This window comes from Ictalurus punctatus, chromosome 16 (assembly GCF_001660625.3).
Source record: "Ictalurus punctatus breed USDA103 chromosome 16, Coco_2.0, whole genome shotgun sequence".
NCBI classification, from domain to species: domain Eukaryota; kingdom Metazoa; phylum Chordata; class Actinopteri; order Siluriformes; family Ictaluridae; genus Ictalurus; species Ictalurus punctatus.
The window spans coordinates 1,616,346-1,755,935 of record NC_030431.2 but is presented as its reverse complement, the minus strand read 5'-3'; the positions used below and the strand labels follow the sequence as shown (position 1 = coordinate 1,755,935).

The 139,590-nt window shown below is 42.7% G+C and overlaps 12 protein-coding genes across 22 annotated transcripts in view; 7 read left to right on the top strand and 5 right to left on the bottom strand.

Moving 5' to 3' along the window:
* Positions 1-18,938, top strand: part of sez6a (seizure related 6 homolog a) — a 109,409-nt gene extending 90,471 nt beyond the window's left edge. The window contains exons 6-18 of one of the 2 annotated variants that reach the window (XM_053687096.1): positions 1,368-1,536; positions 2,099-2,265; positions 2,723-2,917; positions 3,068-3,206; positions 10,162-10,358; positions 11,399-11,593; positions 13,113-13,304; positions 14,236-14,430; positions 15,013-15,048; positions 15,447-15,555; positions 15,641-15,740; positions 18,216-18,295; positions 18,446-18,938. In XM_053687096.1, the coding sequence (XP_053543071.1) occupies positions 1,368-1,536; positions 2,099-2,265; positions 2,723-2,917; positions 3,068-3,206; positions 10,162-10,358; positions 11,399-11,593; positions 13,113-13,304; positions 14,236-14,430; positions 15,013-15,048; positions 15,447-15,555; positions 15,641-15,740; positions 18,216-18,242 (1,721 nt within the window). In that variant the 3' untranslated portion in view covers positions 18,243-18,295; positions 18,446-18,938. Of the gene's footprint in view, positions 1-1,367; positions 1,537-2,098; positions 2,266-2,722; positions 2,918-3,067; positions 3,207-10,161; positions 10,359-11,398; positions 11,594-13,112; positions 13,305-14,235; positions 14,431-15,012; positions 15,049-15,446; positions 15,556-15,640; positions 17,126-18,215; positions 18,296-18,445 lie in introns of those variants that run through there. The other variant, XM_017488961.3, reaches the window with a different exon arrangement.
* Positions 18,939-21,315: 2,377 nt separating this feature from the next.
* phf12a (PHD finger protein 12a) lies at positions 21,316-32,331 on the top strand. Of its 2 annotated transcripts, none has more exons than XM_017488809.3 (15): positions 21,316-22,271; positions 22,887-23,068; positions 26,413-26,485; positions 26,835-27,243; positions 27,537-27,657; positions 28,079-28,211; positions 28,436-28,600; positions 28,708-28,851; positions 28,989-29,538; positions 29,627-29,731; positions 29,804-29,977; positions 30,451-30,549; positions 30,632-30,714; positions 30,833-30,971; positions 31,071-32,331. In XM_017488809.3, the coding sequence occupies exons 1-15, from the start codon at positions 22,206-22,208 to the stop codon at positions 31,436-31,438; spliced, it is 2,811 nt and encodes a 936-aa protein (XP_017344298.1). In that variant the 5' UTR covers positions 21,316-22,205; the 3' UTR covers positions 31,439-32,331. The 2 variants fall into 2 exon arrangements, with proteins under 2 accessions (XP_017344298.1, XP_017344299.1); XM_017488810.3 differs by having other exon boundaries at positions 21,318-22,271; positions 29,825-29,977.
* Positions 32,332-37,483: 5,152 nt separating this feature from the next.
* LOC108276818 (dehydrogenase/reductase SDR family member 13) lies at positions 37,484-40,179 on the top strand. The gene is made up of 5 exons (XM_017488812.2): positions 37,484-37,949; positions 38,516-38,634; positions 38,717-38,840; positions 39,004-39,330; positions 39,623-40,179. The coding sequence occupies exons 1-5, from the start codon at positions 37,823-37,825 to the stop codon at positions 39,880-39,882; spliced, it is 957 nt and encodes a 318-aa protein (XP_017344301.1). The 5' UTR covers positions 37,484-37,822; the 3' UTR covers positions 39,883-40,179.
* Positions 40,180-41,197: 1,018 nt separating this feature from the next.
* Positions 41,198-61,231, bottom strand: si:ch211-176g13.8 (F-BAR and double SH3 domains protein 2). The gene is made up of 20 exons (XM_017488811.3): positions 60,958-61,231; positions 58,299-58,396; positions 56,757-56,802; positions 52,187-52,263; positions 51,943-52,087; positions 51,684-51,817; positions 50,961-51,015; positions 50,683-50,811; positions 49,505-49,627; positions 48,713-48,808; positions 45,960-46,076; positions 45,775-45,873; positions 45,384-45,536; positions 45,146-45,277; positions 44,936-45,019; positions 44,332-44,527; positions 43,413-43,633; positions 43,088-43,307; positions 42,846-42,913; positions 41,198-42,733 (listed from the first exon to the last, which is right to left on the bottom strand). Exons 1-20 carry the CDS (start codon positions 60,976-60,978, stop codon positions 42,644-42,646), a joined length of 2,304 nt encoding a protein of 767 aa, XP_017344300.1. The 5' UTR covers positions 60,979-61,231; the 3' UTR covers positions 41,198-42,643.
* A 1,845-nt stretch (positions 61,232-63,076) lies between these two features.
* LOC108277059 (protein FAM168A) lies at positions 63,077-80,786 on the bottom strand. Of its 4 annotated transcripts, none has more exons than XM_017489363.3 (9): positions 80,629-80,786; positions 75,402-75,518; positions 72,507-72,598; positions 72,010-72,153; positions 71,064-71,144; positions 70,816-70,958; positions 70,327-70,498; positions 69,932-70,057; positions 63,077-68,856 (listed from the first exon to the last, which is right to left on the bottom strand). In XM_017489363.3, the coding sequence occupies exons 2-8, from the start codon at positions 75,470-75,472 to the stop codon at positions 69,951-69,953; spliced, it is 810 nt and encodes a 269-aa protein (XP_017344852.1). In that variant the 5' UTR covers positions 75,473-75,518; positions 80,629-80,786; the 3' UTR covers positions 63,077-68,856; positions 69,932-69,950. The 4 variants fall into 4 exon arrangements, with proteins under 4 accessions (XP_017344852.1, XP_017344853.1, XP_017344855.1 ...); XM_017489364.3 differs by having other exon boundaries at positions 72,073-72,153; XM_017489366.3 differs by lacking the exon at positions 72,010-72,153.
* Positions 80,787-80,996: 210 nt separating this feature from the next.
* Positions 80,997-88,407, top strand: plekhb1 (pleckstrin homology domain containing B1). Of its 2 annotated transcripts, none has more exons than XM_017489373.3 (6): positions 80,997-82,908; positions 85,237-85,389; positions 86,285-86,387; positions 86,480-86,519; positions 86,808-86,901; positions 87,407-88,407. In XM_017489373.3, exons 1-6 carry the CDS (start codon positions 82,848-82,850, stop codon positions 87,541-87,543), a joined length of 588 nt encoding a protein of 195 aa, XP_017344862.1. In that variant the 5' UTR covers positions 80,997-82,847; the 3' UTR covers positions 87,544-88,407. The 2 variants fall into 2 exon arrangements, with proteins under 2 accessions (XP_017344862.1, XP_017344863.1); XM_017489374.3 differs by lacking the exon at positions 80,997-82,908 and adding an exon at positions 83,547-83,999.
* Positions 88,408-89,926: 1,519 nt separating this feature from the next.
* On the bottom strand, positions 89,927-101,137 carry rab6a (RAB6A, member RAS oncogene family). Of its 2 annotated transcripts, none has more exons than XM_017489370.2 (8): positions 100,820-101,137; positions 97,506-97,564; positions 97,353-97,406; positions 96,154-96,259; positions 94,119-94,230; positions 93,814-93,907; positions 92,614-92,680; positions 89,927-91,317 (listed from the first exon to the last, which is right to left on the bottom strand). In XM_017489370.2, the coding sequence occupies exons 1-8, from the start codon at positions 101,112-101,114 to the stop codon at positions 91,253-91,255; spliced, it is 852 nt and encodes a 283-aa protein (XP_017344859.1). In that variant the 5' UTR covers positions 101,115-101,137; the 3' UTR covers positions 89,927-91,252. The 2 variants fall into 2 exon arrangements, with proteins under 2 accessions (XP_017344859.1, XP_017344857.1); XM_017489368.2 differs by lacking the exon at positions 96,154-96,259 and adding an exon at positions 96,418-96,523 and having other exon boundaries at positions 100,820-101,132.
* Positions 101,138-102,379: 1,242 nt separating this feature from the next.
* On the top strand, positions 102,380-105,128 carry mrpl48 (mitochondrial ribosomal protein L48). Its single transcript, XM_017489372.3, has 8 exons — positions 102,380-102,536; positions 102,986-103,038; positions 103,134-103,165; positions 103,267-103,349; positions 103,546-103,715; positions 103,874-103,976; positions 104,651-104,740; positions 104,987-105,128. Exons 1-8 carry the CDS (start codon positions 102,516-102,518, stop codon positions 105,059-105,061), a joined length of 627 nt encoding a protein of 208 aa, XP_017344861.1. The 5' UTR covers positions 102,380-102,515; the 3' UTR covers positions 105,062-105,128.
* A 699-nt stretch (positions 105,129-105,827) lies between these two features.
* On the top strand, positions 105,828-109,407 carry dnajb13 (DnaJ heat shock protein family (Hsp40) member B13). Its single transcript, NM_001200942.1, is given in 8 exon segments — positions 105,828-105,946; positions 106,256-106,359; positions 106,786-106,947; positions 107,783-107,931; positions 108,050-108,163; positions 108,303-108,416; positions 108,501-108,577; positions 109,130-109,407. Coding segments are annotated over 8 exon segments (942 nt in total). The 5' UTR covers positions 105,828-105,878; the 3' UTR covers positions 109,284-109,407.
* On the bottom strand, positions 109,404-112,681 carry LOC108277060 (mitochondrial uncoupling protein 2). Its single transcript, XM_017489367.3, has 8 exons — positions 112,588-112,681; positions 112,286-112,436; positions 111,211-111,429; positions 110,586-110,802; positions 110,264-110,461; positions 110,077-110,178; positions 109,816-109,996; positions 109,404-109,714 (listed from the first exon to the last, which is right to left on the bottom strand). The coding sequence occupies exons 3-8, from the start codon at positions 111,334-111,336 to the stop codon at positions 109,600-109,602; spliced, it is 939 nt and encodes a 312-aa protein (XP_017344856.1). The 5' UTR covers positions 111,337-111,429; positions 112,286-112,436; positions 112,588-112,681; the 3' UTR covers positions 109,404-109,599.
* A 3,205-nt stretch (positions 112,682-115,886) lies between these two features.
* ucp3 (uncoupling protein 3) lies at positions 115,887-119,439 on the bottom strand. Its single transcript, XM_017490067.2, has 8 exons — positions 119,278-119,439; positions 118,996-119,114; positions 118,594-118,798; positions 118,247-118,454; positions 117,600-117,797; positions 117,384-117,485; positions 117,108-117,288; positions 115,887-116,622 (listed from the first exon to the last, which is right to left on the bottom strand). Exons 3-8 carry the CDS (start codon positions 118,717-118,719, stop codon positions 116,508-116,510), a joined length of 930 nt encoding a protein of 309 aa, XP_017345556.1. The 5' UTR covers positions 118,720-118,798; positions 118,996-119,114; positions 119,278-119,439; the 3' UTR covers positions 115,887-116,507.
* Positions 119,440-126,164: 6,725 nt separating this feature from the next.
* Positions 126,165-137,335, top strand: rsf1b.1 (remodeling and spacing factor 1b, tandem duplicate 1). Of its 4 annotated transcripts, none has more exons than XM_017489779.3 (16): positions 126,165-126,420; positions 128,593-128,684; positions 129,442-129,534; positions 129,638-129,843; positions 130,378-130,523; positions 130,664-133,014; positions 133,270-133,551; positions 134,067-134,171; positions 134,302-134,381; positions 134,490-134,544; positions 134,643-134,755; positions 134,830-134,897; positions 135,017-135,227; positions 135,351-135,589; positions 135,829-136,008; positions 136,123-137,335. In XM_017489779.3, exons 1-16 carry the CDS (start codon positions 126,267-126,269, stop codon positions 136,677-136,679), a joined length of 4,932 nt encoding a protein of 1,643 aa, XP_017345268.2. In that variant the 5' UTR covers positions 126,165-126,266; the 3' UTR covers positions 136,680-137,335. The 4 variants fall into 4 exon arrangements, with proteins under 4 accessions (XP_017345268.2, XP_017345267.2, XP_047016701.1 ...); XM_017489778.3 differs by having other exon boundaries at positions 134,640-134,755; XM_047160745.2 differs by lacking the exon at positions 126,165-126,420 and adding an exon at positions 127,264-127,587.
* The last annotated feature ends 2,255 nt before the right edge of the window (positions 137,336-139,590 follow it).

The following is a 139,590-nucleotide window of genomic DNA, read 5'->3' as shown; positions in this document are numbered from 1 at the left end:
TAATCTACCTGGGCGAGTCTTAACCTACCTGGGCGGGTCTTAATGTACCTGGGCGGGTCTTAATGTACCTGGGCGGGTCTTAATCTACCTGACGGTTTCTTAATCTACCTGACGGGTCTTAATCTACCTGGGCGGGTCTTAATCTACCTGACGGGTCTTAATCTACCTGACGGGTCTTAATCTACCTGGGCCGGTCTTAATCTACCTGGGCGGGTCTTAATCTATCTGACGGGTTTTAATATACCTGACGGGTCTTAATCTACCTGGGCGGGTCTTAATCTACCTGACGGGTCTTAATCTACCTGGGCGGGTCTTAATCTACCTGGGCAGGTCTTAATCTACCTCTAAGTAGAGCCTACCTATGGGAACCACTGTTAATAATCTTCAATGCTAACTTATTCTAAGCTATGGGGGAAACTTTAGTTGGCTTGACGCTGAGAGGATTCTGAGAGTAATTTTAATGCATATTCAGAATATCACCACAGAGTCCTGATAGCTTGCCAATAACGGATCAATTGTCAAGAAGTTATATTTACACATGCTCACTGCTGGAGCGCATAAGCTAACAACAAGGTTTCTGAGAGGAATTTGAAGTCATATTCCTACATTTACAGCCCTCCACTAATATTGGCACCCTTGGTCAATTTTTGTATTTTCAAAGGTTAAACAATAAAGACAATTTTCTCGCACAGCCTTCTTTTGCTCATATTTACCGAGGGTGCCAATATTCTAATATATTAGCGGGCACTGTACATAACTTTCATTGTTAAAGCCAAGCGAACATAACCTAATTTGACTGGATTATGGAGTATAATTAAGTCATACTCATAACTGTCCACTGAAAATGCAATGAATAAAGGGATTCTGATTGAACTGAGCCGTAGTATTGCATCACTGTTGCTTAACACCGGCACTTCTATAAAGCCATAACTCATGATTGATTAGCTTTTGTCTGGATAAATGACCCTTCATAAATCTCTGTTCTTCGGGCCATCTGTTAAGGTGTTCATTCATCGTCATGGTGTCAGCGTCCGTAATAAAGATTAATTGTCGCCGTAATGTATTTGTAACAAACGTTTGAAAGCAGTAGCTGGATTTGTTAGGTTTTTAAAAAAAAAATGTAAAAAACATATATAGGGGTCCATGCACTTTCAGATACTCAGACAAATGTTGAAGCGAATACAGAGACCGCAGTCATCGTTAGTTCTCTTTTTCTCACTCCCACACACTAAAAACCCAGTCCTCTGTTTTTTTCTTTGGACATTTTTTTAGTAATAATGACTTCTTGTCACTTTCGCCACTTTCTTCTCCCACTCACACTCACACGCTTTGTCTGTTTTTGTGTGTGTGTGTGACTCTGATAACAGCCTCTTGTGGAGGAATGCTTAAAAATGCCACTATGGGCCGCATCATTTCTCCTGGGTTTCCGGGCAACTACAGCAACAACCTCACGTGTCACTGGGTGCTGGAGGCCCCTGAGGGCCACAGGCTGCACGTGCACTTTGAGAAAGTCGCTCTGGCTGAGGATGACGACAGGTAACCTCTCTTTTTCTCTCTCTCTCTCTCTCTCGTGAGTGTGTGTGTGTGTGTACATTATGTCTGATTGTGTCATCCTAGAACGCCTTAATCTCTTTTGAATAATTACGAGTCGGATCCCCACGGAGCCCCGCACTCAGACACGGGGTGCGTCGATTCTACAGACGCAAGGGTACAGGCCTAAATCTCGATCCCATGCCTCAAACCTTCCCCGTGTTCCCATCTGCGGAATCCACAGCGTTCCGCATCCGGCGTAATTAAGAGCATCCCTCGCGTGCAAATTAATCATGCGACCACGGCGGCCGTAGCAGAAAGTACGTGAGGGAGGAAAATTAATTACATTTTCAGACTGTCTCGAGGCAGAGCTAACAAATGGCTCTTTAATGAATCGGAGCCCGGCGAGACGCTACCTCCGTAGATGAGACCGAAGAAGAAGAAGAAGAAGAAGGGAAAAAAAAAACAGACTTAAAAGCCTTGACGCTCTTTTGATCTTTCCTTTTCGTTGTCACTAACAATTGCGACAATGCCTAACAGCAGTCTCTGGGGTTTTTTCTTTGCACAGGCTGCTGATCAAGAACGGGAACAACATCGACTCGCCTCCTGTGTACGACTCTTACGAGGTGGAGTATCTTCCCAACGAGGGGGTAGTGAGCACGGGGAGGCATCTGTTTATCGAGTTCACCACGGACGAGACGGGCACCTGCACCGGTGCCGCCATACGATACGAAGGTACTGACCGTACTTTACCATCTCACTGACGCGGTCATGATGACCAACCAGTTACATTTATTCATTTTCCACATGCTTTTCACAATCCGAGCCCAACAGTCGCAACCTTGGGATTTTAACCTCGCGGCTATCGGTTGAGCGGAACCTTTTTTCCACCGCCCCGATTCCAAAAAATTTGGGACGCTGTGTAAACTGTCGATGAAAACACGACGATTTGAAATGAACTCTCATGAACCCGTACGTTCGACCCGACAGGACGTAGGAAACATATCGATTGTTGAAAGTGGGGAAAAGTAGCGTTTTAAGGGGAAAATTTTGAATTCGATGGCCGCGACAGGTCTCAAAAAAGTTGGGACGGGGACAACGAAAGGCTGGAAAAGTAAGTGTTACTAAAAAAAAAAAAATATTTTTTTTAAAGAAACAGTGCAGGGTCACTGGTGAAGTGTGTGTCTGTCAGCTTTTGCCCAGGGCATGTGCTACAAGCCGTTCGTGAAGTACGGAAACTTCTCCAGCAGCGACGTGTCGTTCGGAGTGGGCGCGGTGGTGGAGTTCTCCTGCGAGCCGGGCTACACGCTGGAGCAGGGCTCCGTCACCATCGAGTGTGTGGACCCCGAGAACCCACAGTGGAATGAGACGGAACCGGCCTGCCGTGGTGAGTGTTCACTGACACAGCTCTGTCGTTGGTGTGTGTGTGTGTGTGTGTGTGTGTGTGTGTTCAGCCTTTCAGTAACAGACTCCTTTAAATAAAACCTAATACAATGTGTATATAGTAGTAATGTGTGTGTGTGTGTGTGTGTGGTAGCTGTGTGCAGCGGGGAGATCACAGATTCGGCAGGCGTGGTACTCTCACCGAACTGGCCTGAAGCCTACGACAAAGGGCAGGACTGCATCTGGGGCATCCACGTGGAGGAGGACAAGAGGATCCTGCTGGACATCCAAGTGTGAGTCGATCAGTGGCTCAGAAACACACCGAACTTCACATCGTCTCAATTTTGCACTCGTGTTGTGTAAGCTGTGGGCTTTCCTTTGGTTTACAGAGGCTGTAACACACCTCACAGGATAGTCTGGAGTGTGTGTGTTTGTGTGTGTGAGAATGGGAAAGAATTTGCTGTGGCACCGAGGACACTCTTCTACTTTCGCCCTACTGTCTCATTAATTCCACGCTAATTGTTGTATTAGATGTTTTTTTTTTATTATCAAACTCTGTGTGTGTGTGTGTGTGTGCGTGTGTGTGTTAATAATATTAGTGTGTTCACTGATATTATCATGTCTGAATTACACTAATTACACGAAGATGACTCGGCGTTTCTACTCGGGCATTAGTTGTTTCTATGGCAACACACCCGACACCGAAATGGATAGCGGTATGAGCGGTACGAGTGCGAGTCTTCCACTGGTTTATTCAAGACAGAATGCTAAAGATACATGTGGAAAACTGTCACCACGTCAGGAATAAAACACTCCGGGGCATGCCGTTATAGGAAACTAAGTGACAACGGGTTGACGGGAGTAACTCTCACCGTCGCGAAGTTTTTATAAGACGGGGAAAAAAAAAACGGCAGCTTGTCATGTTACAGAACGCTGACGCTGGAGACTCCTTCCATAAAATATGACGGAAAACTCCGGCATGTCAATGATTAGATTTTCCTTTGATCAAAAAAAACAAAAAACAAATCCGTTTATTATTAACCTTCGTCTATGTAGATCGTCCGTTCAAGTCCCCGTGAGCGAGTCGTTACTATGGAAACGACCACGCACGAGAACGAGCGTACGCCTGTTCGTTTTAAATGACAACTGGCACTTCTGTCGGAGCTGCTGTTGTAGAAAATAAAATCAACACCTTCTGACCTTTCAGAAGATATCGTACAGGAGCGAACACCCTCATCTTTACATGTTTAGCGTGTTCAGCAGTCCTGAACTCGCCGTTGGTTTTCTCCGCTCGGGAGCGGCGTGGGACTCCACGAGGAGCGATCAGACGCTGGAACGAGATGTGCGACGCTTTAGGGAACCACCTACGCTCGCGGCCGCGCGCTGGTGAGATCATTAAAGTGGCTGAACGTTGACCGGCATCCGAGCTCTATTTTTGAGGCTAATGATCGAGAGGCGCGGAAATCACGAAAGGAACACGATGACGCGTTTTTACGTGTGCACGCCGGGGACGTATTGGACACCACGCTCAGGCTGTGATTATTTTGGATAGGTGAGCGTGATGACTGGTTGATTGGGGTTTGGAAATAGCATGTGGAAAGGGGCGGAGAAACGAAACGTGGATTAAACACAAGTTGTCGGTATCGAAACGACTGGGCTCGGTTTTGTCCCGTAGTGCCGAACTACACGATGCGTTTTCGGGTCTCGAAGCTTATTGGTGGCCCTCGAGGGAAATTTTTATTTTTTTTTAAATGGTCGGAATTGGGGTGTGTCTCCATCAGCTCGCCTATAGGTGGTGAATCTGTATATCCCGTACATGAGTTCGGGCACTGGTAAGGACCCCGGCCACTGGTAAGGACCACCGATGACGCGATTTCCGCCGACATGACTTCGTGCTCGCGTCGTAAATCGTTGCCGAAAAAGTCAAAACGTGCAAATGTTTCCGTTTTGTATGTCGTATAAATTTCTCGGCTTAAGCGCACCCATTTCTGTCACGGTACTTCAAGCAGGATCGTAGATTAGCCCGGGCTAGAAAGAAATCAGCCGAAGCCTTGTTCGTTATGTGCGTGTGCTTTCTGGTTCGGTCGGTTAGTGCCACTGTTGCATTCGGTCACACAAAAAATATTTTGCTCACAGCAAATAATCTGGGAAACATGAAACGTCATATTGATTTTTTTAGTGTTTTTATCTTTAAAAGACATCGAGCTCATTTATTCCGGCTGTCTCTGGTTGTGCATAATGTTTCTGCAAATCCAGAACAACAACTAGCTTCCCTACAGAGTGGCATTTTGTCAGAGGATGGAGCTTAAAGGAGGTGGAAATGTGTGTGTGTGTGTGTGTGTGTGTGTTTTGTTGTTTTCATTACAGGGGTGGCCGCCCGCTTTTCCCCTCTAATGAGAACGTTCGCGCTCTGCCATTATCGTTCGACAGTGTTCGCCAGCTCGCAATTACTCACAACCCGTGTGCATAATGACGGCTGATTAATTGATTTAGCATAAACAGGAGGGCTGGCCCTGCACTAATTACAACGCGGCTCTGTTAAAGCAAGCACGCAGGTGCCGGGATACACACCTGGCTGGATTTGAAGGTGGGCCACACGGAGGCCGGTGTAGGAATTCAGTGGCTCTGGATGCAGATCTAAATGCAGAGCTAAAAGCTGGATGATGGAAAGCTGTGGAACAGAAACTCGGCTTAACGGCTTCATTATGAGAATGGAACCCACTTGTGGACGCTTTGGAGATGTCTCTTTTTTTGCGGGGGCATCTAATTAAGGACAGAAAATTTCACACACGGGCTACTGTATGAATTGGAGATACTTGGTGTGTGGTGTCGCTACAGCATCCGTTTATAGTTACTTGCTAAATGGGGGGGGGGGGGGGGGGGGATGTAGCTCTAGGTTCCAAATTATAAAAATGAGGGTGTGTCTTGCAACAGTACAATGATACAGAGAAAAAGGGTAGTTCAACAAGTCCAACAAAAAAACAAAAGAGAGAGAGAGAGAGAGAGAGAGAGAGAGAGTCGTAATCTGAAAAAGAGACGTCAGGAGGATTGTGCCGGAATGTATGTCATGGAGAGCTGAAACTGCAAGATTCAGTATTTATTCGAGAATACGTTATTAGAGATTAGTTATGTCGCATTCATTAAAAGAGGTCGGGAGGGGGCACAAATTTTTGAACTCCCTTTTTTACTCATTTTTTTACTATTAATATTTGAACATGATCTTTAGATCTAAACGGAACGGGTGCTGACTGTATTTATACCGCGTATTTACGGCACACATCCGCTCTAATGATGATTAAACCGTAAGGCAGAAAGAGACAGACACACAGAGGTTCTTCTGCTTCTGCGAAACAAACCTAAGAGCTCGTTCAGCTCCTTTAAGCCTGTCTTTAGTCTTGGACGCTGCTCGTGGTTGGCACGGAGCCCGCACGCTGCTCGGAGTTATGCCCCTGAGGGCAACAGATTTTTGTCAGCACGGTGATTGCTAAGCGCTTTTTAAAGCCCTTCCCTAGCCGCCAACACTTTGGCATTTCAAAACCCCGTGCTTAACTGTTCTAATTAAAAAGCAAGAGAGTTATATCAGCAGAAAAAGCTCATTTTTTATTGTTCGCGACCTCATTCAATCTCTTTAAAAGCCTGTTCGAGCAGGGCAGAGCTGGCGAGAACGGGCCTTTCGGGAGACGGCTGGGTGTTGAGTTCGGTCTCGAGTCTTATGGAAAGTGTTTAGCTAGTGATCATTCAGCTCCTCTCAAGCAAGAACACTCGAAAAGGATATGTACACCCATCAGCCATATTATTAAAACCACAGACGGGTGAAGTGAATAACATCGACTGTCTCCTTACAGTGGAAACTGACAGGGATATATCGGGCAACAAACAGTAAACGGTCAGTTCTCGAAGCTGACGTGTTGGAAGCGGGATAAACGGGCGAGCGTAACGATCTGAGAGACTTTGACGAGGGCCGGATTGTGATGGTCAGACGACCGGGACAGAGCATCTCCAAAACGGCAGGTCTTGTGGGGTGTTCCCAGTGTGCATTAATTAGTACGTACCAAAAGTGGTCCAAGGAAGGACAACTGGTGAACCGGTGACGGGGTCATGGGCGCCCAAAGCGCTTGATTTTTAACAAATTGCTGAAAACCATGGACCATGGAGCAACGGAGGCGCGTAGCCTGGTCTGATGAATCCCATTCTCTTGATTCATCACGTGGACAGCCGTGTGTGTGTGCGTGTCACTTCCCTGGGGACAAGATGGCACCAGGATGCACTATGGGAAAAAGGCAGTGTGTTTAGATTCTCACTTATCCTCTTATTTTCAGCTCCTGGAACGTTCAGATCAGCTGCATCGATCTAATTGTGTCTGGAAAAGTCCGGTCTTCTTAGCAGAGACATTTTACTTCTATCGTCAACAAATTCGTCCCAGTCCCTTCTTCTCCGTTGCCTTCGCCACAGGGCCTCGATCTTTTTTTTTTTTTGGCTCCTTCTTTCCTCTGTGTATCATTTGTATTCTGGAGGGAGCTGGGAGAGTTAGTTAAACCCAAATGTACCCTCCGATGTGCAGGTGGCAGACCCAGACGTGCAGCTCCACCCCGGGGCCTGCTGCCTGTTCTCACACGTACAAGGGGCATTCTCGTGTTTAATTAGACCTGATTTTGTCTAGCTGTTTAATCCAAATAATCACTCAGAAATACTTGCATGTGTGTGTATATGTATATATATATATATATATATATATTATAAGTGGACTTGCTGTTATTAGAAGTAGTGGAAAACGCTGTCGCTTTAGTTTCAGTCTTCGAGTTGATGGCGTCCAAAAAGCGACTTCAAGGACTTGTAATGGAAGGCGCCGTGTGAGTGTGAGCGTCCTGCCCCGGTGCTGGGAGAAGGATTAGGAATATGATTTGCCGGCAAGGCAATCGAGTAAGCTGCGTGAAATCCTAATGATCATTTAAAGACTCGGTCCTGTGGACACCCATGTGCACCGAGTCATGTAAACACAGCCTGGGCTCTGCATGAGCGGTGGCAGGGATTTGGGAGACAGGAGATTGATAGGTACAAGAGGACCGCGCTTTCCTCTCGCTATCGAGAGAGCAGAGCCTGCCTCCAAAGTGCTCTCCAGTTCACTGGTGGTGAATATTAACAGCGGCCGTCCTGAGGAGCTTGTGAAGACAGCCATGATGTGTCTCGCGAAACAGCCAAGTTCTAGAACTTCAGCTAAGAACGTTTCGATGCTTATTTTGCCATTTAGTTTAGGCTGAAGTGTGTGTGTGTGTGTGTGTGTGTGTGTGTGTGTGTGTGTGTGTGTGTGTGTGTGTGTGTGTTCTATCTAGTACAACTGCAAACACATCGATCAAATATGAGACAACTTAAGACGTGTGAAATTACACAAGTCATGACTATAATGTGAATATGTAGGTGTATGAGTGATGGTTCTTCTGCATAATGAGACTGATTCACAGATTTATGCATACACACGTACACACACACACACACACACACACACGCACAAACACACTACAGCTAAGAAGATAGCAAACCATGCAATTACACAAATTGTTGGAAGATTGTCTTATGAACCACCTGAACCACCACATACTCATTAGAAAAACAGTGTACACACACACACACACATACACACACACCTTGTAAAGGTTAACTCCATTGCACTCCAGACTTGAGTGTGTGAACACCTCCAGCGGTTTTTCATATTACAAATAAACAGAATGGCCACTGCAGAATTGAAAACATGATTGATTCTTCCAGCCGACACTGCTCGCTGCTCAGCCAGGCGCGAATCTTTCCACCCTGTGTACTGTCTGCTTTTTCAGTGCTTGTGGGGTTTTTTTTTATTTTTTTTTTATTATTGGTCCAAAATCTGAGAGGAAAACTCCGAATGACAATTATTCCAAGTGTCCCAAATGCAGGCGCTCTATTGCTCTTTCTTTGCAATATCGGATTGTCACATCTGTTTACCGGTGTGAACGCCGCACCGCTCTTAAAGTAAATAATTCAGCCCGTGAAGCAGCTCATCAAAATGCAAATGATCTTGAAGCCCAGCGGTGTGGACACGTCGGCTCCGGCCCGTGTTTGCCTAGGAGCTTAAACAAAGCTCACAATGCAGAGGTCTATCGACGTAGGCTGTTTGATGGCCAGGGGAGTTTACTTGCTTGAAGCTCTGGCTGTACTCTGGTAAGCTGGGCATTATCATAAATGGATCATTTTATTCCCATTACGCAGAAACATACACGGACCTCTACATATTCATGAGCTAGAAGATCTCTGAATTATTCAGTGTTTATTTCCAGTCGGCTCCTGTCAATATCACTCTGGATTTAGATCCCACAAAAAGCCTTCTGGATGTCTCCGTGGGACACGAGAGCGAGTATTTCCCCAGGTACGCAACAAAGCCGACAAGACAAAAGCGCGAAAAATGCGGTTTCGGGGCATGAAAGTATGCCGCATCCGTTCATTTGTCTTCGGTAAGCGCTTTATTCAAGGTCAAGGTCACAATGCATTTGAAATCCTACCCGGATAGGATGCCAGTCCTTGCAAGGCACCATACACACATGTATCGTTCACACCCAGTGGACAATTTAGTCATCTGTCTAAATCCACCAGCATGGACATGGTTAGAACCAGAGATCCTTGAGATTCATCAATGCTACATATGTGACATCCATTTGCAGTATATTATGCTTAGATGCCACTTTCTGAGGTTCACGAACCACACAGGTTCCCAACCCTAGTCCTGGAGAACCTTAGTGTTTCTCTGCTCTGGCAGTGGTAGATGGTTCTCCATGACCAGAGTTGGGAACCTGAGACCTACCATTTATTTGTCAGCCATCAATGCAAAGGGACCACCCTAGGACCGGATATTATTTGTGGTGAACCATTCTCGGCACAGCAGTGACACAGTGTTGGTACGAGCGGATTAGGTGCAGCAGCCGGGTTAAGAAACTGTCCGTCACTCAAATCTAACCAGCCAACCGTGGTCACTGTATAGAACCTGACACGGTGTGTGTTAATCGTCCTTTTTCCTCGATGATGTGCGTAATCACAAAGCCATCAACTACAGTGAATGATTACACAAGTGTTCACACAGCTACATGTGGAGAGTCTGCTGTACGGGTTACTATAGAAATGCTTACAAGCACTTCGTTAATATGAACCGGTGACTTCTAACCGAACCGAATTCGACAGAGCTGAGGTATGATATAATTATAACGGGTATAATGTGCTCTCTTACAGCCTTCATCTTGGTAAGAACGACATACTGACGTTTTACGATGGCGACGACCTCACGGCCAACATCCTGGGCCAGTACAGTGGCACTCTACCCAGATTCAAACTTTACACCTCCATGGCGGACGTGACCATCCAGTTCCAGTCCGATCCTGCCACCAACATCTACGGCTACAACAATGGCTTTGTGGTGCATTTCTTTGGTAGGCGGCACTTCCCGGATGTTTTGCCTTTTAAGCATCTGTGGGTTGTGGTCATAGGTTTTCGTTAGATGGGACGATATTAATGATGGCATAGCCTCAAACAAAACTAACTCAACAGACTATCACACTTACGCTACAGGCGACTATCCAGTCAATTTTTAAAGTACCCCTTCAATATACAGTCGGCAACATACAGTCATCCAGCGTACAGTCTAGCAGATCGTTTTTAGCAGTATGACACAAAACTTTGTTCAAATGTGTTTGTTCATAGAGCAAGGCTGGTGAAGTATGCTTCCTGCCCCAATGGGCCACTCTTAGTGCTTGTTGCAGTTCCAATTTTTGACCACTAGGTGAAATAATGGTGCGAAATGGGCAGTGAGCTCGCGCATGATTGCACAACATCTAGAAAGTCAAACAAATCAGTGGAACATCAGATTGTCAAATACCAGCTTTGTTTGTTTTTAAAAAATTTTTTTTTTTTTTAAAACACCACTGATCATTCCAAATAAGTTATTATTATTTCAGCTGAGTTTAAAATGTATGGAGTTGTGAATGAGGATTTAATGAAGATTAATATTTGTTGAACGGCTGTTTTCAGTTCAAGGTCAGAGAAGAGATACTGTGCCTGAACAACATTTAATAATAGTTTAAAAAAAAAAAAAAAATCTTGGCAATGTTCCATCTGAGCCCAAAGCCACTGGTGTCACAGTAAGCATTAGTGGTGCCAGCTTGCTTGGCAGAGCTGTACGTTGGCTTGTAGCACTGTGGACAATCGTTGTGAAAGGATTTCATACTGCTCTCTGGCTGCAATCTCATTTACATGCAAAATGATGCACGATGTGTCACCTCAGCAGCATTCTCCTTTTCCAAGCCCGCCTACTTGGCTGCAAGCATTTTGGCGCTCGGCACCGCATGGTCAATGGGCGATTGTGAAACCGTTACGTCCATTCGGCCTTATACCAAACGATCTAGGTGAAATCCATCCGACGGTCCGATAAGCCAATCCGTTAATAATTCTCTTTTGTTCACTCTGTCCTTAGAGGTGGCCCGCAATGACACGTGCTCAGAATTACCAGAGATCACGAACGGCTGGAAGAGCACGTCCCATCCGGATCTGATTCACGGAACAGTGGTGACCTACCAGTGCTACCCAGGCTTTCAGGTGGTCGGATCTGAGATCCTCATGTGCCAATGGGATCTGACGTGGAGCGGAGACGTGCCCAGCTGTGAGAAGGGTTAGTGGTCATGATAGCATCGGGATATACGTTAATAAGCATACACATACACACCTGGATTTAGTCGAGTCCATTTTTTACTTTTTTTTTTTTTTTTTAAATCATCATCACATCCGCTGTCACTTTAAACTTTTTCTTCTTCTTTTTTTTTTTTTTAAAACAGTCTTTATGACTAAAATCATTTCATCGCAATGTACAGACTGGTCCAAACGTTAAAACATATTTAACTGCGGTGCATTTTGAGGTGTAGAGTTATTGCATCATAAGTTATAGGAGCCAATCATGTTCAAGTATGCAAATGCAGGTCATGGCAGGTAGAGAAAACGTTTCATTGTTGGCTGTGGTATAAGATCAATAAAACACTTCAAACAATTCTGAATAATATCTTAATCAAAGCCAAGCCACTGTGTGGGATTTCCATTTTTCTTCTGCGTTCGCTTCCTCACACTCCGGGCTTTTCTATATTGCGATAATTATAAGATTGTCGGCTAGCGCGCTCATCTTTAACGCTGCGAGGATTTTGCGGCCTGACTTTGGCTCTCTACATCCTAAAATTTGAGCTCGCAACTTTTCCTTTATCACTGGTGTAAAACCTTAACGATGAGCGAACACAGCGGTGATTAAATCATCATTCTCAGGGCTTTGGGGAAACACAATAGCACCAGTACAGTATTTCTCTCAAACACCCTCGCTGATAAATAGAAAGACCGCTTCATCTCAAATACGCCGTTCCCAAAGCATTTCAAAAGGCATTCAGAGTTATCAGTACACAGTGATAAAATCCCATCCTCATAGGCTCTGTGGAAGCGCATCATCCTCCGAGTTTGGCTGTAAGTGGATCTACTGAATTACTCTCATAAAAACCTTTTTACAAGAGAAAACGTTCGCTAAAGCCCAGCACTTATCTGTGTTCCGTTCACGTCGAAATTACAGCTAATCGGAATCGATGTCCTGAATCGTGTCACGTTCGGTCTGTCTTTTGATGTGATGAAAGTGCGCGAGCAAACCCGATACCGTAATAAAACATCAGACGAGTGAAAGCCAAGCCGTGATTATACAGACAAGTGACTCAGATGTTTTGGAGAGTTGAGGGGAAGAACTGCCACCTACAGGCATACCTACTGTACACACCTGGAACTTTTCAGATCCGGAATGTCTCGCTGTTTTATTTCCTGTTCAGATTGTTACCTTCATATGAAGGTGTTCCTCAGATAAATCTTTTTTCCAATCAAATCCCCTACCCCCCAACCCCCACCCTTACACTTTATAAAGCTGATCCATCACCCAGAAGGGCTCAATATCCACGCTGTTCATTATTAATGTGCGGCATATTGTGTCCTGTGGTCCGCTCTGGAACGGTCAGCGGTGATCTTTGCACTTTTTTTTTTTTTTTTTTAAATTACAAAGAGTTCACCACAGTTCACGGAAAGTTTACTGAAAGCGTTCACACCATACTTAAAGCCTCTCTGATCTAGGGAGGTTAATTGAATGACTTCTGCGTGTGTGTGTGTGTGTGTAGTGATGTTGTGTCAGGACCCAGGCTCTGTAGAACATGGACGCAGGCTGATGACGGGTTCACGCTTCACCGTGGGCTCCACTGTGCAGTACACGTGTAATAAAGGCTACACACTCTCAGGCCCGGGCCTGCTCACCTGCTACAGCCGCGACACGGCCGAGCCCAAGTGGAGCGAGAGGATGCCCAAGTGTGTCCGTAAGTCTGTGCTCTGATTTCTAGCTGTATATTAAACGTAGCAACGTGGACAAGAACGTCTGGTATAAAACCTAATGAACCGTAACTATCATGCAGTACATGTACACTATATAGATGCGTTCAATCGTGATCTTAACGGCTGGAAATTGGTCTCTAAAGTGATATTCAGACGGGGAAATACTGTATATCTGTTAAGTAATATTGCCCGTGGACTACCATCTGCAGTAATTATGATCGATTCACATGGGATAAGTAATAAGAGATGACATGGTCATCACACCAAAAGGCCTATACATACACCCGTTCAGGGTGTCCCCCGCCTTGTGCCCCGAGTTCCCTGGGACAGGGGAGTTCCAGGCTTCCCAGCGACCCTGTGTAGGAGAAGTGGTACAGGAAAAGGATGGAAGAATGGATGGATTTTATTTCCAAAACCAAACTTTTCGAAAAAAGCATCCCAGGTTTTAGTCAAAACTCCTTCATCAGCTGGTTGGAAAATTGCACCGTTGTCCTTAGGCATTGAGAAAAATATACCGAATATCAGCGGGTTTCACCTCCAACAGCTGATGACGAAGGGATTTTATTTGAAGTATAAGATGAGTCTAAAAGTTGGATGTTATTAGGATGTAAAACGGTTGTTTGTTTTTTTTTTAAACAAAGGAAATTTCTGTGAGTGTAAAAAAGATGAAACTTTCTCATTAATATATCTTTCCATATATCTTTTCATTGATAATGTAGTAATCACTTGCACAGCAGTGAGTGTTTTAGAAGAAATGCACCTTGTAGTTTGCAGACGTCTGCGCTCTTAGACTCTATCGCCCCCTAGTGGACTGACTCATGTCACTCATCAGGAAAAGGGTCGTTTTTGTGAATTCTTCTTACAGGGTTCTTATTAACCAGGTCTATTTTTTTTTTACACCATGTTGTTCCCCAGCTGAAAGGTACGAACCTTGTGGTAACCCCGGAGCTCCTTCCACTGCCATCCAGAGCTCAGAGAAAGCCTTCTTCCAGGCTGGAGAGACTCTGAGCTTCACGTGCCGCCCGGGATACCAGCTGCACGGCGAAGCCACCATCCGCTGCCTCCCGGGACAGCCGTCTGAGTGGAGCGCAGCGCCGCCTGCATGCCGGGGTAGGAACTGCGACGCTGTGGAATCCAATCGGATATCGGAAGATCTGAAAGTAATGAGAAAGAATAAAAGGAGAGGAGAGGGTGTATACTCCAGCTGAAAACGATCTGAATTCTGGTTGGACTGGTTTACTGAGAAAACGCCATCCCATTACGGTGGTTTAAGCCTTAAGCACCATTCCGGATCTTGGATCTGGATCTTGTGGGAAACTTTACCTGCTGTTTCTCTCTATCTACATCCAGTCCGGATTTATTTTACTTTAAGAATGGAAGTCATTAGTTTAAACGAAAGCCGATCTCGCCGATGTTTTCTGTATAAAGCTGTCGCAAAAGCACCATTTAGACTTTTAGCTGCTGAAATGCCGTTTGGAGAAAATGAGGCCACTCGATCACAAAGCGTTTCTTAATAGCCTCCATTCTTTTCAAGCGCCTTCAGCCTTGTCAGTGTCCTAAATCACTTTTATGCAAGAGGTGGGGTTTTTTAACGTCGTAATTTATGTTTTCCTACAGGTTTTTGCTTCAGGTGTTTCAATTACACTCATAATTGCCTTTCTTTTTTTTTCTACTTCTTTTTTTTTTTTGCAGCCTCCTCACGAGATGTTAATGAGCGCAGATTGAACGGTAAGGTTATCTCTCACGTCTGGAGACTTAAACTAATTACTCAGGATTTCATACGTGTTTTGCCAGATGGCTGTTCGTCTAGCATTAGGAGTCTGTAACTGCAATGTCTAGTACTTTAGCTTACAGTATATGACTGCACCTAGTGCTATCAAAGCCGATTCAACATCTAGTCAGGGAGACTATCTGGGACATCAACGCATTTATCAAACGGGGATATTTCATTCTGAGAACGTTTTTAACCTTAAACACATACTGCTTTTGGAAAAAACATCAAAACGGCGCGCCGTTGCACGATCATTTAAGGAACGGGATAAACACTGCACTAACAGATCGTTTGTTTTTTTTAGGAAAGTTCTGACCATCTGCTCAAATCTTTCACGCTTCTTCTCTCCATTTAGTAATCAGCACTGATTTTGGTACCGAGGCTACAGACACTGCCATCGCAGTCATGCTTCCTGCTGCAGTGGTGCTGCTGGTCATCCTGGGCATTTTCCTTTACTTCTCCAAGTGAGTGGCGACGCTTTACCCTCAATGCGGTGTGTCTACACGTTATTATCGACATTAAAAGCGTCAACCAACGTGTCTTTTACAGAGTCCAGGGAAAGACCGTGCGCCTGTCCAGCTCGTGCTCACTTCCCTACGACAACATGGCAGAGGAATCTGCATTCGACAACCCCGTCTACGAGACTGGAGTAAGTATGGACGCCCTGAACCTGAGAGACGTGGACTCCCAGAACACCGTCGTCCTGTCCTGACCGCTCGGCCCCGTCCGTCCTGTCATCGCATCACCGGCAGACGGCAGCGTTCGCGCCATTTCCATTTTCACCCGAGATTAAAATCGCTAACTCTGACCTTCTGCTTCTGAAATGCGGTATTGAGCAACATGCTCCAGCGTTAATTAGAGAGCGGCTTTCTGATGGAAAGAACATCTGAAATGCCTGTGTCACTTTGTGTCCATCGTCTGGTGGCAGAAACCAACGGACTTACCGAGGGCGTCTAACTGACTAAACGTGACGCCGTACGTTAAGGTCTTTCAACTAACATTATTTACTGAACAAACCACAAACTTCTGCACTAATAAGTAAATAAATACGTATTAGCTGATGTTTGTTTCAATCATAATGAAACACAGCTTCACTGATGAATGTTTATTCCAACCACGACTAATTATAAGTCGAGATAAAAGAATTACAAATGTTGCTAAATTGATGAATCAGAACATAACACTAATTTGATCAATCATAACTTCTGAACTTGTTCTCATTGTTACTCATTAGAGACGTTATTTTACTCATCGATGATATTAATACTGGTTTGTTTGGTTTGTTATTTTTCATTTTAATTACTTAATAGTAATGTCAATGTCACTTGTGGTGTATTAACGAAGGTCCTGGTTTGTTCGTGTCACGCGATGTGTTGAATAATGTCAGTCAAGGGAACCTTAACCTTAATCTAAGGCGTGACCATTACGCCATCAGATAGCTTTATTGTATATCAGAGTCCAAATGTCTAGAGTTCTTGTTTGAAGTTCTCGATCGAGCCGGTTATATGGAACATATTGTACATCCCTGTACGAAAGTCTGCGAGGACTGATTGGCGTGTACAGGATTAGACCAGGGGTGTCCGATCTTATCCGGAAAGAGCCGGTGTGGGGTGCAGGTCTTCAAAGCCAAGCTCAACTGATTAATCAGGTGGAATCAGGTGGGGCCCCTTATTGATTGGAATGAAAACCCACCTGCACCGGCCCTCTTTTGGATAAGATCGGACACTCCTGGATTAGACGGATCCTGCTGTCATTACCGTGTGTGGCGTAATTAAGACAGCAGGACTCACTGCAGTAAGGATTTCTCATCAGACCTGAGAAGCAAATCGCAAAGAAGCAAAGTGTGATGTACGACCTTAAAAGACACACATTTTTTTTTCAAATCCAGACACTCGTTGAACACTTGCACCGAACTACATGGAGATGATGTCGAAACATGACCGCGCTCCGGACATGTGCATTTCCAACAAAACAATGGCAGGTTAAAAAATTAGGTTTAAAAAAAAAAAGAGTTTTATTTGACTCACCCTCGAGCCGTACGCACAGTGTACAGGTACGTGTTCAGTGTTTATCCGCATCCATTTCATTCCCTACATCCTGACCGTCACTGTCATGTATCCATTTCACACCACTGGGAACGCGTTTGCTTCAGTCGCCGCCTTCATCACTGGAACTGGAACGATGTGATCTGTATATTAAAAAAAAAAAACGGTGAGCCCTCGTTTGTTTCAGAGACGAACGCAGACGCAGAACTGGTTCATAAAGTTCTGAGACGGTATTACTTATTAATGCTGCTACCTGACGTATTTTATTCCTCTTTATACCACAGCGAACTATCAAAAAATGTTGTTTAAAAAAAAAAAAAAATGTATCAATGATCGACGTATTGTACTTTGTATCCGTTTATAGTTACGTTTGGCGTTGAGTAAACATATGCGGAACAATTTACGTAACTTTGCGAAGTTATAGTAGCTGTAAACACTCGTTCCCTCGTGAGCCTCTCTCTTTTTGTTCTCACTCCTGATTTAAATTACACACACAAAAAAAAAAACGTTTCGAGAAAAAAGCAGAAAGCCGGCCGTAAAGAAGACGTTCCCGTGTCTCCTCACAGAGATCAACGATAAAACGTTTTTAATCGGCGGCTGTCCTGTGCAAATCGTTACGATAGAAACGAGATTTACGTATTAGAACGAGCGCGTTAATGTAAATCCGTGGGTTGAACTATAGCCAGGATTCAGCTACGGTCTGAAAATGAATCAGCACCTTCTGACCAATCAGAATTGAGAATTCTCAAAAACAGCGCTGTGGTATGAATGTAAATGAGTTTGTTCCTTGTATAAATTTGGCTTTCTTTTTTTTTTTTTTCTTTTTCCCCCTGGTGCAACGATGTACAAATGAGTCAGAATCTAAGCTCATGTAGAGAAAGTGGGAGTTAATAACCCAATAAACTTAAAAGAACAATAAACGAAGAGATATACTGTGCAGAAAGGTTGGTGTCTGATCTTCATTGCTGTGTGCATGAGAACTGCTGAGGAGTTCTCATGATGTCTTTTACTCTCTGCGTCTACATGCTCCTCTCATTGGCCGTACGCGCATCCTGCTCCTACACCGCCCTTCCCATCAGCCCCGGCTGGCCTTCCATGATAACTAACGGCTGTGTGTGTGTGTGTGTGACTGTGGCCGCACCATCAGAAGAGCGACAAGGTGAGGCGTCCCGATGGAAGAACTTTCCAGCAAGACACGTGGTGCCATTGTTTTATAAATATAACGGTATTATCACTTATCTGTATGTGACACGCACAGTCGCTCTAAAAAAGCGCTTGATGACGACAGTGTGCGTGTGTGTGTTCGCAGGAGACCAGGCAATATGAGGTGGCTGTTTAGAGACTGTTCGGCAACATTCTCCACATCTCTGAAAGCTCGTCCACGTTTCCCCCCCCCCGTTCCTCCTCACACTTCTCCGCTCCTTCCTCCCGCTGAGCTCTTGTACAGTCTATTTTTCTCCAGATGACGCTGGAAAAGATGGTGGACGATACGACGTTATTTTTGTAGCGCTTCAGCAAAATTGACCCATCTTTTTTTTCTTTTCTTTTTCTTCTCTTCAGTGAGCTGTGAATACTGTATGTGCGTATTAAGACGATGACGAACAATATCAGGGTGCTTTTGGGAAGTATCCGACGTCCACGAGACGGGACGCGCTTTAGACTCGAGGACGAATGAGTGTTACTCAGTGTTATTTATGTTGATATGCCTGTTTTAATAATGCCATCACATGGTCTATTTACTACATCAGCGCTGTTGAACATCTGCATGGGGGTTTTCTTTCCTAAACACTTTGTAAATAAAGTGAATATTCAAAAACCAAGACAATTTGGTGTCCTCTTTGGAATGCACTGAGAGTTGAAGTCTTAATAGATAAATAAAAATACCACATGCATTTAAAAAAAAATGTGATCCTTACTGATACATCTCTCAGGAGGATTGAACTTTTTGGGTTAAAAAAAAAAAAAAAACATCACTATGTTTACATTACAAATACATTTGTCAGTTTATTAACTGTAGATACGCTCCACCATAACATAGCACCATGTACAGTCCCCTCCGAAACTATCGGAACAGCAAGGCCAATCCATTTGTTTGTGTTACACATGAACGACAGTTGAGATCAAAGGTGTTTCATTGGGATTTCAGCTTTTATTTACTGGTATTTACATCTAGAACATAGAACCTTTTGTATCAGGCCACCCAATTTTTACACAAGCAAAAGTCTCCTCTTCAGGAGGTGAATTTCTGTTCAATTGGGTGAAGGTCTGGTGAATGATTGTCCAGTCTAAATTTTCCCCCGTGATGAAGTCCTGAGTTGAGGTGGAAGTGTGTTTTGGCTCGTTGTCTTGCTGCATGATGAAGTTTCTCCTGATTCATTTGGATGCATTTCTCTGTAAATTGGCTGACAAAATGTTCCTGTAAACTTCTGAATTCATTCTGTTGCTACCATCATGAGTTCCGTCATCAGTAAACATTAGTGAGAATGTTCCAGAAGCAGCCGTGCAAGCCCAAGCCATGACGCTACCTCCACCACGTTTCACAGATCAGCTTTTATGTTTTGGATCATGAGCAGATCTCCACACTTTGGCCTTTACATCACTTTGGTAGAGGTTCATCTTGGTTCCAGAACTTTTCTGGCTCATCTCTGTATTTCTTTGCGAATACCAATGATGAGTTTTTGTACTGAGTTTAAAAGAAACAAAACAAACAAACAAACAAAAAAACTTACCAGGGCCAGACTGGGACAAAACATTCAGGGAATCTTACAACTACCCAGGCCACCTCATACACCCAAAACAAAATTTGACATCACTGACCACCTACTGTAATGCATACTCAACAACAAATTTATTACGAAGTCATGCACATCTGCTCATTACCGCACATGAGCGTACACCCAGTGAACAACAGTTCTGTGAGTGGAAACACCTCGTCGATGAGAGGAGAATGGCTAGACTGGCTGGAGCAGACAGGAAGCCTATGGTAACTCAGATAACCACTCTTTACAACAGTTGTGAGCAGAAAAGCCTAATTAGGTTGGCAAGTCTATCTATGTCAAGAAAATCATGAGTTTCCATTACTTTAAACAATAATAAATCAAATGATATGAAAGTGCTTCCTTCAGTCTTAAAAATGGGTGGGCATATTAAAAATGATTTTCTAAATGACCCACATACATGTAGCAACAATACTAAATTAAATCATGCCATTTCTTTAGAGCATGATCACTATCCTAATATTGAAATATTTACTTTTTTAATTTTATTGCCACAGTACATGTAATTTCTCTCCCTGCTCTTGGCTGTCCAGGATGTCCAGGCCTCCCTTTGGTCACACAGCTAGCTAAATTCTAACCAGCCAACTAGTCACTAACTATTAACATAGGCTACTAGTTTTAGTTTATGTTTAGTTATAACTACTAGCTAGCTCTGGACTATATGGGAATTTAAAAGAGCTTGCTGCTTATATTCCCTTATAAGCACACACACACATACACACACAAACATACATACATACATATGTATATGTGTGTTGTATAGTTAGAAATGTCAAATGTATCATATATAACATATATAATTGTCCATAAAGGACAAATTAAGAATATACCAAAGTCTATTATCCATATCTATACTTTTTTTAATCAATAAAATATACTATCTCTTTCAATTCCACCTTTCTGCCCGTACTTATTAAGGGGAAACACGTGGGATTCTCTCTGGGGTAACGACAGTAAACTATGATTGATTTTATTCCACGATCCTCATTGGTTCATGCTTGCTGCTGCATCAGCCAATCAGAGAGCAGGAAAATATTACGGCATAACGGAGCAAGAGCACAAAGACACAACGGCGTCGTAAACGCGCAACAAGCGTAGACATATCAAATTCATAACGCGATAAACAAACTTCCAAGTACAGCGAATAATCCTCAGAATAGCGATACTAGTTACAGATTTACAGTCAGGAGTAAAACGGAGATGAAAACAAAACTAAAAAAAAAATGCCACCACAGAGCCTTCTCAAAGATGGCTCCGAGAAGGAAAGCACGGCGCATGCCCAGAAGTCGTTCCGCGCATGCGCACAAGCCGTCCTCCGCCAATTTGCGCCAACTCTGTGCAGAGGATGTGGCGATCAGGCATTATTTATATTCCACCCGCATTCAAAGAGATCCCGCCTTCTGTTACACGATTGGCTGGTGTTTCTCGCAGACCGATAGGTCTACTGGCTGTATGAATTAAACTTGAACCAGTTACAGCGCAGAAAACCGGATCGTATTATCCAATCAAAGCGAAGGAAGGCGGTGGTTTAGTCGAAATACGGGTGCGGGAAAAAAAATAACCCGCGAGCATCACTGTTGTCGAGTTTGGATGCAGCAGCGTTTATTCATGACAACAATGATCTCCGCCGTTATCCGGGACGCTTTCACTGAGTAAACGGGCGTTTTTAAAGCTCCGGTCTGCAGCTAAAGCTTGGTTCTTTCCACCGGAGCTGATGTTTTGTTTGTCGCATCATGGACGGGGGCGATTTGGCGTCTTTATCCCGCATCTGTGCTCGCTACGATCGGAGAAGGAGGAACAGGCGATACCCAGGCTAGGCCTCAGCTAGGCCAAACACTGCGGCTTGCGGATTTATTTATACAGACTGGCTTCTACCGCATGACACCGAGACAGCTGTTTCTGGAGCTGTCCGAGAGCAGACACATCTGTTTACTTGGAAAATCACTGCATTCTGGAAACCAACGGGTGTTCCGTTTCACCGGGACGTTAGAGAACTGTTAGCCCCGCTGCTATTTAACACGGCTAAATACTCAGCTAGCATAACATTGGCATTGGAACGAACTGAGGAATATTTTTAAACTCGACTCGCTGAGGATTGTTTACATGCCTCGTGTGTTTCTCTGAAAGGAAACTCGGGTGTTTTTTTTTTCTGGAGATATATCTGTAAAGATCCCAGACGTTATTTGTTTTTGCAAAGGTTACAGGACTCCCTCTTTATAGGAACCTTTTCTAATCGGCTAGCTGGAGTAGCTTAGCCTTAGCCCGATCTGACGGCTAAACTCAGCTGGGTGAATGTGGGATAAAATGGAGACCCCGACTATAGTGTACGACCTGGACACCTCGGGCGGCCTCATGGAGGTAAATACAGCTTCAGATCGCGTTTGGGGAAAGAGATGTGCACGGCGTTTGCTTGAGGAGCTTCGTGTTTACCGGGTGCAGATGCTGTTTCAGTCGTTAGCCAGCGGAAACACACTAGCTTATCCTGTAGCCGGCTAAGCAAAAGCGATGCAAATGGAATAGCGTTTCTAGGTAGATATGGGTAGTAGAGTAGATGCAGATGTGTGTGTGTGTGTTTCTTCTTATTATTCTCTTACATAAGTTAAATGCTATGAGCTTTACACACATAACGACCGCTTAAGGACGTGTAAAGAGTTCATACTATGCTAGGCGGCGGCGGGCGGGGGGGGATTCGGGCCCAACAATGGCTGACACGTCCCGACTCAAACCAAGGAGGTGGACGCCATTATATATATATATATAAAATATAGTGTGTGTGTGTGTGTAGCATGGGACGCGTTTTAGCAAGTTAGCATGACGCTATGTTAGTTAAAAATCTCTAGTGTTTCACTTTAAATAAATAAATAAATAAATAAATAGGCATACAACGGAAAGAAAAGTAAAGGCGCCGGCCCGGAAATTCTGTCTTTATACCCTCACGAAGGCTTTAATAAATGACTGTGCTCCGTTTTGTAGCAAATCCAGACCTTGCTCGCGCCGCCGAAGTCGGAAGAAGGTGAGAAGCGCAGCCGGAAGTTGGAGAGGAGCAGCAGGAGAGCAGGGCGCGCGACCAACCACGACACCTGCGACAGCTGCCGAGAAGGAGGCGACCTGCTCTGCTGCGACCACTGTCCCGCCGCCTTCCACCTGCAGTGCTGGTACATCATCCTACATTCCTCTCCAGTTCCACAAAAAAAACTGCTAAAATGGCTGCCAGAACTGTTTAAAAAAAAAAAAACATATCTGCACTCACTCAGCTGCACACAATGACATTATGCGAGCTAATACAGGTTCCCAGTCCTGGAGTACCCCTGTGACTGTCTTATCACATGTTCACACATTAGTCCATTCTGGAGCGCATGTTGATACTTCAGGTTCATTTGCTCCCTGCTTCGGTTTAGTATCTCACCCATGTAATTAAACAAAACCCAAAAAAGTGTTTAAAAAAAGGGGGGGCGTGTAGTGTAATCTGCTCGTTTAAACGTTTTCTCATGTTCTTAACGTAAACAGACTTTCACCGGTCACTGCGAAAGCGCCGCTGCTTTAACGGAATAAAAAGTCGTGGATCTCAAGCGGCTGTTTGATTAACAAGCGGAGAAGAAAAATTTCACTTTGCTCTACTCGGAGCAAAAAAAAAACAAACAAGAAAAACATCCTACAAACAACTGGAAAAAGAGATATAGTGCATCTTCTTTTCTTTCTTTTTTTAAAAAAAAAATCAAAATAAAGTTTGTCGCTTAAAAAAAAAAAAAAAAAGAACACAGCCTTAGGACATTCTTAGTAATTACGTCGTTGTCAGTAAAGCTTGTGGAGTTTTCAGCCGGTAACGAGTGAATTGTCGATGCGGGAACGTTATTGCGTAAGGTTAAGATGCGTGACGACGTGAACGTACGTCATGAATAGGGTCTTGTGGTTTAGCACAGTCTCGCACACCAACACGGCCTTCCTGTGGCATCGAAGTGAGCTGCTGGCCTAAAAGTTGCACCTGCACATCCTTGCAACCTGGAGACAAATTTTATACCCGAGTTTATACAGGATTTAGCAGAGGTTTTTTTTTTTATGATCGCTGCAGCCAGAAATGCCTGATTTGTCTTTGAATTGGCGTAATTGCACTTGTCTATCACGGCGATGTTTGTTGGTAAACGAAACCTTTTTTTAGCTGTACCCGAAGAGGGCTTTGGATGAATGCGTGTTGTGGTGACGTCACATGACTCACCTTGGCCCAAATCCGTTGTCATTTTGAAAAAATTGCGAGCTCCTCCGAACGTTGCGGACTTTGCGTAATTTTGCATTCGTTTCTGAGAATCCTAGAGGGACTGGTTTATCGCCCTTATATCAGCATGCGGGGTGTTTCAGAGGTCTGAAGAAACTTTTTTTTTTTTTATACATTTTTTAATCGTCATTTCTAACCTTTTGATGCTCACTGATCAGGCCGTAGAGTCTCTCTGACGTACACCGTAGAGTACATCTGTCACTTTGTTCCTTTTTTAAAAAAAAAATGTTTAAAAAGTGGCGAACGGGAAACGGCTGACGTTAGTGCGAGAATTTAAAATCGCAACTTAGCAAGTGGGACACGGGAGTCTCCGAGGTGCACGTGAATGAATATAATGTAATCAGATCTGGACACGCAGAACCAAAAACCGTGGGGCCCCTGATCTAAACCGTGTTCGGCCGTACGTCAACCTTTTTATTTCCTTCCCTGCGTATTCATTCAGAGCGCTCGCTCTCTCTCTCTCTCTCTCTCTCTCTCTCTCTCTCACACACTCTGGATATAAACTGTTTAACATCACTGCAGACAGACAAATGCAGATCAGAGCGAGGCTGATTTGTTTGTTCTGAGGAGAAGGGTGGTTCTGTGTTTACTGGCCACTAAGGGTCCTACAGCGGTTGAGCAGGCAGTAAAGACCTTTCCCTCTGCTGGTTTGTAGCACAGATAAAATCATAACGTTGGTTGATCTTGCTCCGTCGACCTGCAGAAGTGAGACGAGCGACTCGCTTGTACTGTATTCAAAATTAAACAAGCTGATGTTCACAAACGGAGTGAATTTGTTTATATATCCATGAGCTCACACCTTGTCTAGCTGCACTCCGTAAATAATCGTTGACCATGCCGTCTGCATGACGGCCCGCCGAACGTTCTGGCTTTAGCGCGCGTTATAGCATTACCAGACCGGGAGGACCAAGAGAAAAAGACTTTCTTTATTTGGGGACGATTTGTGGTTTTTCCCGCCATGACTACCTTATTAGAAATGCAGCCAGATGCTCTCCAAAGAGAGAGAGAGAGAGAGAGCATTAAACCGACTTTAGATGTGTTACAGCTGTGTGAGCAGTTCTGCTTGGTTACATGACCGCCGAATCGTTTGCAGAAAGCATTCCAAGGGGAATTGGAATCGAATTCATTACCTTGTATTTTCATGCTCGCTTTTAAACTAGTTAAATGACTTCATGTGGATGGGATCAGTATGGAATCTATGCAGCATGCTTACATTGTGCACGCTTGGCCCCGTGCCCACGCTGGCTACAATCCGCCGCCCACGGCCTCGCCTCGCCGTCATCAAGTTCGGCTCTAAGCCGTCCCACGTTCAAATCTCCAGCGTGGATGGAGCAGGTTTCCTGCTGATTTGTATTACAGCGAACCGATCTGTGCGTGACGCACGGCTTTCCTTTTCTTTTTTTCTTTCTTTTTTTTTTTCTTTCAACGTTTCGATGTGCCGTGCATGTTAAAGAAGGTGCTTAGAAGCAGACTGTAAAAGAAAAGAGATCAAACATCTCTGATGGGGAACTTGATCTTGGCAGCTCGTCCCGTCGAGTTGATCTCCAGAGGTGGTGAGGTTCAGTCTTTTTGTTGTCCCGTTCATTGCCATTTCCAATGTCCTGTACCACTAAAAAAAAAAAAAACATTCGGCGTTAGATGAGTATTGGAAACCTGTGCGGTTGGTATTCCAGATATGGCCTGAGGATTAGAAAACAGAGGGCCTCTTTCTTGGAGAGCAACCTGGTCTTCCTGTGCACACAAAGCTGAGTATTGAGATATCCTTGGAAGGATGGGGAAGTGAGAGATCGTTTTGTCTAAACACGCGCTCCGCAAAATCACTGTGTGTGTGTGTGCGCGCTTGCCGCTTCAAAACTTTAGCCGGCCAACGTAAACCAGGCGGATTTACTATGGCAGGGGTGTTGGGTTCATGCTGAAACGAGTGACCGTGTATGCCAAAAAAAGGTTTTGTTTGGCTTGGTTGCCAGTTTTGTTTTGGCTCTTTGGAATCGCTTATAAAATATCACATTCGCCGTGGCCGATTCAGGCTCGTTTTATTCGCTCACTAATTATTTTCTGTGCATTTTTTTTCTAAAATGTCAAATACCCTATTATTACTGTCGCCCTATTTCCTGCCCCGGTTACTTTGTGTATGTGGGGTGGGGGTTTGTTTGTTTGTTTATTTATTTATTTATTTATTTAAAAATACCCCTAAATAAATTTCATCGGCGTGTTCAATCTTTTCCACAGTAACCCACCACTGAGCAGGGAAATGCTCCCCCCTGGAGACTGGATGTGCCATCGCTGCACGGTTCGTAAGAAGGTGAGGCTCAAGTCCGGCGGATTTTCAGCTTAATGCTGAATTTGACGAAGACTATCTCAAGCTACCATGTTTATACGGATACAAAATGTCTGTGTTTTCAATTATTAGCAGTGTAAATACTTATAGGAAAGACCCACAAATCCTTGAGTGTCAAGGATGAAGAAAACCACAAGATGAGAATGGTACAGGAAGCAAACATCTAAAAACTTTTTGTTTGTCAGTGTCGGGTCAAAATAGGCAGAACGTGCTCTCTGTGATGTAAATCTGGTTTATCAGAATGATCTTTTCGAAGTAGACGTTTTAAGTTGCGTGCAGACCCACCGCCACTTTTCGCTTTACGTCTTCGCAGAAGCGAGAGCAGAAGAAGGAGCAAATCAACGGCCTCATGCAGGCCAAGCAGACTCCGTCCCCCGCCGCCGAGCTGGACCTGGGCACCCTCCGTCTGGATCCCACCGCCGTTGCTGGCACGGGCCTGCGTGCCGCCGTGGCCCAGGTGCGACTCTTGGAGAGGAGACCGAGCAGCCGTCCGGCCACGCCCACCTCCAACGCCTCTTCTACGGACACGCCCACACCCTCGGAGCACAACGATGTTGAGGAGGACCTGTTGGACGTGGAGGACGAGGCGCAGGGCTCGGAGCCCGAGAGCGGGCCGGCCACGCTCAAGAGGCCCTTTGACTTGCTGATTGCCGCCGCCATGCAGAGGAACCCCACGCAGTTCCAGCTACCCAATGACCTCACCTGCACTACCGCACTTCCAGGTAGGGTGCATGAGCATGAGGGTCACGCACAACTGGGGTGATTAACGCCACACTCTTTATTTACACTCGTATGCTGCTGTTCGGGTTTATAATCTCAGTAAACGGAACAAACTATACTACGCCATATTTAACTTATCGATCTGTCCTGAAAATAACATCGCTTGCGCTTATCCTACACGTGCTGCGCTACTTGCACCTCGTGTATTTCTCAGTACGTCTTATTGTTGTGCCGTCCGTATTGGCTATGCAGTGTGCTCCTTTAAATACGATGCCGTATTTCACCTTCCTTTCAGGAACCAGTAAAAAGAGGAGGAAAGAGGAGACGACGGGGAAGAACGTGAAGCGGCCGCAACACGAGCTGGACCACTACGGGCTCGTCCCACTGCCAGTCAAAGTGTGCTACACCTGCACCAGGTACCGGTCCCCCTCTACCGTAACGTCCGGAAAGAACCGGCCGTGATTTTATTTTTTTTTTTTTTTAAATAAACACCCCTCCTCCCTGGTATTTCTGAGCTACTTTTCAGAGCGATCGTCAGAAAGCATAAAATGACCTCAAATTGCTTTGTGGCGAGCGTAACCATAATGGCACGGAAAACTGTACAGCGCCCAATAGGAGGGAGAAAAAGCACACTCTAGACTCCTGCTCCTGCTTTAAACCCAGATTAAACAACTTTCTCTCTCCGTGGACGTTTAAATCAGATGGGATTTGAAACCGAACGAAGCTTGCGAACGCAGAAAGCGGAGTCGTGCGCTTTAAAGCCGAGCCTTGAACCGCGAACTGCAAAGTTTTATTAAAACGAATACCGGGTTTATCTGAGACGATATTGTGTTGCAGGAGCTGTAGGCTGGCTCCGTTGATCCAGTGCGATTATTGCCCCCTCCTGTTCCACATGGACTGCCTGGACCCTCCGCTCACAGCCATGCCCACGGGCAGATGGATGTGTCCCAATCATATTGAGCACTTGGTGGTAAGTTTACTTTAAAAATCACAATTAGGAACAAAATATGTTTTACACGTGAAGTAAATGTTGTACAAGTTTCTTTAAATGTATACAGTTTTGAATCAACATAAGACTGTTGATTATAATCATCTAAATGATGATTATTTAAAAATAAAATAGACCCCACAGTCTCAAAAAGTATGAATCCACACAGTATGCTCCAATTAGATCCTGATCCTGCTTAATTTCAGCTGAACCAGCGCAACCTGACTCTGAGCAACCGCTGCCAGCTGTTTGACCAGTTTCAAGACCGCATATCCCAGCATGCCGTAAAAGTGGACTTCCTGCAGCGAATACACCGTCAGCACCCTCCGACGCGAAGAGCGCCCCATAGTCACGCCAAGAGAACAGTCAAGGTCGGGCCTCGCTCAGTCAATCTGAGCGTACAGCAGGACAGTTTTAAATCGTGTTAACTGTTTTCAGTGTCCGTCGTAACTAAAAGCAGACTCGACTTTTCCTGAAGGTCCCAGATGCTATCAAGTCACAGTACCAGAATCCACCCGTGATGATGCTGCCCGCTGGAATCCGGGACGGTGAGCTGATCTGCTCGGGTGCTTCTGAAGCCTCGCCGTCCAACCACTTGAGCAGCGACGAAGAGCAACAACAGGTACTCGTGAAAACAAGTACAAGGGTTAAGGGTTTTTTGGAATTACCTTTTGGCAAATCTAGCTATCCCAGCGCGATTCGGCCAAAAATGAATCCAAACAAACGAGGTTAACTCTTGACCTTGTCTTCTCTTTGCAGTGGCTTAGGGACGTCATCTCGCTTCAGTGTAGCATCATGCGGCATTTGTCTGCCAAGCAGACGTCATCCTCGCCATGTGAAAAGACCGACGTTAAGGACCCCGGCTCCCTGAATCTGCATTGTTCCCGTAGCACGGACACGACGGCCTCGGGGAAAATGCCGGAATCCCTCAGCCTTAACTCGGAGGAGCACAGAGTGTGCAGCTCCTGCACTGAAAAACCCTGTCAGAATTGTGGCACCAGTAATGGTCCTGTAGAGCGGCCGGCCCACACCAACGGCAAACTCGGGCAGGCGTGTTCCACCGCCTCTGAGGCCTCAAACGCACCACGCTCACACACTCCGTCTATCGTGGCCCTACCTAATCACGCCGGCCCTGCGCTGATAAAGACTGAAGAATTAAAGTCCTGTGCTGCTACAGAATCCCTTCCTTCGGCTTGTGTTAAATCGGAGCCCAGCCCCCCCCACGCTCAAAGGGCTTCCCCAAGGTTGCCATCCTCTCATGTGCCAGATACCAGTACAAGCTGCCAGGTGTCTTCAGTGCCCTCTTCTGGTAAGTCCCAGAACTGCGTTCATTAAACAAATGGACTTTCTGGGCAAATGGCAGGAACCTTTGTAATAACCTCTCCTATTTTCCACAGACGGAAAATTCAGAGATGATGCTGCGGCACAAGGCAAAGGGTCCGACCTGTTAAATTTGGGAGACTTGTCCAGCTGCTTAAAGAGCATGATGAAGGGAACTGGAGGTGAGTGTGGTGCCAAGCAGCAGTTTGAAGCAGAAATGTGGCTTTTGTTTCAAGACACTTTTTTTTTTTCAGTTAAACATGTTTTTCTTACAGAGATCGAGCTGAACACGTTAGACGAGCGGTTCATCAAACTCCTGGCGTGGCAGCGGATCCAGCAGCTCTTAGAGCCGAAACCACTTCCTGTGCAGAGTGATGCCAAGTTACCTGCGATCCCCTCCGTCACGCAGCGAAGCCGGCACACTGAAGGTACTGTACTCGATCTGCTCTTATTTCACGACTCCAGTAGAGCTGGGACAACTAATCGATAATAATCGATTCTGAAAAAGGTTGCCTATGAATCTCATCGTCGATTAGTTGAACTGAGCGCAGTACGGGGTACGTTTACTCGTTACGTTACTTCTGTTCCGAAAACGCGCCTCGGAGAGTAAATACTAAAGTTGCGTCCCAAATGACTTACTATACACTTACACCGTGTACTCTACCGTCTAGTGTATGAATTTTAGAAGGGTAGTATCGTCTGAAATCGAACACTAGCGGTTTTGGTTTTTGGGAGAACTGTAACGAAAGTAAATGTTAAGCATATATTCATTCTTAAGCAATTACGACATGGATCACTGAAGCCTGGGTTAATTTGAAATGAAAAACGCGCAGGAATCCTAGAAGTCCGCTGTAATTAGATATTCGTGAATTAGGGATTCACTGCATCTCTCTTCTCTCAGCGCAAAATAAGGATGTACAGGCCCGAGCGACGTTTTATCCTCTATCCGGGAAGGGAGCGGCAGTCAGCATGTGCTACAGAAGCCTTTACATTGGAACTGGTGAGTCTCACTCCTAGCACGCACTAATGTTTAAGATGTATGCAGCACAACCAGGCCATTGTCGTCGTCGTCTCCTCCTCAGGTGCGGACATGGACGTGTGCCTTATGAATTACGGCCATTGCAATTACGTGTCGGGAAAACACGCCTGCATCTTTTACGATGAGGTAACGGACGCGAATGCTTCATTTTGACATTCTTTTGTTCCAGTTATGACCAAGTAAGGTACCGCTGTGCTGTTTAGTGAGCTTTACGTTGTACGATATGCGACTCTGTACTTTTTAGAATACGAAGCAGTACGAGTTGCTGAACTACAGCGAGCACGGGACAACGGTGGACAACGTACTGTACTCCTGTGACTTCTCAGAGAAAACAGGGCCAAGTCCATCCAGTGGCCTGGTGTCCAAAGTGCAGAGCATCATCCGTACGTCCTCCTTGCTCGTTACCCATCCGGATTATGATTTACGTTTTAGGTCCAGGCCTTCGTTACTGTACTGCTTTTGCTTTGATTTTTCCCATCCAGGTCGCTGTAAAAAGAGGAAGCAGGAAGAGGAGAAGGACGGGGAGCGCGGCGACGTTAGCGGAGTGATGAGCAGCCAAGCCGAGGACTCGCACCTCCGGCCGTGCAGCTGCAAGGCGAGCGGCTCCAGTCTGATAGGGGGCAGTGGTGCGGGCTGGGAAGGCACAGCGCTCCTCCATCATGGCAGCCACGTCAAGCTCGGCTGCCTGCAGTTCGTCTTCAGCATCACCGAATTCGCTAGCAAGCAGCCGAAAGAAGAAGGAGGAGCGAGTAGCATCGTGTGCAGCCCACTCCAGCAGGGGGAGCCGCTGACTAAACCCACTGCCCAGATCCACCAAGTGCCAGTGCTGCACCACAACCCCGTTCCTTAGCCCTGCCCACAGCCGGTGCCACCCGCGCCTCTTAACCAGCCTCGGAGCTCGGACTTGTACAAAACTACACGCTCTCTTTCATAGTTATTTAATTGTTCACACATTTGCATGAGGTGAAGCCCCCCCCCCCCCCTTTTCGGAAGCTCCGATTTTGTGGGAGAGTTACACATAGAAACTTTTGTGTATGTGTAAATGCAACCATGTTTTTAAAAGGGATCGCGTTCTTGAAATGCCACGAACCAACGATCAAGCAAGAAGTTTCCACTTGTAAAGAAATCAGAGCACGTTCTATTTTGTGCCAGTAACAATAGTTTTTATATAAACACTTTTTTTTTTTTCCTTCCATAAGAAAGAACCTTTTTATTTACTCATTTTTATTTAAAATGTTCTGTATTTGGAAGTATAGTAACGTTCTGGTGTTCCCCTTTTCACTACCTTCGCTGTAGCCTCTTCGCGATTCGGACGTGTGCTCGTACACATGCGAATACGCTTACACGTTGTATATATGTCTGTGTATCCGTGTAATTCACGTGTGAACAGCGGGGCATACGTATACACACACACACACACACACACCCACACACACACACCACCAATATGAAAGGAATACATTGTGTACAGATCATAATGAGGGAAGCAGTGGGTTCTATGTACATAGAACTATTCTGGCTTTTTATATTTGTACAGTGCTTCATTTGGTTGATGTTCTGTAGCTATCAAAGTGTTAAGTCCTTTTTTTTTTTTTTTCCCGTTCAATACTGTAGTCATTATGTACATGTCTGTTTCCAAGAGATTTCATCAGAACAGTTTCACGTACTCTGTTCTTACAATTTTGACCAGTCTGTTAAACAATGTAAATATCTAAAGATTTTAAATAACATGCTTTAGAAACACCTTGGCTTGTGGTTTGTTCTTTTCATAGCTACAAAACATGCTGGGATATAAAATATTCATTTTTATTCTACATAATCCCATTGAACTATACTGTACATCATATCAGTTTGATTGGTAGCGGTGTCGCAAGAGTTGGGGTTTTCTTGCTAAAATGGGCTTATTTTAAAATTACACCGCACCGTAAAATGTAAAACCAAGTCGACTGGTAGAAAGGATTCATTAGAAAAAGGACCTCTGAGTCAATAAAACACTCCCACCGAGTCAATAAAAAACCAACCAATGATATCGCAGCAACAAGTAGCGGACTGATTGTTGACTTTAGCATGCAGTTGTCTTTTGTCATTGAGATATATATATATATATATATATATATATATATATATATATATATATATATATATATATATATATATATATATAATTATTAGTGTTAGACTTTTTAAACCTTTTTAATAATAAGACAACGTTTTGAAATAGACCTGTGAGCTTTCACACATTTGTACAAAGGTGTTGGAAGCCTTTTGTTTGTGTTAGGATTTGTCTTCGTCATAGAAATATCAAATTCAGTGTAAAGGTGCAGTTTCGCCCCAAAACACACCAAGGCACTCACATAGGCTTGATGGTGAGAAGGTGTGGCAATGTAATGACGTCGACGCCTACCCCAGATCCTAACCATAACCCCTAACTCTTATGGGCGGAGCGACATATGTAGCCCCACCTAGAAGTGCAGCCCCGCCCCGTTCTTGACTAGTCTTTGCAACCTGTGTGTTGTTTGGTTCGCCACCAGAGGGCGCGCTGTACAATACATAAATATGTTATAAAATGTGTTCATTAATATATAACACACTGTCCCCTTCCTCCTGACCAATAATTACCCTATATATATATATATATATATATATATATATATATATATATATATATATATATATATATATATATACATACATACACACACACGCACACACACACACACACACACACTGTAGTTTCTCCTGAGAAAAAACACCCCAGAGATTTCATCTTCTTGAGTTTCAGTAGAGATTTCAGCAGTCACACAGTCACTCTGTCTGACTCTTTATACTCTGAAAAGAAGTATAAAGTATGTAACAGTTTACGTTTAATATATTATCTTGTCCAAGTATATTTCATGATAAGTACATAAGTGTAGTTTTTATATGCTAGTTTAAATACTTGGGGAAACTGCACTAATGTACTTTTTTTTTTTTTTTAATGCGAGCATTTGTAAGTATAATTGAGAAGTACACTAGGTGCCAGGTGTTCTATATTCCAAGGATTTATTATTTATTACATTATTATTTTCCTTGTAGATGTAGCAATGCAGGTTTAAAAAGTATTTGAATATGAAAAATACTCCGGTCTACTTCTTTATTGTTCATATCATCTGACATTTAAAAAAAAAATAAAAAATTTTATGTGAGCAAGTTTGAATGCAGGAACGTTAGACTAATATGTTAAGAGCACTTTAAATTGTACTGGTATTTAACTAGCTGCTGCGGTAGTACCGTTAAGGGTATTAATACTGCACTTTTAATTTGCTCTTTTAGATCTTTTATCACTCGTGTTTACAGCCACATAGTAATTCAACTAATCAGCTAGTTAACAGCAAAGAAAACACTAAAATGTGCAGGACAGGCCTTGGAACCCTGGACTAACACAGGCACTGGGAAGGCCACAGCACTAGAGCTTGCTTTAAGAGGAGCACGAGTGATACTGGTCTGCAGGGAACAAGCGGCGAGCTGAGACTGCTCTAAACACTATCAAAAAGATAGAACTTGAATCCCAAATTCCACCCTCTGACATTTTTAGGAGACCAGCTGGGATTCGCTTCAGTGCTTTAGATCTGAAATTAGCTACGATAATGACAGAATGGGTGTTTGACACTGTTTGGACTAACTAAATCTTCATTGGTCTTCTTTTTAGCCTCGGGCTTGCCGAGATCTAGAACCGGTTCTGCACGATTTTTGCATCTCTTACATCATCAGAGCATCAGGCACCATTATTACTTAGGGAATTTTCACACGGTGTTTCCATTACTGTCTCTGGGGTCATCGTATCAAGCTTGTTTCCACACAGAACCACAAGTTAAATGTCCGCAGCGTGTCCAGTTTTTGCATAATAGGACATACACTCAGGTCAGAGAAAGGCTATGGTAACTCAAATAACCATGCTTTATACAACCATGCCGAGCAGAAACGCATCTCACAATGAACAACACTTGAGGCGTGAGGTGTATGGGCTACAACAATAGAAACCGAGTTCTACTCCACGTCTTAACTCGGGCACAGGCTTACCGAAACTGGACAGGTGAAGTTTGGAAAAAGACTACGCTAAGCGGTCCATGAACTGTCATTTTTTTTTTCGCTCTGTCTGTAAATTACTTAACGTATCATCTGCTTAATTACGGTTACTTTACTTTTGATTGACACTGTTCGACTGGCGTTACTCACTTATACATGCAAAAAGAATTTTGTGCATGAGTAACTACTTCCGTTTAACGACACGCAGGACCCCAAGGCTAGAGACGACGCCATAGCTAAGAAGCTTTGGAAAGTCAGTGAAAGACTCTGTGGCATAGCTTGACCTGCTACACGTTAGGGATGTATTGATGTTTAGATGTTTTGCATCACATTCTAATCAGGTACCAAGATATCATATCTAATAATTGAAGTAATCTGCATGCAGTACGGTAATAAGTGTGATGTGTTGAAGAGGGTGACAGGAAACTATTTCTGTCCTTTGCATACGCGTGTTTTCACAATGTGAGAAGGTAAACGCCTTAGAGCAAAAAAACACCCGACTCCACCCATGGGTGTGAATGCAAATACAAAGGCAAACCGAGAGCATTTGAGCATTAAGAGCCCCGGGGGGGGGGGGCTTTGAACAGGATGATCGGTGTAAAATGTTAGTATTTTGTCTTCTGGGAGACTCTCTTATTTAGCGTCTGAAGGGCAGTAATAAATGGGGGAAAAAAAGATCTTTACACAAAATAATAACAATTTACATTGATCATCTGCCAGATTTAACAGATTCTGCAAGGGGTAGGAAAACTTTTGGGCACAACTCCATTATGCAATTTAACTTCATATCATGATTCGACTTCTATTTTATTTACATCTAGCTTACGTCTGGAACAAGAAAGAAAAAAAAGATCAACTCCAAGATGTACGTAAATAAACACTACGTTGTTTTGAAAAAATAAATAAATAAGAATGACGCAATACATCAGTTCAACATAGCCTTCGGACAATCTTGACAATGGTGTCACTGATGCCATTCGGCATTTCCGTCATGAATACATCAAGCATGAAGTCACCAGTCTTAACATTCAATCCGAACTAAGTCAAGACAAAATTCCTGTGATTCCTAAATAGGGTAGATAAGCCAATCGCACACATTCACATAGCGTACTTGAGGTAAACCCTGAGTCATCAGAGTCATCACCTACTTTTAATGTTTTCACAGATAGGCCTTGGGTGGATTCATTTCTTTTTAGGGTTAATTTGATATGCAAAGAGGCAGTTATTATGGCAAAAAAAAGAGCAAAAAAAAAGATTCGTAACACCATGCTTGACAATTTTTGTTACCAGACATCTTTTCTGTGTCAAATACCTTACTGTGTCTTCGTCAATATGTCATCTTTTATAGTGAACTGTATATTTTCTTCATAATTTTTTAGGCTATATAGGAAAGTGGCACTGTAAAAGGCTTTCTGATAATTGGGAATCTTTCTGAGGGCAGGTGTGTGTGCGCACACACAGTTGGACTAAATTTTACCTTTTACTTATGTTTTCATACTTAGCAACGCGTGTTTTCATTCCATGTTTATGTACAATATGTCCACACAGTCAGGAACCAACAGGAGTTAAACTATGTATTATGTGATTTTCCATCCATCCATCCATCTTCTATACCGCTTTATCCTTTTCAGGGTCACGGGGGAACCTGGAGCTTATCCCAGGGAGCATCGGGCACAAGGCGGGGTACACCCTGGACAGGGTGCCGATCCATCACAGGGCACAATCACATACACACTCACACACCCATTCATACACTACGGACACTTTAGACACGCAAATCAGACTACCATGCACGTCTTTGGACTGGGGGAGGAAACCGGAGTGCCCGGAGGAAACCCCCGCAGCACGGGGAGAACGCCGCACACACAGGGCCACGGTGGTAATCGAACCCCTGACCCTGGAGGTGTCAGGCCACCGTGCTCATTATGTGATTTTGTATTTATTATTTATTTACACTTATGATTGTATGTATTTCATCCTTACAGTTAAAAAACATTACCATTGAATCAAAAGGTAGAGATAGTGCTTATTGGTACACTCACTAGTTTCTGACTTTTCAGTCACCCAAACACATACAGTGTAATGTTACGTTATAATGTTATTTTTTTAAAATGTTATACAGTGCAATGTGAATTATTTATTTTTAATATGTAAAGATTAAGCAGCCTGTCAGCATCTTTAATCAAGTATGATGTACGACTGAGGTTCAAGTATCCGCGTGATTAGCTAGCTACATGACTGGGGTGCAATTACATTTGTAAATCATTTTACACAACTGAATAAGAGAAAACATACATTAAATAAAATATATAAAATGTGATAACCCATCTCAAGGTCTCTTAAGTGGCCGTTTTGCTTCGAATGAGTGACAGGGTTGAGGTTTTTCAGCAAACAATCTGGTTAACTAGCATCCATGCTAACGGCATGAGGACATCAAGGGCATTGTATATGATTTACTTAAATATATTTTAATTGCTATTAATAACAATGAAAAAAATTAAATTAATCTATACTTTAAATTGAATAATAAATCTATCATTTGACTTTATCAGTCAATGTCTCAAACTAATAAATATTTATTTATTTTTTAAAACACCTTGCTGGAATATTCCACAGCATGGAATGTGCATTTTCCATAAAGTCATGGAAATGGAGGCTTCGAGAATGTAATAAAGATGTAAAAATGAGATATTTACACATTAAAATATATTTATACGATATTATATTTTGAAATATTAGGCACTGTTACAAGGTAAAGTGCAGTGCCCTGGGAACGTTGTTGTGAAGGATACGTGTAAAGTGTCACGTACGTGTATGTAAATGATTTATCAGTGCAAAACAAAATGGCGCCTCAATCGTGGAATGACGATTGCTTCCACTAGCCAGCTTGCTAACTATCTAAATGTAAAATTTCTGGTTATTTATGAAGAAAGTGTGAAGCCTCTCAAACAGGAAGACGCCAAAACTCGCACTTTGTTCATCACGTTGGACTAATTAACCGGTTTGGTTACTATATAGGGCACCACACACACACACATCGAAAGAGAACAAACCTGTCAGTCAGGCCTCGGTGCGTCACGTTGAACCGGTACAAAAGCACTCGGTGTTTCTCAAATCACAGCACAAACTCGTTCCTCTGCAGGGAGAATCAGCTCCGTCCGCTTCCGACATGTTTTCTCTGGTCACTTGCGGCGTGCTAGTTGGAATAGTGTACCTGACTTTAGTGAACACCTTATTTAAGAAGTCGAAATGTACAGGCGCGAGACAAATGATTGGGAAAACGGTCCTAATTACCGGTAAGTCTTCATTTATTTCCCATTTCTTGAGACGGGTTTGACGAGTTCTCATTCAGAGTTCACCAGGGGTTAGAACAAAACACGTTAAATTCTTAGCAATTGTCCTTGCTGCGAAAAAAAAAGGTTTGTAATGGTTTTAATGGTTATTGTATTGGTTTTAATGGTTATTGTATTGGTTTTAATGGAAACGTTAACAGTCCCTGTGGGTCTCGACTGGTAATTTGGTTGCTTTCTATTGGTGGTGTGTTATATCTTGTGACCTGTAATGGTTAGCAGATGGTTTGTAATGGTATTTGTAGTGGAAACCATTAGAATTTCTGTGACGGTTTCGTTCCTTTCAAGCATGGATGTTGATGAAAGATTCGCATCAAGATGGATTTAATAATAAAGTGTGTTTCTAGTCTTTCTACCAGGTCACCACACCACACCACATGGCCTTGGTACCGTAAACTTCCATAAGGTCCATAATGGACTCTCGTAATTGGTACTCCTGCTTTGTTCAGCATGTATAAAGACACATTTATGGCTAGACGGTCAGAATGACTAAGTGTTTATACCTTCCTCAGGTGGTAATACTGGTATTGGCAAAGCCACAGCGATGGAACTTGCAGGTCGGGGCGCAAGAGTGATCCTGGCTTGCAGGAACCAAAAGAAAGCCGAAGCCGCCATCAGCGATATTAAAAAGGTAAAGGCGCTTCTCGATGTTCACTTTGAATGGTCCATTTAGAAGAAGACAAAGCAGCGGATGAGCCTGTTTTTATTTCCAGGTGACTAGGAGTACTGATGTAGTGTACATGCAGCTCGATCTGAGCAGTCTGAAATCGGTGCGTTCCTTCGCCGAGACCTTCCTGAAGATGGAATCCAAGCTGGATGTACTTATTAACAATGCAGGTAAACTGTGGTTTTGCTGACGCTAAATATCAGAACGCTCCAAGGCTAGTGATGAGAGGGTTGTGAGTTCGAACTGCTAGACTTGACACTGGGTCTTGAGTCAGGCTAAGTTGCGACAAGATTTCAACAATTGTTAAATGAAAGGACGCTATTTCGTCTCCAGGTCTTGTAGCGGACGGTCGAACTGAAGATGGGTTTGGTATCGAGTTTGGTGTCAACCATCTTGGCCATTTCCTGCTGACGTGCCTCTTGCTGGACAGGCTTAAGGAGAGCCCCGGAGGCCGTGTGATCACCCTGTCCTCGATGGCTCATCAATGGGGCAAGATCGACTTCGATGCACTGGTCACCAGCAAAGACCTGGGTAGTGGGAGATACAGCTGGCAGTTCTTTCAGGCCTACTGCAACAGCAAGCTTTGCAATGTTCTCTTCACGCATGAGCTGGCTAAGAGGCTGAAAGGTACTAATGTCACCTGCTACAGTGTTCACCCTGGTAAGTCCCTGGAAAATGAATCAATGTTTGATGACTACGTCAATTTGCACAGTGTTTTGATAGACATGTTCCATGAGATTGGATTCTCTCAGCATGAATCTTAAGACATACAGCCAATTAAACCAGTTCACATTTCTTCAGTTCCTAACATACCTAAGCCAGGCTATCAACATTGTACGGGCTTTTTTTTTTTTAAACTTGTCTTCAGTGTGTTTTGTATTATAACCTTGACGTTCAAACATGATGGACAAACCTAAAACATCAAGGATGAACTCTCATTCAACCCTAACAGGTATTGTGAAAACCGAGCTCTCCCGTCACGTCAGTCTCTGGCAGAAGGTGTTCATTGAACCGGTATCCTGGCTGCTGTTCCTGGACCCGACGACTGGCGCCCAGACGACCCTCCACTGTGCTGTACAGGAAGGCATCGAGCCTCTCAGCGGGCGCTACTTTTCTTGCTGCGCCGTGCAGGAAGTGAGCGCCAAAGCCAGAGACAGTTCCGTAGCCAAGAAGTTGTGGGACGTGAGTGAGAAGTTATGCGGGCTCTCCTAAACCCGACAGAAGAGAACTGTGAAAACTTGCAGCCTATGAGACTTGAACCAGTTTCCAGTCATTTAAATGTTCTGAAAGTATGAAAAGTTTTAAGACTGTGATTTTGATTTAGTTTATGGTCGCATTAAATACATTCTAGAGGATGTTGAAACGCACAATTCGTTGCATTTTGGGCACTTTTTGCTCTTCCATATCCGATTCAGCAAGAGCACGGTGTTAACTTTGATACGTTGTGCATTTTATAAACTGTTGCTTTTGACTTATTGTAATAAAATCTGTTTAAAGTGTGCTTTAAAACCCATCGGTGTTCCTGTAAGAACCGCCGTCAAACCATCAATGCCGTGTATTGATATTTTATTTAAGTGGCAGATTACTAGCTATCTTTTAAATTCGGTGAAATAGATTTCTCTTTTACGTTGGGTTTTTAAAAAAAAATTATTTGAACTCTTATCTATAATATGTACACTGTAGACGGCACTTGTTTAACTTACTGGACTGAGTTGGGAACCGAAATCGCACACGATGCGAAACACTCGGTGATCTTTGTGTAGGTTACTTCGGTTAGACACCCTTGTTTTCTGTCAGAAATCTAGGTGTGAGCTTTTTAAACACCACTAACATACCTAGTAGCAAGCTTACAAGCCTTTCTGGTTCTCGTGATTGATATCATTGGCTTCGAGCAACATTCTGCACGTGTGCGTATTCCGTGTGCGTCTGGGGCGAGACACAAAATCGCAGGTCTCTGTGTCGGAGATTTACAAGCCTCAAAATTCTACACAGAACCACTCCTGAGGTTCAACTCAGGTATGTTACTGGGGGCTAGAGCTCCATGCATGGGGGGGTCTTTGACTTCAACCTGAACCAATCAGAAGACTAACGTTGGTGGTCCCACCCACATAGCTGTTATGCTAGCAAGCGCATGTTAACCTGGTGAAATGAGTTAGATCTGAAACGAGTTAGGTCTTGCTTATGCTGTTTTGTTGAGTTCTGTTTGAGTCTTCTAGCTGGCTTAAATTCTTAATCAGATAGATGTCCATCAATGTGCTCATTAGAATATTAGGCCACACCTTCGGTTGGATCACTCAAACCTTTTCATCTTTATCCTGGTCAGGGTCCTGGTGGTCGAGGAAAACTGGATGTGAGGGGGGAATACACACTGGATGGGGCACCAGGCCATCGCAGGGCTCAGCTTACACTATATAAGTAAAACAATAAGACATTAAAAGCAGCAAACCGCAAAAGTAACATAGCAGGATCTTTTTGTACTGCATATCATCCAGATACTTGACAAATCTTTCCATGAGGGTGGCTTAGATCACTTTGGAAAGCGTATTTTACACTTTTATTATCCATCATTTTTACATGATAAATACGTACATGACTTTTATCTTTTGATGCTGTAGCTAAGGCAACAGAGTTCGTTTGGGTGCTCGGCCGCTTTTAAGCGGCGTCGAGAAATAAACGTCCGCTCAAACACCTGATACTGAAAACGGGAAAATTAAACTGTAAACGCGTGAAGAAGAAAAAAAAAAATTGCATGCAAACAGGTTTCAAGAGATGCAAAAATATACGTTTTAATGTTGCTCTAGCGTACTACGTTTCAGCACGACCATCACCTTTCTAAACCTGCGATTAATAAAACAAACGCAGAACCTCAGAACATGACCGTTACAGGTATAGTAGTGTTCTATGCCTCAGGCCGCCTGTAAACTACCTGGTTTAAAGAAAACTGTGTTAGAGAAGAAGACTGTTACATATTAATAATTTCATGGAAATAAATTACATTAAACCAAAAATGGTGGAATCTAAACTATCAGGACTAGCAGCATGGACTAAATAATATATTGACGACAGCAGACTCCACAAGCAATAATACTGAAATGCTCTAACGCTGAACACTAAAGTGCTTTTTGAGCTTTGCCAGGGGAAATTCTATCTCGATAAGTCACCCTCTGGCTCCGGGAGCTATGAATTCGCCTTTCTAGCTCTTTTCATGAAACCTCCCACAGCCTTCGAGAGTCAGCAGACAGTTCTGATATGATACCATAAAGGACATTTCGTGGAAAAAAAAAAAATACTGTTTGACCACAGAAAAAGCATGTTAGATTCAAGATGGTCAAGATGTTAGTCGTGAGCCCAAAACCTATTTTAAATCTGCATTCAAATAGTGTTTTACAAAGAGAGCGATTCAACAACAACAACAACAACCAAAAAAAAAATAATCATCCATACACACGTACATAATAACAAATTCGTACTCATTTGAAATGCACGGAAATGAAATTGCCACTTTTCCCTTGAAGAAGTCTGTTTTACTTCCAGTCGTGTTCCCGGCTGGGCGGGCCAGCTCCTGCCACACTGTGAATCTGGTCCACAGGAAGTAAATGGAAGAGTCGGAACACCGGCTGTAATAAAATCGTCTGAGATGTGAAACTTGAAATGAAAACCACTGGGTTTTTCCACTGACTGCTGATCCACTGGATGTCACTGATCCCGCAGCGTGCTCGGCGCTCAGTGAACGACGTCGATGCAGAAGACGAAACGGAGAAGGGAAGATGGACGCGGATCACGTGAAGAGATCTCTGGTATGGTTCGACTCGGCTGTTTGCTAAATGCATTCCAGATGCATCCGGCTGTTCCTTGCTGATACCATTTGGATTTCGATACTATCCAAACCCCAAGCGTTCCTCCGCCCGGAGTGGGCTGAGAGACTGCCGCGGCAGTCAAGTGAAATAAGGGAGCGGCCACCAGGGCGGCGCCTTTACACCAGCGTGATCTCGACTTCTTCTTTCTTCTGCACTTGACCCTGGGCCTGCTGTTTGGGAGGAGGAGGTGGAGGTGCAGCACGCACCTATATATAAAAAAAAATTTTTTTTAAAAGGCCATAAATATATAAATATCAAGTTTTACGAATACAGTTTATAGAATATTTTGAGAATACAGCTTCATTCTGTGGAACTTACAGGCCTCAGTGTTCCTGCTCTACTGTCTGAAGGGTACCTGGGTGGAGGTGTGGAGTTGTGGGCGTGGTCTGTGTGAGACAGAATATAAGCACAACGACTGACCATTTTGAATAATATCTGTAAAAGTTTTAGATTACTTGGCAAACCCCTAATCTTTTGAACTGTTGCTATTTTTTGAAAATGGATGCTTCGCTGTTTTTCTCAGTGATAAGCATACTAGTTTATATTAGTTTATTCCTTACTGTTGCTGGGTGCTTTGGGGGGTGCCGGGGCCGGTCTATGGTACCCGTTAAGGGAGCGCGGGCTGGCCAGAGGGGAGGCCGATGAGCTGGCCGGGCTGGAGATCGGAGAGAGCAGAGTGGGTGTGGCAAGAGGACTGGAAACAGGGCTACTGCAGGATGAGGGCTGGTTCTGAGTCGTAGACAGGGGACGAGGAGGACGACTCTGATTACACAGAGACTCCTGCAAATATACAGTTTGTAATTTACTCAGTGCTGTTTACAGAACACATTTTTAGCATTGTGTATTGATACATAGACTTTAGTATATGAGCCTGTCTGTCCACACCGGTGTCTCCGCGCCTGTGTGTGTGTCCTCGCCGTTTGGTGCAGCCAGATCTTCCACCAGCACGGCAGGAAAGACCCCCACGCTGCCGTTGAACTCGCCCTCCCAAAAGCCGTCGTCCTCCTGGTTGTCTTTGTTCAGAATGCGGATGATGGCTCCTTCGGGAAAGGAGAGTTCGTCCTCGGTCTGAGCTTCGTAATCATACAATGCCTTCGCAAAGCGCACTGTGTCAGAGAGAGAGTGAGAGAGATAGAGCGAGAGAGAGACAGAGACGAGGCGCAATGATGTGTCATTTTGAGAACGACGTCTTTAATTGAATACAACACTGTGACTTGCATTACTGTGGTAAACCAGCAGAGGGAGGAATTTTTCAACCGATGACTTTTTTTCCCCCTTTCTTTTTTTTTTTCTTCTCCTGAGTGGCGCAACATGTACAGACCAATCTTCCCATCATTTTATCTGTTTGCTTTGTGTTGGGTGTGTTCAGTAGGAACATAAAAGTATGTGTAATTCGAGAGTTTTTGCAGCTGTAATATCTAGAACGATAATCCACTTTATTTTCACACCGTCTACAATAACCAGCTTGTTTGTAAACTTTTTGAAAAGGACACCACCTGATATAATATGAGTAGAAGATTGAGCGTGGATCCATCCGGAACACCGCATGTACATTTTCAGAGCTCCAGATCTCGCACGGTGATGAGTAGAAATGTAATTCAGTATTGATGCAAAATGACAAGAAAGGTGTTAGAATTAATCCAAGTAATATTTTAGATTGGAGACATACCCAAAAGAAACTTCCTAGGATTACATATTTTGTTTGAATTTGTAATTAGGTTACATAACTCAGACCACGTATATGTCATCATTACCCATGACGGTGTCTGCGTGGTATGTTATGTAGTGTTTACTGGCTGCTCACCGCTGTTGTCTCCGTTGGGGCTGGTCTGGACATGCTCAGTGGCGGACTCGGGCTCTTGCTCGGTGGAGTTATTGGAGGAGTACGAGCGTGTGTCCAGGGCTGCCAGGGACTGAAGCATGCTCAGTAGGCTGTTAGACGAGGGCAACTGCAGGTACTTCTCAGGCACATATCCCACCTGCCCTGCTCTGTTCCTGGCCTAAAAACAAAACAAAACAAAACCGAGTCTGAAGTAGCTGAAGAGTTTCTTATCAACCGAGTAACAGTACTGTACAGTGTTGTTAGAGGTGCATTTATGGACCAAAATAAAATATCGCACTGGAACACAATAAAACAAACAGGAGAACCCGTGTCATATTTTGAGATTGGTCTGCATCAATGTAGCCAAAATTATTTGATTCTCTTTAGATCGTGTCGACGCTGATTGATCAGAACAGGGATTTGCGCTCAGATGGCGACTGACTCATCAATAAAACAGAGGGATTAGTTGTATACTGCAGGCTTGGACAATATTGGTATTCGAACGTCCTCGATATTTCAATAACAAAGAACAAAGCGTATCGTTCGCAGTTATCATGTCAGTATGTCTTATGTGCACCTGATGTACCTTAACCCAGTCTTCCATATCACCATCATCTATGACTTCCAGCACTTCCTGCTCCTCAATAGTTAGCTCATCTGGTTGTGATGCCTATTGAATGCAAAATAATAATAATAATAATAATAATAATACGCAAGATCACTCCTAGAAGAAGAAATAAATAAATAAACAGAATTAAGATATTCCATGATTCTATTCAGACTCATAGAAACAGACCTGGTATGAGTAAAGCACTTTGCAGGTGAGAGGGTAGTTCCTCAAGGTGCTAGAAGGACTGGAGCTGCTGTCATCTAGCGTTTCCGTGTCCTCTGTCTCCTCGTCCTCCTCTCTGTCAAAATCTGCTGTGCTCTAGAAGCAAATGAAAAGTCGGCTTAAACCTAACGAGACTTTTTTTTTTTTTTTTTACCCGTTTATTAATTACTATTAAAGTATGACTAGTAATGTTCTCACTTACAGACAGGGAAGCATCGTGAGTTGTCATTGTGGCCCATCTTTCGTTTTCCAGCTCCTCCATCACTTGGTTCATGGCGCTCTTTATCCAGGTGTCCACGGCCACGCCCACGTCTCTGAGCAGGTTCAGGCGAGCCTCGGCCTTCAGCTTCACTGTCTGCAGAGAGTTGGACCACAGTGGCAAATGCCGATCGTGTGTGTTTTTTTTTCTGATACTGTCTGATTGCACTACAGTACAGCGGAGAGGTTGTGTTTAAAATGATAGGTGAAATTCTGGACCCCTGACCAGAAGGACGTGCCCATGGCCTAGTGGCGTAGCAATTTATCTAACGTCAGATTACCAGCAGGTAACGGATGACGCATGATTAACCTAAGCACATGCACACACTCCTTACCTCTGCTTTTCGGATGCTCTCTTTCGCCTCTTCCATCTTCAGCTCTAATTCGCTCGAGTTCTGCTCTTGCTGAGGCGTCCCTTCACACTCCGATAGACTCTACAAACGCAAAAATCACACTCAACGCTCTCCTCTACATCCCGAGACCACTTCCCATCACCATATTATATATATATATATCTTACCCGTTGACTGTGAATGATGTTCTTGTGTTCCCTTGCTACACGGGTGGCCCACTTCCGCGCCTCTTTATTCAGACTGTGCTCCTCCGCCGTGCCGCTCTCCTTCTCTATCTGTGTTACCTGCCCCAGGAGAGAAATGTTACAGTCCCAAGCTCATCTCCTGTGACAGTTTCAACACATTGCAAAGAATACCTCAAATAACAGATTTGTATGTAGTTACATGCCCGTGTGAATTGAAATAATGTTCCAGGTATCACGCAGTATCACAGAAAGAGAAAGCTTTGTGTATTAGTACCTATTACGGTGTATCGTTTTTGGGTTTTTTTTACACACTATTTAGTGTGGTAATACAGGTTTGGGATGTAGCCAAACAAACTAGACTGACTCCCAGAGTATGAGACAAGGATTAAACCCAGCCTTGCGCACCTTATTCACAAATGCTGCAGGTTTTCATATCAGCCCTATTAGGAGAGAAACCTACCAGTCGTTTAAAGAGCAAGATCGAACTGGGTAAAACTGAGGACCCCTGTATTAAACCCGGGGATACTAGGAAGCGTATTATTACGCCATATGGTATTGTACTGGAGTGTGGATTACGCGGATATTCGTAGTGTCAGAAGGACTCAAACATCCGTGCAGCCATTTTCTGTACGTCCATTTTCTGCGGGTGAGCCTGGAGCCTATCCCAGGGATTCACACGCTACGGACAATTTGGAAACGCCGATCCGCCTACAACGTATGTCTCTGGACTGGGGGGGGGGAGGGAACTGGAGTGGATCCCTGAAGCATGGCGGGATTCGAACCCCCAAGCCTGGAGGTGCGAGGCAACCGTGCTAACCACTAAACTATGATCTTGTCATAACTTAACATGTTATCACTGACTCGCGTCGGAACAGCATTTAAACGGCAATTTTAACTGCGGAGTGCAAAATGCATTCCAGAACAAACTTTTTCATGTTTCTAAATGATCCGGGTATTAAACCACCAAGCTGCCCAGAATAAACACAGTTCACGACATTTCAGATACACAGTGTTGTCCTTCTCCATGATGAATCTCGATAAATAAACGTACTCTTTCACCGGTAATCTTCAATAACTACTTTATTCTGCTCAGGATCGTGGTGGATCTGGAACACTAGGCGCGAGCCAAGAATGCACCCTGGATTCGATTCCAGACACACACACACACACACACACATTCACATACTCATTCGCACCTAGAGGCAATTTATCATAGCCAATCCGACTACTGACGTGCTCTTGGGAGAAGGCAGGAATCCGGAGAAACCCGCTGGCACGGAGAAAAACGTGCAAATGGGTCGTTTTTTTTTTTTTTTTTAATATATCGAAAAAGCGAACTAAAAACCCAATGACGGTTTAAATGAGGCAGATTTTAGAAATAAGACCACGCTATGTAGTTCCTAGTAACGTTCCGGTCGGGGATTAAAAAAAAAAAAAAAAACATCAATACCTTCAAAACGTGCTATTAAAAGCGTCACGTTTTCTCAGTTTATTACCCGAATACTCAATCATTTCAACAATAACAAATAGAAGCCTGCGACAACTTGGACAAACACAGTTCAAAACCCCAGAAAGGAGGGGACCCATACTGGAGCGTGCCTGTGGACAGACGTCTAAATATTGACCGACTGAATAGTCTTTAGTGATGCAATCGGCTAAAGAATGGGACCATTGACACGCGCTCGCAAATTTTGGGTGTGTGGCACAGAACAGACAGGCTGCTGTTGAATCGAAGCTGAATGTACCAGCTGTGTGTCCCCCGGAACTGTAATATACGTATATCGCACATCATCTATAGAGATTTAAAACATGCTTCATGATTTAGAATAACTCTCGTTAACACAGCTCCCCGAGCTGCGAAACGATCCTCACTAATGCTTAAACCTAGCTCGTGAGCTAATTCCATTTGTAACACGCACAAGTCTGATCATTTCTGGGATCGACGGCGTACAGTGGTGACGGGTTTAGATTCGGGACGAGAGTCGGGGAGGAGTGTGGAGCCAGACGGAAGGTGGCGTGTGGTTCCTGCTTTCAGATGTTATGTGGCGAGAGGGGCGGAGGAGAGCCGGCTAGACTACACGCGCTCTGCGCCCTCACAAAGCTCCCTTTTACAGGCCTCCCTGCAGCTCCGCTCCTCTTCACCCTGGCCACGCGTTTCTGGACTCTTCCGTCTCGGTGAGGGAAGTGCCGCGTCACTAATATTTTCACTGGGAACAGGGTGGCGCTTGTTTGATTTTTAAGAGGGAAAGAAAAGAGAGAAGAAAAAAAAAAAAAAAAACAAAACAAAAAAGAGGCTTGATGCTCGAACAAATTACCCAGTGTGAGGCTGTCCCGGGGCCCGAGTGGAGAACTGGGTCCAAAGAGAGAGAGAGAGAGAGAGAGAGAGAGAGAGAGAGAGAGAGAGAGAGAGAAAGCTTAAAGGTAGGAGAACAGGGGAGAGAAGGCTAACTGAGAGGCGAGGCAATGGACACCAGTGTGCAGAATATTACTGGTATCATCATCCTAAACCTGCTTTTAAAAAGGACTACATCAAGTACACAAAGTATGTCACCTAATCGTGACGTTACCTATAAGTGAAGCTCACTACAGAGGTTCTGCAGTGCCCTTACTTTACACCCCGTGTAGTGAACCAACAGAATGAACAGGAAGTCTTTTAGGGTTCAGTACATCAACTGGGCCTAATATTTACTCCACACAAGCCTTGTTTGATATGTCCCCGGAAGAGAAGAACTTACAGAATCATTGTCACAGGGTTGAAAGTTGAAGAGGGAGGCTTTCTGAAACGCAGGGTTCTCCTGGATAAAGAGCTCCTGGTGAAAGTCCTGCATAACCTACACAAAAAAAAACCCACAATGTTATGTCGCGCTAGTTTTGAAACATAGTTATCAATGACCGGTTAATATATAACCATGCAGTTTAGCAACACCTGTGGATCCTCTCTGACCACAGCACGCGGCTCAGTGTGAAAGAGGACCTGTGCGTGCGTGCGTGCGCGTTTTGAAACTTAACTCTGTGTGAGCACACACCACACGGAAGACACCCTAGACCAAGGATAAGGTCACGCTCAGACGGATGGAAACAAACTCTAAAGATCATCGTGTTACTAAGACGTGAGACTGGCTCCGAACCAGAACGACTCTAAAATGACTCGGTGCAACATTCTAGATGAATAACAGCACCGACATCTGGGATAACGGCGAGGGAGATCTGATCAAATATCCCAGCTGGTACTTGCGCGAGATATCTTCTGCACTCTGACTCGGATTTATTTGAGCCTTGTGGATGATGTTTCTGCATATTGTTGGCCACGGCTCCAATTCCCGTGTCGTCTAACCGTGCAGAGGGGTCCAGTGAAGACCCAGACCGTGCCGAAACGCGACGTGACGTGCGTCTTTACAGACGTCGTCGTGTACGCCGTGGGATTTGATCCGGCTGCTTTTTACTGACGGATCAAATTCCCACGAGGCCACTGTGCCGTCTGAGTGTTTTTTTTTCCGAAGGCACGTGTGCGTGCGTGTTCCACTCACCCCACTGGACTTCTCCAGCAGGAAGCTGAAGGTGTCCTGAACGACGTGGGATGCCTCCAGCTCGGCCTGACACAGTGAAACCAGGTAGCCTTTCACGTGATCATACACGCTGCCGTCCAGGATCTGGGGACGAACAAAACAACAAAGCTGTACCGCTGAACGAAAAATTTCATTTGGTTTTACTGGTGAAATATTCATTTAGGATCGTTCGCACTTTTTGCTTTACTTGTCATGTACATTTACATGTATGCGTGTGTGGAGTTTGCCTCCGAGTACTCCGGTTTCCTCCCCCAGTCCATAGACATGCACCGTAGGCTGATTGGCGCGTCCAAAAAAGTGTCCATAGTGTACGTGAATGTGAATGAATTGTGCCCTGCGATGGATTGGCACCCCATCCAGGGTGTTCCCCGCCAAGTCCCCCATGCCCCCTGGGATAGGCTCCAGGTTCCCCGTGACCCAGTAAGGATAATTGGTACAGACAATGGATGGATGTATGGATTTATATATATATGTTATGCATGTGTTTACACATTAGGGTGCTATAAATGACATGATAAGGGATGGCTTCTCTTTCGTGAGAAATCGTGATTACATCTCCGCTGAAGTCTAATTTGAAACATCCCCGTTTAGTAAGAGTTATCTTCGAGTGGTTCGTGGGTGCGTCGGAGTGCATTCTCCCAAAAATGATCCCTGCTTAAGACACGCCTTATTAGACTTTCAGACGAAATAGTGAAGCACTTGGATTTGGACGTCGGAAAATAATAGCGTTTATTTGTCGGGAGGCTGTGGCTAGTACCCTGCTGCAAACGGTTTACACCGGCGTGAATCCCATGATGGTTCCAGCTGGCTCACGCTGGTCGACTAGCGAATAAAAATAAAATAAAAATCGTGAGAAATTTCTGCGAAAAAAAAAAAAAGAACCGAAAATAGATCAATGGTATTTTGCTGATCGCTAAAGTTAAGTTAATCACATTTTTAAAATGAAGAGAATACCTCTTTTTTTTTTTTTTTTTTACTTGATTGAAAACATGTTCCAGTGCTTCCTTTCTACGAGCGTCTTATTTCTACTGGTACGCCACCCACCATGACTGCACATGTTGGCCGGCTGCTCTGTTTGTTGTGACTCCTCTTCCCTAACAGACCTGAGGTGAAAAACCGGGTGAGAAATGGAGTGTCACCTTAATGCAGCCGATCAGTTCCGTCTCGTAGTAACGGCGCTGGTGGGCGTTGGCCGCGGCCAGACTGAGCAGATATTCGTTCCTGGCGTGGGTGGCTTTGGAGTTACACTCATTTCTCTTGGCTTTCAACTGGGGAAAGAGCAAAATGTGTATGTTCTTGAACGTTCCTTCAAGTGAATAAAAGGAAGCCAACTCGGGCATCGGTTCAAGCGGTAAACTAACACAGACTGGAAGTAGGAATGCACGATCTGGCAGAGTGTTGTAACGGCTCCACTCACCTTCACGCTCGCTCTTTTTAAACTGGATCTGGACTGAAACAGACTGAGTTTGGACCTTGGGACACGTCAAGATGGAGAGAACAGAAAAAGGGGTATATTTAGACCGGGAAAATGGACAACACAATGGTCGCGTAAACGACGGCGAATCTGTCTTTCATCACGACTCCAGAATGTCCACGCAAAAGCACTGCTTCCTCCTTAGGTGTGACTTCCTCTGGTTTTTTGACCGAACAATGAAAGGCCACTGCCGACCTCTCTCCTTCCATCTCTGCCCTGTGTGGAAATGTGTGTGTGTGTGTGTGCTGGGGAGGGGTAACACTTGTGTAACACATTCTGCACTCATGCTATAAATCCTCGAACTGCAAGTGGACCGCGATTATTATTCGTGCCAATGCCAAAAGGAAATCTCCTCAGACGGCAAGTGCAAGGTGAAATCATAAAGCGCTACCCAAATCCTAAATATGAGCGCGCGTCACCTTAGGAGATCTCGGCCTGTGTGCAAGAGCATGTATTTTGGTGTTTTGACTCCACTGAGATGGGTTATTCGGAGAAGCACACATTATAAGGAAACTAATAATGGAAACGGTCTTCGTTTAACTAACACATCGGTCTACGTTAATCTTTTATCGTCGGTATCGCTCTGTTCCGGGAGATTGTCTCGTCTTGTTCGTTAATGTTTGAAGATGAAAACCTATTCAGATTTGTAGTGCTCAGTAAACACACTTTGCCTCCATATCTGCTTTCTCCCTCACAGCCTGGGCCATCTGCTCTGTCTCCTGGTACTTCTTTCTGGACTTGGTCAGGTCCTTCACCGTGTCCTGGAGCTCGGCCTGAACCCGCGTGAGCTGCTCGATACACTAAGGCACAAAAAAAAAAACGTCGATCAAAAGGAGACGTGGCATTCGATACCGTATAAGGTTCATATCCCGAATGACGACAGCAATCGCGCTCATCTCCCGGAGTGTGTCCGTAAGCGGCGTACCTTTTTTAGCTGCTGCTCTTTGTGCCCCCGGAAAGTCTTGATAGGCTCTGAAACCTGGCTCCTGTAGCCGTCACAGCCAGCGATCCGAGACTGGGTCACTTTCACGACACCCTCCAGATACGCCCTCCATACCGTGCACACGTTCCTGCGAACACGCACGAGAGAAAACGGAAGGGGGAAAAAACGCCGAGCGTCGGATACGTCGAATGCTTTTGCAGCCGCACATTAACGCTCGCTAACGTACCTGTAGTCTTTCTGCTCTTCCGACTGGACCCCGGGCCATTCCTTCTTCAGATACTGAGAAGCCAACTTCTGCAGTGCCTGTGAAGGAGGAGGAGTAGGAAGAGGGGGGGGGGAGATACTTTTAAGCAATGAAACGTAAATCGAGTGTGGTTACACTGTGTAATTCGACTGCAAATGTCATTTCTACTAGAAACAACGCCGGATCGTTCATAACGCCGGTTACGGAACTGAAAAATAAAATAATAAAAAAGACTTCTGACGTCAATCCAAAAAGCGGTCATGGCGCGGAAGTAGATTTTTCTAAACGGCGACTAGTTTGACCGCCTTCCCAATCCCCAGACTACATTAAAAGCTCAAACATGACCGAAAATAGCACAGCAGGGCAAGGGGCTAAACAGTAAAAACAACATTTGGCGGCGATGTGAAAGCGGTGATATTTCAGATTTATTCTTCGTGGTCGGTGAACCGCGTCTCAAGGCTCTCGGCAAACGCATTCAAAAGGACATTCAGTGTATGCATATAGAAATGTGGCGCACGTAAGATTCCGAGACTGTAAAAAAAAAACAAGCAAGAGTCGTGGGTTTGGCTGGCTAAAGAACTCACGATTGTCCTGGCGACGCAAACGTTCACATACACGTTCGGTATTTAACATAATGTATATGAAATTAAGTGGCTGGGGAAATGTAATTTATATAAACGACTCTGTTTCGGAGACGTGGAAGCTCAAATAACACACTCGGAACACCACAGCTGGAATTCTGGCCTCGCTGCTAATCGGAATAGAGTGTTTCAAAATGTCAGAAGGATGTCATAGCGGAACGGAGCCTATATATTATATAACCTACAGCTGTGATTGCTTAGGAATGACGCTCTCACCCGAACGTATCTGCGATCATTTCTAAGGTGGTTTTCACCCTGTGAACGTTTGCTGCCGTGCGAATCCGAGAGCGACTGACCAGGCGAACAGACCACTAGGCTGGGTTTGAAAAAATAAAAAAAACAAACAACCGCCACTGGTTTCCTTCGTACACTATCACGGTTCTGCCCGACCGATACACCGATACCTGAAATCGGCTCTTTCGGACGGCTGAGGTGCTGGTCTAGCACCGAAACAGCCTAGAATGTTCCCACCGCGCTTTACAAGCGAGGAGACGCATTCCTTTCCTGAATACGGTAGAATAAAGAGAATGGCGTGCCCTGATCAGCTTCCAGGCCCTGATTGAGCTCCTGAGTGCCTGCCAGGGCCGGACACCACAATCTGGCTTTGTGAGAGCGTGCCAGCCCACCGGCCTCGTCTCAATAGGCTTTAGCGGGAGAGAGGATGAGGATGAGAGAGGCTCCTCTACTCACGAGCCATTCAGGACATCCAGGTGGTGCATCTGGACGAGCCTCATTCAAACGCACAGACACTGGAGTCTCTTGTGTGCCTCGGGGGGTTAAGCGGCACACCACACCTGGATGCTGAATCAGAAAATTCAGCTCGGGACACGTGCTACACATTAATCACCCGAGACTTTTATTAAGTGCGTTCACAATGGCTAGCGTCGATATCCAGTAGAAACTAGGCGGATATCGGCGGGAGAAAAAGCCGACAGGACAAACGGATCCAGGTTGAAATTGTAGTGTGTGATATAACCGTTGACTCTGTGTATCGTTTGAAATCCCTCTTAAGGTCATGAACGTTTCTAGTTTTAATTAACGCACCCAGGATAAAGTTATTAGCATTCAAACAAATCGCGTTACTATATTAAGGAACGTTCGATTTTCTTACACGCAAATATGCAAGGAGAAAAAAAAAAAAGAAGAAAAAAAAAAAAAAAGAAGAAGATAATAATCTCCAGCGGTATTGGGAACGCTATTCCAGAGTACAATCGCATCGCGTGCCACATCTTATCGCCGTTATCTGCGTGTCGCTCCGAGGACAGACGCCGACAATAAAACATCTCACTGCTTGTCATGGCTCAAAGAGCAAGGTCGAAGCGGAGAGGCAAACGAACCTGGAAGAGGAAATACGCTCAGTGCGTGAATACGTACGCACGTACACGGTGATTTCACTTGACCGGAAAACGTCACAAGTGTAGCCTCACGCTCTTCAGGTACCCCGTGTTCTTTTTGGCTCCTGTCTGGGATGCTTCTTATTTTCGACGAGGCAGCATAAACCCCCCCCCACCCCCCCCGACGGTTTGTAGTAACGACGCTAAAAGTATCGTCATTCAGCGTGTCGCTACGTCAGATCGTCGTTAGGTCTACTGCAGGCACGTCCTGAACTCTTATTCGCATGAACAAAGTGTGAAGTAAACAGTGAATAACGACACGTGCTTGAATACAGTACACCAAAACAACCAATCAGCAAAGCGTAAGAGAAGAATCTGTCAGACAAACTGAGCTCGATAACCAAATGACTTAATACATCTTAATTTGTTTAATCCCAATCAGACATCCATCTTCTGTACCGCTTATCCGTCAGGGTCACGGGGAACCTGGAGTCTATCGCAGGGAGCATGGGGTACAAGGCTGGGTACACCCTGGACAGGGTGCCGACCCATCGCAGGGCATCAATCACACACACACTCACACACCCGTTCATACACTACGGACACTTTAGACACGCCGATCAGCCTACCATCTGGACTGGGGGAGGAAACCGGAGTGCCCGGAGGAAACCCCCGCAGCACGGGGAGAACGCCGCACACACGGTGGGAATTGAACCCCCTGGCGTTGTGAGGCGAACGTACTAATCACCAAGCCACCGTGCACCCTTGCTTAATCCACTGTGTTTTTTTAAAATCACGTTCCACATATCCGATAGGTCATTTGTACAAATGAATGAAAAAATGGCACCTCTAACGGAGAAACGCAACGTCGACTGACGCGTAACGCCAAAGCGAGTGGATACACGTTCCCCTCCAAAAGTATTGGAACGGCAAGGCCAATTCTTTTGGCTCTGAACGATTTCCCCTCGTTTCTCAGTTTCCAAACGTCTTGCTTTTCTCCCATAGGCAGCTCTCCGGTCTTCGTATTGATTTATCCTCTTTAGCGACAAATGCAGCGCTTACGTCTAGACGTAAACGTTAGGAAATGCACGCTGAAACTCTGATCTGTCGTCTCATGTTCATCTTTTGTTCTCAAACCCAAATGTCCACAGCGTACAGCAAAAACAAAAGGATCGGCCTTTCCGTTGTTTATAACCCTTATATCACGACACACTTTCCTCGTTTGTGACATTTTACTAACGATTACAAACGCTATCTGGAAGACGCCGATCCTGCGTTAAGGTTCTGTTGGAAAACGTTGACGTTTTGCTGGATCTTCATTTCCTCACTTTGTAAACAACCTACTCGTAGTTTATCGTGTATCACGATGAGATATATCCGCCCGCCCGTACTGCTCTCGTATAAAATATCTCGCGTTGGCCGTTCCCGAAACTCTGGAGCATTCGGCGCCGTCGCTGGTTATCAAACTAGCACGTCTAAAAGTACACGTCGGTTCGGACTTATGTAACGTTCATCCGGTGCATGTTTGCTGCACAAATTCCAACGGTTTCAAACTAAAGGTCTGCTTTTCCTTCCTTTTCGTGCTTTCAATCTTCCACCCTCATTCCAGAGAAGCCATGTAACGCACATTCAGCGGTTTGGACGGGAGGAAACGGTCCGCTCGTCACCGCGCCGCGTCCCACGAGGTTAAAACAACAGGATTCCAAGCTTTCCCATGACCAGGCCTTTTTATCCGGATGTCGTTTTATGTGTTCGTGCGTCACAAATACTCACGCACCGATATTCCGTTTATTTAACACTGGCCGTCACTTAATCAAGACACTGTAGTAATGTCCGTTCAAACAAATGACCTCGCCGAACCGATGAAGCATGAAACCTCACGTTAGCATTTTTTTTTTTAAAGGGTTTGTTTTTTTTAATACATGGGAAACGTTTCGATTTAGTCCACGTGGTCCTCCAGCTGTTTTACGCTCTTTATCTCAGCAGCGCGCCTGAAAAGGAACACCGCATGACTGTAGCGACTGTGTTTTGAGAACGATACCACGCGGGTTTTAACGTCGCAGTATGTCGTATGTTCGATTGTAGTTGACACAAACGTGCATTTACCGGTTTACGGCGTATTTACAAACGGCTCCGATGAACAGAGGACAAGGGACTCCAGTCACGCTATGGACGACGGAGCATCGAGTTCAGAAAGCGAGTCTGGCTTCCGCAGCAGATCCCTGCACTGTTCAGTCACAGATGTACATTCCTCTGAGATAACAAACCGGGACAAAGCCATTGCCAAAAAAAAAAAAAAAAAAAGACGAGGGGAGGGGGAGAAACGTTGAGACAAACCGACTTCAAACCCTAAACTGACCTCTACACACCCCGCTCTGAACCCGATACCCTTACAGCGTGACGCTGAATTACTCCTCTTTAAAAAAACCGCGAGCGCGTCCGTACAGGTGGTAGCCAGATCGCTCTGAGAATGAATGAAAGCGGAAACATTTTGGCTTGTACCAGAGTTACACCGACGATATAGCAAGACACCACAGATGCACTTTACTCACGGGTTATTCAATTATCCAGACTTACCTGCGCATAGTCTTTCTCTAGAACTGCTTTCTTCTGGCTGTACGTCCTGCACACACACACACACACACACACAATATTAAGAGTTAAACCTGCACACATTTCCAGCACTAATATCCTGCCTGAATCTTGTTACAGGACACGTCCGTGTCACGTTCTGTCACAGACCTCCATGTCGAGGTCTGTTATTATCCCGCCGATCTGAGTTCGCGGTTATGAACGTGGCGTTACGGTGTTTCGTGTGCTTCCCGTGTGTTTGCCTTACTGACGGTGACTACGCAGTCAAAGTCGAAGCCAACCTTCTGCGTGAAACGTTTTGCAGTGGAGGTGCTCCCGAGAGCCCAAGGTGTTTTTTCAAACTGCAGAGCACTGACCGGGCTTGTCTGAGTCAGCTACAATGCACACTGCCGTTTCTCTCCCATAATCATCGTACAGTACAAAAGGTGTAATATCACACTGTGCAACACGTATCGTTAAAGATCCTGAACGTGTGTACTTAAAGGTCTCGGGGGAAAAATTATATAAAGATGCACGGTCAGGGCATTTCAAGGGAAGCGAAGGGAAGGGCGCCAATAATTATTAGCCTCTCTCTCTCTATATATATATATATACATATAGTACTGTTCATAGTACAAAAAGCTGTTCTTTACACTGTAATGCTATAACATTCGGTACGGTAAGAAAGAATGAAAAAACAAACACACGATCGAAACCGTTTCGGATCGTTTCCGTTAAGCGTCACTCGTTCGGTCCGTACGGGATTTCGCGGAGGTTTGTCCGTCATCGTCGCGGCCAGATACGCTCGATTTTCCCGCGTCTTTTTTATCTTCAAAATTTGCGACGGCATTTGCAGACCTTTCTGTGCTTTCTTCTGTGGAAAACTACTTGAATTGGCAAAAACCGCAATTGCTTGAAATCGTTTTGCGCGGCCTTTCGCGGTGATGTTTGTTGGTAAACGAGACCTTTCAGCTGTACTCGTGTTCGGAGAGGGTCTCCGCCGAATGCGCGCGGCGATGACGTGACGCGACGCGCCTCGGCCCGAACCTGCGAACCTTCGGTCCTCCGAATATCGCGGAGTTTGCTTGATTTTGCGCTCGTTTCTGCGACCGCGAAATCCTGGGGGGACTTGTTTGTGACGTCCCGTGTCCGGATGTTGTTTGTGGTAGCTATTTATCCTTCTTGGCCAGGGCTCGGATTTAGGTAGAGATTTTGTCGCGGAAGAGATGGTGACTACACCCTGTTTAAATAAAACGAGTCACAAACGAAGAATTCTTTGATGATCACACGGTGTTTTGAACATCGTCACGGCTACACGACGAAGAGGCTTCGGGGAAACCTTTCATCGGTGCAGTTTAGGGTTAAGTGCATGGCTCAAAGGCCCAGCTGTAGCTCTCTGGTCTACCCTGGGAATTTAACCTCGCCGAGTCCTACCCGCTGAGCCGAGCGCCGCCAGCCTGTGCTGCCTTTTTTTTTTTTTTTTTCTAAATCGTACACCATGTGCACACCAGAAATCCTTGATGACAGTCCTGTTCGCAGAGGCCTCACCTCAGGTCTTCCAGAAGGTCACAGTCGGTCTGATGTTTCACGTTAAGTTTGCTCAGCTGCTCTGCGTGAGCGTGCTTCAGCTCCTGACTCACTTTCACCTGCGGGACACGGCGGATTTGGATTATTATACAGAATTACTCCAACGGTTACACATCAGATTCATTATACATGCGCTAGTATTCGGTGTGTCGCGATCCAAAACGAACAGGATTCCAGCTCCGCTGACTTGTACGATTACACACTCTATTTATTTATTTATTTATTTATTTATTTAACTAGTTATTTAAATAAACGCAGTCTTGTTATCGACGTCAAAGTAAAATGCATTTAAGCCTCAGTGCGTACTACTGTTACGACAGCGTGATAATTTGTCGTGGTGTTGGCGGCGTAAAAACGATCCGGCTGTCTTGGAGAACGCACCGGGGGAAATCGGATCGTGTTGTAGAACATATCGTATCTCTTTGGTTATATATGTAGGAGGATCTACTTTTCACATCTCTGCTCTGAATAGATCATCAAAACGAATTTCCTTCTTTCATTCATTACCTTGTTTTTGCATTGGACACCATATTGTGTCTGTCTGAACTTGATAAGATCTTCAGATCATTCAGATTCAGATCATCCAGTTTCAGATAATTCAGATTCAGATCATTCAGATTCAGATCATCCAGAATCAGATCATTCAGATTCACATACTTCAGCTTCAGATCATTCAGATTCAGATCATCCAGATTCAGATAATTCCGATTCAGATATTTTCAGATTCAGATCATTCAGACAACTTAGATTCAGATCATTCAGATTCAGATAATTCAGATTCAGATAATTCAGATTCAGATCATTCCGATTCAGATATTTCAGATTCAGATCATTCAGGCAACTTAGATTCAGATCATTCAGATAATTCAGATTCAGCTCATTCAGATTCAGATACTTCAGATTCAGATCATCCAGATTCAGATAATTCCGATTCAGATATTTTCAGATTCAGATCATTCAGACAACTTAGATTCAGATCATTCAGATTCAGATCATTCAGGCAACTTAGATTCAGATCATTCAGATAATTCAGATTCAGCTCATTCAGATTCAGATCATCCAGATTCAGATCATTCAAATCATTCCGATTCAGATATTTCAGATTCAGATCATTCAGATATTTCAGATTCAGATCATTCAGATAATTCAGATTCAGATCATTCAGATAATTCAGATTCAGATCATCCAGATTCAGATACTTCAGATTCAGATCATCCAGATTCAGATCATTCAAATCATTCCGATTCAGATATGTCAGATTCAGATCATTCAGACAACTTAGATTCAGATCATTCCGATTCAGATCATTCCGATAATTCAGATTTCGATCATTCAGACAATTCAGATTCAGTCCATTCAGAAAACTCAGATTCAGATCATTCAGAGTCAGGTTTGTGTAAAGTCTCTTGTTTTACGTTGTAATGAGGATCTCTTGGCTGATCTCGGTGAATCGGAAACCAGGGTCGTCACTATACTGAAATATTCTGTATATTTATTAACCATGAAAAAAAAAAAAATTGTTTTTCTTTCTTCCGGACTATTCCGTCCTGCTTTCTGTTTGGATTTGTCTGAATCTCTAAATACCCTCATTGCATATAAATTCCTTTATAGCAGCAATATATCAAGTGTGATATTAAGGCTTTATAACACACCATTAAAGATAATCCTTCGTTATCAGAAGTAATAAAGTGGCCCTGCAGTGTGCGTGTGGGTCGAGACATTAACAGTGAGATTAAAAACAAAAGAACTAACAACCGCTTCAAACTGTGCATCTCACGATGGAAACGCGATTATAAATATTCTCTAATAACTCAAAACGCTCCTCTTCGCCCTCATCGTTTACCTCCAAACGCTTACAAATCCTCTGAGCAGAGAATACTTAACATCAATTCAATACATATTATATAATATTATATTACATTACATTATGCACGTCGATGTGTCTATAAATAATATATAATATACCTCAAGGGTGCAGATTTGCATATGGACGGTAGTTTTGGGAGGGCAGAATTGTAGAATTTAGAATCTTTTATTCTTTCATCTGTTGCTTTGTATAATTTGTATTTAAATGTAAATACAGATCTTAATGTAAATATAGATGTTATATTTAAATAAACCATTTGGTTGTCAACATTAAACAGTCCCTTTTTTTTTCCCCCTCAGGGTGGGTGGGTGTCCCTACCAATATTGAGACCAGACCTACGCCCTTGAGATATATTTATAGATAGATATATGAAATTTATATAGTAAGGTACAAGATTTATACAAATAAAATTGATCAATGACACGCATTACATTGTAACACTAAAGCTTTATTTTGTAAATTATAATAAATAAATAAATAAATAAAAGGCTACATTATCATATAAGTTGATTTAACTTGGTTTAGACTTTGAGTAAATGGCTGTGTGGGAAAAACATGTAGCACCATGTAACATTAGCTCCTCTGAAAACTTCTTTTCAACTGGACACAATGTTACTTCAGCCAGCTCTTCTGCTGTTTTTTTTTTTTTTTTTCTTAAAAAAAAAAAAGAGTTTTAGAGCAAAAACAGCTGCAACAAAAAAAGATATAAAGAACTCTTCTTATTACAGATATATGAAAGAAATCAAACCGTACCTTTCTTGGCGGGGGCTGCATGTTTACAAGAGTCCCGAGAAAAGTGAGAGAAGAAAATTCAGCCGCCAAGCCGCCGCATACATCTGAGAAACTAGGTCTTTACTGAAATAACGGGAGAAATGAAGCTGGAGAACCTAACCTGAATACCTAGAGGAGGTTAAGCGGCCATAACGTGCTCCCAAACCTTTACATGTAGTGCGCACGGCTGGAAATAAAACCCACTCCGCACTCAGAGGGCCGAGTTTGTAATGGAAATGGAGCGGAGTTTCCGGCCGAGCTTGGAGCGAGGAAAGGGGGGGGGGGGAAAGGGGAGGGGGGGGGGGGGGGAAAGGGGAGGGGGGGGGGGGTGCACAAACTCCATGGCGACACGTCGGAGGGATCGCGCGAGACACATTTATAAAGGATACATCCCAAAAAAAAAAAAAAATAGTGCCCTACGTAAGGTTGAATCCTTCACTGCTCGGCCTACATAGTGCACTCGTGGAGCGAATAAGGATGCTATTGGGACAGAATTCGGCTTTTTTTTTTCTTTTTTTTTTTTGGTTACTCGAACGCTGTGAAATGTCTCCCTCTAGTGGTGGAGGTTGGTTAAACCAGGCCAAGGAGGAGTTAATAAATGAATAAACTACTGGACATGTTGCACATCAGTACAAGGATAGACATGTTGATAACGCAAGGTGGCTCGTTTGAAAGTCGGTATACACGCTAGAACAAATACACCGCAAACAACAACAACAACAAAAACAAAAAAGGGATATAAACTCTTTATTGAAGCGTTCATAGTGTTGTTGTGTTGTAGTTAACGGTTATTACGTCACGGTGAAACAGTAGTGTGTGTTGCTGAGGTTGAAAATGCTAGAGTGGTTATACTTAAGTACGGTTGAATTGAATATTTGTACTCTTAATACAAGGGAAAACATGTTCGTTTGTTTCATTCCTTAAATTTTTCATTATTATTATTTAGACCTTCAAAGCACCGGTTACAAATCACAACTTTCTCTTTTCTCATTCAAGAAATGACTGAAGTGGCTCAGTTTAGCATCCAGTGACATCAGTTTAACATCAAATCATTTCAGTTTAGCATCCAATCAAGCCAATGAACGTACAGTAGTGACCTTCTTAATGCTACACAACGTAGTTGAAGATAGCCAGGTCACCAATGTTGAACTTGAGGATGAACGGCCCTGGCCCTACCCCAGGAACTTTTTATTTTTCCAAAGTAAATGCTTGTTTAAATATGCACCGTACATCGATAGAAGGATTTAAACCCATCTAAAATATGTTGAGGCAAGCCTCACTAATTTGTTAACAATAACTCGATAGTCATTAACTCGTTATGATGTTCTGTTTTGCTAATGCTAGGTTAGACTAGCATCGATCCCAGTAGCTAACATAACTAGGTAGGCAGTCGAGTCAAATTCTAGCTAATGAGAAATATTGTAAACTTTACTTTAAAGGCAAAACAGCAGCTTTAGATACATAGTAAAATTTACTTTTTTACATGAAACATGACATTAACTTAATTTAAATCAGGAAAACAGTAACTTTTTGATACTTGAGTAAAAAATATATATATATTGATACTTTTAAGACATTATCTATACTTTCACTTAAGTATAATTTCTCAGTACTTTAATTGTCCACCCCTGGTATTGCACTATAATGTATATATACACATATATATATAAAAAAAAATTATTAGCACCATATTATGGCTTTTTTTCTTTTCTTTCTTTTTTTTTTTTTGATAGTTTGAGATTTAGCATTAAAACTTGCAGTTAAAACTCACTTAATATATTTATTATTCCAAACATCCTCGGCTCGGAGTATATGAACGTTGCATACGGTTATAATGGCAAGGATAAGAATTGAAGTCATTAGGGAATATTTAGATTTTTTTTTTTTTAAAAAAACCTTCTTGATCACTTTGTTGCTTGTGATAATGAAGGGCTAGTTGTGTAACCCATCACACTTAATATATTACATTTCATTTCGTTATAAGGGTGTGAAAACTTTTCCACTCAGAAATAAATGTCAAAATGAAACAACAGGTGAGAAAGAAAAAAAGAAAAGAAAAAAAAAATGACGTAAACAAGCCACAAAGCGGGACAAATCCTAATTGTTTTTGAAAGATTTTAATAGTTATCGAATGGTCTACATTTGACATGTACAGCAAATATAATACAATTACAACCCTGGTTTTTGATTCACCAAGATCAGCAAACAGATCCTCATTACAACATAAAACAACAGAATTGGACTTCATTTGCACAAACCTGATGTGAGTAACTATTGCAACGTCGTGTAACAGACGGAAAAGCGCCGATTAAAACCGATTTAAACCCTGCTCGATGAAACCAAAAGTCATGACGAAAACTACATTTCGGAAGACGATGTGTCGGCCTACGTTTCCATCCTGGTTTAGTATCCGTGATTAAGTGCTTGTACAAGAACTGCGAAACTCTGTGGTTCACAGCGAGTGGAAAAACGCTCTCTAGGGCAAAATGTACGTCACTATTTTTTTAGAGATCGAATTAGTACGTGAACATATATTCCCGTGTACAGATAAACACACAAAGCAAAATACGTACTGGTTTAGGTCATGTGGTATAGCCAAGAAGGTTTAAGTGTTCCCTAAACATTTGGGGGAAATTATTTATTTATTTGTTTGTTTATTTATTTTTATTTTGAAGTGGATTCATTCCCTTTGTACAAAATCCACATACGGGAAAGGCTAACGGTAACCAAAATAACCACAAGAGCTGGATTTAATTAATGTATAAAACCAACCAAATGACCCCTTGAAATCAACAACGTATCCGTTACATGTAAAGACATTTTCAAGGTTACAGTGTAAAGTTGCAAGAAAAGAAAAGAAAAAAAAAAAAAAAAAAAACACATTTAAAAACAGGATGCAGTCGATCCTTCACAATTGGACAAGGACGGAAGAAAGCTTGTGTGTGTGAATATTAATGTAAATGTACATTCAAAAAGGTACAACGGGTACAACGGTGGTCCTTACGGTCCAGTTATGCACCTTAAATAACGCTGCTCAATTCTTTTTGCATTGTAAAAACAAACAAACAAACAAACAAAAACTAATAAGGCCAACCAATCTTGGAGTAATGAGGCGACTGAATCTATTCTGGAATAAAACACGATTCGTTCACTTTGTTCAGGATGAAAACCGACACACGAGAGAGACTCTTTATTATTACCAAGCCCTGGATGCTTTCGCAAGCACGATCCGAGAAGTTCTCGCTCGTATTTTCGAAACTGTTAGGACTCTTAACAAGTCAAAAATATTCCAGAAGTTTCTCAAGATAAATAATAATAATAATAATAATAAAAAGAACCCTGAAGTATTATATGGCATTGAATGTGAGCAGATGATACACGATGTAGTGAAAACCGCGAGATTAGGTCGTACGGTCGTCGTACTGAGCAAACAAACCACGAAAAAACATTAAGATTTATCCGTAAAGTAAATAAAGTCGAAACGAGGAATGGAAAATGATCACACTCTCTACGACAGACCTGGGCGGAAAAGTACCTAAGTACTTAAGTCTTTGAGAAAATACATGTATTTGAAAATACATTCTAGTGCTCAAATACTCAAAATACTTATTCTCTGTATAATATTCGGATATGTACATTCGCAAATACGTCTCGCTTTTCGGTATTCGCAGGTCTGTTCCTAGCGGCCATGCACCGCCGCTTGCGTTTCGCTACAGGATCGATGAGCCGTGTGTGTAAAAAGTGTATAAAGTGTGTAAAACGTAGGGTTCTACTACTGTATCAGTCACAAATAATCAACCGGTGCATAGCTTAAAATGTTTAGCTGCGTATATGTCATTCCTTTGTTAGGATTATTAGAATTACGTGTATGTTGTGTCGTGTCTCAGGAAGAACAGCGTTAAGATGAAGCGCTGCAATGAAACCGGAATGAATACGGTGATCCGCTCGGGAAGTTTGACGCACTGGATGAAAGTAACACTTTTCTATGGAGCTGAATTCATAACGCTTGTGCTTATTACAGCAATAATGCCTCTTATTAACATTTATAAATGTTATTATTCACCTTAATGTCATTACTCACCTTAATATGTGAGGTATTGCTGTAGTCTCAGCCTCAGAAGCGCCACCTACAGGCCACATAGCATCTGAGATTTAAAAAATTAATTAATTTTAAAAAAATTTTTTTAACACTTTTCTTGCCACAGGCTTCAGAATCATCCGAGTAACGATCCGCTTGATTACGACAAGCTATTAGAGTTTCGTTTTGGAGCCATGAGTAAACGATATCATCTTTATTTATTGATTATTTATTTACCATTATCTATCGATGAGCTATAGGGAAAAGGTCTGTCGAATCATCTCTGTAGGCGGCTCTTGGTTCTCTGTGTTTATTTATGCAGGTGGTTCTAGGAGTACAAAATGCACCAAAATGCTAAAGGTCTGGCTATGTGACGCTTAGCTATTATACTGACACTGCAACATTCTGCACATACTGCTAAAAAGGCGAAAAAGGATGAACAATGACATTTACGCTACATGTTTTAAAAAAACAACAACAAAAAAAAAACCTATAAGCACATAAGTTTTATGAATACAAGCTTCATAGAAACCGTTACCATGGCATCTTACATCCGCGCAAAACGACTCGTTCAAATCCGTTGCGATGTGAACGTTTCGGAACGTAACGTCGCCTGTCGCGACTTAACATAACAAACTTTTACTTTTAACGACTCGGCACGTTCGGGGTTTTAAGCCGAACCCTCACGAAAGCCAAAGAGCATGCTTCTGCTGTCGAAACTATAAATTTGGGTTATTTCGTGATGCTTAACCGCATAAAACCAACAATTACGAGGATACAGAGGAATGCTGCGAATCTCACCATACACACGGACCGACACGGCACAACCCGGGGCGACGACCTCCCCTAGACAAACACACAACTCTAGACTAGTGTGACCATTTGAAATATAGCCTGCAAACTCCGTTTTGTCGCTTTTTAATAAAACACAGACTTACTTCTTTTTTTTTCTTTTTTTTTTTAATAAAGTGGTTAAAATATGGAAGAATACTGCAATGATATATAATATTTTGCATGGATCTCTTCAGTGTTTTTTTTTTTTTTTTTGTCTGGAAGACTAGAGTACCACAATTGAAATGTACAATAAATGCGCTTTTTATTTAAGATTAAGTACTGTACCAACTACAAGCATAGATTATTACTTTTGAAGAGTGCAATATTCCTTACTGAATGTTATATACGTTCGTTACGAGTTTCTTGAGCAATGTAGTCTCTCACTCATACTAACCATTTCCTTATGCCCAGGCATGAGAACTTAATGCATGATAAAAACACAGATTTTAATTTCTTCTTTAGCGCTACCTCAAGACTATGGCCTGCTCCAAATCTAAGACATCTAGCATGCATGGAAAGAGAGAGATGGGATGGTGGAGGGGGGGGAGGGGGGGGGAGACGACCCACATCCTGCTTTCCAACTGTTTTTAACACACCCTTGACGATCTTCCGAAAGCATTTCTCATCTGTTCAACACCTGTCGCAACTTTAAGGACGGTACTTGCTCGAGTGGAGGATGAATTCGGCATCACTGTACATTACAGCACTATAGAACTTACCCAGAATGCCTTACAACTCTTGACGATTGACATGGTTCAATTAGTTTAAAACGTTAGAATCTGGTTATATGTAGCTATTTCGTATTTTTATTCTGCTAGCTCGGTTCGATCGGCATGCTAGGTCAATATCCGGCCACCTAATTAGCTATGAACTTGATAGGACGACTTGATATCAAAACGTTTCGCTCTTGAGCCTGTGTCCTTGCTTTGTGCCGCGAGTGACACCATTAAAGAGAAAGATGCCAAGGGTGCTTTCCAAACAGTAGTAAAAAGCCAGGACGGTGTTTCGTTTCCCCTCTCAGCTGCCTAGTAACGAGTCCATGGCGCTACACAGGCGCATGAAAACCACGTGGACTTCTGAAATTTATTGCAAACCACACTCGGAAACGTAGCGTCCGAGTCCGGTGCTTCGATTTGGTCGGAATCTAACGTGACGGAAAGAAAATCACCGAAGTACGTAAGCATGCTTGCGTCAGTCCTACTCGGGAGTCCTGTACGTCGGATCTAAGCGCATACGGAATCCAACCGCGTCTTTAATGACCAGGGCCTCGAACCTTCCTGCTCGGTTTTCACGCTTCGTTACACCTCTACGCCTCCTAGACCACCAGCTGCATTGCTCCTGTCTTATTGGATCTCTTCTATGATTTCTGCATATGCACACGAGTGAGTGCATGATCGATAAGCATGTGCACGTAAAGCCTATTACAGCAGGCCTTTTGCTCATTTTGTTCACGTTTTACATACTGCATGGATAATATATCGACGTTGCTTCACAGCTTCGTGAGATATGATGCCAGACATCCTACTGACATGTCCAGTAAAACTTAACATGTGCACTAAAGCTGGGTAACTGACTAAAATACTAAAATCCACTAAAAACAGGCTTACCCTCTGCCCTACCCTTGAAGCATCCAGTGAAACTGGCTAACCCTCCGAAATATCCACTAAAGCTGGATAACCTCCTGAAATGTCCACGCATTTGAAATGCCCAGTTAAGACGGGGAGCCAACGAAAGGTCGCGTTAAATCAGGTTAGCTAACTAAAATGTGCACTAAAACTGGCTAAACCCCTTCACTTGTCACTTAAGATGAATAGCTCATGCACATCTTAAACCCGGTTAAATAATTAGTTAACCCACTTATAGCGTCCAGTTAAGATGATCCGCCCTTTGAAACGTCGGCTAGTTAACTGACGTGGGCATTAAAACTAGTTAACCCACGTGAAGTAGTCGACTTAAGACGATTCCCCTAAAGAAATGTCCGTTTAAACGCTTATTAAACCCACTCGAAATGTTCACTAAAACGGCCCGCCCCTCTTTAAAAGTTTCTAATAAAGCTGGTCACCTAAATGTTAATGACCACCAAAGCTGGTTAACCCACTCGGTGTTCGAACGCGTCCTAAAGCGTCCGCCTAATCCGCTTCAAACGCCACCTGCTAACGGTTGACCCATTTAAAGCGTCCTTAAAAACGGGCTAACTCACTTGAAGTGTCCACTAAATCTGGTTAACGGATTTTTAAAAACCCCACTAAAGCAGGCGAACCCACTTTAACGTCCACTACAGCCGATTAAACCGCCGAAACGTCCTTTAAAGATTGTGCATCTACTAGAATGGCAGTACCAGATGAAAATGATTCACTACGAGTCCCCAAATTCTGCAAACTAGCATAAGCAGGACCCTACTCATGTGCTGGGAGATGGAGGATGTCGACCTTTTCTCAAAGGTGAAATTTGGATGGAGAAATGGAAAGAAAAAAGAAAAAAAAAAAAAAAAGAGCACAGCGCTTTTCACAAGAGCACTGCAGAAAACGGGGAGAGGAGGATAGGGGGGGGGGGGGGGGGGGGCAAAAAAAAAACAAAAAAAAAACTAAACCAACAAACTAAAGTAAAAACCCTGAACTCAAACCTAAGTGTTATATAATGTAATACACAAATGTGTACATTCAGACTGTTAGAGAAAGTACTATTGTAGCACAGGGCCCAGTGTTAAAGAGCAGCAAGATGCTCACGGCTGCTCGGTGTAGTTGAATTTTTGTGTGTGTTTTAACTGCTGGTAGGTGTTGGTCAGGGATTTCTAACGTAACACAAAAACTGAACAAATTTCGATCCGAGTGAGCAGCTTTAACGAAATCGCCAAGAACACAAAGTGACCGTTGCTCGTTCAGTATTTGTACTCGCAGAAGGACTCTGTGGCCCGGTGCTGGAGGCTGCGTCCACGAAGACTGGAAATGTGAACAATGTGAACTCCAGATCTATGAGAGAGAGAGAGAGAGAGAGAGAGAGAGAGAGAGAGAGAGAGAGAGAGAGAGAGCGCACAGGAAGTTAATCAGATTAAACAATAAACGCTCAGCATCAGCAGTGCTCCACTCTAACCTGTCCGAGCACTTCTGTATATCCTAAAAACATTTGCTTTATTGACTGTACGCCTAGTCATGCCGACGGAAACGGCTCAAAGCTGCACATTCGTCCTCCTCGAGAGTGTTTCGTTCGAGGCGGGACCCGACCCGATTGCTCGTTTACCTGAGCTGTTCAGAACCGAGGGTCGTGTTTAGAGATCCGGCAGTGAATCTCTGAGGGATGACGCACGGTATGGCCAAAAGTGTGAGCAAACCTGACCATCGAACCCGTATGTGCTTCTCGAACATCCCCCTTTGCTGTTATTATAACCTCTACGCTTCTGGGAAGGCTTTCCACTCGATTCTGGAGCGTGGCTGAGGGGGGTTCGTGTTCATCCAGACACGAGAGCACGAGCGAGGCCGGGGCACGGATGTAGATCGAGGAGGTCTGGGGTGCGTCCGACGTTCCAGGTCATCCCGAAGGTTCAGTTCGGTGGGGTTGAGGTCGGGGCTCTCGAGTTCTTCCAGTCCAACCTTCTGAAACCATGTCTTCATGGAGCTCGATTTGTGCACGCTGTCAGGCCGGAACAGATTTATAGTTTATATGTTTTGTGTCAGGTGTCCACGTGCTTTTCGTAATTTGGGGTCAGAGCGCAGGGTCAGCTATGATACAGCGCCCCCTGGAGCGGAGAGGGTTAAGGGCCCAACAGTGGTAGCTTGGCAGAGCCTGGCACCGCTGGGGGTTTGAACCCCTGACCTTAACCCAAAGCCTTAACCGTCAAGCCACCACTGACGTCAAACACCGCCCCCTAGCTCTCACAGAATCATTGCATGCACCTATGTGCGTGGGTGGACGGACTCCAGAAGTGCACAGACACAGAAGTATAAAATCAACCACTAAAACTACTACCTGCTCCTTTTCTTTACTTCCCTCTATATCTATCCACCATAATGAAAAATACAGCTTACTGATCGCTGTAGCACCACTCACATGCAGTGTGCTGGCAGCTCTACCAGTGCGGGGGTACGTAGCTGTACCCCTGCGGCCTGTACGTTGGCACGGTGACCGGGTGAGTGCCGATATGTTGCGTGTGCTGTGGTGTGGTGAGCAGCGGCCCTGCGGAAAACAAAACACAGAGTCCATCACTGCTATAACAAGAAGACACCGTTCGTCCCGACGTGCAAAATATGTTTTCGATTTCTATCACACATCTTAGACTATATATATATATCCCTTTTTTTGGTTTCCTAAATCACACGCATGCATTCGGTTTCATTAAAGCCTGATCGGAGCGGTTCAGGTGCCCCAAAGCCCCAAAGTTAGTGCATGTACTAAATTCTACCGTTCGCCTGATCAAAACCAGTGAGAATAAGATCATCCCCCACCTGCGGACATGGCCATGGTGGAGCCACTCAGCATGCCCACGGGAACGCTGTTAGGCCGGGCAGAAGGCACCGGCGCTGGGTAGATGGTTGACGGCAGGCTGTTGGGCTGCACCACCGTGGTGTGATGGATTACATGTGGCTGTGCAAACACTGGCTGGGAATAATACGCGCCCTTTGAGAAGAGAGATGATGGAAAACATCAGAATCATAAGATGAGGAATTCTTAACAGGATCCGAATTTAAATATCGCCAGACGTCATTTATGGCCTCCGCGTGGGTTTCATCCCAGGAGTTCTGGGTTCAGGAGGATTGCCAATGCTAAACTGCCCCAAGGTGTAAATGTGTTTGCTGCCATGAGATGGGACCGGCATCCTTTCCTGCCTTGCGTTCTTTGGTTCCACCGTAACACCGACCAGAACGGCGCACTTGATTCGGTTGAACTACCCATTTAAACGAACGACATGAATTCGGCCGTAGATATTTGCCCACCTGAGCGTAGAGGTTTTGTTGAGGGTAGGCACTTCTGATGGGATACATGGCCGTGGAGTAGGGGTTCGGGGACGCCGAGTACGGTGGAGGGGCTCCGTTCGTCTGTGCCGGGGGCACCTTATAGGGAGTTCCTGTTGTGTATCCTGCGTAAACAAAGGCACCGAGACAAAGAGGTCACGTGACATACATACCAAGGATACAGCTGGGTAATAGAGACAGGATATGAGGGAAGATATGCAGGGCTTTACCTTGAGGGTATCCCGGGGTGCCCGTCTGGTAGATATTAGGTGTGTATGCTGGAGCTGTAGTGGGATAACCTGCAGGATAGCCTGAGGACAGACACACGCAGAGGGATTACAGGTTCAGAACACACACACGCATACCCCTACACACACACACACACACACACACACACACGCACGCACGTCTGTCTTGTGTAAGACAACCCTGAGAAATTAAGTAGACTGTATTGACTGTGTACATGCAGACACTATTGATCAATACGGACTGAACTCTCTGACAACGTATAATCCATCCTCCATAAAAATAACGAACAGCGAGGAAACCAAGGACAGAAAAGAAAAAAAAACGAGAAAAAAAAAAAAAAAACAACGTGATGAACTTATCACGAACTAAAAAGAGAGAGACGTCCCGAGGAACAATTACTTCCTCTAAATTCCCTGTCTCTTCTAACGCCTCTTCCTCAAGCACGCCAAAACTAATCAGCAAGCGAGAGCGTCTCCCGAACACCTGCTTATATCATTCCGACTTTTATTTTCCTTGGACAGAAGCAGACTAGATAGCAGCCGTTGATTAATCTTCTACAACAGCAGCTCGGGCGATAGATCATTCCGGAAGGCAAATCACGGGTTCGTATCGATGCGTGCTTTTCGAATACGTTCAAATTTCACGGGCAGATCGACGGATTTTAAAAAAAAACAAACAAAAAAAAAAACGTCTCGAATGTCAGCGCTTCGGAACAGAAGTTGCTCCTTTAGGTTTTCCGACATGGGAAAGCCTTCGAGATGGAGCTTGGTTTTGAGCTCGGTGGCGTCTCGGTAACACGGCGCGCTGTTGTTGTTGTTGTTTTATTAACTTCAAGAGCGAAAAAAAAGACTATTTGCGGCTGCTATAAAGTAAGTGATAACAGGAACTTGTTTCACAGACATTAAGCTATAAATAGATAAAACATACAACGTGTTGTGTTGGCAAATTGTTGTGGTATTAGGTATAAGAATAATCCACTTCTGGACTTGCTTGTTATTGGAAAATAATCAACATTGCTGTCGTAACAGTAACTCCACTTCGTGTCTGGCTGCATCACGCCATCGTTGTTTCCTATAACAACACACACCCAAGTGTTATATTGCTTATACATTGTAGAATTGATAACCTGCAGATTTCTATAAATGGCACATATGACTCTTTTAGTCCTTTTCATGGGGTTTTATTTATTTATTTTATGAGATAAACTGCATCGACAGAAGTGATGTTGTAGGACAAAGTTAAATCCAAAAGCGCTACAGTAATGGCGCACTAATAAAAGTAGCAGTTGTTTAAAAGACCATATCGTGATCATATTTACATTTCTATTCACATGACCTCACGCCCTTTCTGACAAAAAAAAAAAAAATAAAATAAAAAAATATATATATATAAGCGCCCGTTAGTGAGAGTGTTGAGCAGCTCACCTGGGTACGTCATGGTCTTTTGGTTTGCGTACGCCGTGCCCGGCTGCACTGGACTATAAACAGGATTCATGCTGGAAGACGGTCGAACCTTACTGAAGGGGGGAAAAGAAAAGGGGGGAGGGGGGGTTATAAAGTCAGCATTAAAACAGCACATTAAAGAGGCAAAGTCTGGCGGAGCATCGAAAGAAAGCAGTGAGGTTTGGAAAATACTTTGTTGCTCCTCCCAGATGTGTCTGCCGGGTTTGATTAATGAGGTTTATTAAGGAGATAAAAATAGGTCACGGAGGAAAAACAGAGAAAGTTTGGAACGCATCCAGACAAAAAGTACATGGACGACAGTACAAGCGGTGGAGTGAGGTTCGCTGTTCAAATAATAAATCAGAACTCAAAGCAGAAGAAATACCAAAATATAACAGGTACACAAAAGAAGAAAACACACACACACACTTGAAAGTTATTATGTCTCTAAAAAAAAAAAAAACGCGACATATTTCCTAAAAGATTTCTACGGAAGCAATAAGAGGCCACAGGAATGAAGTCGAGATCACGAAAAAGAAGGAAGGAATAAAAAAATAATAATAATAACGCATGGCCTCTTTGGCCTTCCGGAATATTCTGTCTAAGTGTGTATCATTTTTGCCATACATCATTTTTCACTTTTTCCTAATTTAAATATAAAAACCCAACTGTGCAATACTACACAGCATGTTAACTGTTCATTTAAAAACATGGACTTATTCTGCACTACAACGCTAAAAAATAAAATAAAATAAAATAAAAGGCAAATTTAATCTAGCTTAATAAATTCGGATCGACACAAAGTATCATAAGAGTCTAATATCAGTCTAATAGCAACACAATTTTCACTTTCACGTTGCAGGTTTATACTAAACCAGTGGTTTTCAAAGTGAGGGCCACCAGGGGGCGCCCGGGGGGCCTCAACAATTTGGTGTGAAAAATAAATAAATACATTCTTTTTAAAAATATATATAATTCCTAACGTAATGTAATGATGCAAGATGTAATTATTAATATAAATAAAAAGGGGGATAGACATCTTGCAAAAGGGGGGCCTCGGTCAAATGATAACGCTATTTGGGACGCCCTGCCCTGGAAATCTTTGGGAACCCCTGTACTAAACAACCCGCACAAAAAAAAGTGTTGCTAACGCTCTCTCGGTTTACGTCAGTATAAAATTCTCTCTCGTTAATATTGAAGGAATTTGTGACCTTTAAGAAGTAGATAAAGTCTCATGTTACGAAAAATGACAGAAAATTTGATACGGGGAAAGAAGGAAAAAAAAAAAAAAAAACAATCAGGAGGAAATGACTCGTATTAAAATCAAAAGAGCAGAAGGAAGGAAGAGCGTGATGGATAGCACATGAGTGACAGTACAATAAGGTGACACCGGAGAGTTCACCAGATGAGGATGCAGGAAAAGGAAACAGACGACTCCCGAGTACAGAGCGGAGCAGTGATGGATGTGGAACTGAGGATGGCGAGAGAGAGGAAAGCGAAGGAGACCGGGATGAATGCACGCGGTACTCGTTTATGTCGTGTCGTAAATAAGAGTCCCCTAGAGAATATAACTACAGGACGCATTATAGTACGGCTGGTGGGGGCAGCGTCACCCAGAGCTATAAACCCGTCGCGTGCGTCACTTATAATGTCGACTAAGGACGTTAGAAAGGTAAAGCTAATAATCTGGCTGCCTGGCGAGGAAAAAGATACCTTATTGACTTGCCTAAACTTAACCGAAGTGACGTACATGTTTTAAATTCTACTTGAGCCTAATTGAAATAGGTTTGAAATGTGTGCCATTACGTCTTTACGGTAAACATGCTAGATCTGAAGATACGGTAGTTCGCATATATATATCGGTGTTTTTACGATTGGCAGGGTTATACCTCCAAAGTTATGGTAGTTTTTAAGGCATGCTACACCAAAATGTATGCTAGGTTCCCATTTGTTAGTGCTGATGGTTATGGTTCACCCAAAGTTACAGTAGTTTGCCCATTTGTTATTGTCTTTACAGTAAGCTTACTACACTCAACATTATTGTAGCTTGGCCAGTCGTTGGTGTTTGCGCTACACGCAAAGTCATGGTAGTTAGACCACTTGTTAAGTGTTTGCGCTGCACTAGAGGTTATAGCAGGTTGCTAGATCGGACGTTACGGTAGTTTGTGTTTTTTACGGTAAGCAGGCGACACGCGACGTTATCGTGGTTCGCTCATTTTTTCCGGCATGCGACACCAAAAAGTACGGTAGTTCGCCCATCTGTCAACGTCGTTACAGAAGGCACGCGACACTCAAGGTTAGTGTAGCTAGCCCCGTCGTCGGTGTTTGCGCTACACACCACACAACGTTATGGTAGTTTACCGATTTGTTAGCGTTCGTGCCGCATCCAACGTTACAGTAGGTTGATGTGTTACGGCTTGCTACATCCGAAATTACACAAGTTTGTCCATTTGTTAGTGTTTTTATTATTTATTTATTTTAACGGCAGGTGGGCTACACCAGAAGTTATGTTAATTCTTAGGCATGCTACACACAAAGTTATCGTAGCTTGGCCTCGTATTTGTCGGTGTTTTTACGGTAAACCCGAAGTGATGTTATTTTGCCCATTTGTAAGTGTTTTACGGTAAGTGGTCACGTTATGGCAAAGCAATTCTGTCCGAGGTCTTTTCCGATCACGAAGTTTTGGACGGGACACGTCGAATAACGTAGCACGACACCTAACGAGCATTCACATTCCATTAACCAAACGAAGTCACGTCCACGTTTTCTCTCCTGAGCCTGCGACGAGGTGGCGTTTCACCCAAGCCGACTGTGTTACAGGGGTAAAGATGAAGAAGCACTGAGTGGATGTGGGGGACTTTAAGTAATACCACTAACCTCTTTGAGTTCTGAGAGCTTTCGGGTCTGTACATGAAAGCAAATGAGTCAATGGGATGCCCACTTGCCATGTTCTGATCGGGCAAGTGTAGGTGGAGCGGAAAAGCGTGTGCAAATCTGAAAACAATCAAAACAGTAACATATGGTGATCACAGTGAGCGAAGGGGGTGGGGGGGGGGGGGGGTGAAGCAAATCAAAAGCAAGGCAGTAGCATCATGAAAAACGTTAGTCCTCGCTGTTTATATTGAATTAATTGGCAGACATTTTTACACAAGGCATCTAGAACGCAGCAGTTGAGGGTCAGACGCAACAAGACGGGATTCTTGAAGTCGTGACAAATCATCAGAAATGCTTTACGCCATTACTGTAATATTATTTACACCACAGCGCTGTTTCCGAATGCTTGAATCGGATTGGTCAGAAAGTGCTGACTCATTGTCGATCAGGGCGGTGACGTTTCACATTGTTGTTGATGATGATTTCCCTAGAACGGCATGCTCCATCATCAAAATAAACCAGCATAAAGGTCAACTCATTTTTATTAGTTGGACTAGAAGGTCATGAGGTCAAATCCCAGCACTGCTGAGCTTCCAGTGTTGGGCCCTTGAGCGAGGCCCTTAACCCTCTAATGCTCCGCTGTACAAATGAGATAAATGTAAGTCGCACGTCTGCCAAAATGCCATAAATGTAATTTGCTTCTTTCTTTCTTTCTTTTTTTTTAAAAACTCTGTATTTTATGAGGAAAAATGATGGCTTCAAGCTTCAAGCTTTAAATCGGAAACAGCGAATTAGAATTACAGGATTAAATTCAGGAATAAATAACTTTCTTTTTTTTTTTTTTAAATGTTTGTGGGGCATTTTCATTCGCTGCTCGAGTTCAAATACATGTATGTATGTATTTAAACGGAAACGTCATCGACATGCGGGCTCGTCTACCCGCTTCGGGGAGTTCGCCCGAGGACGTTCTCCGGTCATGGCGCGATGTTTAAATCGTAAACAAAAGCACGTCTGTATGACACGGGGGGCAGACAGGACAGTGGGCGGTCTCTGTAATGTACACAGAGTGCAGATTTACAGAAGGGTCCGAAAGTATGTCACGTTCCAGAACTGCTTTTCGGTTTGGACACGCCCATCAGCCTACCGTGCACGTCTTTGGACTGGGGGAGGAAACCGGAGTACCCGGAGGAAACCCCCGCAGCACGGGGAGAACCCCGCACACACAGGGCCACGGTGGGAATCGAACCCCCGACCCTGGTGGTGCGATGCGAACGTGCTAACCTTCCTAACTCATATTAAAGCAAAAAAAAAAAAAAATTCAAAAACCTGTTGGCGAGGCGTTTAGAGTATCGGCACGCAAGTTGAAGGTTTTGGAAGCTGATCTGTTTGACAGACTGAAATATTAAAGCGCTGCTGCATCAACGTCTTTAGGTAGGACTGAATCCTTCCTGGCGCCACTATCAGCAGGTATTTTTATTTATTTATTTATTTTAAAGATTATAGAATGAATCTGAAAATCAAATCTTAATCATAATTATAATCAAAGGTGGATTTTTCTTTTGAGAGATGAGCGAAAGTATTCGTCACTCATTTTTTTTCCCCCTTCTTCATGCAGCACTGTGCAAACTGGGTCACTTTACACACATATTCGGTTGCTGCATGTCACAGGACTGTGCGTGCGCGCGCGTGCGCGCACACACACACACAAAATCCTCCTGGGCCAACAAAGAATTCTGTTTTCTAAACAAGACATGCCAGGGCACGCTTAAAGCTACATCACCTACGGCAAGAGGATTAGACTACAGGTGTCAGAGAAGCCAGGTTGCGTTTATCGTATCCGATCACGTCTAATGCAGTTCAGACAGAGTAATCGGAGGCGGCTAACGTGGTGGGCTTTGACCTACGCTCTGCTCCAGCACTAATTTTTTTTAGTGCAGAATAACCACACACGCACACACAAAATAAAATGTCATAAGCAAAATTGAAATATGATCACGTAGCCATTTACGGTTGTTTGTTTATCTATTACAGCGTTACAACTCTCATTGCAAATCTTATTTTTATTTTAAACAGCCGCGTTCTTCATTTTGAACATTTGGGAAGCTCACGTCTTACAATTGGACTCGCGAGCTAACTCTTCACAGGGTATCATCAATCATTTTATATAACACCATCCAACTCAAACGTCCCTCTGGGGAAATGGACTACATTTGGTTTAAATCTAGTTTCATTCCCGTTGTTTCGGGTTTTTCCTCCTTTAGCTTGGCAAATCTATTTTATTAAAGCTGTTCGGTTTCTTCTTTCTTTTTTTTTTTTTTGTTCCTGAATGGAGCGCTGATGTTTTTATTGGTACTCTGTTATGCAAATCTAAACTTCAAGTAACGAGGGAAAATCCAAGCATTGCGAGACTATATTTTTTATTATACGTGTCTGCCGTATAAGTGAAAGATAAAAAGCCTTGATCAAGCTCGTAACCTTCCTATCAAGGGCACACGGCGGTTAGCTTAGTGGTTAGCACGTTTGCCTCACGCCTGGAGGGTCGGGGTTCGATTCCCACCGTGGCCCTGTGTGTGCGCGGAGTTTGCATGTTCTCCCCGTGCTGCGGGGGTTTCCTCCCCCGGTCCAAAGACGTGCATGGTAAGCTGATTGGCGTGTCTAAAGTGTCCGTAGTGTATGAATGGGTGTGTGAGTGTGTATGTGATTGTGCCCTGTGATGATTGGCACCCTGTCCAGGGTGTACCCCGCCTTGTGCCCATGCTCCGATAGACTCCAGGTTCCCCCGTGACCCTGAAAAGGATAAAGCGGTATAGAAGATGGATGGGCCTTCCCATCACCAGAGTAAAACGTGTGCCGGACAGGTTGCGCAATACATCTACGTGATAGTCAACAATATTGTACATTTCAGTCACGCCTAGTAATCAGCATCTTGACCAGCATCTGTATTTGTGACGTGTCGCAGCTGAAAGGCCGAGCCCACTTTCAATCTCCACCATTATAAAAATCGCAATCCAAGACGAAATGTCAGGCAACAATCGCGATATGAAAATTTTATACCGGCACAGCGCAGAACCTCGCCTTTAGGTAACGATGGTAACGTTGACCGTGTGCTGCCTGGAATCAGGTACACGTTCGGTCATTTCAGCTTCATATTTCGTCCGGAACACATTCGAGAGTTTTGCTCGGGGTTTTTATTTGCTTGACACACGAGTCTCGGTTTAGCACTCGTTTAACGTCCGTTTTAGCAAAACGTCTCCGTCGCCGCATGCCTTTTCTATCCGTCTCTACCCACATGGTCATTTTGGTGTACCAAAATCGTGGCCTGTGGCTGCTCACGCCACGATTCACGGACTAACCGTGAGCCCCTGATGTGCCTCTTGGTCGTACAGGTCATGTTAAACGTCTTGTCTTAACGTTAACATTATAACCCAAGTGTAGCGGCTACTACAAGAGGTCAGATTTTCATGGAGATGTGGACACGACATCTCCCCGTTTGCATGTCGTAGTGTTCAATAAAGTGATGCATACCCTGGCTGAATTATGTTCATTTGCACCCAGCGGGACTGATGTAAAACGTGCAGGTGTTGATAAAGCGCTAGATGAGTCTGCTGTGAAACCAGGCAACCGTGATGAAGAAATAAATTGCTTCTCTGAGACGGTATAGATGATTTATTCATTTTTTTTTTTAATTGAGTTTAATAGTGTGTCGGTTAGACAGACATGTAGATGGGAGCCTAAGTGATTTCCGGCGTCCTGTGTAAGCGGAATAAGATCAGGATTGCGGAAGTGCAGCTGCGAAATCCTTCAGCGTGGAATAAACACTTACACGAGGACACCGTGAATACTGCACGTGTTAATTCATCGGTGCACGTGCAATTTGGACTTAACCGGAAGCCGTCAATCTACCAGCTCTTCACAGGGTCATCCCGACTCAACCCGGATGGTCTTAATGAACAATGCGTAATAGTCATGAATATCGCAAGTGCTAATTTACCTGTGCACGTGCAAGTGCAATTTGGACGTGAGATTAACCGGTAGCCATCTAGCAACCAGTTCTCGAACAAAAAGAATGCTACAAGACTTATCCCGACTCAACCCGGATGCCATTAATAAAAACACTGCACCATGTTAATTAGCATGGCACGTGTTAATTCATCCGCGCACGTGCGGTTGTGACTCGGGAATGATGCAAGACTTATCCCGACTCAACCCGGATGTTATTAACGAACACTGCACTGTGTTAATTAACACGGCGCGTGTTAATTCATCGGCGCACGTGCAATCTGGACTTGAGCCTAGCCGTCTAGCTACCACTTCTTCTCGGGAATGAACGACGCAAGACTTACCCCGACTCAACCCGGATGCTATTAATAAACACTGCACTATGTTAATTCACGTTGCACGTGTTAATTCATCAGCGCACGTGCAGTTGTGACTCGAGCATAGTCCTCTTCTAAGGAATGATTTTACACTTATCCCGACTCAACCCGGATGCTAATAATGAACATGGCATTATGTTAATTCATCAACGCACGTTGATGAACAATTTTGTCTTGAGCCTAGCCGTCTAGCTACCACTTCTTCTCGGGGTTGAATGATGTAAGAGGTATCCCGACTCAACCCGGATGGCGTTAATTCAACACCGAGGACTTATTTCTTCCGTGCGCGCGACAAAGAAGAATTTCCTTTGCTACGCAGTGCCCCCTTTTTTTTTCTCTCTGACTCAAATCTCAGTAATATGATCCACACACTCTGACTACAGACACCATTTTGCAACGCAGGTTTACCCCCCAAAAAAAATAAAAATAAATAAATAATACAAAAAATAAAAAGGGCTCCCGAGAAACACAAGAGGTCGGAGTCAGTCCACTCCTCCTCCTCCTCCTCTTCTTCTTCTTCTTCTTCCTCCTCCTCCTGTCATGGTCCATGATGTGTTTTATGTCTCTCTCATTGTCCGTCGTGCCAACACACGATTTTTTTTTTTTTTTTTTTTTAAATTGGTTAAAAAAATTAAATATATATATAAATAAATCATGTACATTTTCAGAGCATTCTCTTTGATACCTTGAAGGTCTCGCGCCCTGTCTTGCGCCGCGCGTGCGAGATCGACACCGCTTTATAGAGCCATTAAAACGTTGATTTAGGGGGAAAAAAATAATAATAACCAGAAAGAAGGGAAAGAGAAACGCTGATGTGTCGCGTTCGGAGGAAGAAATGGACGTGTCTGACTCACCGAAACGGAGCTGAAGGTTTCTATTTCGGATCTCTTCCAGTCTCCTCGCGCTTCTAACAGGCCGCCTTCGCTTTTGTTAAACGAATGAATTCCCTTCGCTTTTGCTTCTGCACTTTCGGCTCCGTGAGCAGAGCTGCTGGTGACATCGGCATTCAAACCGAGTGGGGGGATGGGAAGGAAAAAAAAAAAAGAAGAGGAAGAGTCAATATTAAGTCTATGGGCAGAGGGCACCAGAGCTACCGAGGAACCGCTTCCATGTTGAATAGGAAAGGAGAATCCCCAAAGAATCGGTTCTTTTTTTCTTTTCTTTTTTTAAACGATTCATTTCAAGCAAGAAAGGATTCGACATCATGGCGTCGTGTGCAATTTCCCCAATTCTAAATGTCCAACCATGCACAATTTTGCAGTATGAAGACTACAATGGACTCCTTTAGTGGGTGGTAATAATCTCAGAATGCCCAAATGAATCGGTTCTTTTTTTATTTTTAAACGACTCTTTTAAGCAAATAGGATAATACACAATACTGTTAAGTATGTGGACACTTGAGCATGACGTCTGTATATGCTAGATGAACATCCCATTCCAGATTTAGTCCCTGCTTTGCTGTTACTATGGGAAGGCCTTCTGTTTCGTTTTGTTTTCGGTGAGAAGGACCGGTGCACGGTTCATCCCAAAAGTGATCAGTGCGGTTGAGGTCAGGGCTCTGTGCAGGCCACTCGAGATCTTCCAGTCCAATCTTGCCATAAACAAGCATGTCTTGTGCACAGATACACCGCCATGCTGGAACATGTTCCTCTTTGTTTCAGTGAAGAGAAATCTTATTGTTACAGCACACAAAGACATTCTAGACAAGTGTGCGCTTCCAACTTTTGTGCCAACAGTTTGTGATGTGCTGTGATTGGTCAGGTGTCCACATACAGTACTTTTGGCCATATCGTGTAATAACAATAATTATTATTATTATTATTATCTCATTGACTTTGACCATGGTATGGTTGTTGGTGCTAGACAGACTGGTTTGAGTATTTCAGCGAATGACTGAACTCCTGGGATTTTCACACACAACAGTCTCTAAATAGAACAGGAGTTCTGCAGGGAGAAACACCTTGCTGATGAGAGAGGTCAAAAGAGAATGGCAAGCCTGGATCTAGCTGACAGAAAGGCTATGATAACTCGAATAACCACTCTTTAAAACCGAGCATCTCAGGACACACAAACCTTAAGGCAGGTGGGCTACAACAACAGAAAACTACACCAGGTTCCCCTCCCCTGAGTTGTGATCCTTCATTGTGTTGTCATGTGTTTAGATGTTGTACATTTGTAGATTTATGTTATTTGTTGCTGCCCTCTTGGCCAGGTCCCTCTTGTGAAAGAGATTTTTAATCTCAGTGAGTTGTTGTTTTTTTTTTAACCTGGTTCAATAAAGAAATGAGGAATGAATATTGAATTATTATACACTATTAACTGGGAAATGGGTGAACGATCAGGTCCATGGCTCACTGCTCTTCATAACCAAATGTCCAACTCCGTTTCATTTCTGTTCGATTCGAGCAGGACTGCAACACCCGATGGCACTGAAGTGATGATCAGACAAGCGGATAAGCTAAGTTGATCCTCACAAGAGCACCTGCAGAAATCGAGGATGATAAAACCGAACTGGTGTCTAGTTTAGATCTAATAGGGGTATGACACTTTAACGGTAAAAATGTGTGCATCAGAGACAAAAGGAGTCCTTCAACTGAAGCCCTGAAGGTCAAGTGTACTGATTAACCTCATTTTCTCTCATTTTCAGTCCATGTTATTGACATATCTGAATAACTATCTGACATACCCATAGATACAGCTTTCGGATTGACACATGCGTCGAGGGGGTTAGGATTAGCAGGTGTTCAATTACATTACAGTTTAAACACTAAACTGATCAGTTCTCCAAGGACCATTGAATAATTCTATTCATTGATGATTTGCTGGGCCATGTTGCACAAAGGATCAGTAGATGTAAAGAATAACTGAAATGTCGATGCAAAAAAAAAAAGAGCCCAAGAGCGAATGCATTGAAAGTGTCACGAGAGCTAGACTGCATTATCGATCACTGTTCATCTCGAGTGGCTCTCACACACCTCTCCGTAAGCCCCGCTTACATATTTGCACACACAGCTGCGACTAAAAAAAGCTCACGGCCTGGCAGCCTCGTACTTGGCTCATACGGGGTGTTGCTATGGACAGTTACCATGACGATGCATCGGGAACGGGTCGGGATAGTACAAGGAGGTCGAAATGTAAGTAAAAACACCAGAAAAAGCCCAGCAGTGAGTGTGCGTTTGGTGCACACAGCACATGACTGATGATACAGTATGTGTTTGTACTGGGTCATTTTATTTATTTATTTTTTTTATCTACCACTGGATGAAAGTGTGAAATGGCACTAAAATATTCATGGTATGATAACTGAACTGAACATTATCTTTTTCTATGTGAATGTTCGGAACATCCAGAAAACATCCTAGGAACGTCTTAGAAACCCAGTAAAGATTAAAACATGAAGGGACAAGCTGTTATAGGACTTCTTCTCTATCCTTCCCAAACTATCCCATGGGGGAAAACCTACAGTTACAGCTTTACCTCTGATGAATACAAAGCGCTGACACTGGGGACTCCTTCCAATTCAACAGAGCTGTGGTATAAATACATATATTTTTCGACATCGTAATCTACACCGGTGTACTACAGCATTACCAGCAACTGTTTTAGATTTCATTATTAATATAGGAGATCTCTGCGTCAAGAGAAATCACTCATAAGTCTATAAACACTGTGATTCTCCATTCCTCGTTATCCACATACTATATGACTATATCAGTTGGGGATATTGCCAGAGCAAACTGATGGTTTGAACCTGGCAGAATGTAGGTGTGAATGGCAGATGTAGTCAATTGCTATGTTTACATTAAGTGTTTATACACTGTCTATATAGATATATATGTATTTCATAATTGAAGTCACTCGCTCAGCAGAAAGCCATGTACTTCTTAAACCCACCAGAAGAAGAGAAGCAAGGCAGAATATTCCAGAGGTTGGTAGTGAGTGAGCTCTGTAATCCCAGATTATTGTCTCCTCCTCGTCCATGGGATTAGTGAAAGCGCCACGGTGTAAACACACACATTCCCTTCCATCAACGCAGACATTCACGTCGCTCTTCACTTTCAAATCTAATACATATTAACGAAGTTGTGTCTTTTTGTTTTGTTTTGTTTTTTTGGTCTCTAACTCTTCCAAAAAGACAGAAAAGTTTGATAGTCCTTTGATATTTTGGAACTTATAGGCTTTGGTGTCATGGCTCTGCTGAAATCGGGCTGGCTCTGGCGGCAGTGTGAGTAGCTTGTTCAAGAATCTTCTTTCAAATAGCATAGCCGTGTCAGAAACCGTAATCGGGTACATTTTCCGAAACCAGTTGGACGTGTAGAAAGAGGACAGAGACAGCCGGTGTTTAATTAGCGTTTAATAAATAATGCTGAATGTTAAAATGTCGATCGAGAGTTCGACACATTTACGTCGATGTATTAGGTAGACGCCGTCTCATCCAAAGCGGATCGCGAATGTGGGGAAAAATCCGATCTAAGCGGGGTAAATATTCTCGACGGAGACTTAGTAGGGCTGTGCGCAGTGATAGGCAGCAGGTAGACAGCGATAACAGAGCTAAAGAGGCTATTAATAGGGAATGAACACAGAGCTGTAGAGGTGTTAGTAGACAGAACTTGTGTGGAAGGTGAACGTTATGTTCGCTCCGATGGTGTGTACCGGGAATTTACTGTGAACTCACATACCAAATCAGATATGAGACTTTAATTAGTAGAGAGACGTTTCGGTGTCACATGATGTGTGATCGATCCGTCGGAAAAGCGCGGTCCAGTGTGTATAGTAACTGCTTTTATTTAACGTTTTTTTTTTTGGAAGGAGTCTCCAGTGTCGAAGGTAAAGCTGCTCCTTGATGTTTTCCACCACAGGAAAGTCTTCACAAACAACAGGACCGGCTGCATTTATTTATTCCCTTTGCTTATTCGGAACTCATTTGTTCAGAGGATATTCCACAACATTAAAAATAACCGTAAATGGATTTTAAAAAATATATAAATATATATGATGATGTGCCATCTGTAAACTGACATTATTGGCAAATTACTGTGGTGTGAGAGAAATAAACCACTACACGACGTTCTGTTATTGAACGATAATATATAACAACTTCACGGTGGTGATAGTAACTGTGCTTCACGACGTGCCGCATCACCCCACCCCACCCCACCCCACCGTGGGATCATTTTCCTTTAACAGCACACCTTGAAGCATCTTATTCCATACATAAGTATTGGAAAGGTGGCCCTTCTTCCATTTCAAAACGCTGCATGAATCTTTAATTCTGCTGCCTCGGTGACGTCTCGTCTTCATTGAGAGTCGAGCGGGGCGTTTTTAATCGATCCTCTAGCATAGAAACTGCATCCATTATCAGCACCGACCTCTAAGCGCGTGCCGATAATTAGTATTATCTTTTTCGTCTTTAATGTTCGGGGTCATCAGAGAAGCCAGTGACGTATAAATCTGCCTTACAGCGACCGTCCTCAGGCGCTGGAAGCTGAACTGGTGCGACCTGTGGATAGACGGAAGTCTGCTGTTTTATAAGACGGACTCGAGGAAGGACTACGAGACTAGAGTGAGGCTGAAGAGTGCATGTGTGAATGTGAAGTCCGGCCTGGAGTGTGCAGGTGAGCCGTGCGCCGCAGGAACGGTGATTTCTGTGAATACTGATTTTTCTCTTTAGTATATATATATATATATATATATATATATATATATATATATATATATATATTTATTTTATTTTATTTTTTTTTGCTGCCCCATAGTGCCCAGAGTGTGGAAAATATTTCCTCTGAATGAATAATCAGGGTTCCTTACTCTTACCCTTTACATTTTCAGCTCAAGACTCAAGTAACGATCGAATATCGATACTTTCTGATCATGGTTTATTTATTAACAATAATTCAAACGCAATCAAATCCATACCAAGCTGCATGGATGCGACCGACCAGAACCGTTGCATATTAGTCTTGTATTCTCTCCATGCGTGAACATGAAACTTACTTTAAACTTAAAATCAATCCGTCTGATCTACTGGAAAAAATTCAATTCATACGATTTAATTCCATATTCCAGAGGGAATGCTGACCCTAAACCCTAACTACCCTGTTGAAAAAAAAAAAAACCCAATAGAACCCTCATATAATTTATAATGGTTTTAATGGTTAAAATGGGAACTGCGGTGGTTTTAATAGAAACTGTGATGGTCCGTGTTTGTTGCATGTTATGTCTGGTGGATACCATTAGAACACCTTTTTGGCAACTTGTAGATGGGTTGGTTAATGTATTTGTACATGGAAACCATTCGAATTTCTGTGATGGTTTCTATTGGGGTTTGTTTTTTTTTTTTTCTTCAGCAGGGTATCGTTAATTCTGTTGCGTAAAAAGTTTAAAACTTGCATGGGATAATAAAGCATGTTAAAAGAAAAACACCTTATAGCATTTCCTCTTTAAGATGAGACTCGATAATGAGATTGAGTTGTGTAGTAAGTGTAATTTTAGGTGTTTATTTTGAAACAGGTGTGTCTCCGCCGGAGAGCCAGCCGAGGGAGAATCTGTTGGTGTTGTACCTGAACGACGGCTCCTGTGTGTTCCTGTGTGCTAACAGTGAGGATGAGGCCCTGTGAGTGCTCGTGTCTACATCTCCACTCTTATCCGTCGGGATCGTCAAGCTCATTGTTTGTGTGTTGTTGTGTGTTGTTTTGTTCTCTTCAGGGCTTGGAAGCTGACAGTCATGGAAGCAAAGCAAAGTCCTGTAAGTCGTACACACCCGTTCAGCGTACTCTCCGAGTAAGAGTAAGCTTAACATGCACTGCTAGTGTGTGTACCGAAACATACGGAGTGTTCGAGCACTTTCGGTGAAAGTATGTCTAAAAGACTTTCTTTTAGAAACTAAAATGTAAATCCAAGTACGAAATAGACAAGAGTAAATCGAGGCATGTTGGAAACCTAGAGTTTTATTACTGTGATTGGTTAATACAGTCGAGTGCAAATACTTTCCATCATTTGCTCTTCTGTATAATTTTCTTTTCTCTGCCCACAGTTCTACAGTTACGATCCGTATAACGATACGTACCAGTGTGTTCCTGTTAACGGACACAACGCTGTGTACGTCACGCCAGGCAACGGCAATGGAGGTAATTATAAACCTGAAGATCTGTTTGAATCTTTGCTCTCGACTCACATGGATTACATTCTGCTAAAAACAGTAAGCATTGAAACATGCGGCAGGACGGTGTTATTGTTTAATAAAGTATAACAGCCTTTCATGGAACAGGAGGCAAATAAAGACCCTAAAACAAATGGTGAACTGGGGAAGGGGGTGGTGACATGTAAGGTTGAAGGTGTTTGCAATTTGCATATTCATGAGATTTTGTGATGAAATGGGTACAGGATTTCTGGATTAAATCGACCGATTATTCGCTGTCCTAGTGCAATGCGTTTCTGGAGGAAAAGTATCGGTTGGGTCAGATTAGCTAGCTAGCTAGCTAGGTTATCGTAAGCGTATTAAGAAACATTATGTTGCATGTGCAGCAGAAACATTTTAATAATGACTGAGGCCCTATTATTGTTTTCTGGCACGTTCTAGAAACTATTTTCGAATTTTTACTGCTCTGTGTAATCTCTCGTTCACTTTCGCAGGTACTCACCATGTCTGGGTGCACAGAGAGCGCTGTGATGACTGGACCGGAGAGCAGATAGCACTGGGTTTGCTGGCCGGTATAGCAGCGGGCACCGTGCTGCGCTCGTTCCTCTGGATGCCACTGTTGTACTGCTGATACACTCGGCTATTTCAAGGCGGTCTCCGCCTTAAGCCGGTCGGTGAGAGGTGGTAGAGAAAGACCTGGATCTGAGAGATCGCTTCTGTAGACGTCAATCAGCTGGCCAAATGTGTACCGGATACACAAACGTACAACTAGTTACAAGGGTTAAATAGGTTCAAGCGCAGCACGTGGTGTAAATCTCACTGCGCTCCACATTGTATGGCCGTGTGCATACGGAAATAAGTCAAGAGGTGTCATATACTGTAGAAGAGGATGACGGACAAGACCAGGGTTATGTCGTGTGGTGTATTTTTTTCAGCGTATATACATTTGGACAGTACATCCCTGCTGGGAAAAAAAAAGAAACAAACAAACAACAGAAACCCTCATAGAATTTGTAATGGGAATTGTATTGGTTTTAATGGAAACTCTATTGAATGGTCAATACTGGTCATTTGTTGCTTTCTATCAGTGGCATGTTATGTCTAGTGGATACTATTAAGTCCTTAATACATCCTACTACATAATGGAAACCATTTGGTTTTAATGGTTAACAGCTGATGGTTTGTAATGGTATTTGTACAGGAACCCATTCAAATTTCTGTGATGGTTTCTATTGTTTTTTTTGTTTTTTTTTAATCCAGCAGGGATCGGTTGCTTTTGACAGTAATGTCGAAATGCATTGAGATTTGAATTTTTCCCCCCACAACAATGTAAATGAAAAAATGTTTGAATGTAAAAATGACCAATTATCAATTACCCAGAATTCACCACTAGAGGGTAGACACACTGCAGCAATGCAAATAAACTGACTTGTTACCGGAGTTTTTCTGCTGATCTTCAATAACCTGGGTCAAAGCTTGTATATCACATATTACTCTCAAGACCCTGTGAATACTGTATACCGGGGCTGCTCAATACCTTCAAACGCTGCGTTCAGATTTCAGAGGCTTATTTAATATCCAAATAGGAATTTAAATTCAAATACTAATTACCATTTGTGTAATTACCAATTACCATTGGTGTTTAGGTTTCCACACAGCCATGACGGGAGAAAAAACACAACAAACAAGCAATAAAAAACCCTCATAGAATTCGTAATGGTTTTAATGGTTATAGCATCGGTTTTACGGACCTGTTATGTTTAGTGGACCAATAGAACACCTTTGTGATTCGGTAATGGTTTTAACGCTTAACTGATGGTTTGTAATGGTCTTTGTAGTGGAAACCATTAGAATTTCTGTGATTGGGTTCTATAGTTTGGCTTTTTTTTTCAAGAAGGGACGTCCTTTCAGCTATTTAGGAGGTTTAGGCAGTTATGCTAGTGACTCGTCAATGCTAGTCAAACGAAGTTTAGGCAGTCATGCTAGTGATGAATACTGCAGTGATGTAAATGAGTCGGCTCTTTGAACCGACTCCCTTTTTTTTTTTTTTTTAGGTGACCAGTAGAGCTGTTTTTACTCTTGTAGTGTAATTTAATCAAAATACTTGAATGAAATTGATAAGATTTCAGTTTTAGTTCTGCAGGGACAGGGACGGTGTATTAGTGACGAGAAACAGGAGTTTTCCGTCACTAATACACCGTCCCTGTCCTTTTCCTAAGCGAAGCTGGAAGGCTTTTGGAAACATGATTCTTCTAAAAATACAAGAAGAAACTAGAAATCAAATATTTACGACTCACCACCCCTCCGAGGCGTACATATTACATGACCCCGATTAGTATTCCAATAAATACAACTCCGACAGACCTGCCAAGCGTGCTGTGACACCACTATGATCAGATCTTTTTAAAAAAAACGTGTTTCCACATTGCAGGATTATGAGTAATCAGCTGAGCTTTGAGCACTAAAGCAGACCGCATTAAGTATTAACGTCCATGGGCATTGCATAAGGAGCTTATTTGTTATTATTCATTCATTATTAACACCCAGCTCCTCTGTGACGGTGTGTTTCCACTGGTACATGCTTCCGAGGAACCCTTCGACACTTCTACCCACGTACACAAAGTGCTCATGGGTACCGTCGATGGTGGGAACTTTCGAGTAAGGCCTCCTTTCCGAGTTTCCGACCCTAGCCCTCTGCACTGTACGTGAACTGTATACGTGACAATTACGTCCATCTTCTTCTCAACGTTATTGAGAACTTCTTTGACTGTTGCAAGTGAGAGAAGCTCGTGGGCGAAGTACGAATGAATCATAGTCTAAATGTGCTCTGTGTAAGAGACTATTTAATGCTAGGAGATGTAGTAGGACTGGTGAGTAATTCAGAGAGATGATGGAGATACAGAGACTATTCCAATATTTCATGAAATGATGTACAGCTTTGCAGTTTGGAAATTCATGACACGCATTATTGAGAAAGAAAAAAAAAAAAAAAAAAAAAAAAAAAAAAGTCACTGTTACTAAATAAAGGTCTTTATTAGGGACGTCAATAAGAGACTCATGTAGTTTAGCAGTGCAAATTACGAGCTTTTGTACACAGCAGCACACACAGCGGAGACAGTTAAAACCGTTAAAGAAAGAAAAATAGACAAATGTGAATTTTCCAACAAGGAAAAAAAAAAAAAATTATAATAAGAGAGAAAACCTCAAACAAATTGCACTGTATCATGAGCTGCTTAAAATCAGCCGTCCACGAGAGGGGCGTGTGCTTTATCATACCAAAAATTAAACAGCAAAAATGATGAGTAGAAATAAATAAAAAAACGGGGGAAAAACCTAAAAGTGTCATTATTACAATAAATCAAGCAAACAAAAAAATGACAACAACAACACTACTAACGAAAAGCCAGTGGAAGCACTATAAAATACACTCTTTAAAGGCATGCCTGCATATTCATATATCCGATATCCTCTATGATACTTTCCTTAATATACAAAAAAAATAAAAATAAAAAAAAATTCGTAGCTACTGTACTGATATCTCTACTGTGCTACCGAATTCAAGTCGGGGGGGAGAAGAGAAAAAAAAAACAAAGATAAAAATGTCAGCCAAGGTTACAAAAAACAAACAAACAAACAACAGTTACGGTTTGACGTAGAAGCTGAGAACTGTTCTAGGTTTTCAAGAGCTTCTGTAATCTGTAGACTTTGCTCACGATCCGTACACACGTCGATCTACTTTCAGTATATACACTTGGGTAACTGCCGACAATTCGTAAACGTTTTTTATCTGCGCTGTGCTTCATCGCAAGGGCTCGTGGTGTAGATTATAGTAGACTGAGCACTGGTGCTAGCCTGCAGACTGAACACAGCCCTTCGATTGACCTCAGACGATAACGGCGGGGAAGTTTTCATCTACGTACTTTATCGGAATCGTTTCGAAGGAAACGCGGTTGTTCAGTGCTCACACGTTCGACACGTTACCTAGACTGTTTAAATGCGCTCGAGATGCGAGCCTCCATAGAGCATCAGAAGCAATATTATATAAATATAATAATTAATAAAAAGAAAAAAGAAAAAGAAAAAAAAAAGGGTGGAAGCATTTAACGGAAAAGTGATAACATGGGATGCGTTTCACGTCCACGTTGTGGTTGGGAAGCTTAAGGTCATGACCGAGTCTGGGGAAAGCAGAGCGCCGGGAACGACGGACGGACGGACGGAGTAGTGTTCTTCAGGTTCCAGGATGGAGGCAGGCGACACCACACGATAGAGGCAGGGGGTGAAGAGAGATAACGGGTATAAGTGTGTGTGAGAGTGAGGGGCGCGATGATGGAGAACAAGTCTTAGCAGGAGCATCCGCTTTCGCTCACAGGCTGTTCCGGAGGATTCTGCAGCGTCACGTCGATCACTGAGAACGAGCGGTTAAGCAGGTAACGAGTGGAAAGAAATATGAGGTTTAAGGAGCTTGTATCTACAATCCTCTGCGCTCTCATTTAGACTTCGAGTGGTGGAAAACCCTTTACAATCTTCTGTATTTCTGCATTGTCCCTAAAACATCATCAGACTTTCACACAAGTCCTAAAAGTAGATGATTAAGCACAAATATATTATTTATTGAGGAAAATGATCCGATATTACACATCTGTGAGTGGCTTAGCGTTGTCGTCTTGCTGCATGGCCCACTTTCTCTTCAGATTCAGATCACGGACAGATGTCCTGACCGGTATCATTCAGAATTCAGTGATGGCAAGCCGTCCTGGCCCAGATGCAGCAAAACAGCCCCAAGCCATGATACTACCACCACCATGTTTCACAGATGGGAGAAGGTTCTAACGCTGGAATGCAGTGTCTTCCTTTTTCCTTTCTCCAAACATAACCATTCTCATTTAAACCGAAATGTTCTGTTTTTGTTCTCGTCCCTAAACAAAACATTTTTCCAATCGCCTTCTGGTTTGTCATGAACTTTAGCAAACTGCAGAGGAGCAGCAATGTTCTTTGTGGAGACCAGTGGGGGTTTTTTTCGTCCTTTGCAGTCCTGCCATGGTGGAGTCCAAACTCTTTAGAGATGGTTTTGTGACCTTTTCCAGCATCAACAACTCCTTTTCGGAGGTCCTCAGAAATCTCCTTTGTTCGTGCCATGATGCCATGATACACTTCCACTAACGCGTGTTGTGATCCCTGTTCTTTAAATAAAACACACACCTGATCGTCATCATACTGATCGAAATCACCCGACTCTGATTTCGCCTCCAAACGAACTGCTAATCCCAGAGCGTCACACACTTTCACCACTCACACGTATGTAATACTGGATCGTTTTCCTCAATAAATAAATGCCCAAGTATAATCTTTTCGTCTCGTTTGTTCAACCGGGTTCTCTTCGTCTTCTTTTAGGACTTCTTGATGATGTTTTAGGTCATATTTATGCCGGGAACATATAGAACATTCTACCACTGTAGGCACCACTGTATATGTTCATGTCCACTCTCAAAATTCCTTCACACATTTCCTCCTTCATCAAATTTCATTATCTCACCTCTGCCAACAGAGAGTGTGTTGCAATATTTAAATCTTGCAGCACAGACAAGCTGCTGGGCAAAGTCCAATCAATTCAATTCAGTCGTATATCGATGTTCGTATATATATATATATATATATATATATATATATATATATATGAGAGACACTGCAGGGTAAAGGATACTGTCTTCTCTGCTCTTGTCCTGTGTGCTCTCCATGCCAGGCAGGGCGGCAGCCACACGCCGGAAAAGCTGCAGGGAACAACAAACAAGGCGCTATTGTTAACGTGCACGGATCAGAACAATCACGCTGTCGATCAAACGTAAGGTCAGAGGAAGCTCTGTGTGAAGCCCACGCAAATTATAAAAGCGCGTAAATACATTTCACAAGCGCCGCGCGAAGAGAAACCTGATTACTTGAAATCGAATCCTCGGCATGACTTTGCCGCTCTCGCCCACGACGAATGAACGATTCACGGCTACAAGGCATTGTTCTTGGTGTTGCTCCCTCCGAGCCTGAACAGGATGAATCAGCAGATCGTGACTGAGCGCTCAGGATGAGAATCGGATTTAGCCGATTTATGTTTCTTCTTCCCCCCACCCCACCCCACCCCGCCCTCGCTCCGACAATGCACAGCCTTGACTCGACATCTTTTCACAGATCCGTGGAGACAATAGCCGCTCAGAAGAGGTGCTGAATACCGAGCTTTCTTTCACAAACTAAACGGCGATTTGACAAAATGTCAGGACGACAAAAAAACAATGCGCTCTTCCTGTTTGTTTTGTTTTTTTTTTAAACTTTACTGGTGTGTATTGTATTGAAGAGACTGTGATGCCGGTGATCTATAATAACCTTCACGACGCGTACAGAGACTCGTCGAAATCCATGACGGGCTTAAAGATTTACGGACGTTTTCGGACTGAAAGAGGTGCGGGCTCAGGATGAATCACGGAGTAGAAATCCTAGACGGTCAGGACGTCTGGAGCTCGGCAGGACCCGACACCCGCCCTCATTCCTCGTTCAAACTCAAGCGGTTAAACATCCGCGTGAGAGAAATCGGATGATTTCAGGTGAAATATAATGGGTGGAATAAGGCGGAGATGGATCACGTGTACGCACGTATACACACTCGACTGCGCATCGTTCCATGTTCGTCCTGTATTTGTGCTTAGGTCAATGAACAGAACGTTATTTTTAGCCCTCACTTCGCTCTCTTCGGTCGTTATCCGACCCACGTTCACATCACGGATTTATCTGTACTCGTTTTAACTGAACCCCGGACTTAACTAATCTGGCAACCCGTTCAGCTCTGCTAAAGCTCACGTCCACGTCTCGGGTCGGACCTTTGACCTTTCTCGGGCTGAGGATCTCGGCTTCGGCTCACCTGCTTCACGTTGTAGCCGGCTTTGGCGCTGGTCTCAATAAACATCACGTTCAGCTCTTTGGCTTTCCTCTCACCCTCTTCGATAGATACTTGCCTGCAGTAAACAACAACAACAACAACAACAAAAAGGTCATAAACCCCTCCCCCTTTTTAAAAAAGCTATTTATTTCTTTATTTCTACATTTTTACTCGGAGTTTACCACCAAGTCATTACATAACACCTTCCAGACAGCGGAACACTTAAGACATGTAGCAAGAAATGGCACAACGCTTCCTGCCTGACTCACTCTCCTAATAGCACACACCTTTTGTCTGCGAGATCGGTCTTGTTCCCGACCAGCATGATAATGACGTCGCTTCCTCTCTCTGTCCTGACATCGTCGATCCATTTGGTGGTCTGCTGGAAGGAGTTGACGTCTGGCGGGACAGAAATAAAAAAAAAAGGTCTATAACACGTATTTCATAACAAAAATAAAATGACTGACGTCACGCGGCGCAACCGCTCATCGTCAGGTGGTGCAACCATGTAAAATATGGATTTAAACCAACAAATATCTTACGTTTAGCGGACACATGGCCGAAGACCGCATTGCGAATAGCTACTGTTCTGAACGCGTTCATTTATATACTTGTATAATTATCTTTCAGTCTTTAAATGTAAAATCAGATGCTGAAGATACTAAATACCTGGCTACTAGAAGGCAATAATCTTAAAGAAATGTAAAAAAAAAAAAAAAAAAAAAAAACCACAACCATTAAATAATAACGTGTTGAGAACTGCACAAAAAGAGACACGGATGAAGACAGCGATCAAGAACAAAACAGGGACAGACAGAAGGAAAGGAAAAAGGAAAAGGACAGGCTCTTGTGTGAGTCATGTGTCTGGGTGAACGGTGCAGAGTGGTTAAAAAAAAAAAAATATGACTCAGAAGGAGTTTCAGTGATTACAGATTTACAGGATTAACCCACATTATGTGTATAATAAAAGTCCTTCCTAAATTTAGAACACAACTACTAACCAATAAGGGAAAAAAAAACAATAAGGCGGGGCGGGGGTGGGGGGGGGGAATCAATGGGTGACAAAAACCAAATGGTGATAGACCACAGAAAAAGTAAAAAAAATTAAAAAAAAGGTAAACGGTACAAGCAGAGGTGGACAAATCCTAAAGCCGTCATTGATCCCACTGAGCGAGCGGAAGATCCGGTGCGCTGTTCGGAAACCCAATTGTCCAGGCTTTAAAAGTGGCACCTAACGTAAAGTACTAATGTATGACGAGATACTTTGGAGATTAAGTGCGTTAATAGAAATGAAAGAAATGAGCGGTTTTTTATGAATTCCCAGTGGGCGTGTCCTAAACTGTATACTTATGCACTATTCTCCCCCGTTTTTGTAGTATAAATAGTACGAGTGGTGTGTTCACGCTGAAAATTCCAACAAGAAGAAGTGCACTGAAGTACGCGGATGATGGACTTATTCGACCGAAAGGATGACATGCGGAATGTCGGACGCTTCACGCACTCAACGGTCGCAGCCTTGCTTACGTAGTGGGAAAGGGGAGGGGCTAGCGGGCGCTGACGCGGGATGAGAACATTTTTTTTCAAGATGGCCGACGACATTCCGGTGGACGAGATAAAGGCGAGTTGAATTCTTGGAAGTTAGCCCACGCTGCGTGATTTATTCGGCGTATCGAGGTACGGTCACGTAGGTCGTCTACCGGGCGTTCTTACTGACCATCTCTCGTCTTGCGTTACGTGCGTTTGACGTCATTTGCTATCCAGTGGGAAACGGCTTATGCTTCTGGTTAGTAAAAAACCGTCAAATGGAACCGTGTTCCGTTTGAGATTACCCATTACCCTTCTAAAATTCCTACACTAGACCGTAGAGTACATAGGGCATAGTGTATAGTACGCCATTTGGGACATAACTGTAGTCCTGATCAAGTGCGACGTCACGTTTTACGACCGTGACGTCGTTGGCCAACATTTCGGCAATAAGCCGTCTTTGAATCACAAAGGAAACCATTTGCTAGTGTCTCGCTAGCGTATTTATTTTTAACAGGCGGTAGGATTTGAAAGTATGTGTGAGGTGCGTCACATGACCTTTGAGTTTATACTACATGACGACGTTTGTTTTTAGGGTTTATCGTCGTTCCCTGATTGCTGGATCTATTTGTCCGCTACGCAACTACGAATAAAACTACTACTAAAAAAAAAAACCAAAAAAAAAAAAAACCTACTCTACACAAAGGCTACTGATTTGTCCACCTCTGTAAAGACGGCCCGCAAAAAGATTTCAAACAGCAGCCATCTTGTAGGTTTTCCCGCGCCGCCGTCACTCACTTGTGATGTCATAGACTACCACGGCGACAGTGGAGTCGCGGATGTAGCTGGGGATGAGACTCCGGAAACGCTCCTGCCCGGCCGTGTCCCAAAGCTGCAGGCGCACCTACCCGAGCCCACCAAAGTCCCCGAGAAGACAAAGAGGAGAGAGAAGAGGGGGAAGAGGAAGTAGTAAGAGAGGACGGAAGCGAACGGACGGAGGGAGGCGCGAGGTGGAGGAGGGGAGGGAGAGAGAGGGGGGCGTCAGTTTTCCGAAGTACCTACTTGTGATGTCGTACACTACAACGGCAGCGGCCGAGTCACGGATGTAGCTGGGAATGAGGCTACGGAATCGCTCCTGGCCCGCCGTGTCCCACAGCTGCAACCTGATCTGTGTGTGATGGACGGGACAAATCATATGAGGGTGGGGTAAAAAAAAAAAAAAAAAAGAAAGAGGGAAAGGAAAAAATATAGGGTGAAGAATAAAAAAAAAAAAAAAAAAGCAAACAAATAACACGAAACGATATGATGGAGTTAAACAAACTGATGGGATTTGACAAATGGGATTTTCCAGGAGTTCTACACGTGGGAAAATAAATAAATTAATAAATTAATAAATAAAAAAAGTTCTCGGTTAAATGATATGGAACGAAACAGAATATGATCAGGAGGAGAATTATGGGACGATGAAGTGATCTGGCCAGGACGAGAGAGAAGAGTGTAGGAGGTTCGGACAGAAGAGTCGCGGGAGATGCCGTCTCAGCCGTAGAGGGGCTTCAGAGACGTTTCCGAGGTTTTGCTGGTGAATTAATCGACTATTAATGCTGCACAACGGAATCAACGGCCGTACTGTAGACCTGACGTCGCCTGTCACGTCAGGGGGGGGGGGGCCAGGACACTAATATCTTAGCTTTAAATGCAAAATGAATAATCTGAGAACTTATCTGATGATTCCGGGATTTTAAGATATTTCCAATCTTTTAAATGAGAACCTGAGAATCCTTGTTCCATTTCACTACAAATATGCTGCAAAATCAATGCAAAAAGTACAGCACCCCCAAACTCCCCCCCCCCCCCCCCCCCCCCCCCCCCACATACACACACATCATATTAGAGTCTATCATAAACAAGTTTAACATTTGAAACGAAATGTACAGTACGCGATCTGTGAGCGATTTTCAAAATTCATGTGCAGGAAAGCGAAGAAACGTAACACTCACTGTTCGGTCCTCGAGGTACATCGTTTTTGACAGGAAATCGATTCCTATCGTGGCCTGGAACGACAACCACAGTCAAGGAAAAGGGACTCGCAGAAACGCTCAAAGTGAAAATGTATGACGTAATGGTATGATGATGTGTTCGTACTGGCTCACCTGGTAGGTGTTATCGAAGCTGTCGTACATGAATCTGGTGATGAGTGAAGTCTTCCCGACTATAACAGAAGAAGGAGGTGAAAAATATGGCACTTTTAACAAGCGGTCTTTTGATTTTCTTCCAAATCGGACCGAACTGGTCTAAATACAGATAAACCTAAACAAAGTAAAAGAGACAAATAATCCCATGTAACAGAAAATGGAGGAAAGAAGAAAAAAAAAAACCCCAGACAACAATAAACAAAAACCTGATAAGCAGGTTAAAGAGTTATTACAGGCTAGGAATTCACAATCACCGCACTACGATTACAGCTGGAACGCCATAATAACAAGACGCAGCATGCAATCTAGATTTAATGTCACCGGGTAAAGTTTAACACGTCGAACGTGTCTCGGCTAGGGGTGTAACTGTATACACGGAGCGCCTGAGAGATCTGCACTTGAGAAGCCCGATTACTCCAGTTTGCAGAGACCAACATGCATTAGACGTTATTTTAAACGTTTACATGGCAACATTCTAACGGTTAAAAAGAGCTCTTCGGCAGCTTTCAAACACCACCAAAGGGCACGGGAACCGGGCGTCTTGGCCGACTTTGGAGCTCGAATTCTGCTACAGAGCGTATTACGCATCAGTCCGTCGTTTTCATAGTCCCCAAGTCAGACACTTTTGTTTATCCGATCAAAATATTGTCGAGAACGTATACCTTCGCTTCTTTATTTTCGAGATACGTTTATAAAGACAAAAACGCACGTTGTTTTGCACTGTTTAGGAGTCTTGTCAGTCAGAATTTGTCGAAATCACGAAGGCAGCATCGTGAATCGAGTGGTTTTTCATTATACCCCTACTCCCAGATTATTATTTTGTTATTAATCATAAAGCGTATTATTCAGTAGCTGCCACAGAGTATTCGGTAACCATGATGAAAATCATAAGTCTTGATCCACTGAGGGAGTTTAATGAGGTAAAACAGGACACTAGACATCTTGGCAAATCTATAAAGCTTAAATAAAACTACAAACAAGCGAAGTGGATTCGAGAAGGGTTTAATTACGGCTGGTATCTGCTGCCTGACCCGCGGATCGTCAGAGAGATGCAGAACGTATACAGTAGGTCTCGAGGAGGGCAGGAACTGTAAGTACATTTAGGGACTGTGGATTTCATTTCTGACTGAAGAATTTCGCCGGTTCACTTGTTCAAGAGCATGAATCGCAACAATCTGGGGAAGGGGGCCAACAATATGACCCCGCGCCTGTGCTAATTATACGCCGGGGTCATTCCTGGGATTCCTGCGGACGAAGCTGTAGCAGCTGCTGGACGGGAGCTGGAGTGAGACGAGGACAGCGTGGAACCGAGAGAAGCAATAAAGCAAAAGGATTCTGCGTGTAACCAATGCGACAGAATCAGCAAAAGATATCAGACAAGCTTGCAGTCGGAACTAAATCTGTATGAAGGAAGAAGAAGAAGAAGAAGAAGAAGAAGAAGAAAACCCCCTAGTGCATTACAGAGCCCTTTATGCTCATCGATCAATGGAACCTTGTGTGTTAGTCTACACAAGCGAGATGGTATTAAATCGCTCCTCTTGCCACCTGTGCATGCCACGGTCTGTCTCCGCTGCTTGGTGGATCAATACTCGTTAATAGACCGCAAAACAAATATCTACCGCAACGAGACTGGGGAAAACAAGAGAATACTTAGAGATGCACATTTCCACTAAGCAACACTACGGATTATGTAAACAGCCGGGATATGACCGAGACCTAAAGGTGTTTAACGTTGACTCATCTCACTGATTTTTAGTATTAGTACATCCTGTGAGTTAGGGTTAACTCAGTTCTATACTGAAATAGCGTGGCACTTGAACGTAACATTTCCACTTATTCCTTTGAACGGAATGGATAATATTGTTCACTGTAACTCACAAAAATCATCAATAATCTTCCGGATTAAGGGTTAGGGAGATTAACTAGAATCCGAGGTCTATATCAGATAAAACTGATCCAGACTTAAACGTCTAGCAATACGTGCTACAGATCAGAACGGCGATTCAAACCGGGACCGTTCTCATGGACACAGCAGAGTGTTGGTGCTTTAACCGTGCCCGTGCTCACACACTTTGCATATATTTAGATCGCGCTGTGGTTCGGCTTCCGCACCAGTCGCCAAAAAGGTTGCAGGTTTAAATCCCGAGACTGTCGAAGAGCCACCGTTTTGTCTAGGCTGTGCATTCGGATCGTGCTGCAGCTAGAATGCAAAAAATATATTTAAAAGTCTGGATATTAAATAAAGTAATGCGTGACATGTTCACCGGCTGCCAAAAGACTGAGCATCCATGTGAGAATCAGATTTGGAAAGAAAGTCTACACCTACAATGCTTTATTTAACATGACACTGATATCACAGGTCTGAATTATATAAAGTACACCGACATGTCTGTAGGCTTTAAATGGAGGTGTGTCCCATGATCACGTGAAAGATCCGAGTATGAAATATGACAGTGAATCTGAAAATATATCTCAGATCCAGTCGGATTCTAATCTCGCCTCGCCTCAAATCAATTAAATCTGTACATCCCTTAACCAGGTCGATGTATATATATGTATGTATGCGTGTATGTATGTATGTATGTGTATATATATATCTCCTAGGCTTCTCTGTGAATTCTGACGCAATCTAATGGAGACTAACCTGCCTTAACCTGTACGTCTGATGTTGTAGAGGTGAGTGATTTTGGATAAAAAGTGCCATAATTACTCAAATGTATTGTCTTCGCAAATCTATAATATTGCGAATCATTCCCTTTTGAAATAAGGTGGCACTTGAACGCAGCATTTACACTGCTACCTTTAAAAACAAACCAAAACATGATAACATTCGTACCTAATGGTGTTCAATTTCGACAGCAGGACATTTAGCAACACTTTATGGATACGATTTTAAGATATATAAACGAATAGTAACTAAAACGCGGTAATTAAACCGATGAATAATTGTCGGGTAAAATTAAAAACCTGCCAGAAGGCTAAATGAACATATTTCCTATGTGTAGTTTGACGAATCCGGCCTACTACGATGGGATTGGCTAGTACGCATGAATTCCTGCGCTGAGATTGGCTAATAATTCTGATTTACAAGAAGATTGCTTGCGACTAGGGATAAACAGCCAATCAGAGTGCAGAAGGCGGGATTTGAAGGAATAGGAGTGGAAAGCTGCGGCTGGCGTAAATAAATACATTGAAGTTTAATAGTTTGCTAATGTTATGGCGAGACACCGGAGATATTCATATATATATATTTTTTTAAAATAAATACTCACCACTTTGCTCCCCAAGAAACACCAGTTTGAATTTTCTTAACGGGTTCCCAAAGTCTCCTGCAGTAGACATGACGGCTCGGTGGAAGATATTACACACTGCGATAAGGGTGCTAGTTTTTAATCCTCGTTTGATTTCCGGTTTGCTAGCTAGCTGCCGTTGATTCAAATTGTTCTTAATGTTAAGAATATAAATATGTGTATATATATAAATATTCCTAAATTCTGTTGAAGTCGGAGTGAAGTTTGAGATCACTTCGAGATGCCTGATACCGACTCCATCGCTCAGACTGGGCATTAAAGGAGGAGTTAACGGAAACGCCTCAACCGAACTTGATAGTTTTAGTCCTGATTGACAGCTCGCTCACAGGCGCTTTCAGAAACATATCTGTTTACTGTGATATTATGCATACACATAACTCGCTACTTCTTTAAAAAAAACAACAACAAAAAAAACACCTAATTAATAAGTCGTGTTTTTTTTACATAAAGAAGTAAACAAACAAAATGAGAGCAGAGTAATTCGGCTAAATTGAAGTAAATGTTGTAGAGTGTTGAGCGTGGAGGCGGGATGAAGGGTGAAGTGGGTTTGGTTGTCACTGTGAAGCGCCACGTCACGCTCCATTGACGTCATCGCTGTTTAAACGCCAGCGACATCAGGTTAAAGCCCAGGGAGTGCCTAACAACAACAACAGTAATGATGATAATAATAATAATAATAATAATAATAATAATAATAATAATGACCCACACGAGTCACTTCCGATTATACACAGTGTACATACATTATAAGATGATAATACTGTAAATATTTGTTTTAAATAAATTAAGTACAAATAAATTTGTACTTAATAAACTAAGCAAATAAAGTAAAATTAATTATGCAAAACAAACAAACAAACAAATAAGACTTACAACGTGTTTACAGGTTTAAACATGTATAAATTCCTCAGTTATTTCTGTATAACATTAATTTTTTATTCTTTCTGCCGTAATAGAGCTGAATTATGAATGAATCAAGCAGAATTTATAATAACTAAATAAATAAATACATTTTAACAACAAAACTAACTAAAATAACAAAGCGAACTGAGTAACTTCCTATAAATACACGTCTTATAATCATAAAAAGCGTAATTTGCTTCATCATATTAGTTTATACTAAATAACAACAACAACAATAACTATAATAATACAAGATAATGTCAACAACAAAAAATATTTCTGTGCAAATATAAATGATATAAATATAAATCTTATTTAATCTATATTACAGTCTTTATTATATCAGGTATTATATTTAAGGGAAAATCTCTACAATGCTAGTACACATAAGGTGAGGAAAATGACAAAGTGTGTCTGTATGCATATAAAAAAATATTTGATACTAAAAAAAAAGGTTTCTTCTGGAAAAATATTACTTAATGAACGATAGAATGTTTACTCGGGTTTAATCCACGTATTTTACTTCCTTTCTTTTAATGCAAATTTACAATGAAACTTTAGCTTGTAATTTATTCTCCACACCGCTGGAGGGCGCGGAAGGGCGCCCGCGCTTCTGCAGCAAACACCTCATAAAACACGAGTAAGAAACAGAGAGCGGAAATGCCGTCTGCAGATTTAAATTAAAGTCTTACATTTACGGATTAATTGATTTTATTTACAATTAAACCGGAATTTAATCCTGATAACTGAAGGGATGAATGCTTTAACCGGAAAGGTAGAGTGTTTCTCTTGTAATAACGCACTAATTGTTATTTTTGTGAATCCTAAAGGTCATCTCTGTGCTCATGTGGCTGCTTGATAAGTCGGAAATACGACCTTTATATTATATATATGGTAATATATAAATTATATGGGTGGATGATAACAATAAAGCTGTGTATAGAAAAGCTTTCATTATTATTATTAGTAGTAGTAGTGGTAGTAGTAGTAGTGGTGGTGGTGGTGGTGGTAGTAGTAGTAGTAGTAGTAGTAGTAGTAGTAGTAGTAGTATGTGGATATTAATATATGGTTGAGTAATATAATTATTCATTAATTATTGCATTACTGAATAATATTAATTAATGTTCAAGTACACATTTAGTATACATGAAAGCATGTCCCAGCAAAACACTGAACTCTTATGTTAAACACATCCAGCATCATTAAAAATATTTCCTCATGCAGGTTTTGCTCATGCAGAACACCCGGGCCTTGGTCCAGGCGGTATCACTCATCCGGTTGGTCTTCTATCTTTCATTAGTTTAATTAAACGACTACTGATTGGTCGAGTTTATTTTGAAGAACGTTGTCTTTTTTTTCCCCCTCATTCCAGCTCGCCTGTATTAAAGCAACCAGTGTCTATAGGTAATCCGGCTACATCCATGCGGGACAAAACAACAACTTTTTCCTGAATTGGTTGTGATAATCACACTGACACGTTGAGGACGTCTGTTATTTCTTCGCAGGTGCCTTTATGCCTGACAGACAGTATAGATCCATGCCTACACATGGGATTGGTCGATATAAGTATCTGCTTCCGAAGGAGATGGTGAGTCTAAGTGATCCCAGTGTCTAATGCATGAGCATATATATATATATATATATATAAGTTTTCATTGCAGGGTCAGTTATTGAAATGACACCATGAAGATAAGTGTGGTTTGATAGCCTAAATATTACACAATGCTGTTTTTGTGTAGTTTGAATATGTTGTGCAGTAGTGACGCTTTCATTTGTTTCTATAGCAAAAGAAGAAGAAGGAAAAAGCGCAGATGAAGGAGATCAAGGCAGCGACAGACACTGAGTACGGCGTGCTGAACATGACCATCTCTGGGTATGACATGACCCTGGTGGAACATTACGCTCAGTACATCCATAAACTCTGCAACCGGCTTGAGATCAAAGTGACTGACAGGTAAGATTTCAGTTCCAAACAAACTTTTTTTCACTGTTTCAGTTTTTCAAACATTCAGCCTTAATCTTCAGGACATTAACAGAAAAAAAAGTCCTTGCCTAGAGATAACTACTTTGCATGTGTGTGGTTTTTTTTTTTTTTTTTTTTTTTTTTTCAAGCTACGCCCTGCCTACAAAGAGCACAGAAGTCATGGTCATGCCTGAGCAGGGCACCAAGATGTACGTCGATGTCATACTCAAAACTCATGAGCGGGTCGTTCAGGTAAACGTCAAAACTCTTGCCTTGACGTGCGTTTGAATTCCAGTCAGCAAAAGAAAATGCAAGCAAGTCTGTTTTTTTTTTTTTTCTATGAACTACAGTCATGTGAAACTCCTGAACATGATGTAAACGTGATTAGGGAGAAAAGACTAGAATAAGCTGAGATCGTGGCAGTTTTTAGCCTGTGTGTAAAGTAAACAGCATGGTTATGGAAAGCTTTCACGGTCAATGTTCATTCATCTTCAGTAACCGCTTTGTGTTGGTCGGAGTTGGAGTGCCAATGTGTTTGTTAACTGTCAAAACAGCATAAAAGTGTCTGATACAGCTATGTTTAGCTATCTTACATGCTGTTCTAGGAAAATAATCAACGATATGGCGGTGTGGTCCAGTTCGAAGCCAAGCGGAGTTACTGTTTTCACACCAAAGTTGATTATTTTCCAACGCCAGCACTATTTCCAAATTCCCCAACACTTAATGACCAATCAGATTTGATCATTCAACAGGGCTTTTGGTAGAAATCTAGATATCTAGATCTTTCACATCTCATCTCTAGTGATACAAACGTGGCGTTCTCAGCTCAGCATAAAAGCTTCTTAGTGATACTTCACCGACTGCATAAATATCATCTGCAAGAACGTGTGCATGTCAAATGAAGTTCTTGCTTTCGTCGTTTCCAGATAAGCCGAATGAAGGCGACGCTGGCTCCTGTGTTAATGGAGGTCCTTCTCAAAAACCAACCAGAGGGAGTTCAGCTCTGCATAAAGGAGGTGAACACAACAGGCTGATTTTGTTTTTGTTTTTTTCCACCCCGATTGTTTATGTACTGTACAGTATTCTGCTCAAATGAACAGAAACGTTATGCACAAGGAACCTTGCGTTCATATTAGAAGGTGTAAAGTCACTGATTTTACCCTGAATCTGTCTCTCAAGCATGTGTCTTAACTGCTTTAGTGTGTTTTTAACGTTTAGTGCAACTGAAACTTAATGTCTTTCTTTCTTTCTTTCTTTTTCAGCACACTGAGGCAGAATACAAAGCCCGGTTTAAGGCCAGACCAGAACTCGAAGGACTTCTAGCGCAAATGAGTTAAAAAAAATTTGGATCTGAAGATGTGATGCGTTAGAATATGTGTGTTAATAAATGTGTGAGTGGATCTATACTGTGGTGGAATTGTATTATTATTATTATTATTATTATTATTATTATTATTATTATTTTTCCTATTTCTAACCTTTCTGATCAGTTGAATAACGCTGTAGTTTAATTTAACATTAAATTGTTCCATGAAACTTTTAACAAAATGATTTTCACCGTTATGAAGCTTTTGAATAATGATCATTTTCATGACCTAGTATCATTACAATTTGTCGTATAATTACCAGGGGTTCCAGGGGTGTGAATACTTTCGCAAGACAACGAAATGACAAATTAAGTTGACATAGTGACTTTTAACTATTAACATTTTCATTCGATCTAAAGAAAGCATTAATGACTGCAGTTTGAACATGAAGATGCAGTTAGTCATTTGTTTTGGCACTGCCACGAAAGAACTTGATTCTCATTATCATCTCACACTCCAGGAAATATTTCTCAGCTTATGTTGATTTATTTTATTGCCTTTTAGTAAAGAAAAAAGAAAAGAATGGACAATTAAACGTACATTTATTTTCCTTTCCTCGCTCTGTTATTGGCGCTTCCCTGTATCCACCTCATGTACTTTACTTTCCAAAATGGCGTCTAATCGTTGTCTTTACCAATCAACTACATTACCCAGAAAGCTAAGCGAGGTCGCCGTATCAACGTCGCCTAGCCACATCACCTAGCAACCGCCACTAAACGCCAAAACATTCGGTGAATACGAAACTTCCAGAAATGTGTACAAATTTGCTTTTCTGATTAAATCAGAAATGGGGAAAGACTATTACACTGCATTGGAAATTAACCGAAATGGAACTGACGCGGACATTAAACAGTCGTAAGAAATATTTTTGCTTTGTTGAAATCAATAACATTCGGCTGTATATAAGTGCACTTCATAGTGAAATGAATGACTTTCACGCCCTACGTAGTGCACTATTTATCCTAAGGGGCGCCATTTTGGGATTCGGCCTAGAGTAAGCTAATAGTGTTGCTAAAGCGATATAATTCCAAATAAAACTGCTCCCTGTGCTTGTTTTGTAGACTGTTTCACTGCTACCAGACAACAAGGAAGCAAATTAATAATAATTAAAAATATGAGCGCATAATAGTGTTGTTCAACACTATATTGTTGTTTTTATATCAGGTATCGTCGACTAGCATTGAAATATCATCCTCAAAACAACAACCAGCCAGGTGCTTATGAGAAATTCAACCAACTTGCTGAAGCTTATGATGTTCTGAGTGACCGTAAGTGAACAATATAATGTAGAAATGTTTTATAATGTACTTATGTAAACTAAATGATTTAATTTAACACTGATACAATCTAATGAACTGTTGTTCTTTATGTAAATAGAGGCTGATAGGAGAATGAATAGAATCCTGTCATCTGGTTACAATGATAATCCATATATGTAAATCCTACATAGGCAGTAAAAATCATGAAAATACACTACATGTGAAAAGTCCACAAGTTGTGAAAATGTGTAAAATGAAGTGACGTGAAGTGGTCAGGAAGTCAGTGTAAATTTTACATGATGTTTGTGGGACTTTTCCGTAAGGGTCCTGTTTTTGGCAGGTCGTGTAAAAAAAAAAAAAATGTTATGGAAATGTTGTGTTGTGTTATGTTAACCTATATTTTTGTAAGAGTTGATCAGTAGTGTAACCCTACAGCTCGGAAAAAGGCCACGTATGATAAGTTTGGAGAGGAAGGCCTTAAAGGTGGAATACCTCCAGAGTCGGCGGCGAGCGGCGCATGGTCTTCGGGATACACCTACCATGGAAATCCTGAGAAAACGTTCCGACAGTTCTTTGGTGGAGATAATCCATTCGCTGGTAAGCTAGAGCAGGGGTTCTCGAACTTTTCCAGGGCAAGGCCCCCCAAAGGGCATTAAAAATTGACAGCGGGCCCCTTTTGCAAGATGTCTTTAAAAATACAGACTTCTGAATATATCCCCCTTTTTTAAAAATTAATAATTACCTCTTACATCTTTACATTACATTAGGAATTGATTGTGTGTGTGTGTGTGTGGTTGTCTGAGAATGAGAAAGAGAAAACATACATTTATTTATTTGTCACACAAAATTGTTGAGGCCCCCCGGGCGCCCCCTGGTGGCCCCCACTTTGAAAACCACTGAGCTAGAGTTTCTGCTCACTAGAGCAGTTGAAGCACCGTTTCTGTCACAGTTTTCTGGCACGTTGTGTGCCATCAAAGGGCTATAAAGTACAGGTGCATCTCAGAAAATTAGAATATGGTGGAAAAGTTCATTCTTTTCCCCCGTAATTTAATTCAAAAAGTAGAACTTTCATATATTCTTGATTCATTGCACATAAGGTGAAATATTTGAAGCCTTTTTCTGTTCGTTTGTTTTAATCACGATGATTACGGCTTACAGCTCACGGAAATCAAAAACGCCAGTATCTTAAAATATTCGAATAAAGAATTTATAATACAGAAACGTCGACCTGAGAAGAAATCTAATCAGCGAATTAACTCGAAACGCCTGCAAAGGTTTCCTGAGGCTTTAATCTCGCAGTCTGGTTCAGTACACACAACCACAATCATGGGGAAAACGAAAAGTCAATTTTGCATGGACCAGTTCGATCTTATCGTTGCAAGTCTGTGCGGTTTAAGTCCGAGGTCTACTGACGTTGTTATCGTCTTCTCAGATTTTCACACCACAGACGTGGAACTCGGTTTCGGAGGCCTCCGCGGCCGAGAGGTGAAAAAGCAGGATCCACCTATTGAGCGTGACCTGCATCTAGCCTTAGAGGACCTTTTTCATGGATGCACCAAAAAGATAAAGATATCCCGACGTGTAAGATGTACAGACATTGTACTGTTATTAGGCATTACTACTTCTCAGAGGAGAATTCTCCCAGATACACACTGAGGTGGTCTTTTCTTCTAATGTTAATAGCAGAATGTTCATTTAGGTGATGAATGAAGACGGTCAGACGTCCAGCATCAAAGACAAGATTTTAACCATCACGGTGAAACCAGGCTGGAAGGAAGGGACACGGATTACATTCCCTAAAGAGGGTGATCAGGTGTGACTTTGACAAGAACGAGTTGTGGAGGAATAACCTGTCACTTGTTATAGCAGCTATAAACAGTAATTCACTCACCAGCCTCTCTTCCAGAACTATTTAGCAAGTGCTGACAGACACCATTCCGTTTTCTCCTCAGGGGCCAAACTGCATCCCAGCAGACATCATTTTCATCGTTCGTCAAAAGCCCCACCCAATGTTTTCCCGTCAAAATAACGACTTGATTTACACGGAAAACATATCACTGGAGAAGGTGAGGCTAATCGAGATCTTTGCAGGATCTGAATCATTATTACCTGGTTTGAGTGAATGGCGTGATGGTCTTTGCACTTCACAGGCATTGACTGGGTTTTCGGTGGAGGTGGAGACACTAGATGGCAGACTTCTCAACATTCCTGTCAATGACATTGTATGGTGAGTATGGCAGTTATCTCTCATGCACAGCTTGTGCCTAGATAGGATGTTTTTAGTGTCGAATATTAGCACTGGGGGGAAAAAAAAGAGGAAAAAAGGCAAGCCATTTCACTCCTCCTACCAGTCCTTCCATCACCTTAGATGCCAGACTAGATCAATAAGTTGAGGTCTATACTGTATTAAAAAAAAAACGTTCAAGCTGTGTAAATATTTAGCCATGGTTTTCTTGAATAATTGAAAGCAATATAATTTATTGTTTATCTAAAATGAATTAGTTGTTTAACATATCCATTATTTATTCAGGTACATCATGACTTATTTTACCTACTGGTTATTTGGCTGCATAATGGGAAGACCTTTGTTAATTTTCAGTTGAGCCATACTTGTATACGTGTGGTATTTTAAAATGGTAAGTTATACGTGTAATGTCAAAACCTTGCTCCTAAATTGGTTCTCTCAGCATATTTAGCAGTTATCAGGAACCTCACAGTAAGAACTTAAGTGCACCAGGAATAGCTCCAAGTGTTTTCAAATAACCCTTGTTCCATGTAGTCCACAGTACAGCAAGCTGGTGACAGGAGAGGGAATGCCTTTGTCCAGCAACCCAGCTGCGCGTGGAGATCTGATCATCCGGTTTAATACGCAGTTCCCACAGAAGCTCTCCACCGAGAAGAAGCTGCTTATTAAGCAGGCCTTCTCCATGTGATTCACTTTCAGGAAAGTTTTATAGGCCATCCACTTCTCCATTCTCATGGCTTATATTGCAGATATGTGCACAAGAGTATCCTGTTATCAGTTCTGCTTTTGATAAATAAACACACTGCTATATATTTTAAAAAACTTTATTAGCATGGTTTAAGAGAAAAACAGTACAAGGGAAAGAATCAAGACCAGCTTTCTAGTCCCAGGGATACGCTTGAACTAATGTAACTAGGAAATGAGTGGCGCTTTTTCCGGGGGGGGGGGGTAGATAAGAGTTAAACCGAAAAAGGGTATCTCATCAGCACAGAACCCCCAGTGACCTAATGAGGAATAGACCAATTATGGCGAGCCACCATCATAGCACGTTTCAGCTGTTCATAGGTGACAAACATCACTACATTCCATGAGCCCAGCCTTAGGAATGAAGGCATAAATCTGTAGATGAAGACAAAAGATTTAATTAAAACTAATACTTTTTTTTTTTTAATAAAGGCATGCAATTCCATTGAAAAACAAGGCATTAATGCAACTCCTACCCCTTATAGAAGGCCATAGGCCCCTCCTTGGTCAGCATGGCCAGAGCACAGTTCAGGGCAGTGCTGTACTGGCCAGGGGCAGAGTTCATATATCTTGTTTTCACAACATCGACTGGGGAAGCAATCACAGTGGTGCAGAAACCAGCACCAAATGCAGATGTGAAGTGGCATGGAAGGTCATCTGTGAGAAGTGATAATGGTTATTTTTCTGGCACAGTATTAATGAAGTTTCAAGATTTGTATTACTCGGCACTGGCATACCAGTCATCGGTGTATTTCGCAGCAGAGCATCTTTGATGAGGTCGTAAGTCACCAGTTCAGTACAATTCACAATAGCGTTGCGGGTAATGTTTGGTCCAGTTCCTGAAATGTAGAAGGTAATAACATTTTTGTATCAGACTTGATAAGCTGCCAACATGCCATAAATGTCATATCTCCAAAGACTTACCCTTCCACAGTCCACGAAACCCCTCCTCCTTGGCGATGGTTCGGTAAGCATCCATAGTGCCATGGTAGCGTTTGTTAGCGGCACCAGCGCTAACCTGAGCCTGAAAACGCACCTTCACAACATCTGTGGGCTGAGCCATAGCAACTGCCATTGCACCAGTGGTGCAGCCTGCCAGCAGGCGACTGCCAATCCCCACATCTGGGGGAAAAAGGGGAGGTTTCACATAGAGTACAATGTATTGCTGGGAAACACCACCAGAAGTGCAGCATATTTGAACTCGCAAAACAAAAACGGCCCCAATCTCATTTATTGACGAACTTACGATCAGATCCTTTGGTGTAAAACTGCTTAACCGAGTCATACAGGCCAATGCGAACAGAAGCGAAGCTCATCTGGCGCTGCAGTCCAGCCACCAGCCCGTTGTAGAGACTACGTGGCCCCTCTGTACGCACCATGGTGGCGATGGTGCCAAACACGCCACGGTACTTCATCGCCTGGGCAGAACCCGCTTTCGCTGTACCAACAGTCTCCCCTTGGATCTGTACAGAACAAAAGGTGCATGGAAACACTTTACGGACACTAGGAAGGGCCACTTGGAAGAAGGGACAGTCTCCAGCCACATGATGTCCATGACGTCAATCCAGGATCTGCACAGGTCCTAGGGCTTAAGCATCAACTCCTGGTTCAGCTTACATGACCAGTGCAAGGAAGAACATTGGAAGTCGAGAAGAAGAAAAGAAAAAAAAAAAAAAGATAGGAGAAGGCTAATGTCAGTGTGTGACTTTCAAAGTTTTCAAAAGATCAATAAAGACATTCAGGCATAAAAGCTGCTCCTGCTGCTTGGACGGAAGAAAGATTAACCGGCGTTCCTCAAGGAAACTCCATTTATGCGATACGACACCTTCCATTTTTGCTGCTGGGAAAAGCATCATTTTATAGACCCTTACCTGGAGCCTAACTTTAGCCGTGTCCAGAGGAAAGGTGACCAGGTCAGCAATGCACGCTGCGGTTCCAGCTCCGATAAACTTCACAGCGGCCGTCGGGGGCACATCTGCAGGTCCAAAGCCAACCATTTTTAAAAAAATTTTATTTTTTGGAATTTGTAGGTGGAAAAGGATCTTGAAGACCAACGATGTGAAAACAAGATAGGTGAACTCCACCCAGATCTGGGAGAGAAAAAAAAACAAACAAACAAACAAACAAACAAACAAACAAACAAACATTGAGATAAGGGCACATCTTTTCACGTTCACCGTACCAACGTCGGTAGGTTTATTTTATTACTTGAATGTCAAGCTTATAATGAATCATCAGTAGAAGAGTTAAACCCCCCTTTCAAGTTTATTTTTAAAAGGTGTGCGAGTGGTGGCAATCCTAATGAGATAATTAGTCTCTTCTCTGCCAGACGTACTAGTGGAACATCCAGTCCCCAAAGAACTTTCAAAATTCAGTTACATTTTAGGACAGATCAAGATACACAAAAAGGGAAAAAGAAAAGAAAAAAAAAACAAACGAGTTGGTACCATTTAGACAGGTTTCTGCCTACATGTTAGCCTGTTCAGTTGAAGAACGTGTGGGGGCAGGAGACATTCTAAACAGATAACCGGTCTCTTCTCTGCCAGAAGACACTAAAAGGAACATTCAGTCCCTTGAGAATGTAAACCGTGGTGGGGGGGAAGTGCAGCGACAAAGACAACACCACCCAAAAAAAAAAAAAAGTTTCTGATCAGCACCCTCACCCTTAAAGTTTACCCAAGTGCTCTTCCGGCTTCAGTTGAGCCTCTGCCTGTTAATTTGTTTATCATCAAGCCAAAAAAAAAAAAAAGTGCTGTCAGTGGATTACTGTTCAAACCATAAAATAGGAACTGAAAACACCAGAATGACATTTTTCCCTGAAAAGGATTCAAAAAGCACTGTAGAACAGAATACTGGTTACATGCAACATGTGCGGTGTGAGTTGTGTCAGTGCTGAGGGGAAATACACAAATAAATATATAAATATATAAAAAGTAGAAGTATTACCTTCACTCACGAGGCCCCGGGCAATGAAGCCAGATAAAGTCAAGCTTCTCTAAAAGCGTCCCTCTGGTTGAAATGACTTTCAACTATAATCTCGTTGCCTTGTTCTTCCATAGAAAACAACTCAGAAAACGGACACTTCAAAAACATACTCCTGAAACAAACAAACAAACAAACAAACAAACAAACAAACAAACAAAATGCCGGTTAGCTCGACGGTCTGTCGGCAAAACTTCACGTACAGTTGGTTCAATATGACGTGTAGAAGTTCTCCACCATATATAACACTCAGTAATAAGACTTACCGTGAACAGGACACCAAATAAAGTAAAGAGTAACAAAGAAACCGAGTCTCAAACTGCCACACGGATACAGCTCAGCGCCACAACTTCCACAAACAGTAGCGTGTAAATAAAGAACAAAGGAAGCAGATGGCTTTATACCCCACCCCCTCCCTCCCCCGCCCGCGCGTGACGTCATCTTCCTATAGGTACACTTCTTTTAAAAACTAGCAATGTTCATATAAAATTAGCTTTAAAAAAAAAAACATGATTAAAAATGATAAATAACATTTCGCTGTTAGGTTTAAAGTTGCATTTCTTACTCATTAATAATAATTAAAACAAAACAAAACAAAAAATAGCTAACATAATAAACTCAATTTGTCAGCAAGGTAGCCTTCCATAACCTGACGCTATATGGACAAAGTATCTGGGGACCTGACCATCACACCCGTATGTAGGCCTAAAATTTGCTACAAAGTTGCACAATGGTATAGAATGTCTTTGTACACAGTGGAATTACAATTTCCCTTCACTGGAATTAAGAGGTCTGGGCCTGTTCCAGCATGACAAAGCGAGCTCTATGAAGACATGGTTTGCCCAGATTGGAGTGGAAGAACTCGAGTGTCCTGCACAGAGCCCTGACTTTAAACCACTGAACACCTTTTGGGATGAACTGGAACACCGACTGAACCCCAAACTTCCTCGCTCTACAAGAGTGCCTGACCTCACTAAGGATCTTGTGTCTGAACCGTATCCAAGTTCCAAAATCTAGTGGAAGCGGTTATAGCAGCAAAGGGAGAGACCGACTTCGGAATGGCGTGTTCAGTAAGCACATATGGGTATGATGGTAAGGTGTCCACGTACTTTTTGGCCATATTTTGGCCTCTTAGTTCCAGTGAAGGGAGATCTTAATGCTTCAATTTGGTGAAGGCCCACATTTGGTGTCCACAAGCCTTTGGCTGTATAGTGTAGATTGAGAACAGAGGCGAAAAAAAAGCAAGATAAAATACATTATTACATATCGGGGGTAAAAAAAAAATATATATATATTATAGTTGAGTTTAAAGTTGCGTTGATTTAAACTGTGAACTGTGTACCGAATGTCGGCAAGGGATTGTCAACTTCTCAAATACAAACACAGTGCGGCAAAGTAGTTAGAAAAGGTAAGTTATATCACAGTAAGGGAGCAAAAACAAAATCATGAGAACAGAAACTGAGGAAAAAGTTCCAATAAAGTTCAAACGTTGTGATCAGGGACATCTTATTTCTGCTTGACAGAGAACAGAGGAACATTGTGTCCCCAGAGAAGTGACGCAGAGGGGGAAGTGCCGTCACCAGCAAGTCTCTGTGGTCACTAAGATTGCAAATATGACTTGATCATGTATCTGAAGTTATGTCATCTGCTGTGCCAGTACATGCACGAGTGTTTAGTTCGATTTAGTTTAGCTCAGAATATACTACAGATATATAGACGAATATTGATATTGCTGAATCACGGTGAGAAGACGACGCTGAAGCACACATGGGATTAGTTTAGCGGGTTTGTTAGTGTCATGTGGTGTCCAGGTGTTACTTTAACTTCAGCATGCCAGTGTTGTGCATTCACATGATGGTGTTCAGGCTGCAAAACATCTACACGTCCAGGATCCAAGTGTTCACGTGTAATTTACAGTGCTCCTCGCGCTATATCGCTAACGCCCTCGAGCGTTGACTTCTCCTCTGCAACTTCCCTTCGTCATTTCCTCTAGGGGAAACCCCATGACTTTCTTATAATGCATTACATTAATTTATTAGCCGTATACTGACATTTGTATGATTGAATCTGAAGCAATTTTGGATTAGTGGATTAAATTTCTATAGGAATGTTACGAAAATGGCAAACACGCAGCTTTCTATTTGGGTTTGAGTAACCGACTTCTCGGTACATGCGCAGATGTGAGAGGATGTGGTAGCTACCTATACATTCTCGTGGCAGTGTTAGTTTGTTTTTATTCTCACACTATAGAAACCGAGCTAGCAGATGCACATTGGTGTGACTAAATAAGAGAAAACTAAAGGAGAAAAAAAAAAAACGGAAACAAACCATACACGTCACCAAGAAACATCAGCTCTGTTTATGAGAGGAAAATGTCTTGTTCCTGATAGTGAGTCAAATCACTTTCACTACAGTTGAACACTTTCATAAACTTTAATAACAGTCTGAATAAATCAATAAAACTGAGCAAAGCTGTCATTTTCACATTTCTTTCAGCTAATGACCACATCGCCTGCTATCCACAGATTAAGGCCAAATATACTGAAGACAGAACAAAAATATTTTAAACAACTTGCCTATCTCACTATTATATATTTTTTCAGCAAATGCATTTCCGTAACTATTTATTGCAATTAAATTAATTTTCCACAATACCCCTTTACTGCACGCTGTTGCTATATGGCAGATTACCATTAATTTGCATATATTTGCACATTGACCTTTTAGCAGTAGGTGAACTTTAACTGTAGGAGTTTAACTGGGGGAGGCCGGAGCTTATCCCAGGGGACTTGGGGCACATCCTGGACAGGGTGCAAACCCATCGCAGGGCACAATTGCACACACTCACTACAGACAATTTTGTGGATGGGGGGGGACTGGAGTACCCTGAGGAAACCTCAGAAGCACAGGGAGAACGTGCAAACTCCGCACACAAAATGCAGAGGTGGGAATTGAACCACCAACCCTGTTGGTGTGAGGCAAATATGTCAACCATTAAGCCACCGTGCCCCCCTTTTGGGACAAAAATAATGATAATGAGTCTTTGTTGGTCACATATACATTATAGCACAGTGAAATGTTAGGAAGCTGGGGTCAGCCATGATACAGTGCCCCTGGAGCAGAGAGGGTTAAAGGTGTTGCTCAAGGGCCCAACAGTGGCAACTTGGCAGTGCTGGGGCTTGAACCCCCGACCTTCTGATCAGTAACCCAGAGCCTTAACCACCAAGCCACCACTGCCCCAAATATACTTCCTAAATCCACAGAAAAATCTTCATTTCATTTGCAACACGGTGATATAGTCATCCCTTTTGTGGTACAGTTATATAATACAATATAATATTATATATTTATATATAATAATACAGGAAGTTTAGGAACCACTTTATCCTAGTCAGGACTGTGGTGGATCCGAAACCTATCCCGTGATCACTGGGTATGAGGTGGGATTACAGCCTGGATGAATGGCGTGGTCAATCCATTGCAGGACACCACACACATTCATACGTTTATACGACTACGTAACCCCCTATACTAACGATTTAATTAAGCAGACTGATTGAACGAATACATTCACATGATCCATTTTATTAACAGGAATGCGCATTGTATAAAAATATCATGACAATTGTTATATGTGGAGCAAATCTGTCTGTAACATACATCTAGTTACATACAATCCACTATCTATGGACCCAAAGTGTGTAGCGTTTGTAAAAAATAAAAAATAAAAAATCTGTAAACATGTCAGTAAACTTCATTTTCCTGAAAAGCTAGGCAGACAAATATTCAAACGAGACAAAAAAAAAGAGAAAGAAGTGCAAGTTCTATAAAGAAGAGAAAAAGATACAGTATGCAAGCTCTATAATGAAAATGTGCTGTCTTGCTTGGAAAGTGTTGATAGTGCCAAACTGTACTTGACCTCGTCCACAGGATCATGTCATGCACTTTCGTATAGAGTGCGAGGCCCTACAACAAAAAGCAACCGTTTTTTCCAAGATCAGTAATCACAACCTCTGGCCTTTTACATCTCAGTTCACTTCCAAGATAAAACCATACTGGAAGTGGTCTTCTCCCACCATCATACAGGAAACATTGCCTAGCTCATAGTGATAGAGTTCACAGGACGTGATGGAGATTAGGTTGTCTTTTATATCTGTCTTTGTTTTGTCGTCTCGAAACGAACCGTTTAAAATGGTGCCTCCCAGGATTGCTGCACTGTCGTCATGGCTCTCTTTATTTGTTCATAGGAGACAAACATCACAATGTTCCAGGATCCCAGGCGAAGGAACGAGGGCATGAACCTGGGTGGAGACGATGAAGCAAATATCATTAATCAAGCAGCATACTTTAAGTCCAGACTTTTTCAGGACTGTTTGTTCAAAAATCATTTAATTATTGGTTAATCTAAATAATACCATGAACTGATCAAAACATAATTAGTCTGTATAAAAGTCTCAAAAAAAAAAAAACTCAAATAAATCCAACAATAATCAAGATTTTGATCAAATCCTCTGTAATAAGCTTCAAATTAGGGCTTAGAATGAGATGTAGAATGGAGAATTTCATGTTCTGAATACAGAAAAATGCTGAAGAAAATACATGTGATTTAATATGATATAAAGTTTCTAAAGCAAATTAATTTAACACTCTGAGACCACTGTGAAATTCTGGGAGAGTTTTTTTTGTTGTTGTTGTTGATCAAATTTTGACCCAAATGGTCATTTCTACCTGTAATGTCTTGCACTATATGAGCTCAACACACACGGGTTTAAAAGGTTTTGCTCACCCTTTGTAAAAGGCAGTCGGTCCTTCCTTGGTCAGCATAGTGAGGGCACAGTTAATGGCACTGTTGTACTGGCCTGCAGTGGAGTTCATGAAGCGGGTCTTCACCACGTCCACCGGAGAGGCTACGATGGTGGTGCAGAAACCAGCTCCGAGCGCAGCCGTGAAGTGGCATGGCAAGTTATCTGTGGGTGGACGACAAATCAGCATATGCCAAAACTTAGGAACTCCCGTCTTAAGCAATTCGAACATCTGTATGATGTGTCTCGAGGTTATTCACCTGTCATGAGATTGTATTTTAATATAAGCTCTTTGATGATGTCATAGGTTACCAGCTCTGCACAGTTCACAATAGCGTTTCTTGTGATATTCGGTATGCAACCTGAAACAAATTAGAACCCAATTATCTTTCACAATCACATCGCTCAGATATGATATTGATATGATACCACACTCTGCAATTTTAGGCAGAAGGTGAAAGTTCATGAAGCCTTACCTTTCCACAGGCCTTTGATGCCTTCGTCACGAGCGATGGTCTTGTAGGCGTCCATGGTGCCTTTGTAACGCTTTTCTCCATCAGCTAGACGCGTTTGGGCCTGGAAGCGTACTTTTACGACATCTGTGGGCTGAGCAAACGCCACAGCCATGGCCCCGGTAGTGCAGCCCGCTAGTAACCGACTCACGATGCCTGCATCTGGGGAAAGCATATAGAGAATGTTGTGAAGTCAAGTCTGAAAATGTCCTTTTTTTCCATGGTTTGTAGTGTAAGAAACATATCTCGAGGTTCTTCGGAACAGGAACAGGTGTATTTATATTGAGATCACATGGCAGTTTACTTGCACACAAATGGACTCCATTTAAGAAATTGTGTGACTTATGATGGCCGGTTGCACCAGAACTAATTGACCAGTTTCGCACTATAGAAGGGGGTGTATACTTATGCACTGCCGAATCATTTTTGGTCAATAATTTTGCAAACTATATTAATCACCATTGTTTAAATGTTCTCTGTTATGGGATATTTTTCTGACATATATTCCCAGTTAAGTCAATTGTACTTCCAGCTTGTAGGGGTGGGGTGGGTGGGGGGTGTGAATACTTTTGCAAAACACTACAGCCATATGTGTATAACACAGCACTCACTTTCAGATCCTCGAGTGTAGAACTGCTTCATAGAGTCATACAGGCCGATACGGACCGAAGCGAAGCTCATCTGGCGCTGCAGTCCAGCCACAAGCCCGTTGTAGAGACTCCGCGGCCCCTCCGTGCGCACCATGGTGGTGATGGTACCAAAGACACCCCGATATTTCACCCCTGCTGCTCCTTCAGCATGTTTAGACTCGCCCTGGATCTGGAAATAGCGTGGAAACATGATGAGACGTTAAACCATAACAAGAACGGTTAGGGTGTCGTGTATTAATCATCGTTTTCTTTGTTTCGGAAATTCATCTAGTCGTTAATCATTCGTGAGAAATTAAACCAGTTCTTACCTGGAGCCTGACTTTGGCTGTGTCCAGGGGAAAGGTCACCAAGTCAGCAATGCAGCCTGCCGTTCCAGCACCGAAGAACTTGACAGTGGCTGTGGGAGCTACATCTGTTGGCTTCATTCCAACCATGTTGTTCTTTTTCACAGAGTGGACCAGTCACGCTCGTTTTGTTGAATGGATTTTTCAGGAATGACTTCTCCAGATACCTCTGATAGGTGTTGAAAGAGCAAACGGAAAAGTGGTAAAAGCTTGTGGCATAAGAAGTGCACGATGATATTATCAATAGTGAATAGACAAATGTTGTTCCGTGTGTTGTTTATTATCAGTGACGAATGGACAGTCAGAAACGTCTCTATTCGTGTAACCTCGTCAGACAGGTAAGGAAAAAGATTTGAACTGATATACCTCAGGTTTTTTCGACGGGGATTCTTTGCTGTTCTTGTTCTTGTTGTTGCAGCTGCCTTCGAGTTTGACAAACTTTGTCCATAAAAATGGATGAAATAATATTCCAAAGTAGCATTCCACTGCAAGCAACACACGGACAAATTAAAACTAAACTTCTGAAACCCCAACATGAGTCGGCGTTTAATACAGTCGAGTCCTATAAATAAGTCACTTAAGAAAGAAGAAAAAGAAAAGGATCCAAAATATTAATTTAAGATAACAAGCCATGCCTCAGTGCGTTACCTTGTATTAAAAATCTTTCAGCTGTAAAATTATCTGGAGGAGAAAAAATAAATAAATAAAGAAGCTGTATCCTGTAAAGAGTAGTATTCCAAAGAGCGGTCCTCACCCTCTGAGCTCAGACACTTCTTGTGAGCTGTCAGACAACTCTGGCAGATTATAGGCGTACAGTCAGGTGACAGGTGTAACGTGTTATATATATAAGTTCTCAACACCAGACATGTTTACTAGCTCTGCATGCATGAAACAAATTAGTCAACCCTGACATTTAGGACTCGATATCAATGTGATTTTCTGTTCTTTGGATTATTTCCATATGATATTTGATGTAGTTCTTAAATGAGATGGGATTTGTTCATTGTTCACGTCCAAGAAATGATTGCTGAACCGGTACATATCACGATATTTCCATTCAAACGCTGGTTAAAATAAATACTCAGATTCTATATATGTACTTCAGCCAAATAATAGATTTTGATCAACATTTACGGTGTTCAAGACCTTCATCGCTATTTCACTGTTTATGAAAACACATCAGGGAGCAAGCCGCCTAACACACACGAATTGCCTAATTCACATTTTCTCATCCGAGCAAGGAGTGGGCTTGACATGTTTGCGTAAATAGCGACCAAACCTTTCTCTTCAGCTGGTTTTCATGTGTATGGAAATGAGAACCAAGGATGATGATAAACGTAATGATGATTTTGCATATGTTCCACTGAGAGCCCTTGTACAAAAAAGCCAACATATGAGAAACAATTGCATGTTTTATAAAGGAATTTAGTCTGCCTCTTCGTTCAGGTTGACAAATACCATGCATACACTCTGTATTACGTGTCTGTATCTATGTGTCAGCACTGCCTCGCACAGCTTAGCGCAAGCACAAAATCTTATTTACACATAATCTTGAGGAACACCCCAGTCTTAGAAATGTAGTTCATGTCAGCCAATCCATAGAAGGCGTATCACTGGGGGTGCATCTACGGCATCTGCAGTCTGGATGGATCTGGTTCATGAGTGCTACATGACTCACAGACTGGGAAAGACTTCACCCCGGTGCCCTGTTGACACGAGGAATGTTTTGTCCTCGTATCAGGAACTAGTTGTGTTTACTTCAAGGAAGAGATGGTGATTTCCATGAAATTCCTGCTACTGTAGGTGAAACTATGTACAGAAAAAAAATGAAAGAAAAAAAAAAACCCAGCACACCCTCAAAGAACTATTCGATGTCCTGCCTTAACCCTTCCCTGTATAATTAATTTAAAAATATTCACCGAAATTTAATTTGGGGTTTCTGAGGTATATTTACCTCACGGTTAATGCACTGTGAGCAAATGTATGTACAAAAATCATTGGGTATGTAATTAATTACTTCTGAGTAACTGTTGGAGTAATTTGTTGTGATGGATTACAACTCATAACACAGTTCTTCATACATTCTCAAATCGTGTAATTGACCTTAAACTGAAACCTCATCAAAACGCCATCAGAAATGTATCCCTTCCGAAGCAACGCAACAGCGTGAAACAATGTAACAGCACATCAGTCCCCCATCAGTTCCATGAACGGATCACGGGGTTGTTGCTTCGAGTTCAAACCGGTTTCCTCAGTACATTTCGTGACCTTTCCGATCACCGACGAGGTAAACAACCTCATTTTCTTGATCCACTGGTCCCCTCCCTTCACTGTCACACTGAAACACGATCCAGGTATGTCTGTGTGACGCAGACCAGTTTCTCACTGCCTGCCTCAGATAACAGCTGGCACTGCCGCTCTTAGAAGATCAAATAAATAAAGAGTACTAATATCCCTGTGAATACGTATATAGGTGAAAGGTCTGTGTGAAGGTTTGTGTCTTGTCTTGTGAAATGAGCTCAAAGATTGCATGCAAAAATAGATCTAAAGGGTGTTAGAGCTATAATAGTAGTAGCGTTTGTTTGTGAATTGATGTCTTACGTAGGATGAGTTTTCATGCAGCTCAGCTAATGTACTAATCACTAGATATTTGGATGATTTTAAGCGGAATTGGTTCGTCCTAATTCCCATCCGTGTGAATCCGGAGAGTTTACTAAAAGGAGTACAGTGCCGTGACTGGTCGTATTTCAGCCTCTCTGGAGAGTTTCCATTCACAAGTGGTGTCACATGTATCGACCCTGAAACAGGACCATTCTCCAAAATCTCAGACCGTTTAACATGACCCAGATTTTTTTTTTTTTTTTTTTTTTTGCTTTTTGCTACTCAGGTCATGTTTTTTTTTTTGTTTTTGTTTTTTGTGTGTGTGACAATTCCCTTAGATAAATGTGCCAGTGGTGGACTTGCTTCATTGTACTTCTTATTAAAACTCACTATGAAACTTGTACAACCAGTACAACCTGAGATTCCTTGAACAAAAAGTAACTCGGGTTAAAAAAAAAGTACTTGAGAACACGATCGAGAAGCTTAGCAAGGCACAAAAGCCGGTAGAAAGACATAAGAATGACACATGAGATGCATTAACCAATCACAGTGCTCGGTGATTCATTATATAGAGAGAATAAAAGTTGACCAACAATTGAACCTTGCAGAACACCATTGTGAACACCATGAGTGACCATCTCCAGATAAAATCTGGCACAATCTACCTTGAAAATGTTGTGCGCAAGAACAAATTAAATAATAACTGAGTGTGCGGGAATAAATAAAACAAACAGTTCTGCGCACATTAGTGATGTAGCTGTGTACAAGGAACTGTCAAAGCCAGAATTTACACACCATGTTGACAATGCTGGTATATATTTTTTTTTTTAGCTCTGCGGTTCTAAGCATAGTGGTACGGTTCTTTGAAAAAAAAGGGGGGGGACCCTTTTTGTTTTATGCCACACCCACTTTGTTAATCCCCAACAATCCTTGTGTGGTCTGGTAGACTAGCTACAAAATTTATATTGTAAAACATTAGAATCATATCAAGTTATGCAGAAATGTTTACTCCGTCTCATTTACAAACAATACATATATAATATGCGGTTAATATTTGTCTGTATACCTATTTTAAAAAATATTATATTTCTCAATAAACCTTTGTTCATTCGTTTCTTGTAAACCATCTAAATGAAGGTTGTGTTGGTACAAATCTTTATATATATATATATATGGATCTCCTGAAGCTCACATCTGAACTTTGCGCATGAAACTGTATCCTGCTCTTGTGCACCGAGCCAAAAGTGCAGTTTTCCTTCGGTGGTTCTAATCTCAGACGAAGTGATGACCACCAAAGTATTTCATGTGCAGCATTATATTGACCTTCACACAACCATGGCTCATTTATGACCGGAACGAATTACCATATAAAATTTTTTCCAATTATTCAAAAAAATTCTTTGCAGAATACACAAGACAAATAGGCAGTTATAAGACATGCAAGTATCGATAAACAGTCGACAAGAACAACTGTCTTAAGAAGTAAGTACCTAGGCAGCATTCCTTTGAGGAGAACTGAATGCACTCCAGGTCAGGTTTATTTTAGCATGAGCAGCCAACAGACTGTTTAGAATATATAGCAGTGACAGCTACAGTACATGATTTTTCAGAGACATTTAGTTCTGTATGGATTGTTGTTATACCTGTTTTTCTTACTGAGCTCCCAAAGCAAATGGAGGAGAAAGCAGAAAGAACGTTTCGCTGTGGCCTGGAGAAATCTGTGATTTGATATGGGTACAGTACATCCACTTTCACCATGTTCCTGGTAGCCACCCAATTTAGTCTTTGACTGAGGGGTAAACACTGAAGGCAGGGCAAAGAGGTGTGAAGGCCGAGAGGAAACGCATCATTTCAGGGGGTGTTGTCTGAAGCAGTTGATTTCTGAATTACATGATTGAGGAGTTAATAATGAACTGTATCATGCTTGTAGTATGTTATTAAAGAGTAAAATGACACAATACAACAACTTAAAATTTAATTAACATTACTAATAGCCAACTAAGGAGCTGGTAGCTAACTTGATTAGCCAAAGTTACAACTTAGCAAGGGGATTTATCTAGCAATGTTAAGAATGCATCACAGATAAAAAGACAGACAGACAGACAGAAAGAAAGAAATGGCACATTTTCTCACAAAAACCACACATTTGGTGTTAGAATGCATTTCCACCCATTTAATTATTCTATGAGCTAATAGCTCCTTGAAAAGACTTGGAAGTACTGTGTCTGAATCATCACACCACAGATCCATTAGCATGATATCAAATCACAGGGTACAGACTGGCTACTTTACATAACATCATAAGACAAGGCACTCTTTCCACAGAGTTCCCACAGAGTTCAGGCCGTTTTGTATCGACTCCTTACTTCTGCTTGCCTCATTAAGGACTTGACACAGTCTCAAATACAGGTTATCATCCTGCATGTTGTTATTAGCCTAATGTACACTGCCCCCTGCTGGATATGTAAGGACACATTTGTGACAACAACTGTTAAATATTAATTATTTTTATAAATAATTCAAAATTGCATAGCTGAAATTATTCTATCTATCTATCTATCTGGAGACATGATATTTCATAATTTTTAAAGATACAGGCTAATACATGTATGTGCTCAGGAAAAAAATCAACGATTTAAAGAAAATATACCACTGAACTACTATATGCATACTGATCTTTATGATTATGTGTTCTTCAGTGGCATGATCTATTTTTATCATAAACTTCTGGTTTATTTACCCACAATGTTGTTGGACTACCTGACGACAACGGCGCACTTGGATTTAGCCCTCGCGTCATCTCTACCTAAAATGTGCTGCGGTGATGTGGCGGCGGTGCAGCGGCGCTTTAGTGCTCTAGTCTGTCCCACTCTCTCACCTCTTCATCTGTCCACTCTGCTCAAACAAATCACTTTACAAAGCTCAAACATTCATGCAAATATGGCAGAGCGTCATGTCACAGATCGTGAACCAGATGAGTGGAGTCAGTGTAAATCAGTGCAACCGTGTCATGTCATATAACTGGAACTCTTAATCCAATGTCTAAACTACTTCCATCAGTGGAAAACGGTGAGCGAAAAAAAAAAAAAAATGCGAAAAGATGTTTTTAGGAGCTAAGAGCAAATCCTGGTCATTATCATTTATTTTGAAAAATTTTTTCTACTATTAAATGTAACTTGAGCTAAACTAGCAATAATAAGGTCACCCTGTGACATCAGCACGTCACAGAGCTGCTAACTTGTGATAGGAATAACAACAAAATACAGCACCGATCAATAAATCAACACCAGAATCATTAAACACATCACAAATATTTCATTCAGATATTCCATGTGTTGCAGGGTGGACGTTTCCTTTAAGCAAAAAAACAAACAAAACACATTTCCAGTTCAAACACTAATCTGATTTCCCGCGATGTGACATGTCATGACCCCGCCCCCTATTTTATTTGCATATAAACCACGTGCAGAAGTTTTCTAATTAATAAAAGCCAATGGCCATAAATATATTCATTACCGTTATGGCCAATCAAATATCATCATATGAAATACCCACACAGTGAATCTGTCCAACACGTGAGTCTGTACTTAAAATTATTTGTTTACTCTTGACCCATTAATTAATCTCTCTGGGGGAATAAATTCACCCATTTCCTTAACCAATGCACAGGAAAACCTGCGGATTAAGAAAGTGCGCATTGTTTCGCAAAACCTTTCTCTACGGTTCCCTTTCCCTTTCTCTTTCTCAGCGGGCAGGAAGTGATCTTCCTCGTGCTCGTTAACCGTGCTCGGACTCATTTCTTATTTATATACTGGTTTGTTTACATGAGTCTGTCGTAAAGACCTCTGGGCCGCCTTATTATCTTTTTTTCGCACCTCTATTCTGAAAACCCCGCCCCTTACCTCGGTCCGAATCGCTGATTGGTTAGAAGGGTGTGATCGTAATCATGATTGGCGTGCCATCTTTCCAATCCGCAGACAGCTCACAAGAACTAGCTGCCAAACCTGTCCTTATTTTTTAATCGAGTTTGTGAGGGTTTTTGTTTTTTTTTAAGTACATTTGCAAATAATACAGCTGTTTAATTGTAGGGGTCATGATAAGTTTATGTTAACAGATTAATCTTATTTTACTTTTAGATAAAATTAAATGTTTACAAATTAAAGTAAGTTAGTGCGAGCAGGCCACATGATCTTTTGAAACAACAACAACAATATTATTATTGATTTATTATTGATATAGATACAACATGGAATATAAAGTATTGTAATAAGTGTCATATGTATAAGTGCCAAATATGTACATGCAAGAGAAAGGAAGGAAGGAAGAAAGAAAGAAAGGAAAATAATTGTATACGTAGTTACCATATCAGTAAGAAAAAGAAAGAAAGAAAAATAATTGTATATGTAGGTGCAATACCTGTTTAAAAAAAGAAAGAAAGAAAGGAAGAAAGAAAGAAAGAAAGAAAGAAAGAAAGAAAGAAAGAAAGAAAGAAAGGGAAATAATTGTATACGTAGTTGCCATATCAGTAAGAAAAAGAAAGAAAGAAAGGGAAATAATTGTATATGTAGTTGCCATATCAGTAAGAGAAAGAAAGAAAGAAAGAAAGAAAAAATAATTGTATATATAGGTGCAATACCTGTTTAAAAAAAGAAAGAAAGGGAAATAATTGTATACGTACTTGCCATATTGGTAAGAAAAAGAAAGAAAGAAAGAAAGAAAGGGAAATAATTGTATATGTAGGTGCAATACTTGATTAAAAGAAAGAAAGGTTACTCTAGATATGTTGTCAGAGTTTTTTTTTTTTTTTTTTTTTGCTTTGCTCTGCTGAATTTTTATCCGTTAATTGTACAGTCAGTGTGTCGCTGTTAGAGCAGCGTGTTCCAGCCCAGCCCTGTGGAGAAGGCGGGATTTGTCGGTATGCGGGTGGGGAACAAAACCACACCGCCACCACTGAGCCGCTGGCCTCGCCGAGCGCGCTGCATTGTGGGGAGTCATTGGTCCTCCAGCGTACAGTCTCCAACCCATCCATCGTAAAAATGGCTGCCTCGGCGGCAGCGGCGGGGTCTTCTCCCGGGTTGTGCCCAAGCTTCGCCGTAATCTGCTCTTTTTTAGAGCGTTATGGAGTCCTATTGGATCTGCCCGAGCTCTCGTTCCCGCAGCTGGAGCGCTATCTGCAGGAAACGTCCACAGGTTAGCTGGAGTACTTGTGTGTTGTAGGCTGCGATGTGGGAGGGAAAAAAAAAAGCTCTTACACCTCCATTGCTTGAGTGCAGATTCGTTCGTGCTTCGCTCTGGGTGTTATTGTGTGCTTTCGGACGTCTCAACTCGACCAAATGCTCGCTTGTTGGCTTCCCGGCGGTGCGATAACGACCGAAACTTCGCACGCTGGCAGTTTTTAGACGGTTTCTAACTTTGTGTCGGCTTCAAGTCGCCGTCTCTCGGCGTATGAGTGGCGCTTTGTGCGGCGGAGGATTTATCCTCTCTGCCTGGCTTTATCTCCTGCACACTCGCTCCTCACACTCATCACAAACAACGGCGGGGGTTTTGGGTGTCGTGGGGAGTCGTAGCGTGTGAACCATAGCGCTGTTTCGGTCTGGGGAAACCAGTCGGTTTCGGAGACAAAAACCGCGCACGTCGCTGAAATAGAAAATGTGCACAGTTTATTTTCAGTCGAATAATAATTTGGCAGTGAAGTGGTCCGCCAGCGGCAGCGCGCATGCGCAGAGCGTGTAAACTTCCTGCTGGAGGACGGCGCTTAGCTGCGTTACGCGCTGTCAAAATAACGGGAAGGTGTCCGTTTCTGTGGCCGTTTAACCACTTTAATCACGTCACAGTCGCATAACCGATAGGAAAACGAGTCGTTTCGGAGACCCGGTCATGGCTGAGGGGTTGGAAGTGCGACACGAAATCCCGAAGAAAGCACTGCTAACGAGCTATCTTCTTGTAAACAAAGTACACAACTGAATGAGCTGAGAAGCTAGTCTGAGGAGAAAGGGGGGAGGAGGAGGAGGAGGGGGGGGGGGGTACATATACCTTATGTGTGCATGTTAAAAGAGTGAGACAAAGAAATAAAAATAAAAAGTGAGAGGGGTGTCTGTGTGCATCTGGAAAGAGTGAGAAAGAAAGCGAGATATGTATATGCCTTATGTCTACATCTAAGAATGAGAAAGAGAAGTGTGTGTGCGCGCGCCTTATGTGTACATCTAAATAGAGAGAGAGAGAGAGAAGAGAGAGGGATACCTATGTGCCTTAAGTGTGTATCTGAAAAGAGTGTGAGAAAGAAAGAAAGCGAGATATGTATATGCCTTATGTCTACATCTAAGAATGAAAGAGAGAAAGAGGAAAAAGGAGCAAGAGGTGTGTGTGTGTGACTTTTGTACTTTTAAAAAGAGTGAGAAAGAAAAAAGACGACTGAGAGGTGTGTATGTGGCTTATGTGTACATATAAAGAAGAAAGAGGGAGAGCATAAGAAAAAAGGAGAATGAGAGGTGTATATGTGGCTCATGTGTACATCTAAGAAAAGTGGGGAAAAAAATAACACGAGAGCGCGATCTGTGCGGCTCATGTGAACATCTAAAGAATAAATTAGAAGAGGGGAAGAAAAAATATGGAGAACGAGAGACCCATACGGCATGCGTACGTGGAGTGAGAGAGAAAGAAAGAAGGGAAAAAGATGAAGAGAGATGTACAGTATCTACCATAGGCCATGCGCCTAAAAGAAAAAAGACGGAGAACAAGAAATGGAGAGAAAGAGAGAGATGTATATGCCTTATGTGTACGTCTAAGAGTGACAGAGGTGGGGGGGGGGGGGGGGGACGGAGAGCGAGACGTGTATGTAACTCGTGTACATCTAAAACATGCATATTAAAAAAAAGAAAGGGAAGGAAAGAATGAAGTTAGGTGCCGTGTGTGTGTGTGTGTGTGTATATCTGAAGGATAAAACGTAAGAAAGAAGGAATATGAGTGGGGGAAAAGAGAAAGAAATCTCCTTTCCTAGTTAAATACGAAGGTGCCCGACATCTAGACTAGGTGTGTACGTGTGTAAGAGAGAAGGAAAGAAAGACTTCCTGGGGAGGATTGCGCTGTTGAAATGACCGGAACTGTAGGAGTTGTTTTTTTATTTAAATGAAAGTGTATATAAGTGTATATAAGTTATACATCACGACACAAAAAATCCTGAGTAACGCACTGCTGTCTTATTGTACTGTGAGCAATGTGGTCTGAGATAAACTTCTGAAGATTCATTTGTCGTAAAGATTTCTCCTCTTTCGTTCACGATTTGATTTGATTGAACCTTTTTTTGTTTGTTTGTTTGTTTGTATTTTTGTATTTATTTTTTTTCTTCCCCCTCCCCACATCCAGTTCCTAAGCTGCTGGTGGACCTCCACGTGAAGTTACTTCGGAAAATAGGCAAGTCCGTTTCTGCCGACCGATGGGAGAAATATCTTGTAAAGGTAAACCTCTTTTTGACTTCTTTCTAGACAAAAAAAAAATGTGTTTTCCTATCGTTAACACTCAGATAATTGCTCTTAACGTCTGAAAATCTTTTTCTGTCATTTCATACGATTATATACAATATGAATATTTGTAGAATATTTTTCTTTCCTTAACAATAACTTTGTATGCTTCATATTAAAGAATATTTACTTTATATCATAGTATATGCTACTAATCTTTAATACTTGTATATCTTAAAACAATTTATTTTGGTGTTTCGAGCTTCACGTTTGTGCCTTTTTTGAATATTTATATCCCTATCTGTTTTATTTAATTTTGTATCGTTTTAGTTGCCATTTTTACATATATTGTTTTTTAAAAAAATTTTTATAAACAGTACTATATGGAAAGCACTTATTTTCTTACAACAGTTCACTTTCGTATGTGTGGTAAAATATTTATTCATTATTTTTTTGGGGGGTAAAACACAATAATTAATTATTTCTTTTTACCTAATTTATTTATACAAATTGTTTCATTTAGTATATTTTTAATTATTTATTTATTTATAGTCATGTTTTATTTCTCGTTTCAGAGTATTAAATGTATAGCATGTTGTTGTTATTATTATTATTATTATTATTAGTAGTAGTAGTAGTAGTAGTTTTTTTTTTTTAAAAGGCTTTACTTCAGTACATCTTGTTCGTGATCCTCGATGATTAACACTAGCTGTGCAGTTTATGCACGAATAGAATAATTTAGTGTCGTTAACAGATGTGCCAGGAGTTCAACACCACCTGGGCATGGGAACTGGAGAAGAAGGGATATTGTGAGATGACTGTGGAGTGTAAGACTGGAATTCTCAAGGTGTGGCGAACACGCATTCCTTAATACGTGCGTTCCTCAATACCGCTGTATTGACTAGCAGTGCTGTGATGGTGTTCGACGGAAAATATTTTTCTCCCCTCAGTACTTGTGCGAGTGCCAGTTCGACGACAACGTCAAGTTCAAGACGGCCATCAACGAAGAAGACCCTGATAAAATGCGCCTCCAGCCCATCGGCAGAGACAAAGACGGCCTCATGTACTGGTTCCAGCTTGACCAGGATCACAACGTGAGGGTGTACGTGGAGGAGCAGGATGATTTAGATGGCTCATCCTGGAAATGCATCGTTAGGTACGTGCGAATAAATTCATGGATATTAACAATGTTGTCATATATTTACATAAACAATCAAGACTGGCTTGACTGCGATTACGACTGCAGGAAAACCTTCAGTGTCCTCCTCAGCTGATCAGCTCGTTGATGATTGGGTCTTAGAATGAGATTTTTTTTTCCCTCGACATAGTGTACTGTGTTCTGCCCAGACACGATCAGGACGTTGTCGTGTCCGTTCTCTATGAGAAGTAAAAAAAAATTTTTAAAAACCAAAAATACAATAACAATACCTTCTGAAATGAACACAGTCCGGACCTTGGAGCTAGTTATGGCAGAATACTGTATTATTACTGTAAAAACCAGTAGTCCTAAATGTTTTGGGTAATACTGGAATATTACTGTGGGTTAAAACCTGACTTGTTTTTTTTTTCCCCGTCTCTGTAAAATATGTTAATTGAGAGAACCGGAAGGCTGTAAACCTTTTGTGCCGAGGAAATAGTTCTAGGATTATAAATGAGCACGATGTTCTAAAATCTATTATTCGTTATACAGAAACAGAAACGATTTGGCCCAGATCCTCGCACTCCTGAAGACTCAGATCGATCCCACACTGTTGGTCAAAAAGGATCAGGAGGAAGGTTCGTCTAGTAACAGCCCAAACTCGGAGACTGAAGAAAACAAGAAGAAAGAGGATGATGGTATGTCTTTTTCCCCCCCAAAAAACCCCCAAAACCTAAAAAAACAGTATTGGATTGGACTGTATTGAAGTTTATTGTTTAGCTGCTTTGATATTATCAGGATGATGTGGACGGAGGCCGTTTATGTTTTTGTTTTTCAGTGGACGTTAAGAAAGACAAGGATCTGGAGGAAGAGAAGTCTCCCAAAACTGAAAAAGATGACCCGTTAGAGCAAATCGATAGCGTAAAGCAGGAAATCGCAGTGGGAAAAGAAGCACTGAGGGACAAGGCCGCTAAAGACGACGTCCGGTCTGAAAAGCCGGTCGTAGGAGAGGAAACCGCTAGCAGAGCGGTTAAAGAGGAGCCCATGGAAGAAGACGAAGCGTTCAACAACACCTCCAAGTCAACATCTGAAAAGAACGGTGGACCGCTGCCTTCAGAACATACGAGGGAGGTGAAGAAGTCGTCAGACGAGATCCAGAAAGCTTTGAAAAACGACCAACAGGCAAAGATCCCCCTGAAGAAGCGTGAGATGAAGCGAAGTGAGGATTTTGACACCGCCAATTGTGGAAGCGGCGGCAGCAGCATCATCGTGCGTAACCCAGCTGTAAAAGACGTGCGGACCGCCAGCGAAGAGAACGGGTTGAGAACGGGCGAGAACCTCAACGGTAACGTCTCGCCTGCTGTAGCGGTGGAGGGTGACGGGAAGGCGAGTGACGACTTGCAGATAAAGCAAAAAGAACCGCCAGCTATTTCTGAAGATCAGCAAGCAGACGCTGAAGTCAAGGAAACAAAAAAACAGCTTTCTGACGCAAAACAAGAAGAGGGACATGAAGAAAAGCAGAAGAAAGAGGAGGAAACGACGGATAAGAGCCAAACTAGCACAGAGGAGTCCATGGAAGTGGAGGAAAGTGCGGTTGCAAAGGGGGATCAAGAAACATCGCCACAGGTAGAAGAGGCAGCTCAGACAACCGAAACGTCATCCGGATCCGAAGTGATCCGCTTGCAAGCGGATTCGGAAAAGGACGACGAGTCGGCCGAGACGGAAGTCGCGAAAGATTGTTCAAAACCTCTCGACGAGGAAGCGCCCAAGAAGTCAAGTGAGACGAAACCCACGGACCAAGCTGAGACCGAGAGCAAGCCAAAGACCTCAAAAGAGACTCCTAATGAGAGAGATACAGATCAGGAGCGAGAACTAATAAAACATGAGTCCGGCCAGACTGATAAAAAGAACGATACAGCCTCGAATGAGAACGCAGATGCTGCAAAAGACGACAAAACACAGACGGGAACCGAGGCCCCCATGGAGACTGAGCGGTCTACATCAGAAGACTCTGCACAACAGCAAAGTACAGCTCAGGAACAGAGCGAACTAGCTGTCCAAAAAGCAGACGAGCCTGGCATGTCCGAAGAAACCAAAAGTCCTGTTGATGAAACAACATCTACAACTCTAAAGGACAGTGCCTTACTGGAAGGTGATGAAAAACCTGAATCGGGTTCTACAAAGCAGACCGAGAAACAGGAGCGTCCTAAAGAGGAGAACATCCCAGTTAAGGAAAACGTAGAATCTGAACCTTTAAATAAAGGAAAGGAACCGCCTGAAGATTCCGATGTATCCAACACGAAGGAAAAACCATCCTCGCCAAAAGAAAACGAACGGACTGAAGGCTGTGAAAAATCCGCCGTGTGTGAAGAGACGGATACGGAACCTGCAGCCAAAGAGTCTTTAAAATCGGATCGTGACAGGACGCCGGATAAAACCACGCCAGACGCAGAAGGACCCCATTCAGTTGCTACCCAAAAAGAATCGGCAGATCAGGAGAAACAGGATGTCCTGAAAAAGTCAGAGGAACCTCCTACTCGTGCAGTATCCAAAACAGAGGAAGTAGTGAAGCAGGATAAGCCAATGGAAGTAACTTCAGCGCACACAGAGGATAATAAAGTACCCACAGATAATAAGGATTGTGATGCTGAGCCTAAAAAGGAAGCTTGCAGTAAGAAAGGCGTGCAGGACGAGCATCCTGTCGAGGAGAGCAAGGCTTCTACAGAAGAGTCCAGCGAGAACCGGAAAGAAAACGGTGAACAAAAAAGTACTTCCGAGAAGGAGGCGAACCTCAGCGGTGAATCGACGGAAGACCAGAATCGAGCAGAGGAGAAGACGAAGACGGGTAAAGGAGAAGCAGACGATCGCAAAGAACTACCACAAGAAGCGATCCGTCTGAAAATCAAGGTCCCGGCTCACAGGAGGCGGGCAGAGCTGCAGCGAGAAGAGGGAAAGGGTGACTCGGAGTCTGAGGCGAGCGAAGGGAGATGTCTGAGGCGCTCGCCGAGGATTTGCAGACCAACAGCCAAGCTAGCAGAAATCCAAGACCGGAAGGTGGAGAAGAAACAAGTCACGCCTTCGGTCGAGAAGGAGAAGGAGGAAAATGAAGAAAAGGATGGGGATGAAAATGCAGTACAAAAAAAGCCAAGAGAGAAGAAGGTTGATCAAGAAGGTCAAGCTAAACCAAAGGTTTGTCTAGATATGCTTGTTCTTTAGGGTTGTTAAGGTGTATGACCGGGTGTTTAACGTCACTACTTTAATCTTTTGATTTTCCACATCGGGTTGCGTTTTTAACGGCCCATGAATACTTTAACGGCCCGGTCATACTTTCAGACTAGGTTATCATACCTTGAAAATATCAACCCCCTATTATCCCTTTCTTTTTTTTAGCTTTATGCGCATGGAAGAAAAAAAAAAATCTCAAAACCTTAATTTTCCGAACAGGGGAGACGCCAAAGGCGGGTACGATGGTCCAGAGTCCGGTCACAGCGCAAAAAGAAAGGCTCGGAGGAAGACGACGACAACGAGAATGACGAGAGTTCAAGCGAGGAGGAGGAGACCGAGGAAGACGACAGTGATGAGGATTACCAGGTGGAGAAAAAAAAGAGAAGGCGGAACCGCAACAGAGAGAGGAACAGCTCTGATTCTTCTACCTCGTCTTCAGACGACCTTCCGCCAAACGATGACCCCTGCAAACACTGTGGCCTGCCCAACCATCCTGAGCTGGTGGGTTAAACAACCTTTGTCCATATGTAAGATTTGGTAGTAGTGAAATAATTAATACTGATTATTAGAGATTATTTATCGATTGTTACCGATAAATTTTTCAAACTGACACTGAATGAAAACGTAACGGTCGAAGTAAAATGTTGCTGAGCTTTATTACAAAAATAAACAGTAATGACTGTAGCACGAAAACGTATTGTAGTTTTTCAAATAAAAAATATTTATTAACCATTAATAAATGTCAAAGTAAATAAAAGATATACATCCAAACTGAACCGAAAAGCTACACTCCAAATAACAAATAGAAAGAGATAATGAATCAAAAATCACTTCAAATAGCACAACAAAATGTGTCAGCGATTGGTTTTTATTTTACCTCTAGAGGCCGCTCTCGTACTGTATAATGACAGCGGACCCTTCTCCTCGGCCGCTCCCATAGTTCCGGCGATCGGTTAACGGTGCTGGTTAATCGGCAAAATCGGTCGACTTCTACTGATTTTATTTAATCCGTTCAGATTCTGCTGTGCGACTCGTGCGACAGCGGTTATCACACAGCGTGTCTCCGTCCTCCTCTCATGATCATCCCGGATGGTGAATGGTTCTGTCCACCATGCCAACATGTAAGTCGTGTCATAGGTTTAACTATCTATCTAACCTTTGTGAATAACCGACACATAACCACGCTTTCAGAGCTATAACCCACGATTCTGTTTTTTTTATTTATTTATTTATTTTTTATTACCGCTTCAGAAACTGCTTTGTGACAAGCTGGAAGAACAGTTACAGAATCTAGACGTGGCACTCAAGAAGAAGGAACGTGCCGAGCGAAGGTAAAAACCCCGCGTCTAGTCACGGAGAGAAAACAAAAAGCACATGCTCACAGATCAGGCAGTTAAAATGTATGTTAATCAGAAGTGCGTTCTTTTTCTGTCCTTCAGGAAAGAGCGTCTGGTCTACGTCGGGATCAGCGTCGAGAATATAATCACGCCTACCGTAAGCGTCATTTCTTGATAGTTGTGCAGAATCTCTTCAAGTGAAAGCTTGCAATAATTTATTTATTTATTTATTTATTTATTTATTTAAAATAGCAGCTTGAAGCAGAGGAAGAAAAACAAGAAGAGGTGGTGAAAGAGAAGAAGGAGGTCAAGAAAAACAAGTCCTGGGGCCGAAGATCGACCCGGGCCAAAAAATACATAAGCTACAGGTATCATTTTTCTCATTGATGCTTGTTTAATTATCTCTGCGATCATTATTCAAGCATTCTTTTGTTTGGGTCAGGTTTGACGAGTTTGACGAAGCTATCGAGGAGGCGATCGAAGAAGATATCAAAGAGGCTGAGGGAGGAGGTACAAGACGGCAAACTCTTCTCTATAATACTCTTTGATACGATCGGGTTTAACGGCTAATTATTTCGAGTCGGAAATATGACGGTGTGTGTGTGAAGAGCCATTGTGTTTGCCTTTAGGAGCAGGCCGTGGTAAGGACATGGCAAATATCACAGGCCACCGAGGGAAGGACATGTCCGCCATTTTGCAGGAAGAAGGGAAAGAAAATGGGCGGCCCAAGCGTACAAATGCTGGACAGCGGCGGAAAAAACGGCGGCGCCTCAACGACCTGGACAGCGACAGCACCATGGACGAAGAGGAGAGCGAGGAAGAGTTCCGCCTGAGCGACAGGTACGACAGACAACCGTTTAGAAATCTTCCTTCGGATTTCAGATCTCCTCATGAAGGAATGTCACGCTTGCTACTTCTTTTCCAAGCCTCACCTTGTTTCTTGTTCTAAATCGAACTCTGCAGCAGTGAGGAGGAGGAGTTTGTGGCGTCGGATAACGATGTGGACAGTGAGGGAGAGGCACCGTTATTTGACGACAGCGACTTCGGCAGCGACGGCCAGGGACCAACTACGGGCTTTTTGTCCAGGCGGAGGTCGACTAAACGGTGGAGCGCGCGACCACGCAGGCGACGCAGACCCAAAGGATACTCCGATGACGAAGAGCTCGAGGACACCGATGAAGACGAGGAGGAAGAAGAAATGGGCAAGAATATCTTTGAATGTCTCAGCAAACATTATGAAACTTTCCATGTAAATCCTTTCACCTGTTTCACTGGAGAACTGTGGATTAATCCCTGCTTTAAAATCGAGTGCATTTTAGACACATTAGCATCAAGTCCATTTAGAACCTAATAGGGTTCAGATGTGATGCTTCAAAAATCTATTAAAATGTCAATAGGCTGGTGTGTGTGTGTGTGTGTGTGTGTGTGTGTGTGTATGCAGTGACTGAGGGTTCCAGTGAGTTTAGTGACAGTGACCTGGACATGCGCAGGCGGCGTTCCCACCGGAGCCAGAAAAAGCAAGTCAACTACTGCGAGGCGACCGACTCGGACGCCTCCCAGGGAAGCACCAACAGGGACAAGGCCAAGAAGCGCAGGCGCTTATCCAGCTCCGAAAGCGACGGTCAGTTTCGCTATTTGTCTCGTTCGATTGTACTCGATTACTGTCAAAATACTAAAGCTTTTTTTTTCTTTCTTTTTTTTTTCCTTTCTTTCTTTTCGCATCAATAACCTGCAGCGAGCTTCCATTCCATGGACTCGGACAAGGAAGATGGAAAGAGTAAAAAGCAGAGGGCGGTCCTGTCGGAAGAGGAGTCTCGGAAACGGCGCAGGCGTCTGTCACTGAAGCGCAGGAGGGAGTCCGAGGACGACGACAATAGCAGCGATTCGGATGATTCGGAGGAAGAGGAACGGCCCGTCCGCAAGCGGGTGAACCGAATCGATTCGGACGACAGCGACGAGGAGGAGGAGGAGAAGAAGAGCACAGAGAAGGAGGCCGAGGACACCGTAGCGAAAGGGGTCAGCCCTCTAGACTATAACCTGGAACTTCCTCCTACTAACGGACAGAGCCCCATGAAAACTCTGGAGGGTTTCATCTCGCGGCCTGCCACTGGCATGGCTAACCCTGCTCTCATGAGTCAAATAGGGCTGAAAAACAGCAGCGCACCACAACCCGTGTCCATTGGCGCCAACGGCCTGGTTCCCCAGGAGATGGCGCCGCAGGATGAAGACGAGGATGACCTTTTGGGGGTCACAGACCTTGTAGACTATGTCTGCAATAGTGAACAGTTGTAAGACGTGGCGTTTTTATTATTAACCTTTTTTTTTGTTGTGTTTTTTTATTTTTTTTATTTTATTTTTTTTTTAAGAAAGAGTAATGTTTCTCCATTTGTGGCCAAGCTCCCGTTCCATTTCTCAGTTTATTATCCCTTATTGTTTTTGCTTTCGTATCATCGCCATGCTCCTCACAGGGGTCCTTGGACTCCTTACAGCAGGCTCAGTGTTCTGCAAGAAACAGTGGTGATTCTGAGGAAGTAGTGAGCAGGGTACCGGAGTCTCGAAGACTCCGTTTTGCTCGCTACTTCAACCCGTCGAAGCTGCTGCACGAAGGGCGTCGGCCTCGGCCTTCGTATCAGTCGCCGGCAGATCGACGCACCCAAACACAGGTTGTAAATAAGTTCACCAAACCAAGATGTCGTCAGTGGGCCCATCATTAAAAAGGTTCCCTAAGACGGTTTTATTTTTTTAACCTTTGTGAATAATATGCCAAGCCTTTTGGAAAACACAGAACCTTTCAATCATCTATTTTACACTAATGTAGCCATTCCTTCTCAGAAAAATCAGCATCATCGACATATTCTTTCATTGCTTTGTCGTCAGAAAGTCTCCACGTGTTATCGTTCCACACTGTCATGTGCGTTTGTTTTTTTTAGGCGTGTTGGGGTCGGGGGGGGGGGGGGGGGGATCCGAGACGTTGAAATGGATAAAGGCATAACGGAGCCGTCAAGAAAAGCGTCCGAGCCAAGGTCTAGACATGGTTACCAGCTTTTCATAAAACCATATCTCCGACTGTTATGAAATCTATGTACTATATGCCCCGTGTTTTTTATTTTATTTTTATTTTATTGACAAAACACATGATCAAATAGACATTGTTTGGTTTGAAGCTGGGTACTTTTGTTTAAGGACCACATTGTATCTGATTTTAAAAGCCTAAGCTTGGTTTTTTTATACTATTTATTCTTTGAAATTGTTATTTAACTAATTGCAACTCACTCATCTATGGATTCATGAGGGCAACAAGTCTGAATTCTTGGAATTTCGCAGTAAAAAATCAAACGTTTCTGAGGAAGAATTTGGATGTGGGACTTTTTATCATCACCCTGTCCAGGGTGTACCCCGCTTTGTGCCCGATGCTCCCTGGGATAGGCTTCAGGTTTCCCCGTGACCCTGAAGGAAGAATGGACTTTTTATAGGCAGTTTCTTTCCCCATCATTTTTTTTTTTCATTGAATCGAAATGATCAAACACTACGGCAGCTCGTCAGTGCATCGAATGCCAAATTGAAAACGTGTCAGTTGTGATCCATATCGCCATGTATGTGTGTAAAACCTAGACTGTTTAGAAGAAACACTTTTTTTTTCTTTTTTCTTTTCCCCCCACCCATTTTATTTTTAATGACGTTCTCTTTATCCCTCTAAAGAAAGTGTTCTATGTCGTTTATGTATCATCAGTGGATTCCATGCAAGTTATTTTCATCTCCATTTTTAATACAAGTATTTAATAAAAAAGGGTCTTTTCACTGGTGTTTTTATTTTTAATGTCAGAAGATCCATCAAAGCACCTCTCGACACCTCCTGTGTTCCCGTTTTTTTTTTTCCCCCTCTTATCCTGCACTATATATTAACATATGTTGTTTTCTATATATACAGACTATTACTATTTTTCCTTCAATATCTGAGCAATATATTTTTCTTGTTAACAAAATGTATGGAAATTTTCACTGTCCATCCACCAAGCTACTGTTATGATCTTTTGCCTACGTTGGTGAGTGGGTGAAAGTCCTCCTTGCGGTGGCATTAAAATAAGTCTAACACTATGTTGACTACCCTGCAATCAAAGCCTTCCTGTTTTTGTTGTTTTTTTTTGTTTGTTTTTTTCAGCACAGAATAGATTATGTTAAAAAAAAACAAAAACATTTTAAGTAATCAATAATGGATTCTAACTGTGGCAGGAACAGACTTGTACGTATATTGTTGGAGTCGTTGGGAAAGAGTAAAGAACGTGCGAAATGTAAACTATGACATTACCCTTGCGTGTACTATATCTGTAGTTTTTGTTGTAACATAGTTAGAAGCATTTTTAAATCATCTGAAATATATTTAGCAGTCCTTTATGACTGCACCTGTTTATAGTTTTTTTTTTTTTTTTTTTTTTTTTTTTGTAGTAGTAGATTGTGTAACTTTTTAAGTGTCTAAAGTGAATTACAAGCATGTTCGTTTTGTCTGACGTGTTTAGTTTTTGTTTTGTTTTGTTTTTTCTTGTGAGGATGTGTTCTCCAAAGCTGGATTCCTGGGTTGAACAAATTTTTGTCTAAAACCCCAAAAATCTCACCCCTTTTTCTGCATTCTCCTTTCCTGGTACCGTTTGTGTCACTGCTTGCTAGAACTTTGTACATATGTAATCTGTTCTTCGAGGGAATCCTGAGCTATAACAGCTGGGCTCAGGGAGGGGGGGAAAAAAAAAAAAAGGTGGTTATGAGATAAAGAGCTTTGTAAAATGTCTTGTAAAATAATGTGTAAGCTTGGCATGCTGATCTCCTAATCACGTTCGTCTTTCGTCTTCGTTTTCTTTGTGCACAGCGTGAGACGTGTAAGCCATCACGGCTAGATCAGTGAGTACAGTTTGACATGCAGTGCCTGAGTAAGGTAAGGCCCCTGTAACCGCTGTGCACCCACAGAAGTATTTGGATACTGAAGAAGTCCTACATTTGAATTTTTATCGATATGAAGTAACGACACTTGTCCTTCCCCTTTATCTGTTTGGGTTTTTTTTGTTTGTTTGTTTGTTTGTTTTTTTTTAACCTAAATGAAAGATTACATGATGAATGAAAGTTAGTGCCAATAGACTGTCTTCGGTTTGGTTGTAGTTTGTGGCCTGGACAGATGTGCACATGGAGTATGGTTCGGGCCTTAGCTTTTAGAGAT

What these genes read in the sequence shown, in the direction of transcription:
- phf12a (XM_017488809.3), top strand. Translation starts at nt 22,206, where the DNA reads ATGTGGGATAAAATGGAGACCCCGACTATAGTGTACGACCTGGACACC. An exon ending in GCCTTCCACCTGCAGTGCTG is followed by an intron (nt 23,069 to 26,412) that starts GTACATCATCCT and finishes TCTTTTCCACAG; the next exon opens with TAACCCACCACTGAGCAGGG. An exon ending in ATCATATTGAGCACTTGGTG is followed by an intron (nt 28,212 to 28,435) that starts GTAAGTTTACTT and finishes GCTTAATTTCAG; the next exon opens with CTGAACCAGCGCAACCTGAC.
- LOC108276818 (XM_017488812.2), top strand. Translation starts at nt 37,823, where the DNA reads ATGTTTTCTCTGGTCACTTGCGGCGTGCTAGTTGGAATAGTGTACCTG. An exon ending in TGTACTTATTAACAATGCAG is followed by an intron (nt 38,841 to 39,003) that starts GTAAACTGTGGT and finishes TTTCGTCTCCAG; the next exon opens with GTCTTGTAGCGGACGGTCGA. An exon ending in CTGCTACAGTGTTCACCCTG is followed by an intron (nt 39,331 to 39,622) that starts GTAAGTCCCTGG and finishes CAACCCTAACAG; the next exon opens with GTATTGTGAAAACCGAGCTC.
- si:ch211-176g13.8 (XM_017488811.3), bottom strand. Translation starts at nt 60,978, where the DNA reads ATGCAGCCCCCGCCAAGAAAG. An exon ending in AAGTGCTTTACTCATACCAG is followed by an intron (nt 45,020 to 45,145) that starts GTCTGTTTCTAT and finishes TGCATTCAATAG; the next exon opens with GCATCACAACCAGATGAGCT. An exon ending in CCCCAAAGCACCCAGCAACA is followed by an intron (nt 42,914 to 43,087) that starts GTAAGGAATAAA and finishes TGTCTCACACAG; the next exon opens with ACCACGCCCACAACTCCACA.
- LOC108277059 (XM_017489363.3), bottom strand. Translation starts at nt 75,472, where the DNA reads ATGGCAAGTGGGCATCCCATTGACTCATTTGCTTTCATGTACAGACCC. An exon ending in AAAGACCATGACGTACCCAG is followed by an intron (nt 72,154 to 72,506) that starts GTGAGCTGCTCA and finishes GTGTTGTTATAG; the next exon opens with GAAACAACGATGGCGTGATG. An exon ending in ATTTGCCAACACAACACGTT is followed by an intron (nt 71,145 to 72,009) that starts GTATGTTTTATC and finishes GTCTGTCCTCAG; the next exon opens with GCTATCCTGCAGGTTATCCC.
- plekhb1 (XM_017489373.3), top strand. Translation starts at nt 82,848, where the DNA reads ATGGACAGTTACCATGACGATGCATCGGGAACGGGTCGGGATAGTACA. An exon ending in TGGAAGCAAAGCAAAGTCCT is followed by an intron (nt 86,520 to 86,807) that starts GTAAGTCGTACA and finishes CTCTGCCCACAG; the next exon opens with TTCTACAGTTACGATCCGTA. An exon ending in GCCAGGCAACGGCAATGGAG is followed by an intron (nt 86,902 to 87,406) that starts GTAATTATAAAC and finishes TCACTTTCGCAG; the next exon opens with GTACTCACCATGTCTGGGTG.
- rab6a (XM_017489370.2), bottom strand. Translation starts at nt 101,114, where the DNA reads ATGCCCAGTCTGAGCGATGGAGTCGGTATCAGGCATCTCGAAGTGATC. An exon ending in GCTTCGATAACACCTACCAG is followed by an intron (nt 97,407 to 97,505) that starts GTGAGCCAGTAC and finishes TTGTCGTTCCAG; the next exon opens with GCCACGATAGGAATCGATTT. An exon ending in GGACAAGAGCAGAGAAGACA is followed by an intron (nt 91,318 to 92,613) that starts GTATCCTTTACC and finishes GCTCGTTCTCAG; the next exon opens with TGATCGACGTGACGCTGCAG.
- mrpl48 (XM_017489372.3), top strand. Translation starts at nt 102,516, where the DNA reads ATGAATGCTTTAACCGGAAAG. An exon ending in ATCTGCTTCCGAAGGAGATG is followed by an intron (nt 103,350 to 103,545) that starts GTGAGTCTAAGT and finishes TTGTTTCTATAG; the next exon opens with CAAAAGAAGAAGAAGGAAAA. An exon ending in GAGATCAAAGTGACTGACAG is followed by an intron (nt 103,716 to 103,873) that starts GTAAGATTTCAG and finishes TTTTTTTTCAAG; the next exon opens with CTACGCCCTGCCTACAAAGA.
- LOC108277060 (XM_017489367.3), bottom strand. Translation starts at nt 111,336, where the DNA reads ATGGTTGGCTTTGGACCTGCAGATGTGCCCCCGACGGCCGCTGTGAAG. An exon ending in TTACACCAAAGGATCTGATC is followed by an intron (nt 110,462 to 110,585) that starts GTAAGTTCGTCA and finishes TTTTTCCCCCAG; the next exon opens with ATGTGGGGATTGGCAGTCGC. An exon ending in GCGAAATACACCGATGACTG is followed by an intron (nt 109,997 to 110,076) that starts GTATGCCAGTGC and finishes CACTTCTCACAG; the next exon opens with ATGACCTTCCATGCCACTTC.
- ucp3 (XM_017490067.2), bottom strand. Translation starts at nt 118,719, where the DNA reads ATGGTTGGAATGAAGCCAACAGATGTAGCTCCCACAGCCACTGTCAAG. An exon ending in CTACACTCGAGGATCTGAAA is followed by an intron (nt 117,798 to 118,246) that starts GTGAGTGCTGTG and finishes TGCTTTCCCCAG; the next exon opens with ATGCAGGCATCGTGAGTCGG. An exon ending in CCGACTGCCTTTTACAAAGG is followed by an intron (nt 116,623 to 117,107) that starts GTGAGCAAAACC and finishes GTCTCCACCCAG; the next exon opens with GTTCATGCCCTCGTTCCTTC.
- rsf1b.1 (XM_047160744.2), top strand. Translation starts at nt 127,392, where the DNA reads ATGAGAAAGAGAAGTGTGTGTGCGCGCGCCTTATGTGTACATCTAAAT. An exon ending in CAAGAAGAAAGAGGATGATG is followed by an intron (nt 130,524 to 130,663) that starts GTATGTCTTTTT and finishes TTTGTTTTTCAG; the next exon opens with TGGACGTTAAGAAAGACAAG. An exon ending in GAGTTCCGCCTGAGCGACAG is followed by an intron (nt 135,228 to 135,350) that starts GTACGACAGACA and finishes CGAACTCTGCAG; the next exon opens with CAGTGAGGAGGAGGAGTTTG.